At 37.3% G+C, this 103129-nt stretch overlaps 2 protein-coding genes and 1 long non-coding RNA gene across 3 annotated transcripts; 2 read left to right on the forward strand and 1 right to left on the reverse strand.

Annotated features, from left to right (window-relative positions):
* Positions 1-3510: 3510 nt before the first annotated feature.
* pdgfrb (platelet-derived growth factor receptor, beta polypeptide) lies at positions 3511-39087 on the forward strand. Its single transcript, XM_041223590.1, has 23 exons — positions 3511-3828; positions 19716-19782; positions 21368-21643; positions 22205-22468; positions 22826-22956; positions 23810-23984; positions 24972-25161; positions 25426-25541; positions 25856-25979; positions 26799-27010; positions 27448-27542; positions 27863-27995; positions 28817-28921; positions 30531-30641; positions 31294-31447; positions 31843-32009; positions 32630-32748; positions 33437-33559; positions 34014-34125; positions 35128-35227; positions 36125-36230; positions 37005-37216; positions 37638-39087. The coding sequence occupies exons 2-23, from the start codon at positions 19731-19733 to the stop codon at positions 37771-37773; spliced, it is 3213 nt and encodes a 1070-aa protein (XP_041079524.1). The 5' UTR covers positions 3511-3828; positions 19716-19730; the 3' UTR covers positions 37774-39087.
* On the reverse strand, positions 5230-8849 carry LOC121297331. Its single transcript, XR_005947154.1, has 3 exons — positions 8396-8849; positions 8212-8272; positions 5230-6706 (listed from the first exon to the last, which is right to left on the reverse strand). It is a non-coding gene; the product is annotated as an uncharacterized LOC121297331 (long non-coding RNA).
* Positions 39088-49058: 9971 nt separating the features above from the next.
* On the forward strand, positions 49059-73508 carry LOC121297264 (macrophage colony-stimulating factor 1 receptor 1-like). The gene is made up of 21 exons (XM_041223467.1): positions 49059-49187; positions 56420-56674; positions 57912-58199; positions 58473-58609; positions 59665-59827; positions 60404-60584; positions 62913-63028; positions 63194-63308; positions 63723-63916; positions 65138-65250; positions 65529-65655; positions 66405-66509; positions 66612-66722; positions 66939-67098; positions 67759-67838; positions 68093-68202; positions 68545-68667; positions 69053-69164; positions 69801-69900; positions 70875-70980; positions 71406-73508. Exons 1-21 carry the CDS (start codon positions 49136-49138, stop codon positions 71526-71528), a joined length of 2871 nt encoding a protein of 956 aa, XP_041079401.1. The 5' UTR covers positions 49059-49135; the 3' UTR covers positions 71529-73508.
* The last annotated feature ends 29621 nt before the right edge of the window (positions 73509-103129 follow it).

Genomic DNA, 103129 nt, shown 5'->3' on the forward strand with positions numbered 1-103129 from the left:
TCAAGGACGCCCCAATATTATTTCTATTCTGCCATGTAAAATAACAATAAATTAATGGCAATGCTGAGGCACTGCAACGCTATGGCTTTCTACTAGGGGTAATGGTAGCCTAAAAGCATCTACAATGGTATGTTTCAATACATCATTTTTGTATGGTTTTAATTTTGTAAAAGCCCAAATATATGCACAAATGCCATGAGCCCAATCATAATATATAGAAATGAGCTACTGCAATTGCCACTGCTTAAATGTTCTCAAAAATACATTAGATTACAACTTGCAGTCCCATGAGCTAAAACAGTGTCATGACCAAAACTAGTTTGTGCTACTGTCCAATACTGACTCGAGCAGAGAATAGTCAAATAACTATTGACATCTATAAGCCTTAACATTATCTAATATTTGAATCATAGTCAAGCTGCCAGGCTCTACACTAAGGTCTTTTACGGCATAAAAGCTTTGTGATAGAAAAAAGGAAAACAAAGCAATCATTGAAGTTGTCTAAAAATCATCTCATACCATTTTATCTACAGGTAGAGCAATTAAAGATACATTTACATTTTAAAAAGTTTGATTTCACATTCCTGTCTTTGAGAACATTGTTGAATTAAACAACATAAATCCCTTGTAAGAACTGTTTTACAACCTGCTGGTTTCCCACTGGTAAATGCCATTGGCCTCTGCTTATCAAAACAAAATCCAGATAGCTGTTGTCAAAAGGAATGCATTCATTTCCTGTCCCCTTGCTGTACTGTTAACCCTGTAGCTGCGGAAACTGAACTCATAAACTCTCTTCAGAAACTCATATTAAATTCAAATCTTAGATTGGCAGATGTGACACTCAGAGATTTAAAATGCCAAGAGTAAACATCAGTAGAATGTCATTAATGATCAAAGACTTCACAAAAATGCTATTTTAACAAAACAATGCAGCGCCCGTTCACTTTTTCTATTTGAATTGTGGTGTAATATAATCATCAGTAAATCCAAGATGGATTCCGGTTAAATAATTAGTTGATTTTTGTGCATTAAAAAGGCATTTAATGATTTAACCCCCCCCCCCCCCCCCCCCCCTTTTATTTTAAGTTTTTGTTTCAGATATCTTTAAGTTGGGTTAAAAGTCATTCATGAAATCCATTTAGATTTTTTATGTTTAAATCGAAAAATACAACAGATGGGACGTGAGGTGGTGTAGGCCCTCAGCCAACATTATTTACTGGGAACCTTAAATTCAAGGCCTGATTACATCCATCAACATATCTGCATAGTGCAGTGTTGAGTCATCAAGCAACATCAGTTATCAGTACAGGCAGTATATTAGTTTTTTGGCTTTAAATGTTAAAAACTGGAGAGATTGAGGCATTCCTTGCTTTTAACTCATTTTGGGTCAGTTTTAAATGTACAGGATAAGTGTCCCACTCTTAGAAGCTTGACACTGCTGGCCATTGAACTGAGGAAACATTTTACGCTTGTCCCCTAAAACACTTCTTCAAGAGGGTTCTGTGACTGTGCTTAAAGACAATGCCATTTCTTAAAACGAGGATCCATACTGCAAAATAAAAGTGTTCCTGTCTATCTGACATGGAATCCCCTAATTGAAGGTTCCTACTGGTTTCCTATGTTTCACATGTGGCAATAGAGAATAATAGACCAAGACTATAGCAATAGGGCTTGCCAAACTGAGAGAGATTAAATATTTTCACTCATTCATAAGGAAGGTATTGTATAAGACACACACACACACACACACACACACACACAGGTGTAGTTGGAACAGATAACAGAGGACTAAAATCTATTGCCTTTTGAGATAGAAGACATTCTGCTAATCACCAAGCCAGCCACAAACACTGACTTCGAGAAATACCTTGATGAAGTGATTAGTTAGATTATATAATTAATGAAGGAGGATAAGTAGCACTAGTAATAGATAGCCACACATATAGTTACAGTGGGCCTAGTTAAAACGCAACAAAGCTAAAAACACAAATATGGGACAGTACCCTGTGTATGCATTCAGTCCTGCTGACATAATTAAGACTCCAAAGTAAAACATTTAATCTCTAATAAAATAAGTATCTGCCTCAATAAATTCAATTTATAGTACAGCAAATAGACATTCTCCTTCAAGTCATCAAGCTTTGTTAGGCCACTTGAATTAAAACAAGAACTTCACTTATAAATGTTTACCACAGTATATTTGCACTGTATTTTTTTTTTTGATAGTTGATAGTTTGATAGTTTTACCATGCTTTTCCATTAGATATACTATGCAGGTACCATAGTTTACACTGGTTTGCCATGTTTATTAATCTGCTTTACCATACCTCGCTGTTACTTACAATCCTCACCTGTGCTTTCAATGTGATTTATTACTTTTGTAAGGGTTAAAAGGGGGTTCAGCATGTTTTTAATTTAGATAACAGCTCCATAGGGACACACATATAATAATAATCTTTATTTTTACATAGCGTCTTTCATAGTGGACCACCATCACAAAGTGCTTTACAAGATACAAGACATGAAATGGAACTATATGCAAACTAATAGAAAAAAACTTTCTTGAAATAAAGTGCATTTTTCTTTAGGTACAGGACATTTAGTTCACAGACTGGTCCTCTACGTCAATTCCAGTTAGTTAATCGCTGTGAAGCAAATATAGAGGTAGATGTAACTTGATCAATCTATATGAAGGTCTTCTAAATAACTATGTAACAGTTGTGTATCACAAACTGTCATCAGAAAAACAGTACACTGCCCACTTCAATACAATAGCTTTATGCACAGCAGCTTTTTAATTAGTTCCACAAAGCATTTCAATTTACTGTAATAATATTGTCTACAGAGTCCAATTTAGTCCCAAAAAAAACCCTTCTTTAAAAAAACTTAGATCAGCTGCTGGCATGGGTTATGAATTTTCTAGCCATCCACTCATATCCTGAGAAAAGAAAAAAAAGGAAAAGCAAGGGAAAAAGCCAAGATTGAAAACAGACACAGTCTCACATTGGGACCCGAGAGGAAAAAGTATTATTTCACACTCTTTTTAAATTTATTCAAGAGCTGTGATAGTTGTTTTTTTCTTCCTTTTTTTAATGTTCAGTTCTTTTGTTCCGATCCCTGCTACGACTCATTACCAGTCACAACAAAACTCCTTTTAAAATACGCAGTTTTCAAAAGGGGTTTTTGGTTGCAAGCAGCAAGGCATATCAAAACAGGTTTTGGGTTTTTTTTTTCGTATCATTCTGACTGACGTAAACCGTGAAAGAAACAAGAAGTGAAAGAAATTTGTAAAATTTAGGATGAGAACATCATTATAGAAGGTGGGAAAGGACAGCAAAAATATGTTTAGTCCTGCATCATTTAACTAATAAAGATTAAAAGCATGCACATACTGTATATAGATTTTTGTTTCTAATTTGTTACAAGTAGCTTGATTATATTTATATATATATATATATATATATATATATATATATATATATATATATATACACACACACACAAAGATTATTGGGCATTCCTGTATCAGTGTCTGCCCCTGTCCTTTCAGTTGAGTAAACAAACAAGGTATCAGTCCTCTGTGAGGAGGCTTCAGGGGTTAAAACAGATTAGGACAGCCATCCCCACAGACTGAAGGAATCTACCCAAGTACTAGAGAAGTTAATTGGAAACTGTTACTCAGTCCATACGACTGCTCAGAGGGAGTGTTAGGCTGGGAGTCAGAAACTACACTTGTAAAATGCTTTAAAGGATAACACAAAGAAATTCATCTGAATTGGCCAATACGTGCTGGACTTTAGTGGAAAGTGAAAAGTTTTTGTTTTGAAGGTAAGAATGTATTTTCATTCTATACTTTTTTTTCTCTCTCTCCTTTAGCGTGCAAGCTTGTTTTTGTAGTTTTAATAAGTTTGGGATCATGGAAACTGCTGGTAACAAAACCACATGTCGTGATTTCTGTTCTGGACTGATGTTTTTGCCAGGTTTTCGGTGAACAGTAGTGCCAAGTTTTCTCTTTTCTATACACTTGAACTTGTTATAGAATAACACTGATACAATTACGTTAGGGAATGGAAAGTTATGTTGTGGACACTGTACAAATGCATACATCATTAGTATGCTGGTGTGGATGCATTTTACGTACATTACTGGGAATGATTGGTCAGTGGTAGTTACATATCTACATTACATTTTTATCATGTGTTGTTTAGCTGTTCATATACTTTGAGGGTTGTATTTTAGAATAGCAATTTCATTGAACTTTTTTATTTGTATTTATTAATATTACAAATCACTTGCACAGTCCCATACAATAGTGTTAGTCTAAAAAAGAAATGTGTTGCTTTTGTTTGTAAGACAGTTTATTATTATTATTATTATTATTATTATTATTATTATTATTATTATTATTATTATTATTATTATTATTTTATATAGTGCATTTGTTCAAGAAACTATCCGCAATTATTCAAGAGATCCAAAATGAAGATAAGGACGGTGTCATGCTACATATTTGTAAAATGCTGATGGGAGAGCACCGAACATATCATTCTGTAACAAATTAGCCAAATCATGCATCATGCGCACACACAAGCATAAACCTTTCAAAAATCAGCCAGATAGAGCTGATGCTTCGCTTATCATATTCCTGTTAAGGTTTGGCAGTGTGCTGCTGACAGATTGCATCTGTTTGGCTAACGCTAACATTTGTTTTTATCCCAGTAGTGTGTGATTAAAAAAAAAAAAAAAACCATCACATATTTAGACAAATTGCATCTATAATCCAGTTCAACTATTCTATAGAGGGGCTTTTGAATTAGAAAGTATTTATTTACAAAATAAGAGTTACATTTTGTTGTATTAGAGTTGTTAACTTCTCTATACTATTGTATTTGGGATTGACTTGGAGAATCCTTGTCTGTTTGTCTGTATTCAGCATAGCCTGTGTAAGTCTTGTACTGTTTACTTTCACGCATTTAGACCACGTTTGACAATGTGACCACCTGTCTGTCAAATCTGTGAAGTGTGTGTCAATGTCTCTTCAGAATTCTGCGGGTGGCCTGACCAGTAACCCCCCCCCAAACACACACACACACACACACACAGAGTTTACTACATACAATACATATACAGTGAAATAAGGGCCACAGAAACGTGTTTTTTAAATGGTATTAAGACTTTTTAAATACATTCACATATAATATAGAAGAGTTATCTGGCATCTAATGCCCGCTTTGGTATAATGATAATATATTTTATTTTATAAAGGATGTACTTGGCATCATTGTAATTAGGAGGGCTAGGTGTCATAATGGGCTACATTGCCAGCAAATATTTTACCTGGTCTGTTTTTCAATTCAGCACAAGTCACAAGTAAAATTAGTATGCTGTCTCAACTTAACCACCAGAATACATTCATGAATCCAAATACACAGTTTGGAAATACAACAAAATGAGTGTTTGAGTGAGACCCAGGAGTGAAGGCAGGGGTTATGCTGTAAGTGCGGGGCTCTCATAGAGCTGTGGTGGAAGCTTGTATGCTGCTCATGTAGCTAGTGCTATTGTCCCTCACCTTTCCTGTGCAAAAATGAAAATTAACTGAAGCAGCAGTTACAGTGAGTATTTCAAGATCACAAGTACAGCAGTGGGATACTGTCAGTGCATGCTTGGCTGGCTGAGACAGTACTCAAGATTTACAATTACTGTGCAGTACTACTGGATTTACAATAGTGCATTCGATTGTTGTTCTTCCTGCTTCAGTAAATTAGGAGGTTCAGTATGGGTAAATGCTCTGGATATAAGGGGCTGGGCACTTTGGGTAGTTACTTTGATACCAATTGCATAACTGTCAGTTAATTAGAAGCAGGCATTTACTGCAAGGGGCCCACACTCTCTTTGGGTCTTCTTTTCCTACAGAGCTTACAGTAACTCAAGCAGGAGACTGCCTGAAGATACACAGGGAAAGTACATCTCATCAGGAGGGTGTAGACAGATTTCAGTCCAACTGCAATGCAACTGTAGTTTAGCTCCATTGCAATTTAGCAACCCTATATTTACTGTACAGTACACCAAACATTGCAACTACTAATCTAATCTGTAAATGCTGTCTTTACAACCTGTTATTCCACAGGCAAAGGAATTTATCAGCAGTCTTACTGATATTTCATATATAATTTGTGTACTAGCAAAGTAATCTTATTGCACAGACATCCTTAGCAGTCAGGTGACTTGAGTGCATAATATTTAATATACACTTCAAAAAATATTTTCAGCAAAATTCAGGTTTATTTTAAAAGCAAAGGAAAATTTCCAAAAAAATGTGGTACGTATCAAATTATTGTATGACATGAACAGCTATGAAAGCATGCTGCTAGAACACTCTTGCCAGCTCTCAACGAATACAGCAAACAAAATAGCAGCATTGAGAGGTAACACTGCTCCACCTGTTAATGCATTCTGCAGCTGTAAACTCACAGCAAATATACCAACAGCTGCTTTTTTATAAAAGCAAAACGCAATTATGAAACTCCATTGTGAACCTGCCATGCTTGATCTGCTGTAAGATGTAAAGACCCTTTTTAAAATTATTCATATTTGGTGAAAGCCACAATATAAACTATTTATTCCAACCAGGTTGATTACAAAGACCAGATCAGCCTTAGGGTATTCTCAGCACTTTTGAATTTGGTCCCAGACTGTCACAAGAAACCTGAAATAAAATAAGAATATCAAAAAAAACAAACAAACAAACAAACAAAAAAAAACACACACAACAAATGAATATAGTAAATGTAATAAATATGTATTATTTTGTAAAATTACTTTAATTCTGCAAAATCTTTAGTTTAAAAAAAGTTTACATTTTTAGTAGTCAAGGTAACTACATGTTTAACTAACTTTGGATAATTGTCATTTTTTTTTTTTTTTTTTTAAGTCTGTCTAGGGTTTGGGAGAGGAGTTTAGGGTCACATTTGGCAAAGATTATATTCAGCTGTGGGGCTGCACTGTCTCAACCAGTAAGAGATAATATGCCGCTCAGATTTTAAAGGGACAGACAGTGTTTTATTACTCCAGGTGGGGATAGTTTAAAAGGGCAGCCAGCACCTCCGTCACTGCTCCTTTAAGATCGGGAGAGTTGTAGTATCTTGTTAAATGACAGCATTTCCTTCGCAGACAGCCGATTTAAGGCTCTGCAGCATATATAAAGGAAACATTTATCTTATTGTAACTTTCTGGAAAGACCAGAATTTTGTTATTATTCAGCAGAAGTATTAATTTAACCTTAACTGCATTGTACTGTACTGCACATAGTTTTTTTTTTTTTTTTCATCTTCAGAAACATTAAAAAATAGACACTGAAAATACTATTAGTTTTCCTTTTTGAAATAGTTTGGTTAATCGGTTGGTTCGTTCATTGAATAACCTGGGCTCGATTAAATATTCCTAAAGTGGGTACATTCTGTCTTGTAAGAATGTTGTAATCGACGCTGAGAAGTAATGAATTGGTCCAGACTGGAACATTTTTTATGAGGTGTGAGGAATTTCCAGGATTTAGTCTGTGCCGATTTTTCATAAACACGGAGGAAAGAAAAAACATGTTTGCGGCTTCATGTTATTGTGACTGAAGTCTGAAAAGTTAGATAAGCACCACATCATACAGATTTCCATATAAATAAACTTTAAAAAGCAAGATCGTGTAGAGCGCAGAACGATTTGCATGTGTTTAACACACGTTTGCTTAGCAGGCACAGTTTGTTCACGTGGTAAAGTTGGTTTGAAGTTCGATATTCACTTTGATATTCACAACCATATTACCTGGACTGATCAAACTACTTTATTGTGAAGCTGATAAGTTGTGAATGTATATTCACAACCTTACATTCAACTGTGAATCTTACAAAAAAAAAAAAAAAAAAAAAAAATGTGAAAACCAATACAATGTCGCTGTTATATACTGAAAACCTTATCATTTAGACTGCTCAAAGAAAATTCACTGGGAAGCTGGCCAGTTGTGAATATGTTCACCTTTCCTTTGATTGTGAATCCTATTATTTTGTGAAAATCCATACACTATCCAACGGAGGGAAATCCACTCCGTTTCTGACATTAGTAAAATACATTTAAAGTATGGACTTTTTTATTGTGTATGTAATACCTTGCGTAGAGTATATTTTAAGCCTGAAATCCATAAATAATGAAACAAAATGTACTTACTTGTGTGGGGCATTGTTGTTTGGGGTCTGAAACTGGCAAGGGTAACTCGCAGCGACCCTGGCTAAAGGAAAACAAATAATTAAACAAACACATTAAATAAGTTATTTCAATGTAATTTTAAACCACTTATGGTCCATTTATAATATCACGGCTATGAAATCGAGAGGCTGATATTTTCACTTACTTGCTGCGCGCTCTGTGAGCAGGTGTCGTAACCAATTCAGTACCCCTCAGAAATCTGTATCCCCTGGAGCATTGCGCATGATTAAAAAGAGATTATCCCACAAGCACGTCTGATTTATCTTTTGCTCGTGTCCGAGATAAAGTACGAGTGATGTGCACGCGCAACGGCAGTCAGCTGCATTTTGCAGTCATTTACAAACTTTTTCGACAGGGCGGCAGGATATTTGTGTGGTGTGCGTAATCAGTTATGACTAGGGTTAGGATATAACGTTATTGTTTACAGATATTTGTTTATATATTTATTTTATATACAGTACACACAGAAGATTGGCATTTACAATGAGAAACAGTGGATACCAAATTAGACAGCTGACAATAGCATAGTCTATGGCTGTATTATTTGGTATCCCCTGTGCATTTCAGGCAGTTCCCCATTGTCACTCACAAAGGGTTTGATTGATATTGGGTGTATTTACAGTGAGAAACACAGGGGATACCAAATAATACAATATGTCAGCTGTCTAATTTGGTATCCCCTGTATTTTTAACTGGTCAGCTTCTCAATAAAGTTGGTTTGAACAGTGATATGGTTGTCAATATAAAGCTTAATTATTCGTGCATATGGGATATTGTATTAATTTTCACAAGTCTAGGTGATATGGTTGGGCATATCAAATGAATAACGCTACCACATTGTACTTTCCTTGTGTTTCATGTGATTAGGGGACACTATATCACCTTTCAACAGCAAAAAGGTCTTTTTTTTCTTTCTTTCTAAAATGAGTTTCACATAAAATTGTATTCAATTAAAATGTTGACTGTTAAGGTAAATATAGCCTTCCGCCCATTAAGTTCTCCCTAAATACACAGAACTGTTTGAGTTTACTGCTCACTGGTGGTCGTCCTTGCTGTTAAACACAGAGGTTTGCTGTAATGGTCTGTTTGAGCAATCTGTGCAGTGTCAAAGTACAGTGTTTAGGAAATTGTGACCTTATCTGAGTTTTAGGAGGTCTCACTCCTCAGATGCTCCATCAGACTGAAATGATCAGCATTTACTGTAGATTTAAATGAGTGTTGATTTACATCTTTAGTGGCTCTAGTGTGAGAGCATAGAAAAGCCTGGAACACGTTGATCAAAAATAGACTTGCCATTTTGACTTTCAAAGCTTGTATACACAATGCCTTCTTGGTCCAATAGTTTGTTTAGTTGATGTTAAGTTAGGAGACAGAGTCAATTGGGTGTCTTTTAGGCAGTGGCACTGGAACAATTTTTAAAGTGGGGGTGCTGAAAGCCATTGAACAAAACTGTAACCCCTGTATATGATGGAAGCTATGCAAAGCCAGTGAGGTGCTGCCGCACCCCCAGCACCCCTAGTTCCAACGCCCCTGCTTTTAGGAGTCTTTTCAGAAGCAGCCCCCTCAGTTGGTATACCGTGTTCAAAGAACAAACAGCAATAGAGAAATATGCATAACAGACATAATAGGATCATAAAAAACAGGTCATCAGTCAAGTTCTATAAATAGGGACACTGTCTATGAAGATGAGCCAAGCTGTGCTCTTGATACTGGAAATCCTATCATAGTACTTCTAGACAGGCATGCAGGTAACCATCAACATTGCAGCATGTAGTATGTAAGCCAGAGAAGTGCAAACCTTTGAGTTCACCTACTCCTCAGCTGAATTTATTTGTATACATTCCCATTGAAGGAAATTATACAGTATGTTACAGTCATTATAACATCTGTCTAACATACCATTTAAATATGCGTGGTAACCATGTGTATCATGAAAATGTGTATTTAAAATGTAAACAATACTGAACATGTATTTCCTTCCACTATCAGCTTGTTTTATGTTATTGGTTATTTTTACAATATTTTAAAGAGAATGCAGAGGTGTTTTTGGAAGAACTGCATTAGGAACTGTAAGCAACAGATTTTTTTTTTTTTTAAGGATCGATAAATCCATCATTGCGCAAAGATAAATGCCACTTAAAGTTTGTTTTTACAGAAACACATTAACTCAGTTTTCCCACAGACCAACCCAAACCCCTTACTTACCAAAAAGTGTTTCCAAGACCAATTCTGTCATAATCTATACATGGTGAAGGCCTGCAGAGTGCACAATGGGAATACTAATGGTTGAAAGAGGGTTATTTATACATGGTATACACTGGAGTATATTCAAACAGATGGTTTGTTTTATTTTCGCTTTCAGCTTAGTGCAACAGTGAACTTTACTTCCAGATGACCATTATTAGCTTAAATTATAAACGCATTGGTGCAATATAAATTTTTATATAATCTATTTCCCACAAACTCTTAATCATATCCTAACACCATTGTATTAGCATTTTCTCTTTTGTTATACACTTTATTTTGTTCTTTGAGACATTATTAGTTGTTAGACCACCCCACAGTCCTGCATGCTGGCTGTCTTGCTACACATCTCAATGTCCATTTTAGTCCTCCCACACAGGGGGCAAAGCTATGTCCCTAGCAGGGAAATGAAATTGACTCCCTAACCAGTGTGAACAATCTGTAACCCTAGCCCACTCTATGCTAAAGCTCTAGTTTTCTGCTGGGGTTTCTTGCATACTACATTATAGAAAATCTGTATTTTTTTTTTTTTTTTTTTCAACTAGAACAGATGCATTTCAAATACCAAATTCAACCAACTCAAATTCTCAAGTTGCACATTTGCACACTGGACCGGTAGTTATGTTATCAAAGCTATGTGAACCAAAATGGTCTTTTTCAGAAAGGAAATTTCAAGTTACCAAACCAGACATGAACAACAGACATGGAGTTTGCAAGTACTCATCACTTGCTTTTTTTTTTTATTATTATTATTTTTTATTATTCATTTTAGAATTATAATTGGTGTTTTTTCCTTCAGAAATGTACACATGATTTGGAGTAAACAGCTATGATAATCTATTTCAGAGCATATTACAGTAAACACATACATGTTTACAATTCATTTACCTTCTATTTCTACAGTATATATATTATTTTTAAAGCACCAAACCTAGAAATTCCTGCAATATAATTTATTTTAACAATGAAACAGTGGCTCATCTAAATACCATTGCTTTTCAACTCTATATTAATCCATCTGGGGGTTCTTTATTGACACACTTTGTAACATTACAACACATAATTTTAGGGTGGTGGTATTAAGAACTGCCACTGTGGAAGCAGTCATTTGTAACTTCCAGAAAATACATACTAGGCTCAAACAAGTCATACAAGACAAAGGAATGCATGTTTAGACCAAAAGGATGGTACCCTGAACCATTGGATCTTTTAATATTTTGTACAGGAAAGTTAATCAAAGTCTAAAGGTGGTTTATTGTTTCTGAAAGGATGACTGGTACCCAGCAGGAAAGGATGGATGTTCAGGTCCTTTTTTTTTTTTTTGTTCTGTTTGCATCAGTTTATGCAAGTAATATCCAAGCTATGAAAATATTCTGTGTTGTTTTTCATTGGTTTGTTGCTCTTATTCTGTGCAAATCTACACAGCTAGAAACGCAATTTGACCATTATAAGGAACATTTTCAATATTTTAGGCCAACTGTTTTTCTGCTGCCTAAATTGCCACCAGAGGACAAAAGCTGATGAATCTTTGTTTTCTGTTCATTATTGGTTAAGTATTCCCTCTAGTTTCATTGTGGCAACTGGAAAAAAATATATATTTTTTGAAGCTGCTTTCAATGTTATTTTTGAAAAAACTCCAAGCAGATGTTTTCATTTTCATCTTGTATAGAAAATACAAAAATCCACCAAAAAAGTTCTAGTTTATTTTCCATGAACCTGTGCTTTTGTAACGGATGACTTAACTGTTACCGATTATATACTGATTACTGCTGCCCAGAATACACAAATTAAATATTTTTTTTCATTTGGATTTGAATAGGGGTTTTAGAGATCATTACCAAAAATATAGTGTGTGTGTGTGTGTGTGTGTGTGTGTGTGTGTGTGTGTGTGTGTGTGTGTGTATGTGTGTGTGTGTGTGTGTGTGTTGTGTGTGTGTGTGTGTGTGTGTGTGTGTGTGTGTGTGTGTACATGGGGGAGGGGTCGTACAGGATTTCTTTTTGCTCAGCAATTCCCCCATGAACATTTAACACTAAAGGAAGTTCACTCAATTTCTATCATTATATAAGCAGCTTTACAAACATTGGAGTCACATTGTCATAGTGTACGTTAATCCCAAATTATACCACATGAAGTATTAAGAAGAGTGGATTATGTTACCCAGTAATTAAAGAACTGGAGTTTAATTAGTGAAACAATAACAGTTGCACTGTTTATATGTACAAAATCAAATTGGATTCAAGTTCTCTTTTAGAGGGATTGATTCCTAAATCTTCTATATATCCAGATGTAAACCCGTTTTGCAATCTGGATGGGGTTCTAATTGAATTCAAGTGGACAGGTTCAGCAGCACTGATTCCTCTGAACTCCAGTTATAATCGCTGAACATTGGTTTACCAATTCAAGAAAATTAGTGTAAAACTGTATAAAGTGATGAAGATCTCAAAAGATGCAGGGAGGATCCATGTCACCAATATAGAACATTACTAACTAGATTAGGCCCTTATTAAACTAGCATACCATACTGTTCTTTTGAAGCACTGAGAGAAGATGCTGGAAACTGAAAAAAATATTTTCTACCATAAGTTCAACTTTGGCATTGAAAACAGATGTATTTTATTTTGCCAAGGAGTCATTCCCCAATGAATTGAGTAAGACTTTTTAAAGAATTAAGTGGAGCAGGTTTTAAATATCTAAGGAAACTGACCTGTAGCCTGCTAATTTTTTTTTTTTTTTTTGCTTCAGTATTTGTAAGTGTAAAAAAATATTTGTTTTGAAAAATATGAATAAACAGTATTATATTTACAGTACCTACACCTGAGTTGTTCCTGAATAACTGTAAGATTAATTATAACATTGTGACAACAGTTACTTCTATTCTAGCAAGAATTATAACTACAATATAATATTAACAGTGTCTCTTACACTTTAACCTAGTTATCTAATTTACATTTCAATGATATAAGATGTGTGTGCCAATCAAACTCATATATTAACTTACTGTGTTACTGTTACTAGAGGGTGGAAGGCAGTTTCCAGAAACATGTATACGGACCTGAGGGAGCACAGCTGCTGTGAGCAATTTGAAGATGTGAAGTGTTATATGTCACTACATGACTCTTGTTGAATATAATGACTAATGGTACAATTTTGTCACATTAAAAATATATAAAAATTATGGCATAGTCCAGACTAAAAACAGACTATTTCTTGGAATGATCATCGGAATGGTCATCTAAAATTTAAACTTAAAAAGTTGGTATTTATCAATATAATGTATTGTAATATTTTTATATTTCTGCTAAATAAACATTGATTTAATGTATTTAAAATGTTTTCTTTAAACACATGCTCTTAGTCAAAGTATTCCTTGACCAATGTAAACAATATCTGAACACTGAAATTAAATAGAGAATCTTACAACAATATCCTTTTAGTGAATGTCGGTGTAAACATAGCTGTGGTTTTGGTATTACAAGATGTACATTAAAAGTTCACTTTTGATTCGACATCTGTCATCTCTGAGCACATTGTTGAAAGATTAGAAAGATCCTTCTGCAGTGACACTGATACAGATACTGTTAAGCACTGCAGGGCAACTACTGTGAGAGCTATAAATTGGGGTTTCATGCTTTTCCAAAACTGTAAACCATCCTCCCTTTAGGTTTTGCATTATCAAGGATATGTAGAGGTATATTTGCTGCACAAAAGGCTTCGGTTATTTTTAAGTTTGTTTTTCGTTTGAAGCAGCTCATCCTGCTTTCGTGAGATTGGCTGGGATATTGCTCTGCTAGTTGCTAAGAACTTAATTTCGCCACTTTACTTTTTTCTAGTTCTGTGTAAGTATTCACCTTTTACTTGATGTTTGTTAACCATCATTTCAAAAGACATGTACTGCTCACTTCCTATTTTCAAGCTGAGTGCAAACAAATGGCAACATTCACAGGTTCTGTGAAAGCAGTGACTACAGTGATGTAATCGTATCCTTAATAATGACTTACTATATCCAGCAAATCATTTATCCATTTCTTTCAATATTTTCCATGTTCATTATTATATATTCTGTAAGTAGATGTTTTAAGGTATCCTAGTAGAAAACTTTTGAAATGGTAGACTTGAAACTGACATTTTATTTGCCAAAGAACAAATTTTATTTGGTATTTATGGTACCTAGTCAGTACAACTTTTATTATATTTACTGCCCCCCAGAATTTTTTTGGTTTCTGAAAAGTTTGATCTGTCATGTAATTGGACTGGTGGTTTTTACCGTACTTTAGTCATTACCCCTGTAAATGACAAGATGTTCCCAGTACTCTGTTCAAATAATGGCTAAATTGATTTGCTAATAGATTAGAGGTTCCTGGGAGGATTTTAAAGTTCGTTTTTCTGTAACACTCATTTTCAAAATGCACTCCTCCTCCCCCAGTTCAGTTCTCTTCCTCCATCTTTTTCCCACCCTCGTGTGGATTTCAATCTTGAACTCTGCCTTTAATAGCTTCCAGACTCCAGCATCTCTGTTCCGGAGCATTCCATCTGTTCCCACAACACATGACACAGATTATAGTCACGCAGACATTTCCAGTCCGAATCCTTTTCTTTCTCAACAGTCACTGCTGACAGAGAGACATGACAATACACACTTTAACCAGAAACCTCCAAGACAATTGTTACCAAGAGTATTTGCTCATGACTGTGGGTGTGATCATTTTGAAGGAGGCAACAAAGACCATTGACTTTGTTTGAAACAGTAACCTTGCAGCCTGCATAGAATCTGAGAAAGGGTTTGCCTTGACTAGGTGACCCAATTAAGCACATTAGGTTCAGTTCAATAAAGAATAAGAATGTGTAATTCTAAGATTCTTAAACTTTAGGAGTCTATTAGTTATTACCTATTATTCCAGAGAGTATAACAAGGGTTGTAATCCTGGTAGTCTGTCTGTGTGAAGACCAATCAGGTTGGAAGCTCCCCAAGGCCAGTTTCAGTGCTTGGGTTCAGACCCAGTCTCAATAGATGTACTAAACATGAGTTACTACATCAAGTTAAATAGTTAATCAGAGACTTATACCTTGTAGGCAGTGGATCAATTACACCTGAAACAAGGTCTTGAAAGCCTTGGTTTATATAGAACAGTAAATAACCTAATAAACAGTATCCTCCTTAAGTCAGTTATTTCAAAATTGTGAAGCAACTGTCGTGCAGAGTGCACCTAGTTTCACACTCGTACAACGCTGCCTCTGTTATTGCCTCAGCATACCTCAGAACCTGCCAGGCAGCATTCAAATGAGACCCTTTAGCCTTTCAAACAGTGTGGAGAGGAAGTGGCCAAAATGAGAAGGGCAAACACAAACTGAACAGAAGGCTGTGGGAACAGAATGAGCAATGTATTCTCTAACAGAATCCCCCACTGGCTCTTTCCAGTGTTTGTAAACTAATGCAATACAATGTAGGATTGTATATCTTGTGGCAGGGAAAAGAGACTTTGTGTTTGTCCTGTGACATTTTTATAAGTATTTCATCGACATTAAGAGCTCTGTCTGTTACTATTGTTTGTTTTTATTTACACAGTATTCTTTGAAGATTTTTTTAGTAAAGCTGTTTTCTTGATACAACATTAGCATGTAAAGTAATTAATCTAGTGCATGAGAAATGTAACCTGCTGTCTGACCAAGGTGTGCTAATTTTTGGTTGCATATGTGTATTTGTCCAATAATTTTGATTATTTTCTGTTCCATATTGTCATATGACATATGTCTTTATTGAAAATTAATTCTGATCATTGGGGCAGAAATGTAGCAAGATTAAAGAAAAAAGGCTAAAAATCACAAAGCTTGAATCATAAGATTGTGCTTAGAAGAGCAACAGGAATGATGTTTTTTTTCTCTTCAACTGAACCCTTTGGAATAGCCCAATAAATATAGGCTGAATGTATGCATTTCATCAACACAATACAAGGCTACAACCAAGCTTTTCACCCCTTGCATTTCTTTAGCTCGCTGGTGACACACTATCAAACAACTGCCTCGCTACTAAATAAATAAATGCAGTCTGGGGTACAAGCACTGAGAAAACATCAGAAGAAAAGGACAAGGGCATGCTGTTTATAGTGTTTACTGGAACAATCCCAAAGCAAGACATTCACTTCATTGCAGTGATATGTTTTTTTTTTTTTTTTTTCGGCTTGCTCTTGCAATTTTCTCAGCACTGTTTATCTTGTGGCCATAGAGATGTTTAAACAGGAAATGGCAAAAATGTCTGGTGTCGACTGTGTTTCTCTGTGTACTCTTCATGCATCTAGAACCATGGGCTAAAACAGAGTCTATCTAGGCTGCATTGTACACACTGAGTTCCCAGTGCTGATGTCTATAAACTTCACAATTAGTTGATAATATGTTTCATCACCATTACCCAGAAAAGAACATGGTGATGGATGCAACGATGTTAAGAATTCTTTGGAGGCCAAGATACAGTTACTATTTTTATTCACAGCGCTAACGGTAAAAAAAAGGAAGAAACAAATTACATTTTAATTGAAATAAATGTGCAGTCATCCTAATTGGACATGTTACCATAGCAACCCGACTCGACTGCCAGGTTTTCATAGCAACCCGGCTGCACGGATCAGGATAAAATCCCATTATTTATGTTACATTGCCAGAAGCAAATTAAACAGGGCTGTTGCTATTTGTTCAATTAGGAAAGATCTGGGCCGATCTGTAAATCACTACAACAGGTGAGTGAGGCCTACTCATGCAGAATAAGCATAGGGCCCATCTGTAAGGTGTTTAAAAACATATCAAGATCCCAACTCTGAGCAAAATGAGTGCTGACAACAGCCCGGAACTTTCAAATTGGTGTCAATTGTGGGATCAAGGTTTACCCTTAAGTTTACTATTTCCATGTAGTTGACATTTCAAAAAAGCAGTTTCACCTGCCGATATACATGCTTTCTGCTGCTTTAAAGCCTTACCATTCTTCTGCTACTATAGTACCTGCAGCATCAATCTGATCTATAATCTGCAAGGTCAGCTACAGGCTAGTTAAGCAAAATAAAATGCAAGCAGATGTGTTTGCTAACATTGCACCTAGTCACAATGGATTCGTGAATACAGTGTCTTTGTTTTTTATCATCTCATTGACTGTGTAGTTTTTCAAGAGACCAATATTATTTTTTTTAAGAATGGTTCAGTGTTATTCATGCATCACCGACTTTGAAATCTCATTTGCAAAGTATTTGCTGAGTGCCAGATACATTCATTTTTGTAACCAATGATTCAATACAGACAGTAACTATATTTTAATTGAATGAAGTGTATCCCAGCCTCATACAGATCACAGTTTCTGAATTTAATCTACAAATTATAATGTCAGTATGTGAATTTAATCTTTACAGAAACATTTGACTCTGATTAAAACATGGGCCCCAGACTGTGACAGGAAACTGAGATTTGAATTTTGATTATTCAGAGTAGAAAAAACAAACATATTTTCCCATCGCATTGTAATCGCAAAAGAGTCTCTAAAGCCCATCCACACTTTACATGAGCCACAGATAAAACCAGAAAGCGAATATAAAATAAAGAGCTAAATAATGAAATAACAACATGTAAGAGTTAAGGAGGGGATGAAAGAGAGCTCCTAGTGGTGTTGGCACATGGTCTATGTCAAATAGCTTTGTCATCAATCCATACCCTCCCTGCTGCAGGCCTCTCCTTAGAACTTCATGACTCTTACACAGTCAAACAGCCGTAGTCCCGTTGAGGTCATTGATAAGGAGCGTGCCAGCCTATGTAAAACTCCACAGCCAGTTGTAGACTTGGGTTTACACTTTGGTAAGCTCATCTTTCTATGATATAGTTTAAAACACAGTTAGGCGACTTCAATCTGTGGCACAAGCTCATGTGGAAAATCACCTAGCCATATTGTAAAAAAAAGAAAAAAAAAGGAATCTTGTGTACTCTGTCATGGAAAACTGATAACTGATGCCAGACTATCTTAAATCTTGATGCTTAAAACCCATGTGCTCAAAGTAAATGGAATATTCTTTTTTTAGTTGTTACAAAAACCTGCCCTGATAATTGTTGTACAAGAACCCTGAATTAAATAAAGCAGTCAATTACTTCTGAGCCAATATAAGATCACAAGGCAACAGCGTCTTGTCTGGATGCCTTTGATACCCCAGACATCTGGAACGCATCTTGACCTGTATGGGGGAAGCTATCATGGCGAGTAACTGCACACAGGCCTAACTAAATGTCACTTGAAAAAGTGTCAAGTTACATACCTTGGCTGACTGTGAGACCCAGCTTTATCGATAGTCTCTGTATGAGGTCAATGACATCTCCAATGTATGTCCTTTGCAGGTTGTCAATTGATACAGTAGAAATCCAGAGTAAATCTAGAGTAGAAATCTAGAGTATTGCCACCAAAAAAATGATACTGTTTGTTAATTTTGTTCTCCTTGTTGAAGAGCCTAAACATAGTAAATAAAGACAGGGTTTACTCCCACCAATTTCCTTTATGGTTATTACATCTCCTGTGTATTCCCTGTATAAGGATGATAGTTGGCATCATTAGATTTTGTTCTTCCTGTTACATGTCTGGCCCACTGCCATTTCAGTTTTTTCGCTCTTATAATAACATTGCATACTTTTGTTTGCGCTCTTATCCATTCCTTCCTTTTCCTGTCTCTTCTTGTTATTCCCAGCATGCATCTTTCCATACTTTGTTGAGTTGTTTGTAATTTTTTTGTCATTTTTGCATTGAGGGTCCAGGTTTCGCATCCTTTAAGTTAGCACAGGCAGCACGCATTGGTTGAAGACATTCCTCTTGAAACATAAGGGTAGTTTCGCTTTCAGAACCATGCTTAATCTTCCAAAGGCACTCCAGCCATTATTAGATTTTAGCTGGCATTAGATTTTTTAGCTAAATAAGAAAGCAATAGCACACACCAGAGTGTTTAAATACGGTCCAGTGTCTGCATGCCTAGGGGTGTTGTTAACAGCCTAGACGTGAGAATACTAGTTCATATTCAAGTGCGGAATTTGGGATTAAAGAGATTGTCAAAAATAAATTCAATTTCTAATTTATAGATTAAATAAATAATTTTAGAGGCAAAATAAATTGTAAGATAAAGTATTATTGTGAGCTAATGATGTGATTGAATTAAAACATTTGAAGTTAATATAGTTTCCATTACTTGTTTAACAATCATTTCCTTTTCAGAGCTATACCTGAAAAATGAAGAAGGATTTGAAGAAATCCACATTCTCTACTGTCATTCTTCTTACAGGTAAGAGCAACTGAAATCCATTGCAATAGGATTATTTTAATTGAAATGCAAAGATGCATCAGAATAAAAGGGCTAAGTCTTGTGTTGCATCGCCATCGATTGTTTGTTTCAATCTATGGATTTGATTGTGTTCCAGTCCTAAAAGAATGTGTGCACAATTTACATATGTATGCACTGTATGTATGTCTGTATGTATGCATAGAGGTAGCAACCGAGTGCCTGAGTTTTAATGTGCCTGACTGAATCTCTTTTCACTACATGGCTATGCTCTGAGTACTCAGTTCCAGATGTTCTATCTGTGCCGATCTCTAGTATATATACAGTGCCGAGAAAAAGTTTGTGAACCCCAATGATAATTATGGAAATGGGGTTTATATTAACCAATTCCATGTCTTTTGAAACAAAATCATGTATGAATTAGACAAACAATGAGTAATTAATATTCAGGGTATGTGAAAAAGTAAGTGAACCCCTGGTTTTATCAGCTCAATTAAAGGGATAATTAGAATCAGGTGTTTAAATAATTAGGTAGATCTTCAGGGGTGAGGTTGGGAGGCCCCACCCTATATAAAGATCAGAGACTTTGTGAGTTTGGTCTTCACCATACAGGTGTATGGAAGCTGCTTGCTGCTTGTCTGAAGTCCACCAAAGAGCACATAGATGATCCACAAGACTTGTGGATTAATGTTAGAACTTTTTGGCCTAAATGAGAAACATTACATTTGGCAAAAACTTAACACTGAGTTCGAACAGAAGAACCTCCTCCCATCCGTCAAGCATGGTGGTGGGAGTGTGATGGTTTGGGACTGCTTTGCTGGATCAGGACATGGATGGTTTGCCATCATTGACACAACCATGAATTCTGCATTGTATCAGAAGATTCTAGAGGAGAATGTCAGGCCATCCATCTGTGAGCTGAAGCCGAACCGAAGGTGGGTGATGCAGCAAGACAATGATCCTAAACATACAAGCAGATCTACGAAAGAATGGCTACAGAAGAAGAAATTCTGTGTTTTAGAATGGCTTAGTCAAAGTCTGGACCTAAACCCCATCGAAATGTTGTGGCAGGACCTGAAGCGAGCTGACCATGCAAGGAAACCTTCAACTGTCATAGAGTTGAAGCAGTTCTGTAAGGAGGAATGGACCAAAAATCCTCAAAACCGATGTGAGAGACTGACCAACAGTTACAGGAAATGCTTAGTTGAAGTCACTGCTGCTCAAGGGGGTGTCACCAGTTACTGAATCTAAAGGTTCACCTACTTTTTCACACATTGACGTTGAATGTTGAATCATTTGTTTAAATAAATGTTGAAAAAGTAAAAAGTATCATGTTTAATCAGGTTATCTTTATCTATTATTACTTGAAATATAATTCTATATAGATTGTAAAATCCAAACTTTATATGACTTTTATTGTCCAGAGGGGTCCCCAAGTGTTTCACAAACAGAAATAAACGAATCAAATATATATATATATATATATATATATATATATATATATATATATATATATATATATATATATATATATATATATATATAAAATACTTCCGTTATTTCTATCAAACCTAATTCTTTTTTTAAGTGATTCTACAGTTCTGCACAGGGGCCCGTAGACCAATCATTTCACCTGAGGATTCTGAGCATGTTCTGGATCTTTCCTCTACCTTCACACTCACCTGCTCTGGATTTGACAAGGTGGTATGGAAATACAGACAGGACACCAGTGTGACTGAAGAGCAGGATGAGTTGTCTAGCAACCTCACTCTGCACAATGTATCGGGGAGACACACTGGGCTGTATACCTGCCACCACAAGAGTGCAGAAGAACAAGAGAAAAGCACATACATTTTTGTGCCAGGTTGGTGACACTGTCTTTATTTTTACAAATGTAAGCTTGACTATGTTGGTTTGAAAGTATAAAAACACCAAACTAAATCGATGATATACCATATGCTGTTTCATGTCCCCAAAAACATTTATTACCAAACTTTATTAAACTTTTCTTTGAAAATGTATAGTTGGTAACAGATGCATGATAAAATATATATGTAAATCAAGATATATATTGTGTAATGACCCATATGGATCTCGATTTAAATATATCTTGATTTGTTAAATATATTTATAGAATTTATTCAGTTCAATTAAATAATACATACAAAACATCTGACATTGGTGATATAGTTGTAATACAAATGTTGATATTTGAGGGGAAAGCTGGGGAATTTGTGATTAAAAAAATAAATACATGTGCACTTGGGTTATAGTACTGAATATGGTCGTACACTGTAGATCCCCTTATCCTCACTTTGGTAGGAGCCTGAATAACCATACATACTAGGGCAGTGGTACTGTGCAGTACTGAGATGAGACTTTCTCTGCTTTGGTATGCTGTATAGACTGTTTGTTCCTTTTTAAGATCCAGACATGTGGTTCTTACCACTGGAGCACGGTGAATCAGTGGTGATGAAAACGAACGCCAAAGCTACCTTTCCATGCTTTGTCACCAACCCCGCTTTTAATGTTACCCTTCATGATAAGTCACATGACCTGCCCGTTCCTGGATCGTACAAGCCACAGGAAGGCTTTACAGCAAAAGTCGAAGACAAGACCTATTACTGCAGGGCAACTTTCAATGGAACCCAGAGAGAGTCAGAGCAGTTTTATGTTTACAGCATAATAGGTAACCATTTTCCTCTATTTATTCATGCAGTTTATTGATACTTATCTCAATACATGTGACCCGAACTCTTGTTTTTTGTATACATGAGTACAGTGTTACAGGGACAAGCATGTGTTCCCTTCACTATATTGTGGCTGCTACTGTTGAAGCATACATTACCTTCACATTGATGTGTTGGGACAGATTAAGTCATCTTAAGAACTGATTGCATTTTTTTTAATATATTAAATTGCTTAAGTTGTTTATTTTGAAAGTGAATAGTGGATATTGTTCACTCAGACCAAGGTCACTTTCAGTTTCCCAGTCTCCCGGTAATGTTCATGCTGTTTTTTTTCCTTTTTTTTTTCAAACATTAAGTTCCAGAAACGATTGAAGCCATTATCAATGCCACACAGACGGTACTGAAGCAAGGAGAGCCTCTTATGGTTAACTGTTCCATTCATGGCTCAGAGCTTGCTTATTTCAGTTGGGATTACCCACGCAAAGCTGTAAGTAACAATGAATTATGTTTTAGCTGACAAAAAACTACTTGCTACATAAAAATTGGTAGAAAACTGGTATGAGCATACTGTAAGTTTTAAGCAATGGTAAAACTGCTCCCCAAGGTAAAACTAATGTTTCGTGTTACTGTATCGCAAGATTTCTTATTTAAGGGAGCTCGGTTAAATTTTTTGTTGGTGTTTTATTTCCACCATCATACGTAAAAGATTTAGTAAATAAGCTCCCCATACATAAAAACTGATGAAAGGGCAAAAGAAGGAATGTTTCGGGTTAATCTGTACAAGCAGTAATGAGATGTACAGTATATATTTGTCAGGATGTATATATATAATATATATATATATATATATATATATATATATATATATATATATGTGTGTGTGTGTGTGTGTATATATATATATAAATATACCACGTTTTTATTGATTAACTTTTTTTTTACCTATTTGGTAGTTTACATTATGTACCAGCAATCATAATGTCAGTTTGCCACTTTGTAATGTTCCTGTGAACAGAAAAATAAACTAGTGGTACTGATTGTAGGAACACCATCAATGTTCTGTGTTCCTCACACCTTCTGTTTTTTTTTGATGTTAGCATGGCAATGGAACCCTTCCCGTAGGTGACCGTTTTAACCAGTTATTATAATAGCATGTATATGGTTCATCTTAAGTGCAAGCTGCATTTTATCTTTAAAACAAACATTCTTAAATTGAATCAAAGTTTTATGAATCAGGTCCAGCAGTGCACATTGTCCCTGCATTTACCCTAGATTGTCAATCTGGTGAACATTTTTGGTCATTTTTCTTTAAAGCAAGCCTTCTCCATCCCCTCCATTAGGCAGGCAAAACTATTGAGCCAATAACAGATGTGACAGCTGGCCTGGAGTGGAGCCTGCGCTCCATCCTCAACATTTCCAACGCCACTCTGGAAGATTCAGGCCTGTATTACTGCAACGTCACAGAGAATGTCGGGGAACAGGAGGCTTATGATCATATCAATATCACAGTTCTTGGTAGGTTGCCTAATCAAGGAACGGAGAGTCCCTTTGAGTGTTTTGATATTAAGACTTGTGACACTGGTTAAATATACCTTATAAATAGTGACTAATGCATCTATAAATAATGAAAACATGCAAAAACTGATTTCAAAATGATTTATACATGGCTGAAGAATGTGTGCTTGTAGCCATGTTGTATTTGAGGGATATCATACCCAGTTTAACCCTAACCATTTTCCTACTCCTTCCTCCTCTTTCTCTTCTACCTTATCACCAATTTTAACACAATGAGATAGTGAACCTCTATATTGAGAGGCACCTTCACACTATATATATATATATATATATATATATATATATATATATATATATATATATATATATATATATATATATATATATATATATATACAAAAACATTATTGTAATTTGTGACGAAATTTGTCACAGTGTACACTATTATGACCTGTTCCTGTCAATTTTAATATATAAATTATTATTTTCAAAATAAACTGGTTCTGTTTTGGTATGCCTAATTCCATGCCAGGTTTTGTTCTAGTTAACCTTCAGATTCTGCTGACTGCTGCTTTTCTATGGAACTAAATTTGTTGTCTGATATTTAACAAATAGAAAATTGAGTCGCAGCCTCCGTGAGATAAACATACGTTTAATGAATAAAATCCTTATGTTGCTAGAATGTGCCCTGATGTTACACTGCTGGTCTAACATCGAGTACCAAAGAGTATAAAAAGTCACTTTTTTGGTGTGTGAACATATATATATATATATTATATAATAGGTATATATATATAATATATATTATATATAATATATATATATATATATATATAGCGTATGTGAATGGCAACCGTGTTCTGTGTGACAGGAAAACTGTGTGTATTTTGGATCTGTTTTGAAGCAGCACCGATGTGTGTGTTATTGCAGAGTAAGGGATCTCTTTTTAATGGAAATACTTACCTGTCTCTCTATGTGTTTTCACAGAGCAGGGGTTTGTCAGGCTAATCTCAGACCTCAACAGGAATCTGTCTGCCAAACTCCATGAGAGCTTCGATGTCAGTGTGGTGATAGAGGCATACCCCAAGCCTTCAGTGCACTGGCTGAAGGACAATAGCATAGTAATGGAGAGCAGCGATGAAGTTTCCATAGAAACCACAGAGGAAGAAGAGACCAGGTAACAGTGTAGTTGATACTGTTGAGAATAGTGGCAAAATATGCCCTCGATACCTTCAAAAAGCTCCTTTTGAATTGTAAGGTAAAACTTAGAAGAAGGTAAGTAAAGTACATAGATATTTTGGCTAGTGCCTTCTTTGGTGTACTGGCAGAATGTATCCTTTGTAAAACATGCTATGATAATTCTTCTAGATGATGTGTATTCTTAATAATTAATAACACTACCAGCTAATGATAACTTCTTCCTCTATTTTCTTGTTTGAAGGTACCTCAGCACGTTGACACTGGTTCGAATTAAAACAGAACAGAGCGGGTTTTATACAATCAGAGTCTCTAATGATGATGAGATCCAGGAGTTGACCTTCGCTCTTAATGTCAATGGTAAGTGAACTGTATTTGGTAACAGGGACAATGCCAGGGTTTAATAGTGGTGAATAAATTGTTACCAAACCACCAGTCACTGTATGTCCCTTATACATCTATATGACTTTTATATAACCAGTACAATTTGCATATATAATATTCAATTAAAAATTGTATACCGCAATGCAGGCTGAGAATCGACATCTTGTTTTCAAAGGATAAAAACAGAAGCAGAGGTTCAATAAACGACAGTATCTGCACTACTACAAACCACACCACAAATACAAGTTCCTGTTGTGAATCTCAAGTTGTGCTTCTCCTTTCTCTTGTAGTGCCCCCCAGGATTGTGGAGCTTTCAGACCACCACCCCTCTGATAAGGGCCAGGCTGTGGTCTGTGTGGCCGAGGGGGCTCCTTCCCCTGAAATAAAGTGGTTCAGCTGCAGTCAGATGAAAAAGTGAGTCTCTGATGGGCCCTTAACACAGCTCGAAAGAATGCTTTACCGGACTTTTGAAACTTATTGTAAACCTTCACTTTCTCCACCAGAGGGTAGCGGAGAACCATTTTTAGGTGTTTTTAGAACTGACTACGCTTGTTAGGAACAAGGCTTTTATTTAAGTTTTATATGTGGGTGCATTTAATTCTAGACAATTGTCTATGAGGATTCATTCTGAGCTTTACAGTATACAGAATAATTGCAATATTAATTCACTTGGCAGTGCTAGTGTATATTAAAACAATTAGATATTTTTACACACCCCTCGTAGATAGTACTGCATATGTAACAAGCGAATCTTCGTTTTGGTCCACCATGCAAACACATCATACCAGAGCTTCTCAACCCTGGTCCTGGAGGCTGCTGTCCCTCCTGGCTTTTGCTATAACTATACACTAAATTGATTAATTGGACCAATTAATCTTCTAATAAGCACTTAATTGGTCCAATTAAGTAACTTAGGGTACAGTTGGAACAAAAACCAGGAGGGACAGCAGCCCACCAGGACCAGGGTTGAGTAGCCCTGCTGTATACTGTTTCATTAACTTTCACGTCATACAATTTATATCTTCCTGCCCCCTAAAGACAAGATGAGGCAGACTTGAATATAAGGCTGCTTGTAGGGGCACAGAGAGTAGGCGGTTCCATAACGAAAACTGCTAATTTGTACATCCATATTGTCAGTGTTACGGAGAGTGCTTCTAAGTTTCTGTCCAGTATGTACAAAAGACCTACAGTCTAACTTTCTCTTTTATGCAAACTTTTACTAAATGTCCACAGATGTAGCAACGGAACTGTTCTCTGGAACCCTCTAGCCACAGACCCAGATAATATCAGCATTCAGACCAATGTGAGCTTCAATGAGAGTCGGAAAGTTTACCTGGCAAGGAGCGCTATCGTCTTTCAGAATGTGCCGACGATGCTTTCCATCCGCTGTGAGGCCAGGAATGAACTTGGGAGAAAAACACAAGACGTCAAACTGGTTTCACACTGTAAGTATTGCTTTTGTTGGAATAAGTAGCACACAAAAGGGTTTGCTAAATACATTTCTAAACTGCTTCCTGTTGGCTCCAACTGTGTTTTTTTAGTTTTTTTTTTTTTTTTTTGCGTGTGTGTCAGACTGCTTATAAACTGAATGGACCACAATATGTTTTTAAAGTTAGAATACTCAGCAAGTTTCCTAGTTTGCTTTAAATAATAATACTATAACAAAAGCACTTACTAGATTTGAATGGCAGAGAGCCAATGTTCCGCTTAACTGCCCTTTAAGTGATTGGTGATATTCAACTGATAATGATGGAATATGACTGCTACGAGCTATGAGAGGTTATTCAGCCTCTTCATAGGGGTTATTCTTGTAATGGAATCATGTTTTGCTACACCAGTACACAGTAATTCTTATGTAGTCATTTATTTTTCTCTCTTGCAGTGCTAAACTCCCAGGTGGCAATAACAGCCACCATATTAGCCTTGCTAGTTATTGCTGTAATTGCATTTGTTGTGCTTATCATACTGTGGAGAAAGGTAAGATACAACATTCCTAAACATTTTAACCTTCCTTTATCCTAAGGAAAACAAGACACACTGTGTGTGTGTGTGTATATATATATATATATATATATATATATATATATATATGATATATGCTATAGATATATATATATATATACACAGATAACACCGTGGGCTCAATTCTTGATCAGAGACTGTGTTAATTGTGTTGTTAATTGTGTTGACTGAATATAGCAGTGTTATATCTTGTCTGATTGTTGCTGCGATTGGTTTCTTGAGCACTCACTTTACCATGTTGGTCACTAATAATTTCAGTGTTTGTCTGTATTCAGAAACCTCGCTATGAGATCCGTTGGAAGGTGATCGAGTCAGTCAGCTCCGACGGTCATGAGTACATTTACGTGGACCCCATGCATCTGCCCTATGACTCCAGCTGGGAATTCCCAAGAGACTGCTTGGTGTTGGGTAAGAGGGGAATACGATCACTACTGAGGCAATAGCTTACAAAGCCACAAGTTTCACCATTGAGGGAGGTAGTTCACTTTGGACATTGTGAGATTCCTTGCCAGAGTTACGTTGAGTAGAATAATATTTAACTGAATAAAGAGCCCAGACTCCTTGTGCAGTTTATTTACATCACATATTGCATTAGCCAGTTAACTTGCACAAGCCACAGAGTCAGTTACAGCAACCCACTGTGTTATGTTTAAAGAGGTTACCATCTCATATTTTTGTGCCAGCTGTGAAATACATTCAGATTGTATTATAACTTACTGTTATTGCTGCATAAACTAATTACCAGCAATAGGGCTTTACTAACTCCAGCCTCACAATGCATTGTTCTTCATTGGGACGTAATTTCAGATGTAAGTCTCCAACAATCACACATTTCTATGATTGGTTGTTTGCAATAAAAATACTTTTTAGTTGTGATTAGTGATCAGTGTTTCCTAGTGTAAACAGGAAAGTAAACAGGAAAGTGAATGAATTAGCCTTACCAAAAATGAATCACTAGCACGAAGTCGAAACTTGAATCTCAAATACTACCAAACCTGGAATTCAGCAGGCTGCATTAAAAAGTTTTTTGGATCAAATTTTTGTTATTTGAACTGTACAGACTACATTCCTTTAAATGAATTTATTATAAAGTCCAGGTATGTCTTGTTAGCAGTCCAATGTATTATGATAATGATCTTGTGATCAGTGTTTTTGCTGTATAAAGCATCACCTACATGTATCTATTTCTTTCTTGCCAGTGTATTTATTCTGAGTTCTTTTTGCCTCAGGTCGGACATTGGGTTCAGGAGCCTTTGGACGGGTTGTGGAAGCATCCGCCCATGGCCTCAGTCATTCCCAGTCAACCACTAAAGTGGCTGTGAAAATGCTCAAATGTAGGTTACCTATGATGCTCATGTAAGGTTTATGTATTACAGTAAACGTGGAAATAACTTGCTATAAGGATGAGACCAGGCCATCAAATATTATGTTTGCCATTTATTTGTTCCAAATACCCACATTACAGTCTATGAACGTTATTATTTAGATACAATATGTGCCGCTAGTATTAACAGAGATAGGCAATTGATCAGATTACCTGGGAGAGCCCGCAGACTGATTCATCGATGATCCACGATGATCCTGGAGGTATTAGAGGCATCTCTGTCTCTGTCACCTTGTCACAAAGACAGCTGTAGTGGGTGACGTCAGACCAGAAACAGGGAGAGACAGAGATGTGGAACAGACAGAGACGTGGAGTTTGGTGAAGCTGAGCACTTCATTGAGCTCAGCATTTAATAATTAAACAGAGCAGTAAATAAAAGGTTTGAAAGACAAACAAAACACAGGACACGGCATTTGAGGCCAAAATAAATAGACAAACAAAATGGATTAACACTAAACAAACAGCGGACGAACAGACAAACAAAACACGGTGAGTCAGAACAAACACACATGTATCGTTCTGGTCCTTCCAGCACGAAATAGCAATTATGTGCTTGAATTTAAGTTACTTTACTTTCTCCTCTCCACACCCATTCTCCACTCCCCGAACACACATCCCTGAGTGAGTGAAAACATGCTGCTCTTATACAGCTGTACCGAGTCTCGATTGCTAATCAATCATTCAATTGGAGTCTCGGTACAACTGCACATGAATTAATTAATGCAATTCCCTGTGCTCACATATTACTACATTTAACCTGTACATAAAGTGCTGTGCAATCCTCGTGCCTAAATAGAAATATACATTTTAAACACTGGTGCGCATACCCCATATTACATCCCGTGTACCAATGACTATACACCAATATTAACACACTACACGCAACATACAACAGAGAAATACACCCAGGGGCGGGGCAACATTGCCACACACCTCCATGCCCGGTATTCATATCACATGGACTTTGGACATACGTTACTTCAGTCTGTTTTTGTTATCTTACTTATTATCAGTAGAATTTAGCCTGGTTAATTGTTTGGCCAATTTCATTCCATACATTTCTGCACATGCTTTATCTCTTCAATCATTTTAAACCTACCAAATCACTTCCAGTAAACTGGTTTAACATTACCAATAATTTTTACTCTCGTATGATATTTTCAATACATTTTCATCTTACACATACATACTATATACCCTATATTCCTCTTAAACAAGCTTAATCAGGTTTCAGTGTGTCACAATGAAGCTTTCTTAAACTCTTTACTTTCCACATGTTCCAAAAAGTTAGGATGTCTAGACACCACTGCCAAACAATTGACCCTTTGTCACACTAGCATGTGTAATATTGTGCAATAATAGTCATAGAAATAAACAAATATTCAAATATAGCTGCATCCAAGCATCCCTACAAGAAGATATATAAAAACATTATGTGAGCAACAAGCACAGAAATGTAATGAGCTACAAGAGGGTATTTGGAACCCTTGGATTTGAACCAGCTCTTTCCTTTCAACACACTGCTCCATATCCATTTCTTCCTCCTTTGTGACTCACAGCCACAGCTAAGAGGAGCGAGACTCAGGCTCTGATGTCGGAGTTGAAGATCATGAGCCATTTGGGACCTCATCTTAACATCGTTAACCTGCTGGGAGCCTGCACCAAACGAGGTACAAACTGGGGTTCAAAGCACTTTAGTTTTTCTCCAGACAAGCATTAATAGGCAGAATGGCTTCCTCTTGTTCCTAACTTTTCTAATGCTCCTATCGTCTTATTTCTTAAATACAATTATAAGAGGATATTTTCGGTCTCCTTACTATCTCTAGTTGCTGATCTTGCAGTTCCCTGGCCTGCATAAGAGGGCATCTTTTATACATACACCAAGAAACAACCCTCACATACCATCTAACCAATAAAAGTGTATTTAATTATATGTGCCAGATAAAACCATACTGAAAAAAATCTATTTTAATAAAAGTAGATTAATACCAAAGGTCAATATAAGAGGATTGAGATAACTCATCACTGGGGGATTTCCTTATAAAAGTTTACTAGAGTAAAAACATGGCAAAGTGTAATAAAGCATAGTGGTAAAGCATAGGTAAGCATTATAAAGTCCAGCGAGATATGCTAAAGCATATTTAAAAACCTGGCAAATCGTGGTAATACATGGTAAATGCATAGTATAACCATGGGAAAAGCATGTGGAAACTGCAAAATTACCAGCAAATTTACTGTTGTAAACTTACTAAAGGCTCGTACAGCTTTTTTATTTGCATTGTGTAAGTTGTTTAACCTTTTTTTTTTTTTTTTACCTTTTAGGTCCTATCTTTCTTATAACGGAGTATTGTCGCCATGGAGACCTAGTAGACTACCTCCACAGAAACAAGCACACCTTTCTGCAGTACTACGCTGATAAAACCAAGAGAGACAGCGATATGTATGGAAACAACACCTCTGAAGGCCTGGGGAAAAGGTACCCTTGAGAAATTGTTTTGTCATCCACCATGCATCACCACAACACAACACATACAATGACATCCCATACCAAATGCTGGTCCCAATTAACACATTGGAAGATTAAATAGACTGCCACTTGTATCACATGTTCAAATATAAAATGGTATTAATTGTTAAAAGATTCTTTGAATGCTGTTTCTGTGGACTGGTTTAAGAGACAGAAAATATTATATCTGGACGAGGGATACTAAGCAAGTTAATTAAGTTAGAATCCCATTCAATTAGTAACAATTGAGAAAGCTGAAGCCAATAAAAATAATTATTTTAAAACACAGAAATGTATCAGAGTATGTGCTTTAGAAACAAGTTGTATTTTAGAAACAAGCAATGTTTGTTTGTTTTTGTTTCCAGTTATGTGACCCTATTCAGTGAGAGTGACGGTGGATACATGGACATGAGCAAAGATGACACTACTGAATATGTTCCCATGCTGGAACTGTCAGACAATATCAAGTATGCAGATATTGAGCCATCCGTGTATGAAACACCATACCAACAGGGCAGCTACCAAGGGCAAGGTAACAGACTGGAAAGGGGAAGGATTTCATTCTAACATTAAAGGCTTCTCAACCTTTGCTAACACAGGCTCAAATGATCGTATACTAATATAATAATCAACTATCATTCCAGAAAAGTTAGAAAAATACCACTGGGATATTGCTGCAATACCAGTGCAAAGCATATGGTTACCATCAATTGCAACACAACATATTTGAATTAAATATTCCACAGTGGCTCTGACAGCTGAGAACAGCACTGCAGATATGGTACCATGGCACTGCAATGGATTACCAGTATTTGTTGGTTCATCCTTGTGAAACCACCGATATGTCAGAATAGGAAAATGTGACCACATGGGGATTGTTCCTCTAACTTGACTAGACAAAAGAGTTTGCACCAGAGGTAGAACATAATCTATATAATCTATGTATAATCTATTATTACTGAGTTCAGGTTGGTCAATTCATGCTAGAAGGCATTCTGGCTGGAGCTGTACAGATTATGACTGAAATACAGGTGTTTGCCGACTTTGTTAGAATTACCCAGAACACTTGACAATAACTAAACATGACTGTGCTGTATCCATATCAGCTTGTTTTGAGTGTGTGGATAATGGTCCTACTTGTTCCCGCTGTAGCTCCAGAGAGAGTTGACCATGCCCTGGTGGTTAACGAGTCTCCAATTCTGAGCTACACAGACCTGGTGGGATTCAGTTACCAGGTAGCTAAAGGAATGGAGTTCCTGGCATCTAAAAATGTAAGTGCAGTCATAGGAGGGTACATCATTATGTATTGTTCTGCTGTCTGTTCACAGTCATTCCTTATGGAAAAAAACATATATTTTGAATATATGGTAGAAATGTATGAGCCTTATATTTTTCATATATAGAAATTGCCCCCTTTTTATATATTTAAAATATATTTTAGTCTGTAGTCCATATATTTATTTTATATGGATTACAAACTAATGAAAATATATGGTGCACCATATATTTTTAACATATAAAATAAATATTCGGATTACAGACTAAAATATATTTTAAATATTTCCCATATATTTTAAATACTGTATATAAAAAGGGGCAAATTTCTATATATGAAAAATATAAGGACCATACTTTTCTACCAAATATAAAAAATATGTTTTGTGTTTTGTTTTGTTTTTCCATAAGGGAGTTACAAAACTACTGCAAAAACACAATATAAGTAATTGACTTAAAGTTGTCAGAATAAGTAATTGTGTTTCTTTTTGTTGCTGATCTGAAAAAATCTAAAATTAAAAACTTAATTATTAATATTTACAATTGCTGGATAACGTTACAAGGATTCCATCTGCTGTATTATTGTGCAAGTGTGAATTCCCATTCAGAACCTCCTAGCACATTAAAGAGCAATCTCTTAGTGCTCAGCAATATGTTTTTTGTTTGTTATTTTTCAAACCGCAGTGTGTACATCGTGACCTAGCTGCGAGAAACGTCTTGATTTGTGAAGGAAAGCTGGTGAAGATCTGTGACTTCGGGCTTGCACGAGACATCATGCACGACTCCAACTACATATCCAAAGGCAGCGTGAGTTACGACTTCAAAAAAAACTGGGATCTTGGTGGCGGTGGGTTGCAGACAAATGGTGTTTCATAAGATCCTTAAGAAATGTTATGGGTTGTTTGGTTTGTGACACAAATTCATAACCTGCTTGCCACACAAAGGGACACAGACCATTTCAACCTTCTTAACTCTATTTTGTATTCACATTTTTAGTGCAAAAAAGCTGTCCCAAAATCATCTGATAAATTGTGATGGAACCTCAATTAATTTTGTTTTCTGACGCCCGTCATCTGGCACTAAATAAAGAACATCTAAAGGTCTAAAGTGAGCGCAATGCTAATACAATCCATATGAAAAAAGGGATAGCAATAAACCAGCAGCTGGTATGCTCATTTGCATGTATGCTTATGATGACTGTTTTCCTCAATGGCAATTAGTTTAAGAGCAGGTCACATATCTCAATATCACATCACCACAGACATTCCTGCCCCTGAAATGGATGGCGCCAGAGAGTATTTTCCACAACCTGTACACGACACTGAGTGACTCCTGGTCTTATGGCATTCTGCTGTGGGAGATCTTCACTATGGGTAGGTACCTAGTCTTAGTCAAGCACTACAATGACAATGGCTACCCCATGGACCCAGTCATGCTCTTTGTTCCAGACACACAACTGATACTCGATAGATGTTCTTTAAGCCAATACGCCCCAGCACACTGAAATACTATTATGACTATTAAGGAGGCTGTATTCTTTTTCTTTTTCAAATAGTGTTTTATACCATATACAGTAAGATGAGGAATATCTTGATCGGGCCTCTTTGTGTCAATCTTTGTACCTGTTTTAGTCACCACTAGATGGCATCTGTTTCAGTCCTCACATTTATTCCACTACATATCGCTCATTGTAGAAATCAGGCATCATTGAAATGTAACATAAAATGTGTAAATAAGGTGATTGCCTTCACAACATAAGAAGAATTAAATACTAGCAATGATGTTTTAAAGAATTTCTTCGTTTTCTTTGACCTTTTGACACAAGTCTCCTAGCTTTACAGAACACCCTAAAATGCTAAGCTCAATTTAAACTCTGCACCATTCAGGTAACCCCTCTTTTCTTCTAGGAGAATATCTCAAGTACACCACATGTGCTTGACAATCTCTTCATATTTTCTCAGCTGTGGTTTGCCAGCCCAAGTTTCTTTATTCCAGTTTGTTTCGGTTTCCTGCAATTCTTTCCCCTTTCTTGTAAACACAGTTTCACTCATGGTGCTAAAATGGCCCTTAACAATTGGAAGGATGATTAAAAGTTGTTGTCTTGTATACTCCAAATGTTCTTTTTCTGGTTTTCTTTGAATGAAAATTACATTATGTTGTTCATTAGACAATATACTTATATTAAGTTTTGTATAGATCACCTCTGAATTGATGATTAACTGTTTGAAGTTATGTATAGATTATTTGAAGAGCACCTGTCTTCAATGTAGTATATTACATATGAAATTGTCTTCAGTTCTAAAACTGTATATAGCTGTTACACTAATAAGATATGAATATCTTGATAACCACTACTGGATCACATTGCGATGCAGGAGGGACTCCCTACCCAAACCTTCCCATGAATGAACTGTTCTACAACGCTCTCAAGACAGGGTACAGGATGTCAAAGCCTACCCATGCCACTGACGAAATGTGAGTCTTTCACTCTACCTCACTTTTTTTCTTCCTTTCTCCACTTTTTTCATTTTCTTATTTTCCTTTTTCATTTCCTTTATTCTGTCTGTTTCTTTGCCATCTACCTCAAATCTGTCTGAGAGAGGTTCCAAGAGCATTCTTAATATCAGTCACACAATCATAGAAAGAGGAACCATGCAGTTAATTATTTAAACTGCTGAGAACCACTAATAACCTTGGATAAATCTGCCAGAGAGAGCCTCTGGCAGATGGAGTGGAAGGAACTTGGGGATAGATCTATAGAATAGAGCGGCATAGGTATTCTACTAGTGGAAGAGATGGCATCTGGAGGCTCCCATCGCTGATTGTCCTGGAGATGCCTAAACAGACTTTGAGTGCAGGTTGGGAGATGTAAATTCCTAATGAAAACCTGGGGATTGTGTGAGACAGGGGAGTGTGTTTGCAGAGCCTTACAGAAAACTGCTTTGCTGGCCATTGGCTCCCCAGTGTGCCACAACAGATTTGGCTTCCCTTACGCCTAGGGCAGTATCATGCAAATAATTCTAGGAATTATCCATCTAGTTTGTCCCAGAGACTCGATGAAGAAGAATGTACAGTTTCATTAGTAATGAAGTGTAGAGCGTCAGTGTTTTTAAGGTGTGTTTTTAGGCTTTTTTTGGGGGGAGGGGGGGGGGTTCTTCTCTGTTCTCCTCATGGTGTATATTGATTGTTATATACTCATGGCTTATATTGGTGTATATTGAGATTATTAGTTGTCAGGTCATTGATCTACAAAAGAACAATCATTTCCTAGTAAAACCACATTCAACTCAATGTGTCTTTAATTTGACACGCGTATACAGTATCACAGTTGCTAGCTAATCTTGCTATTATTTATTTTTTTATTTTTTTTAGTTATGAGATTATGCAGAAATGCTGGAATGAAAAGTATGAGAAAAGGCCAGAGTTTAGTGACCTGGTTCATGCAGTTGGAAACTTGCTTGCTGACAGCTACACAAAGGTAGGTTGGATCATCTTGACTTTCCTTTTGGACAGTATTAGATTTTCTACTTGTTAGTTATTATATTAAACGACCCCTTTATTTTCTCTTCGGCTGTCAGATCTTTAGCATGAGCCATAAGAAGTGACTCTTGCTAAAGATTTGATAGCTCTACTGGCTTATCTGTCATGTGTATCAAATGACATTTACCACCATCTACAGAATCCTTTAGTGCTTATCTTAACAAGTTCCCATCAGTGTTTTCCAACTGTACAAGAAAAGCACAGAGTGTGGGCATGACCAAGGAAGGTTCCCTAGCAACGAATGAGGTTGCTGATTTGCAGAGGCTTTGTCCCTTGCCCCTGGAAACTTACTTTAGGCTAAATTAAATCAGTGAAAAGAGGCTGACAAAACATGAAAATACAAAGTGCTGTATAAACTGTGAAAATAAAGATGCCATGTGGAATTACAACATGGATGCAGACAGTAGAGGACACGTAGGCAAATAACCTGTGTAATGTAAGATGTGTAATGCTATTGAGAGGAAATAATGTACCTATTTGTATTATACATGTATAATTCCAGCTCAGGGTTGTGGTTGATGTCACATGCGCCATGTCATATAAGTGTTCCTGGATAGATGAGTGCATGCAAAGGAAGAGCTGTGTAATTCATGCCCCATATTGTGGGAATATGTCTGAAAAATGCCTATTGATTACCTTTGGTTGACTTCCATTGTAATGATCTTATGGAAAAACAGAGATGTTCATCCAAAATGTTTTTTGTGCCATGCAGAGATATAACCAGGTGAATGAGGAATTCTTTAAAAGTGACCACCCTGCAGTTGTACGCACAAAGCCAAGGATGTCAGGGAATACGATTGCAGAGGTGAGGCGGGATACTGACAACGAACCAAGCCCTGCTAATGAATACATCATCCCCATACCAGACCCCAAACCAGAGGAAGAGGAAGAGGTCAACGATATGAAGACTGAGAAAAAAACAAGGTAATGCACATCATTTTCTTAGCCTAAAGCAGATTCTCCTAGCCCAGTGAAGTGAATCTGTCCCTCCAACCTTTTATACAATCCATGCAGCTTTTACGGTTCACCACCTAATAATCATTTGCAATCAAAACTTTAGTTGTTTGATTTGTCGTGAATCTCCTGTAGCACATGTATCTCATGGAGGTATGCCACTCCGAAATAAAATTGAGTTGTAATAAGGAAGGGGAGAATATGCAGTCATGGGAAAGAATCCAAACTCTGTTCCAAAATAGTTTGGTTCAAAGGTTTTTCCACCACTGAATCTCGCTTTTACAAAATGTTAAATTAAAAATGCAGACAGATTTCTTTTTTTTTTACGTTATGACACTTTAACACTTAGACTTCATCAGTTGTAACAAAAGGCTACCTTTTCTTTCCCAAGCTTGCAAGCAACTGAAGAACAAGATTCAGGTACTGATTCCATAGAGATGCCACATGCAGAGCCAGAGGAATCAGGAACAGGTTCAGGCCCAGAGCTAGATACATCTGAGCCGGAAGTGGAGGACAGCTTTCTGTAACCTGGTTGTGGTTCTTCAGGGACACTCGAGTAAACCTGACCAAAGAAACCTTAACAAGGCTATGACAGGTTCACAGCCAGTGTGATTTAAAGTGGGAGTACGGAGCCAGTATCAACTTGAGGCTGAAGCTGACAACCTGGTTTCAAAACTCTTACCTCATGTTTTTATTCTTTAGCAAGCAGGGTCACCACAAGAAGGGACACATCTGCTGTACTTCATTTAGTAGCATCATCAAATATATCATAGTATATACAGTAATTACTATATAAACACTACAATCTACATGGTGGCAATGTTTTGTGGAGAAATAGTCTACTGCTACTGTAGAATCTGGTGGTGCTACTGGTGATTTTTATTGACTGCCTTATTAATCACTAAACACAACAAAAATACTGTACAAAATAAACTCCACTCATCCGGTTCAGAGTAGCTGATTGATCTCAGACCTTTGTCAAGTGATTCTGCCTCAACAACATGACAAGGTAGCCCATTCCATACCATGTCCACTCTGTGGAAAGATCAGATTGGACAGTTAGATGTACTTACAATGACATGTTTCCCACAAATAAACAACCTCAGAAATAGATTACACAATGCACATATACTGCACGTAAGGATGAATGTGTCTGTACATTCATTCAGCAGTATTCCGTATTGTGTTAAGTTTTGAACATTGTGGAAATTAGTGATGCTGGCTTGTCATTGCAATATGTATTAAAAAGGATTCCCACTAATTAAAGTAAGACTGATGCTCATAGCACTCAACATCACTGACCCAGCTAGCTGAGAGTTTTGTTTCCAGGTTTTTTTTTTTTGTTATTTTTTTCTCAAAGCATTTCAAACACAAACAAGCTTCACTTTAAATCACACCAAAGTATTTTTCTTAATAACAAATATGAATCTTGTGCAATAAATTCAAAACATTCCTTTTGATTGTATAGTTAAATGGTACGTTTATGGTTCAACAGTATGTTTTATAAAATATATATGGTTTATGGTACCTGAAATATGTAAGTTATACTTGAGGGTACGAAATGAACAAAAATTTCAGCAGGGATATCATCTCTGCTAAATAAATCTAGTATGCCACTTAAGCCATATAGAATTGAAGGATATTGGATTTAGACTTCATCCCCCACATTGGGAAACAAAATGGTTTGTGAGTTGTGATGTACAGTTATGGCCACAAGTTTTGCATCATCCTATAGAAATAACCAATTTAGATTCATAAAGTGGAATTAAACTTGCTGAATAATGTTACGTTTACATATTGAATTACATACCGCTTTGTAGTTTTCCATATACATAAAAAAAATTTGACATTTGGCGTTTCAAAATCTAATATTAAATACTATACCACTATTATGGCTTCCGGTACACTTTTGTGATATCATTTTGTAGTTTCTTTGATTACATGATGTTAACACACACACACACACACACACACACACACACACACACACACACACACACACACACACACACACACACACACACACACATATATATATATATATATATATATATATATATATATATATATATATATATATATATATATATTTTTTTTTTTTTTGTCTCAATCCTAAAATTGTAGGTGAAACAAAACATTTGGCCACATCTGTACTTAAAAAAAAATTGAAGTTATGAACTATCATTTGGCAGTTAGATTTGAGTTGCTTATTTTTTTTTTTTCTAAAACCTAGCCTACTGTTATATTCTATAGCCTGTTCAACAAAAATGGAGCCGCACATGTGCTCCGACATGAATAGACCTCAGACCTGTCCCTCTTAAGTAGCTATGCATAAGAAAAGGGGTTTCTACTAACAAGATTTCCTAATGTAGCATTTTTTAAAAGTGAAATGTTTGCATTGTACAATGTTATATCACTGCCAAATGTTCTTGTATTGCCAAGATTCACTCATCTTGTTAATTTAGTATATAAGAGTATACCCTGGAGCAGTGCCAGCACACCAGAGTGAGATTTTATTAAGCTGTATTTCATTTTTTTTTTAGATACACTAGTTTATATTATATAAAAAAAGGGAATACTTTTCTTATGAAATCCAAGCCTCATATCAACCAGAAAAATCACAAAATCTGGACTATATACATTTTGCAACTTCATAATACCATTCATATTATCAAACATATAAAGTATATTATATCAGAAATATAGCAAAAAAAAAACAAAACACATAACATTTTGTAGCAATGTCGCACTTGAATTCTTCTTTTCCAAGGAAAGTAAGCAATATTTTTTTTTTCCTATTTAGAATATTGTTTTGCTTGTTTGTTTGATTTTTATAATATATACTACAATATGGCTCAGTAAAAATATCAAAGCACTGTGCTTAGTATTTTCATAATGTGGTATCAGTAAAATGTTTTTTTTTTAGATAAGATACTGTTAAGAGCAAACTAACAGGCCAACATTCTTTAAACATTCATGACCATTCTGTGCACATTATACAACTCTGAAGTTATATTTCAACATTCCTGCATACAACATATTTATTTCTTGAAACTTCTTTCACATTACCACATATCCTCCAGTCAGTAAAATTAAGTTTTACAAGAACCAAACTAGCAAGTCATATAATTCAAGGTACCTTCTTTGTTTTCAATGTATTACCTTTAACGTCGGAATTTCTCCACCCAAAAAATAGGAGTTCATTCACTGGAGTAAGCATATAGCAAATATAGGCCTTTAGATTTTAGAAATAGTGGGTGCAAATTTAGCACTGGGGTAGTGGGCTGTTCAGGGTTAACACATACATACATACAGTATACATGTGAAGGGAAGTTTCTCATAACATTTCTAGTGACTGAAAGGAAGGTAACCAATGACTCTGTTGTACAGTATTCAGAACTGATCACCACAGCTCACTTTATCTCTGTGTTTAAAAGCTTAACTGATTGTTCAGAAAGGGCAGTGACATCCCATTGACTCACATGGGTGTGTTGCCACAGGGATGAAAAATATACTGCCAGTCAGGCAAACAATACATGCATACAAGTGTTAGCCTTTTCTATTCTGTTAAATGTTACATGCTGGTGCTGTTTATCTTTCCATGTATACTTCTGTAGTGTTTCTATCCAAGTTGTTTTTACAGTATTATAAATCATTCCAGGTATTTTACAGTGCCTGTGAATCGGTTGCAAACTGTCGATTCGTTCAAATACTCCGGGATCATCCAAGCTTCCAGCATCTACACATAAATCTAATCCTGACCTTCAATCACAATTTTAGGCTAGATTTGGCATTAGATTGCAAATTCGTTATTCGGTCCCACAGTGGGAGGATTGGAATATCATTGGGTCACACTTTATTTTAAGTGGCAATTTTTATGTTTCTTAACAGTTAACAACTAGCCTACTAACGTGTTGTAGTCAACAGTGTTGTTCATGTTGCTTATAAGAATATATATATATATATATATATATATATATATATATATATATATATAATATATAATATTATATATATATATATATATATAAACCTATTTATAAACTAATAAACCTATTTATAAACTAATAAACATTTCCAAAATGTTGAAAAGTTTTAGCTGCCTTTTTATTAGATCATAAATAGGTTACTGTATATTAACTATCGGAAACTTACATTTGCTCATTAAAATAAAGCCTGGTAGTAAAATAATAAAAACTGTACAACAGATGCTATTCAGTGTGGATATTCCCTTTAGTACAAATCAACAGCCTGCAGACACAGCACGCAGTGCAGACAAATAATCTACAATACCATGATTGTACACTCTGTGGTACCAAAAATTTGGAAACAGCTTTACATGTATTTTAAAATGTAGTAAAACATAACATTTTTTTAATTCTCTTTATAACATAAAGTACATTACAAATAAAGTTTTGGGTTTTTTTTTTTTTCAAACTTGGTTCGGTACTATTATTTAATGTTTCATATGGAAGATGCATGAATGTTTTTTCAATGTAACGTTTCCATTTAATGAGTGCCAAAAGAGAACCAAATCATTCTCAGTACAATACAAAGGGGACCAGTAATAATGATAACAAAGCTAATACGAGGTAAGAGCATGGATATTACATGTGCAGTCAAATTAGATGTTACTTTAATTTGTGCAAATCGAATGCACTTTGTGTACTTAAGTGTTTTTTATTTTTTTTTTCCCCCAACAGGGGCCACTGTTCTACATGCAAGACTCTGTTTATACTTTTATGGAATAGTCAGATCTGTTGCAATGCTCGGCATTGGAAACATAAAATGCTTTAACGTTTTTAAGTATTGTGGATTTTTCAGTTTTAATTTTGAGCTCTCCGTGTTTATTTAGGTTCCTTCTCCTTCTCTGCTTTCATTCAGAATGGAGCGAGGTAGTCCAGAAACTTATATCACTGTCAGAGGAGGAGGGTGTGGAAGACAAAACAACCCATTCAGATGTATGGAGCAGTGCAAGGGTCAAAATTAAATAGTTCATCTGTTAATTAATTTCTCAATTCTTAAGTTAATTCGTTAATTAATTTGTCAATTCATAGGTTAATTCATACATTTATAAATTAATTTCTAAATTAATTTGTCAATTCTTACATTAAATCATAAATTAGCTGTTTAGAGTCTGTGTTTGAACTGTCAATCGCACGAGGGGGGCCTACAAGCGATAGTGCTGTCAAAGGTTGTTTAATGCCTTGTGTTCCAATGGTGTGTAATTACAGAAACGTGCAGCTGAAGGTCATTAGCACATGTGGCATCAACTGGATTTAAATAAGGTAAGTAATAGGCCTATATTAATTTGTAAACCAATCGCATGCACATATATACCCCCGGGCTGTAACAGACCGGTATAGTTAGTACAAACTTATTTTAATAGCTGATATATATATATATATATATATATATATATATATATATATATATATAATATATATATATATATATATATATATATATATATATAGATATTTACTATATTTACTTATATTTACTTATGTAAATTATGCCGAATATATGTGTACGTAGGTAACGAGGAGTCCCGTCAGCTTATCAGTTTATTGTGTGACATAGCATTTTGAGATTGCTGCGTTTCAGTTTTTTTGTTTGTTTGTTTGGTTACATTCCATTGCTTGTGTTTACACGCAGCTTAATTGGCCAATAATGAATTTGTTTTTGTTGCATATAAGTGTACTTTCATAACACTGAGGTGGGATCAATGTGTCATTGACATTATTGTGATGAAAGTTCAAATGTCAAATGAAATTGAAAGTTCAATTAGCAAACAGCTTATTAACAATTTAATGCAAGAATTGACAAATTAACTTACACATTAATTTATAAATGCAATAATTATTTTATACATTTAAGAATTAACTTTTGAATTAAATATTTAATTTGGACCCTTATAATGCTCTATATGGATGACCAAGACTTTAGCTGAAAGGTCAAGTAATGTCAAAAATTTTGGCCTTTGTGCATTTGGAGACTTCTCTTGAAAAATAAAAACATCAGTTGTCAAGAGTAATCTGTCTTTAAAAAATAAAAATACAAACAGACAAGCTTTTTTTTGTGTGTGTATATGTAAATATGATGATGTCAACACAAATATATAATTGCACAATTCAAAGAGCCAGACTGATATTTATACACACTACCCTGTGAGAATTGAAAGAAAAACTACAACAAATATATATGGAAAGTGTCTTTATATTAGTACAGTAAGTGCCAACACTGTATGATTTCATTAGAAATCAGAAAAAAGTAGACAGTAAAAAAAAAAAAAAGACTAATTTTGAAGCTCTTTAAATGTTACTATAGAGGATTCCTGCTACTGTATGGATTAGAGTTTACTTGAAAGTTATATGGTCTCCAGAAACTCAACCCACACCTGATTCTATAGTGTTAATCAAGCTACTGTCTGCATGGTCAACGTATCACCATTCAGCTATGTGCTTTGTGGTAATTTTTTTCCCAATCAATTGTGATGTACACTAAATACAGTTTGTATTCAAATTCGTCCCCCCATCCTTCTTTGTGGAACAACTACAGTACAAGGTACTCTCTCGCTCTATATATATATATATATATATATATATATATATATATATATATATATATATATATATATATATATATCCAATCCCAATGTAGTTAACTGCTTTAGGACCTGGGTGAAGGTTTAATTGGTGCAAATAAACAATTAAGAACATAGCTGGACCAAAGACCTTGTCAGGTAGGGCCAGCATTGCCATCTTTGTAAACAGAAAAAAAAGTAGACATGTACATTTAATGGAAGCCTCACATTATGTCATCAGTGGTTGTGAAATACAAAATGGCATAGGAAGGATACAGAGCGAATTAAAAGCTCCACAAACAGGAGCGAGACCACTGTTACAGGTGCAATCCCCTGTGCAGTAAATGGTTGAACATGAATGCAAAGGGAAACGCTGCTAATATGGTGCAATGAACGAACAGTTCAGGGAAATAAATAACATCATCACCAATCATGCAGCAACAAATAAATAATTAACAAGTAAAAAAGAACTTGAAGCTATCCAGGTTTATTGAAAAGTACTGTGCTATAAATGAAGGCCCTGAATGAGGAAATTTACAGGGTGATTCATGCAACATTGTTGGACACCCCTAATACTAGTCTTATAGAATGTGTATTTAATCCCCTGAAAGTGACATTGTGGTCTATTTGAATTGACTAAACCATAGTAGAACTAAATACAGCCATCCGACATTTTTTTAAGTATGATTTTTTTGTGGGCCTTATTCATGTATATACAACTATGACCAAATGTTTTCCATCACCTAGAATTTTAGGATTGGGGCATAATAAAAAAAAAAAATTAAAAATACATATTTAACTATTTTATTTAACCTCATGTAATCAAAGAAACTACAAAATGACATTGCAAAAGTTTACCGGAAGCCATAATAGTAGTACAGTATTTTATGTTAGATTTCGAAATGTCAGTTTTCTGTTAAGTATATGAAAGAAAACAAAGCAGCATGTAATTCAATATGTTAATGTTAATGGAATATTATTTAGCAGGTTTCTCTACAAGCTTGAGCTTTTTATGAGTCATATGCAATCGACAAACCACGCAGAGTACATTTGTTAAGCTTAGCTGCATCAATTTCTTTGACTAGCTCCAAATACACTGTGCAGTTATAAGTGTATGCCATTGTGAACAAACTGGCTGTGGGGTGACATCAGGCCAGAAAAGGGTACACACGCAGACAAGCAGTACTGACGAGTCAAAACTGAGATGTTGCTGTACAAAACAGAATAAATAGACAAACAAAATGAACAAACACTAACAAACAAGGCACAAACACTAAACGCAAACAAGTACAGTGCTGGTGCTTCCAGCACTCGTAGCAATTAATTATTAGTACCTTTTTATTTTATTCTCCTCACTCTCTTCCGTTCTTTTCGCTCTGAACACACAACCCAGAGTGAGTAAAATGTGCAACTATATAGAGAATTGTCGAATGACGTTTCAAGTCGACTGATTCTTATCGCGTGTCTTGAGCTGGTGGGCAGGCAAGCCGTATCACTGATTCACTTAAATAGGTTTCAGACCTTAAAATAGTTTAGTTTGCTTTTATGAAAAAAATGGTGAACACTTGTGCAGTTATTGGCTGTTGCAGTAGCACGGACGAGACAACTTTTAATTTTATAGGTTGCCAAGGGTTATACAATTGCAGGGAGAAAAAAGTAAAAGACATAACACAACAAAGACTAGGCAATGGCTAGCTAATATATCAAAGACATGAAGGAGTGTAGCTGTCCCCAAGAGTATGTTCATGACAGTTCATTTTAGGTTTGTTACTTTTACCACATTACTGAATAGTAGTTAATAGTAGTTATTTGAAATGCCCTCTTCCAGAAATATTCTATTATTCATTATATTCTTATATTTAACTGGAATATATATATATATATATATATATATATATATATATATATGGTGTAATATATTGAGATGAATTGACTATATACTAATATATAATATATATCATATATTTTAAAATATAAATCTCAAATTTAAATATCTCAATATAGTATTTTTTTTTATTTTTATAAAGCTCAATATATTAATACTTATGTTTGATTTTTGTAACACACAGAATGCAGTGTTATCGCAAAGGATTAGAAAAGAGATCATTCCTGTATTTATATATAGTGTAGCGTGCACAGGGAAGGCAGCAGCAGGGCTGGTAGGTGACGTAATCGCATACAGAGACATATGCCTGATATATGCTCCTTGCAAAGGAGCCGGCTCTTTTGTACAGCGGTATCGGAGTTATGCTTTATTGAGAGAGGTCCCAGGTTCGTGCCCGTCCTATGCCTGTGTGTGGATTGCCTCGCCCTGTGTGATGTGCCTGCCTGTGGGAACCGAGATCGCTACATTGGTGTCAGAAGTGGACGCAGTTGGTGTCAGAAGTTCATACATTGGTATCAGATGTTCACAAATGAGCCCACTAACATGGCTGCCGTCTCTGTTAAGAACGGGTGCTGGGTGATTTATGAAATCTTCGAAAATGATCCATATACTGTTGTGCCAGGATTCAATTACTAATTCATTATTCACTTGAATCCCAGCACACGAACTAATTTGTGCAACCCCGTGCTCACATACTATTAAATACTTTAAATACACGTGAAGTGCAATCTCTATGCCTAAATACAACTATATATTTTAAATCACTCATGCTACACAGACCAATTTATATCCCGTGCACCAATACATATACACCAACATTAACACAAAATATACACACTGCCACAGCCATATATTACAGAACAGTCTGCCTCAGCTATTCTAACAGAATCCTTAGCAAAGAAGAGACAGGAACCTTATGATCAGACAACGGACTCCCAAACAAGAAGGACCTGCTATTTTAAGGTAAGTCTCAGTTTCATTTTTGTCCATTTTTCATTACAAAAAACAACAGTTGTTTTGGTGCTGGACTAATTTACTTTCTATTATACAGCAAGCATTGAGGGATCTAGCATCAAATACGTTTTTCAGCCCATTTGTGTTTTACAGGATATCCTTTCGTAATCGATGTTGTATTCACTCAAACCCACTAAAGATCAAATCACTTCTTTTCAAAGTATGATTAGAAGCAACACAAACTACACATTTTAGATATATGCATCGTTCCCATAATTAACACTTGATATGAAGATTGAAAATGAAACTTGGCACAAGCAGGATTCAAACCAATTTACTAAAGTCTTTAAAAAAAGTTTTTTCAGACTTCAGCAATTACCAAAAGTTGACTAAGAAACTACAAGTAGCATCAACAATAGTTCAGTTTTAGACAAACAATTTCAGCTCTTCATTTTTAACTATAGTTCATTTTCAATTTAAAATGACAGTTTTGGCAGCATGTCAGGTCAGCCAGGAGATACACACAGGAAATTCTGTTCATCATCTGGTGGCAAACTTTCATTAAAAACAAGATACTGGTCCTTTAGCTGGGCCAGATTTTTTTACTCAAGCTCTCACAAACATATCACAGTGCACAAGCCCATGCCTTCCTTGAGTCCTGCAGTGTGAATGGTAGATTAACCATTCCCTTTATATACAGGTGGCAATCAATTAACCAGTTTCATTTTCAGTTCCCATGCCACAGGTATAACACATTTTCCACTAGAGATTATTTTTGTTAAGATATTGTGAAAGGGTTTGCTTTTATTAACAAAGTAACAATAGCCATTGTCATTAATTACAGATTGCCAAGTGGTCTAGCAGGAAGACACCAGCATTTTATTTAGTTTTGTTTATGTGTTTATAAGAGATTAATTAAACTGAAGTATAAATTATAATTTCAACCTGATAATATTGAATTGTGTGCTCAGTATCCAGACCTTGGAGCAATATTTGTTTTTAATCCCTTGTGTTTCCGTGGATGTCAAGTCTCAAGGTTTACCCATGAAACTTATGGTTTTTGACAGTTTTCAGCGTCTCACGGTTGTGCAATGGATTCTCACGTTTGTGCATAGGTTTGTTATTGTTGCGAGGCTGTGAAACCATTTACATATGATACAGTGGTAAATCCAATACAACTGTACAAGTGTATTATTTTATTTTTTATTTTTGAGGGGGTGGTCACCATGAAGAGGTGTACATTACCATTCTATATTCTTGTAGCTGCTACGCAAACTCCCCCCTTACTCCAAAGATAGAATTGCCTTATTGTTTCAAACTGACAGCTTGTCTGCGCGAGCCTTCTATGTTTCTGTACACAGCACTTCATTACTCGAACAGTCGAAGGGGAGACTGTCAGGCTGTCACTGTCTCATTCACGCAGAAATTACCACAGAAATAAGAGAAATGGACATCAGTGAGAATTTATAATGTTCAAAAAATATAATGTTCATTATAATGCCAGTGTCAGTGGTTATAAAGACAATAAAAAGAAAGACACCATATGGTAAATATCCAAAAATTGGAAATTGATGGTATGCCTGTCTCTATTTATTTCACCTTCATTTTAGTCAGTGACAGGGAGCGCCACACACTGGTTTCGTATTTATGTAAAATGACACTTCTTTGTTTTAATAATGTTGACCAATAATAATAATAATAATCACATTCACACACTAACTGAAGATTTTATTAAAAATGAAAATCAGTAAAAGTATAGTATATTAAACTAATGTTCTCAGTATTTACAAAGAAATATGTGTAATGTATTATTTTTTAATAATTTACATGTTAAGCCAGATCACATATAAACATTCACTGTTTAATGTCATTCTTTTAGTGTGTGGTGTACACAGACTATTTCTTTGTTTTATTTATTTTATTTTGTCTCCACAAAAGGAGCAAAAGCAGACAGTACAGTATTTTCTCTTCATGACTAGCTACAGTTGTGTGTTTTTTTGAACTCATGTTGTATTCGTGTTGTTTGCTTCGCTCCCCCCCCCACAAAATCCAACATTCCCAAGGTTTTTCAGCGCAGGGGTCTCACTGGTATGAACATGTTTGTGTTTCCATTACTAATAATAATGTGGTCTGGTTGAGGTTCTAATGGGATTTTCGGGGTAACCTGAACATATCTCAGTGATATCTTTTTACTTCTATGTACTGGAAATAAAGCTTCTATTCCATTCTAGAAGCTTTAACTAGACACATCCATAATGCATTTGTAATCTTTTTTTTATTTTTTATTTTTTTAATAATCCTATTTTTGATGCTGATTTCCTATCCCTTGTTGACAAAAGGAGAAGTTGGCTAAGAGTTGAAAACCAAATCCTCAGAGTCATCATTTTCAATCAAGTGTCTGAAGAGGTAGTTGTCCATTCTGCGACTGGAAAGATCCGAAGTGTACTTCTGCTTTGGCAACAGGATGCATCGGTGGGTTTTAACCTTAGTGATTCTGCATTGCACTGCAGCTCAAGGTAAGAAAAACATTATTTGCTCTGAAAAGCAAGTGGTGACAGTTTTTGATTTGCCCTTCTTACAAATAATGAAGTAAATATCATACAGCACCCCAGCATGGATATTTCAGAATGGAGCAATGTTGATGTTTGGTATAGCTTCTGTCAATTACATCATTTCCTACTAAATCATTGCTATATTCAACATGAATTTGATGCCATTATTTTTAAGAGTAATTTTACAGAGCCCCTGTTCCTGTTCCCATATATTGCTAGGTTTGATGAGTGTATACTGTGAGCATGGATTTATTACTTGCTTGTTCTCCTTGTTAGCACTATATTGTATTGCAATGTTTAAAATCCTGAAAGCAGAGGGCTTAAGATATGGTGAGCTAGCATTGCAGAGGATAGTAGCTATTGGTGAGGAGAGGGGACGAGGGAGTGTCATACAGAACAATGTTCTTCGGAGCCTGTGAAGGTGTTCAACCTTAAGGAGAAAAATCTAAACCTATCAGTCAACATCCCCCTGCACCCCCCACTCCCCAAGTAAAAACACATTAGCAGTTTAAGCAGGTGCTTTAATGTGTAAAATATATTTGTGGCACATAAGTTAACCCACACTATTCACCGTGCTTAGAAACAGCTGCAAGCTTCTGTTTACAGCCTGTTGCATGACAGGGCTGACTACAAAGGTTAATTTAGTTTTCTGAATTGTGAATAGCGCTAAAGTTCAATTGGATCATGTGGTGTTGTTTCCTTTATAAACTAGAAAAGTGAATCAGAAAATAAAGGATTGTCATTGTAAGCAAGCATAGCAGATTAAAAGGCTGTGAATTTTTCAAACTCCAGTTACGGTGTGAATCTTTAACCAGCCAAGACTAATCACTGATTTTCTCATGAGAATATAGAAAGTGCTGGAAATGAGACAAGGGTGTTCCTCTTGCTAGCACACCAAATCTTCTGTATGACCAACGGTATGGTTTCACTTATGGAACTATCTAGATCAGTCCTGGGTCCATTCCAGTTGTAATTGTGTAATTGGAATTAATTTGAATGACATAGTAATTCTAATTCTAATTGTAGTTGAACCTCAGCACACCTGCCTACTTGTATCATTCCCAGTTCCATGGTGTGTTTTACATTGAGTGAACATTCTTCTCATACTTTGAACCACTTTTAGTGACCCCTTTTGTTTGAAAAACACGTTATATACTTTGTTTCTGTATTTGTATCTGTGATTACTGCTTGGTATAATAAATCGAGTAAACATGTTAATGTGTGTAGATATTTCTGTAACTTTTTGTGGAATTGTTATTATAAGTGCAGTTACTGCAGCATAGCATAACTGGAACTCAACAAAATAGCATTGTAACTGTAATTACAATTTCAGCAAACAACACTGCTGTAATGTAATTATAATTATAATTGAGACCAGGTCTGATTTAGATCACTGGTGTAGTAAAACAGGCATATAATCAGAAAGCTTTTTTATTACCTTTTTTCCATTTAAAGGATTTTGCTTACACTGTAGAGCCAATGCCATATCAAATATTATTGAGGTACACAATAGTATACTATAATGTTGTGGCATGACTATCTTGATAGCTCCAACAATAACATTGCCTCTTATCTTTGTTGTTAAATTATAATAATGATGCATTCAGGAGCATCGTCAATGTCAAAAAGAAACATGTAAGCGGTGGAAGCTTGTGAAAAAACACACACAAACACACACGCCAAAAAGCTAGCACCAAACTCAATCCGGGGAGATTGAACAGAAAAGACATCAAGAACATTATGATCTTCTACTTATTCATCAGTTGGTAAATCCTTTAGTATGCATTTTTCAACAAAAACACCAGAAAATTATTCAAATTAGTTGCATGTTGGCTGGTTTCACAGAAGCTGATCAATACCAATTTTAGACAACTATTTAGTGCTAATGGGGGTTGTGTGAAACCAGTCATGTATGTTAAGGTTCCAAATTAATGAGCTGAACAAAAACTTTAGTAACAAACAAGAGAAAATGTTACTCTAAGCTACTGTTTTTGTGTATTACTGCCCTTTGGGAAGTTCTGGTTACAGTTTATTAGAGGGTAATGTATCACTTTTGTTTAAAGAAAAATGAACTCTTGGAATGTGAGACAACTGTACAATCTGAAGTGTTGTAACATAATGTCTTCACAGTGGCTTCTGTATCTACTTTTGCAACCCACATCTAACCTGCATTCAATGATTCTCGTTATACAATACCCATGTATTATGTAGAACAGGGTGTGCATGAAGGAGAATCCCTGACACTACCGAATGTGGTGTTTTCAGGCCATTTATCCCACTCACTAGTGACATCTTGTGATGGACAGTGATGGACAGAAAACAACACCAAAATAATGTCTTGAGAAATGAAGAGGGGATTGAATAGGAAAGACATACCTCGCACATAAACCTTATGATTCTCCAATGATACATTTGATGGAAAATCATTTAATATGTATTTTTTCATCCAAAATGCAACGTTAAAGAAAAAAGAATAAATCCCTTGACTGAAAGAATTCGAAACAAAGAAGCAGTGAATGAGTAAAGGATACTTTAGTACTTTGAGGTACATTATCTTTTAATGTGCATTGTATACATCATATCAATGATTCTTAATGCCATGGCTCAGTGTCAGTCTGGTAATCACTAAAAAGTAATTCTATTGTATAAAGATACATGTACAAAGTACACACTTGAAGGTTGTGTCAGACATAAAATACGACCCAGAAGTGACCCATAAAGGTATTTCAGTGCATTGGGCTGGCTCCCATTTGTTAAGATAGTCCTTGGTGTCCTGAAGGTGAAGTCATACTCCCATTCCCATCCAGAAAAGGCTGCATAAGATGGTAAATACTAGAATTCACCAACTGCTTTTGGTTTACTGCAGGTCACTTCTGTAATTATTATTATTATTATTTTTTTTTTTGTTTGCCCTTTTGTTTTTGTGCACAGTGTTGCATGTCTAAGTTCTGCATTATAATATATGGATGTAAAGATTGACCTTTTAAAATATGCTTCTCTATTATAGTAGCTCCGGTTTAGAGGGAAGCTGATAGACCTCTTACTGTGATTTTTTTCAGCTTTCGCCTCTTTCTGCTTTTTTTCATCCACTTTTATTTTGGCCCTCTTGCCTGCTTATTTGGTTTCTGTTTGTGTAATAATTGTGTGCTTTAACTCTTGAACTGAAGCTTCTGCCTCTGAGTCTCTAATTCCTATCTGTAACTTATTGGGCCACAGCGCTATCCTGTAACAACCAGATTTAGTCTCTCTATAGAGACTGTTAGCTTTATTCATAAGTTATTATGTACAGCTTTCAGTATAACTGATGTTCTGACATGGGGATATGATTGCTGTATTTAAAGTGATCGTGGCATCTAGACTCAAGACTGCTTATTATAAACACCCATCAGATTGAAGGGTTCCAGGAGGTGTGGGGAATAGAGGGGGTGGTGTGCTCTGTGGTGGAGGGAGAGCCATGGATGGAATACTAGAAATACTAGAAATACTATAAAAAATAATAATGTTTTGAGATGATTGCTGATTGTAATTGTGAAATGTAATGTTTTATATGATTGTTCAACAAAATTTGCTAATAAAGGTTATTTTAAAATTATTTAGATAGATAGATATCAACACATTTGTTTTTCATATATTTTAAAAGTTGTCGTGAGATCTGGCAACATCAGTGTTATTTCATAATAGCTTTAAAAGAAATGGATTAACAGTCCAACAATTAATGTATTATCTCTGGTCCCTGCAGTCATAGTCAGATGCCATCCAGCTTACATTTTAAATTGACTTTTTAACCAAAAAAAAAAAGGATATCTGCAAGGACAATCAGCAGGGTTGTTCTCAGTAAAGGTTGCAGAATTTGAGTAAAAAGAACACTGTTGACCAGTTAGATCTTAAAAAGCCCATCAATGCCAATGCCTATCACTCCCTGTAAACACTGCTGTTTAACATTACAGTAACTTGTATGGCTACCTGATGTCTGCTTTAGCAATATTCTACAGTACTTGTAAGTGTAGAAAGGGATGTTCTATTCTAGAATGATGTGGTACAACATAGCCTACAATTATCATGAAACACACAACATTAATATAGCCTTCAGTCACTTCTTATATAGCTGAGATGTATTTGCTGCTTAATGTTTTGAACTTGTTTGTAGAAATTGCCTCTTGTTTTACGGTTGTCCCTTTCTAACTTTATCGCTGCTCTAAGGAAGAGCTGTCACACCCTTCCACTCTTCATGGTATATTAAACAGACCAGGGTGCCTGAAGCAGAAACCCAAACTATGCTGAATAATGATGCCAGCGCTGTAACATTGCACACCAGAGACTGTAATGGTCATCAGCAGCAGCAGTGTTTAAGGGAAAGGGAGGACGGCATCAGCAGGCTGTTTAATTGTTTTTGTTTTGTGAGTCCCTTGAGGAAATGCAAAATGTGAAAATTCAATACACAGGAACATTAATCTGCCCATATTTTCTGGGTTTTATGCATTTGGCAACCAATCTTTTACAGTTCATACCAAACTTTTTAAACATAATTTTTGCACTAAATGTGGAATTCCTGAATTATAACAGGTAATTACAATCACTAGGATATTGCCACAATTCCGTTAGGCAATTGAATAATCAGCAATTCCTGAGGTACAAAGGTTTTGGGAATTGATTCATTTTGGAGTTTTTTGTTTATACATTGTTAAAAAAAATCTTAATTGTATTGGTTTTTTCAGTGATGGCACTCTGTTTGCATGCATGTAGAATTTAAATTAGATTTTTATAGTTTCCATTTCTTACAGCATTTATTATTCTCTGACCGGAACCAAAATAAACATTTCATTAATAATTTAATTCTGCTTTACATTGTTTCAAGGCTAGTTACAAAACTTTTGTGAAAAAATAAAACAACATTTAAGATGGAAAACTGCAAACAGGATCACACTACATATTTTCCCTCATAGATATTAGCACAAACTTGTCACTGATGCACAAACATAGTAAGCTGGCCACTCTGTGTTTCATATTAATAAACACAGATTCACCAGAAAGGCTCCTTGTTGGGCTTTCAGTCTAGAGGCTCACAAGTAGCAGCGAGACATGTCAAATTCATCCACAGGGTCTTCAGGAATCACAGAGATATAACATTGTGTACCACAACTTATTTACATGCGCTGAAAAAATGTGTCCAGCGCAGTCAATCAATCAATCAATCTTTATTTTATATACACATTTCATAGTGGACCACCATCACAAAGCGCTTTACAAGATAATCCATAATACTTCAAATACAGAGAAATGCATGATATAGAGTAAAAGACAATGCATAATACATTAAATACAGTGGAAAGTACATAATACATGTAATGTTACATTAAATACAGTTGAAAGTGCATAATACACTAAATATTACATTAAATACAGTGGAACGTGCATAATACATGAAATAGTACATTAAATCTATCTAGCTATCTCTCTCTCTCTTTCTCTCTCTCTCTCTCTCTCTCTCTCTCTCTCTCTCTCTCTCTCTCTCTCTCTATATATATATATATATATATATATATATATATAATTACATTTACAATGCCTATTTGCCGATGACAGTAAAAAGTTCAAATATTGCTACTCAATATATTATGCTTAAATGCATGTGTATATTTCTATATGTTCTATAGTCGTTTGTCTGATTGGTGTACTGTACTATGCTTTTATTTACTGAAGTTTAGTTACATCTAAGTAGTAATAAAAATAGATTGATGATTAGGGGTTCTGATTTTAGAGTAAAGTTGGGATTCTTACCTTTCGAATAGAATTTGTAAAACCAAGGTTGAACCTGAAATAGTGTCATGAAATGTTGTTATTAACCTGACAGATCTTTTCATTAATGCTGTGCATGTATTATAAATCAAGGACACTTTCTTAAAAGATGATCAGAATTATTTGTGTAAAAACAATAAAGGCATTTCCTTGTTAATAATTGTATCAAATGGCAGTACATCAATAACTAAAGCACATGTTTCTGTTTTGTTTTTAAGATCCGATTTTACTTGATCTATGTGCATATGCAGAGGCCCAATTTAACACTTCTATGTTTTCATTCCACCCAATTTTGTAACCTGAAAACATTAAACAAAACTTGAAAATCAGAACACCTATGACTCTGAACTATCTATATGGGGGATTGGTTCCTAATTTGTTAATCTTGTTGCGATTAGTGTTGTCCAAAGTCAGCAGTGGTGGACTGCACAGTAAATCAGGACATATTTATGAGATGATTTCAGGGCTCAAAGAGCGCATTTCTTCAGAAGAGTCTGATTGAAGGGTAATTGACAGGTAACCTAAAGTTATTGACCTCTACACTACTACTGGATTGCATTAGTCTTCACTTCTTAGTCACACACATTGAAAAATAAAGATGAAATCTTCTTAACCCTCTTAAAGACATGCTACAGTGTGTTCATTAAAGCTACAATGTGGTGTTCAATATTACTACATGAATGAAGACTGATCTGTACCACAACTATGTCAGTAATCAACGTTGGGAAGAGGGATTTGTTCCAATACTGATAGTAACATCTGGTTGTAAATTGGACTGATAACTTTTAATGGCCCTTAGATAGAGCATCAGGTAGTGATTCAGCCCATCTGTGACGAAGGACTTCAAATGATATATTTCACTTGGAAATGTGGTCCATTATCACCCATTATTGGAAATTCTCTCTCCCAAACTGTACATATTTTAAACACCCTAACTTACAGGATATGTAATTGGAATGCTTACCTTCAGATTGTCATATTTTATGAACAGTATAATCAAAAATATGTATTATTATCAAAAGGTAAAACACTGGGAGTAAATGTGCCTTCAAGTAGACAGAAAAGAACAGCATGTCTTGATAAATCTAACCCAGTAAAGAGAGAGCCTTGACGAGTGCTTGAATCATTCATGATGAAGAGTAAAAGCAGAAGTGAGAGGTAAACAGGAATTGAAATCTGAATTTAGCTGCGCCTTTGCAATGTGTTTCCTTATGTTTCTGCGGCCACTGCTAAAAGAGGAAAAGACCACATGGTTTGCAGTATGTTAGACATAAGAGTTCATTGACTGTTTGTCTTATTTAAGATTGCATTGCGTGTCATAGACATGTTGCTTTCTTAAATTATAGTATCATACCACATTGTAAACCAGTAAATACATAAGGTATTTTGTTTTTTTATAGGTTTGAATCTGCCAGTTATTAACCCAGATGCCTCAGAAATAGTCCTGGATGTGGGGCAGCAGCTGAGCCTTCACTGTGAGGGGAATGAGGATGTGATCTGGATCACAAGACTGGCAAAACACCAGAAACTAGAGAGGAAGCATGGAAAATACAGCACCTTCACAACCAAAGCTACAGCAGAATTTACAGGCACCTACAAGTGTGCATATCAGAACCGCACTGATCTCTTTACCTCTGTGCATGTTTATGTGAAAGGTACCATAACTAATGTTAAACAAATCTTAATGATTCCTTAATAAAGACTTACTTTCAATACCCTGTCCTGAATAGTTGCGGAATCAAAGGAATAACCTTTTAGCAGGTTAGCATATTGACATTAGCAGTGTTGATTTGTCTGGTGAAAAATACTCTGGAAACATCGACGTCTCCTGGAGCATCTATAGGACTGTGGCAGAGCACAGCTCTGCTCTTTAGAAATTGGCAGGGATGGGGTTAAATTCCCCTACCTGCCTGGGTTCATTGTGTTCAGGTGGCTGGTTTTGATTAGATAATTAGTTTAATTAATGATCAATCAGCACCCAGCCACCTGACATAAAAGGAGGCCTCTGCTTCTCATTTGGAGGAGGGAGCTGAGGAAGCAGGTTGGTCCTGAGGAATAGAGGCGGGGAAAAAAAAGGCTGGAGGGAAGTACGTGCGGGGTGGACTGTCTTATTTACTTTTAATTACGAACGGAGGCCTTACTAACTTTGCTCTTTTCTATTATTATTACTTTTTGTTTCACTTTGGATTGAGCAGATCACGAAGAGGATTAAGAGGCTTCCGTTCCTTTGTTTTTGATTACTCCAGCACTCCCTCCCTCACATCCTTCTTTATTGTTTTTTTTTTTCTTTTCCGTGTAATATTAAATAAAAATTTTCCTCAGCTCCCTCCTCCAAATGAGAAGCAGAGGCCTCCTTTTATGTCAGGTGGCTGGGTGCTGATTGATCGTTAATTAAACTAATCATCTAATCAACCCCAGCCACCTGAACACAATGAACCCAGGCAGGTAGGGGAATTTAACCCCATCCCTGCCAATTTCTAAAGAGAAGAGCTGTGCTCTGCCACAAGGACAAACAAACTTTACATCACCTGCTCCGGGAGCACCTACAGTGTTTCTACTTAAACTGCTCACTTCACTACCTCTTTAAGTACTGAAGGGTCCAGTTTGTGTGTAGGTGCCCCTGGAGATGTTCCTGGGGCATTTCTCACTAGCCATATCTACAACCCTCACTTGGTAGCTATCGCTTTAGTATAGAGCAAATCCTTATTGATCACAAGATGGATGGCAGACCTAATCCCACAAAATAATTGTTAAAAACAGTCCAATTAAAATCCTATATAATCTATCAGTAAAATGCTGTAGTATCACATGGAAAACAAAGGGGAAAAAACTTCCCTAAATAGACAAATGAAAATGCAATAGCAATAAATAGTTCATGAACTTTTTTTACAGATCCCAAGATCTTCTTTGTAGCAGGGACGTACAGTAATCATATTATGAAGCCTGAAGGAGTGCATGTTCTCTTGCCTTGTTTATTGACTGATCCGGGAGTCACCAATTTGTCCCTCAGGATGGAAAATGGTAGTTCAGTCCCAAGTGGAATGGTGTACACTGGGGATCGACAGAGAGGAATAACCATCAAAAACGTTGAGCCCAGGTTCAGTGGTGATTATGTCTGCGTAGCCATGAAGAATGGAGTTGAGAAAGTCTCAAGGACATTCTCCCTCAATGTCTATCAGAGTAAGTCTTCCTTTTACCTTTTTTTCATGTACAATTTAAAAAGCAATACCTGCAATGTTATTTGCCCTTGTCTAAACTTGGATCTGAAATAAATAAATACAATGATAATGGTTATGACGATGCCCTTTTATTTAATACAGGCCTTGGTCAGCTCTCAATGTGGATATACAGTAGCTATAGCTGAATATCAGTTAGACTACCTGATACAATACAGGTGTATAGTATGAATCAGAAGGGAATTCATATGTTGACGACTTGTTATCTTGTTTCCAGAGTTACGTTTCCCACCATACGTATTGGTTGAACGTCAGGAGCATGTGCGCATTGTCGGAGAGAAGTTTGGAATCAGCTGTTCCACAAGTAATCCAAACTTTAATTACAATGTAACCTGGAAACATTCAGCAGGCAAGGTGTGTAACTACTGTAAATACTGCATATACTGTACTGTAGAATTCATAGTAATGCTCAGCGTTACTGTATTTCAGATCCACCTGATAACTAACAAGTGACAAATCCTTAAATATACGCATAATATAGTAGTAAAAAAAAAAAAAAAAAAAAACTCCAAATCCTAAGAACCTGCACTGAATTAAAGTAATTACCGGTATTAAGACCAGCATTACGGACTTGTCTAGTAGTATATATTGTTGAATTTATTGTGTTGAATATGAATTTTACTTCATTTTGTATTCATTGGAACTGACATTTCATTCACCTGTATTTTGTAACATAAATAGTATACATTTTACTAGACAAATTGTGTTTGTGTGCGTTTGTGTTTTGTTATTGTAGTGTCAAAAATATTTGAGAGGTTTCCAAGGGGTACCTATGTCTTTAAAAGTCTTAAAACTTACAGGCAATCCAATTTAAATGTAAAAATAATCTTAGGGTCACTCCATTATTGAAACATTCACCCTCTGAGGCAACATCATTGAACACCTGTACTTGTTCTTCTGCTGCTCTCACGTGATGTAGTCAGACCTTAAAAACTATTGCTTAAATAATGGTAGCACTGTAAAATGCAACATGCCATGACCATCTGATATTGGATCGCTTTACTCGTGGCCCAGCCACTTCTGAAAGTCACAAGGTCATGACTAACATTCCGTATAGAAATACATACAAATGGCCTAATACCGCTAAATATTTAGCCAACTGCATATCACCCCATCAGGATGCACCCAAACTTGTAAAACAAATCTTCTAATATTCTACAGTATATGAATTAATTGTCATCTAGCACCCCTGCACCAACTGAATTATCATCAAACCTGAATTCTGTGTAACACACCATTGTCTTTGTAGCAGTTAATCCATCCATGTTTTGGTTTCTTTTTATGAAAATGAACATGATTTTTGTACAAGAAAAAAAAAACAAAACAAAAAAACATTTGAATGATGTTATTAAAGCCCAGACAAGCATTAAATAAAGATGAGGTTTCATATATAAACATCTATTTTGCAGAATTTTGAAGTGTCAGAAGAAGTAAAATACGATGGAAGCCAGCTGTCTATAATGAGCATCTTTGAAATCTTTGCTGTGAACATGTCGGACACAGGGAATATTACTTGCATAGGCATGAATGAGGCAGGCATCAACAGCTCCACAACATATTTGCAAGTTGTAGGTAAGACTAAAGACAATAGAGCACTCTTATTTCTGCCCATCTTCCAAGCATAGCTTCAAAACAAAATGCCACATCCATTTCAGGTTTGCTTTTCTCGGATACTTATATAAGCGAACCATGTTTTGGAGTCAGTCTAAATTGTTTTATTTTTAAAGTTGTTTACTACTTTGTTTTAAAGTTCAGATTTTTGCACTGTAACTCCATTCTCTATTCATCCATGATGCTCAAGAAGATATCACTTCACATACAGAGTCTCTAACTGCACTAAAATTATACTGGAATAACAGTAGTTTACACAGCTGCTTGAGTGGGTATAATGTGGCAACTTGCTTAATTACAAACAAAACTTGAACTTACCAAACAAAACTTGAAAGGCAAACGTTTCAACAGTAAGTGTCTATCAATGTGTTCTTGTGCAGATGTTACAGCAGTAAGTGTCTATCAGTGTGTTCTTTCCCAGATGTTTCAGAAGTAAGTTATCAATGTGTTCATGTGCAGATGTTTCAGAATTGTCTACCAATGTGTTCCTGTGAAGATGTTTCAGCAATAACTGCCTATCAATGTGTTCCTGTGCAGAGGAAGGCTATGTGAGGCTGTCACCCCAGTGGGACACCACTCTAGAGGTTCCTGAGGGAGAGGATGTGGAACTCAAGGTGCTGATTGAAGCCTATCCTGCACTATTGGAATCAGGATGGGATACACCAAGGTCACACAATGTTTCAGGTCATAAAGAAGAGTTTCACAGATTTAATAACAGGTATTTTATTTTAAATTTAGATTTTGTTTAAAAGAATGCTTGCAAATGGAGTTTAGATTGGTTGTCATAGTCCTACCAACCCAGTCTTTATTTTAGGATTGTGTCCTTCTGTGGTAAATCATGAGCAAATTACTGGAGTTTAAATAACTTGATTAAAAAATGTGGGTCAAAAGGGACTTTTGTTTAATGGCAAGACGTCAAGAGTTGGTCATAAATTAAGTCTATTAAAACGCAGTACATATGTAATGCCAAAAACTTATACACTGAACAAAAATATAAACGCAGCATGTCAAGTGTTGGTCCCATATTTCATGAGCTGAAATAAAAGATCCCAGAAATTTTCCATACGCACAAAAAGCTTATTTCTCTCAAATTTTGTGCACAAATTTGTTTACATCCCTGAGGGTGAGCATTTCTCCTTTGCCAAGATAATCCATCCACCTGACAGGTGTGGCATATCAAGAAGCTGATTAAACAGCATGATCATTACACATGTGCACCTTGTGCTTGGGACAATAAAAGGTCACTCTAAAATGTGCAGTTTTGTCACACAACACAATGCCACAGATGTCTGAAGTTTTGAGGGAGCGTGCAATTGGCATGCTGAGTGCAGGAATGTCCACCAGAGCTGTTGCCAGAGAATTGAATGTTCATTTCTCTACCATAAGCTGCCTCCAACATCATCCTCCATCAACGCCAGCCCACAACCTCCACATCTGGCTTCTTCACCAGTGGGATCGTCTGAGACCAGCCACCCGGACAGATGATGAAACTATGGGTTTGCACAACTGCACAACTTGCACTGTTTGTGAATTTCTGCACAAACCATCAGAAACCATCTCGGGGAAGCTCATCTGCATGCTCGTCTGCATGGTCTTCACCTGACTGCAATTCGGCGTCATAATCGACTTCAGTGGGCAAATGCTCACCTTCGATGGCCACTGGCACACTGAATCCCAGTTTCAACTGTACCGGGCAGATGGCAGACAACTTGTATGGTGTTGTGTGGACGAGCGGTTTGCTGATGTCAATGTTGTGAACAGAGTGCCCCATGGTGGTGGTGGGGTTATGGTATAGGCAGGCATAAGCTACGGACAACGAACACAATTGCATTTTATCGATGGCAGTTTGAATGCACAGAGACACCGTGACAAGATCCTGAGGCCCATTGTCGTGCCATTCATCCGCCACCATCACCTCATGTTTCAGCATGATAATGCACGGCCCCATGTCGCAAGGATCTGTACACAATTCCTGGAAGCTGAAAATGTCCTAGTTCTTCCATGGCCTGCATACTCACCAGACATGTCGCCCATTGAGCATGTTTGGGATGCTCTGGATCAACGTGTACGACAGCGTGTTCCAGTTCCCGTCAGTATCCAGCAACTTCGCACAGCCATTGAAGAGGAGTGGGACAACATTCCACAGGCCACAATCAACAGCCTGATCAACTCTATGCCAAGAAGATGTGTCGCGCTGCATGAGGCAAATGGTGGTCACACCAGATACTGACTGGTTTTCTGATCCATGCCCCTATCTTTTTTTTTTTTTTTAAGGTATCTGTAACCAACAGGTGCATATCTGTATTCCCAGTCATGTGAAATCCATAGATTAGGGCCTAATGAATATATTTCAATTGCCTGATTTCCTTATATGAACTGTAACAGTAAAATCTTTGAAATTGTTGCATATTTAATTGCATATTATTTTTTTTTTCAGTGTATGTTTGAATTTCAAAGGGTGAATAAATGGTATGGTCCCTTCTGGTTTTGATCACCTCCTTTATATCATTAAACAAAACCTTAGTACTAAAACGTTCTTTGCTTTTTATTCAGGAGGCCAAGTGTCCTTTTGTGATAATAAAGCCCATCAACGAAGAAAAAAGGAAGCTGCAAGCTCAAACATACTCCTAAACGTTTACAAAATTTATTGAGAAAGAAGCCAAAGTTTCGGCTGCAAAGCCTTCATCAGGGTATATGCCCATCAAACATAGGACAACTTTCTGGCAATTTTTTCTGGTAACTGCTGAAGCAAATAGTTGAGATCAGTAGTGTTTCATCAACCCAATCAACTGGAACCTACTACATCTTTATTATCCAAAACACTGCAGTTGTGTGAAATGGGGGAATGCATTGCCAGTTCTAAAACTGCTGACGTCTTGCCCTAATCAGCTACTCTAAACTAACTGGAGGCAGTAGACTACAAGATAAGGCAAAACAAGCTCCTGGCATCAGCCCCTAAAAGATGACATTTTCCTCTTTTGGTTATTTCTTGGCCATTGCAGAGTAAGGAAGGGGTTGTAATTCCAGTGTTGTGTGTTTCATGCAGGTATGAGTCTGTTCTTAAGCTGAACAGGATGAAAACAACAGAGAGAGGCCAGTACACGTTCTACGCAGGAAACGCAAACTCAAACTCGTCAGTTACCTTTCACATTCAAATACACCGTGAGTTAAGAAGTCCTTTTCATATTGTAAATCATGAAACAAATTTAAGACAATTGACAAAATGCAAAATCACATTCTAACAATCTAACTGGCAAACTTGATGTTTGTGTGCTAACTATGTGAATGGTTATTGATTTGGCTTTTGTGTTCCTGTCCCTCTGGCAGAGAAGCCTGTTGCTTCTGTAGGCTTTCAGAATACCACAAACCAGCTACTCTGCAAAGCTTCTGGTTACCCAGCCCCCACCATTCAGTGGTACCAATGTCCCGGAATCCAAGACCGGTATGGAAATGTACTTTATTGATCCTCACAATAGATGATCTAACTACAGCTGCTCTTTTATAGCATTACCAAAACAGGGTAGAAAAGTAATTTTTTAGCTCCTTCACTGTTTAAATGGAGTATTCTGGACAGGCACCTGACAACTAGGGGTAAATAACTTTTCAGCAGATCAACATGGAGGAAAGACGATGGTTTTTTAAAAAATTTATTAAATAAAAAAATTTAATATATATATATTATAGATATATATATATATATATATATTCATATATATATCTATATATATATATATATATCTAGAAAGTGGAAATGATACTTAAGGGTAAGTACTGTAGGATTGGACATTTTACAACATTACTATGCTAAACATACTGAATTTGTGTTTTTCTTTATTTTTTATTCTTGGCACTGTAGCTGCACAGAGAACAACACAGGAAAGATTGAGCAGCTCAGAGGAAATACTATCATCTTACAGACAGACCCCAATGGAAACATTGAGGTTGAGAGCTCTGTGACTGTGGGGACATTCCATGAGAGGATGACTGTGGAATGTCTGGCATCAAACTTTGCAGGAGAAGATCATGTAGCAATTCTGACAGAAGTCATAGGTGAGTCCTAGGTGACTATATCTTATATCCGATTGTCCCTCACCAATGAAAAATATATTCAAATTATCTTAACCTCATTCCTAAATAATATCACACACGTATGGTGTATATATATATATTTTAGCCATTACTGCAGTTTTATAACTGAAGATCATGTCTTCACTATCTGTAGCTGTACACGTTAAAATGTGTTAATTAGATAAACCTCATAAGAATTTAACTTAGTAAAAGATGACCAACAATAATATTATACTGTTCATTGAAGGAATGCTAACTGATGCTTTGAAACAAATTAGCAACATCTCTGGTCCAATTGTTTTCTGAGTTTATAGTCTAAATTCACTTCAGTTCAGCAGCACTGTATTATAACTGCAATGGTAGAGCTTTGTAAGACTTGTGCATCTACAGGTCTACATGATAGCATGAATTCATGCAGCAATGCTTAGCAGGTTAGTAACAGTGCATTGAAAACATCATGTTTTTATGTACAATAATTTTAGAAATGTGTGGTTATAAAAATAAAAAAGCATGCACCTTCCTTTTTTATTACTGAATTTTAAATGTGTCCATTAGTAAGAATGTATGAGAAATGTGAAGTATCTATTGCTTCCTATTAAAATACTAGCGTACAAGTTAAATATAGAGCACGAAAATAAGCAGGTCTTGGGAACCACAGACAGAAAAAATTCCCATCAGTTGGTATAACTTGAATTCTAAAACAAGTATTTAAAGCTATAATCCTCCAGCCCAAAGGGAGCGCACAGTATTGGCCACACATACTGTACAGTAAGACACAGTATTCACAACTTTTACCTCACATTTTATTGAAAGACTGGAATGTCAAATTGTGATTAGCATGACATAAAAATAAAAAAAAAACATCTCCAATTCTTAAATTAATAATGAACAACTTCAAATGAGTGTAGCTACAGTGAGGAATGAGGAAATACATATGAATAATCACAATAGTGACTAGGGTCCAGTATAGCGCAGGGTATCCACGCATTATCCATAACTTCTCCGTGCTGTGGATATACTGCATTGTGGATACATTTTACACATTAGGAATGAATGAACAAAGTTGTTCAGTGCAGGTTCTTAGGATTTGGAGTGAAGTTGAAAGCAATCTCCAAACCATTTACAGGTAGTTACACAATGTTGTTTTTTTGTTTTGTTTTGTTGTTGTGCTGTGTTAACTGTACATAACCGTTTGTTTTACAGAAAGGCACTACTTGGTTAATGATAAGCTGTTCAAGCCAACTCTCACAGCTTCCATAGCCGTGGCAGCTCTCTTCTTGATTCTTCTTATGATCCTTTTATATAAGTACAAACAGGTCAGAGCCTTATAAGTTACAGCTAACAAAACGATAACATAAATAAGACTTCTCACGCACTGCCATTTGTTATACACCTATGAAATATGTTGTTTCGAAAGGTGTTGAACTTGGAATGATCTCTTATCATACACTGTAAACAGTTTAAAAAATGTCCAAAAATGTAATTAAAAAATCATTACAAAAAAACCCATCTATTTATCATTCATTGTAATGTTGATCAAACTTGTCACAGCAAAATTCCTTTAATGGATGTACTGCAATGTCTCGAATTTCAGAAACCCAGGTATGAAATCCGTTGGAAGATCATTGAAGCAAGTGATGGGAACAACTACACTTTCATTGACCCAACCCAGCTTCCCTACAATGTCAAATGGGAATTCCCCAGGGACAAGCTACGCCTAGGTAGGGCTTTCAAAACACTTTACATGAAGCGTCTCTAATTACTGTGTACTTACATAGTAAATACGAGTGTGCTTAAACATAATTACAATGCTATTATGCATATTTACAATAAACAATGTGCTTTTCGCATGATATTTGTAGAGCATAATTGTGTCAGAAAAGAGTTAGGGTTAGGTTTAGAGTTAAGGTTAGGGTTATATCATGCAAAACATGTACACATTAAGAACATTATAACTATGAATAATGGCATTGTGATTATGTGTACATAGACATGTATTTACTCAGTAATTATTGCACAGTAATTAGAGACACTTTGTGTAAAGTGTTCCCGAGGTTCTTAACGAAAACAGGAAGGCAGTGTAGTCATGATGTTGAGCACTGCATGTGATAATGATTGTATAAACACCTCTTTTTTCCAGTGGAACATTTGTCTATTCTACCAAATTAGCAACAACTAAGGTGTCTAGTAATTATAGCCTTTAGTTGTTTATTTCTAGTTTTTGTTATGTTAGCTTTTTTTTCCCATGGGAATTTTTTCACATTCAGTAAAATATATAATATATCAAATTTACAATTCTTGTCGTAGGAAAACAAAATGGACAAATAAACTAGCAATCTTTTCTCACATTAAGATACATTTTTGTTATTTGCCACATACCCATGTCCCTTTGCATTTGTGTGCAGGCATGCCGTTTGAGATGTTTAAATGAATGGAATTGAAAGATGTGGCCATGCTTCATTTATTTTAGGAAAGATCCTGGGTGCCGGTGCATTTGGAAAGGTTGTTGAGGCAACAGCCTATGGTCTTGGGAAGGAAGACACTGTGCTTCGAGTAGCAGTAAAGATGCTTAAACGTAAGTGCATTTGCAAACTGTAGCTTGAAAGATAAAACTAGACAAGGGCCAGCTACCAATATAAGCACTATATTTGACCTGCTAATTACTATATATTTATAGCGAGTGCCCATTGTGATGAGAGGGAGGCCCTGATGTCAGAACTAAAGATCTTGAGTCACCTGGGACATCATAAGAACATAGTAAATCTGTTGGGAGCCTGTACACATGGAGGTAGGTGTGTGTGTGTGTGTGTGTGTGTGTGTGTGTGTGTGTGTGTGTGTGTGTGTGTGTGTGTGTGCTTGTTTAAAAAAGTGTTAAAAAGGCATGTACGTTGGAGATTAGTTAGCTGGTCTGTTATAAGTTAATCAGTATTTAAATAACTCTAAGTCTTCTAAACTCTAAGTATTTTTTTCCCCTTACAAATAAACATGTTTTCCAATTGTTTAGGCCCAGTCCTTGTTATCACTGAATACTGTAGCTATGGAGACCTACTGAATCTCCTCAGGCAAAAGAAAGAGAGTTTTCTAGCCAATGTGGTCAGTGAGCCCATCCTGGAAGAGACCAGTGACTACAAAAACTTGAGCATCGACAAGACGTACATAAGAAGGTACTTTTACTAAAAGATAAGGATAAGGGTCGATTCTCAAACCGGTCCTGAGGACCCATTGTGTCTGCTGGTTTCAATTACTTAACTAGACACTTAATTGAACTGATAATTTGCTTATAATGTGAGCTCAGTTGGAATGAAAGCCAGCAGGGGGTCTTCAGGACCAGGGCTGGGAACCATTGATCTAAATGCTATGCATTTGTGTTTGCTATTGTTTAAATCATTAAACAAGTTAACTTTGTGATAACCAACATCTATAACAGTGTGTATGAGTTTTTGTATTTTAGTCATTGAAAGTAAGTGAAATGGCAGGTTTGATCCTATTTCAGAGGTGTTATTTAGATCAATCACTGTATAGGTCAATTTTGCATAGATTCCATGATTTTAAAAGTGAGAATTTATTTATTTATTTATTTATTTATATTTTTACAGCTAATGCTTTTTTATTACACCTTTGTATTGAGTGCTATCAATTTGCAATGCTTTTTACTACTTCAGTATACACTGAAGATGAAAATTGTATATGTTTCTACTCTTGGGTATCACTGCTTCTTGTTTATTGAGAGTACAACTGTATAAAAACAAATAAGCACTCTGTCAAACCATTAAAGGGCAGCCCTTTCAAACGGTCACTGATTCCATATTTTAATATTATTACAGTGACAGTGGTATTTCAAGCTCCTCTTCGGATGGTTACTTGCGAATGAAGTCAAGTTTTAATGGTTCCAGATCTGCTCAAGGTAAATAACAGAACCACTTTAAAATATGTACGCCAGCATTTAACAGTAAGGGTTCAGTAACAGTGGCTTCTACAGTAGTTTCACTATGTGCCTCCTATTCGCTGTTAGAGTTCTTATTTTAATTATTTAAAAATGACAGCTTACTTAGTTCCCCCACAGTTTATATAAATAAAAAGATCCCTGTATTCCCTAGTAAGATTCTGTAATACACTGTCTTTTAGTGTGATCAGTGTTTGGCGCTTGGCTGTTTTCAGGCTCCATGTGTGATGGGATACAGAAGGATAACTGGTCCCTGGACATGGATGACCTGCTCAGGTTCTCCTATCAAGTTGCTCAAGGTCTGGACTTTCTTGCTGAGAAGAATGTAAGGATTACCATTCATCTTGTACTAGTTTGATTCAAGCTGAAGCTGGTATTGCATGCCATGTTGTCAGCTTCAGCTTGGTTTTTAATTCCAGTCTGAAAAGGATTATTTCAGGGACTTTTCCTGGGAAATTCTCCAGGGGGATCCCTGTGCTGGTTTTCAAATGCTGCTCTTAGAATAATAAGCACAGGCATTAATGTATTATAGATCTTTAAAAACTTTGTTTACTGTTTTCATAAATGCTTATGCCTTGACAGCCAGTGATGGGCAAGCAATGTTTATAAAATGGGACCCTTTTGCCAGGTTGCCGTAGTGATCTAATATTTGTATGTTTGTGTTCAGTGTATTCACAGGGATGTGGCCGCAAGAAACGTCTTGCTAACTGACGGACGAGTTGCTAAGATCTGTGACTTCGGGCTGGCGAGAGACATCATGAATGACTCCAGCTATGTGGTGAAAGGAAACGTGAGTGAGAATACATGTGTGTATTTACACAGTCAAGCCTCTATAGTATGGTTATTTACATCAAAACCTGTACATCTGGAAATTACCAATGCAACATTTCCTTCAAGGAGAGTAGCTATACCAAACTATCATTTACGGTTTTGAAATGAGGTGCACTGTACATTGTGGAAATAATCTTTACCTTGGGTTACTTGGCAGTTTTACGATTGTGGCAATGTAGGGGAAAAGGTCTGACAGGTGAACTGAGGAAAAGAGGCCTAAAAGGGCTGGCACTGTATAAAATGTATTTGGTTGACTGTACTGTAGCTGGGATATTTATCAGGTGCTGCAGGCAGACAGCTGCTTTTTTGTAATGAACTCTATTGCTGATTCCATGGCTCTGCAGGCACGTCTCCCAGTGAAGTGGATGGCCCCAGAGAGTATCTTTGACTGTGTGTACACTTCTCAGAGCGATGTCTGGTCCTATGGCATTCTACTCTGGGAGATCTTCTCCTTAGGTAATGGCATACTGTGTATTATGTTCTGAAACACTGGGTAAAGTAGTGCTTGCTAGAAAGCCTAGAAAGCTTACAAATGATGTAGATATTAAGCAATGTACATTGCTTTCTCAGTGATAACAACCCGTAGGTTGATGTAATTTGGCTATGAAAGCTGCTCCATATATATATATAAAAGCATGATGTCATCCTTACTGGTAAAGTTAGATATTTGATGCATGGTTCTTCTGTTGTAAGAAAGGCTTTTGGGTTGGATTTTTAAGTTTCACACAAAGTTTTGTTGAATGTAGGCATCCCATATGTGCTTTCTTTTTTTTAAATTTAATTAAATTTTTTAAATGAGTGTTTGGGTGGGAAACCCATAATGTTGAAGTAGGGTGATTCAGCTGAAGCCAAGATTACACATTGGGCTAAATATGCATGATGGTTATATTACAGCTGTTGCATATAGACCATATTTAGAGCAAGTGGGAATCAGGAACTGGAATTGGAAAGTAATATCATTATGATTATTAGGGACTATAGTCATGTTGTGATCACTGTGTAAACATTATTACCTCCCAACAACAAAAATGGCCTTCAGACATATTATTGACTTGCATGGATTTTGTATAAGAGAAACATATTCTTTTCCAGGCAAGGGCCCATATCCCAGCATGCTTGTAGACAGCAAGTTTTACAAGAAGGTGAAAGATGGATATCAGATGTCCAGACCTGATTATGCTTCTCCTGAAATGTAAGTCTAATCGACAGAGTTAAACAATTTGTTAAAATTAAAAAATTAAAATGCCCAGAATGAAAAAGAATCAAAACACGCTCAGTTTAATATTTGTGATCGTGCATGAAGTCTGAAAGATCCTGATCACACAGTATGTTCCTCTTTTATATTTCATAAAAAATAATGCAGCTTTAAAGCAATGTTTAACATAGGAAGACCAATATGTAGAGCTTCCCTATTTGTTTGAATATTACACCCCTGAGAAGCCTACATTAAAACACGCATTTTGATAAAGTGTTTTGACACAGGCTTTGTGGTTCCATGGCTGTGTTTTCCATTATCCAGACGTAATGAGCAATTGAACAATAGCAAAAGATATCCCCCATAATTGTACAAAACACTATATTTCTCCAAATGTAACACTTTGCAGATATTGGAGAATTTCTGCATGTTTTAAGTTGTAAATATAAATCCTGTCACTTGTACTTCACAGTTAACTAATAGTTCACATTCTTTTATTTTTGAATAAATGAATCCATTACAATTTAAAATAATGGTTAGCAATGCATAGTAATTCCAAAGGAATTAATCCTGTGTGTTCCACTTGAATTACAAATCTGTGGTCATTACAAAATATCAACAAAACAGATTCAGTCACGTCAATGAAATTCTATAAAATGACATTGAAATGTATGTGAGTTTGCAACCATTGTAAATGTATCTAATGAACTAGTAACAAGTTCAGACTGCTAAATCACTAATACAAAGAAGATCTTTTTTACAAAAGAAGATTAAATATATATATTCTTCAAGCTTTTATATATATATAGATATATATATATTTAATATATATATATATATATATATATATATATATATTATATATATAGATATATATATATATATATATATCACATAAGAAGACTTGTGTTGTACGGGGATAGCTAGCCATTTATGAAAACATGCTTGTACTCTGCCTTCCATTGCTTTAGATACAACATCATGAGAATGTGCTGGAACTTGGAACCAACCAAACGACCGACTTTCAACAAGATCGGGCAGCTCATTGAAAGACTGCTGGGAGATCAAATAAAGCAGGTATAGTAAGAGATACAACCAATAATAAAATGTGTCCAGAAAAATCACTATGATTAGTCATGGTTTCATTTGACAGATATCTCAGTGGTCTACATGAATCATACTAGGATTAACCTTCCATTTTAGTGGGATTTTTCTGATTAAACATACATAAAAATGATATGCAGAAGTATATGTATGTACTGTATATCGAACTCCAGAATGTCTATTTAAACAATGGTGTCACCAGGAAGAATTTACTTTCAAGAAACACTTTCTTAAATATTGCTCTCCTAGTCTAAAAAAGGGCACTAAAGATTAAAACCATTTTGTGATGTTCAATTAATGCTAAAATCCTTTTTATAGAGTCATATTCAAACATTCACAGAGTTTTCTGCTTCTAGAACAGAAGTGTGTCACTGAAATTTTCTTGCTGTTATTGACAGGACTATGAAAACATCCAGTGTTCCACCACTGAAGAAACTGAACCCTACAGAGACCCAAAGTCATGTGACCAAGGAGAGGAGGCCCAGCCCCTGCTGAAGACAAATAACTATCAGTTCTGCTAAGCTGGCCTCCTCCATCTTCATGGACCTACTGTACAGTGGATCACTTTTCAAGAGGCAAAGGGGTGTTTTGGAGCTGGTGCGAGTGAAGCTTTTGGGCAATCAGGGCTCTGGCTTGAAATCCAAATTTCACAGATCAATCGTGTTGCTTTTGTAGCATGTCTTGTCGACTGTGTCAGCGGATTATTGCATTATTACATTTATTAGACAGAACTCAGCAAATGTTTTTATTAAATATGCATTTTGTTGATAAACTCTATTGCATGCACTATTACTCCAGTAAAGAGCCTTCTGTTTTAAAGGCGCCTTTCTGTATTATAAATAGCTTTTAGAAAAAAAACACTGTACCCTTTCAAAGAATGAAATTTTTTTACATAGCAATTAACTGTTCTCATGCGGCACTGTGTTTATTTTTATCACACACATTTGTTATTCAGGTGGAAGATTCTGAAACTAACAGAAACGAGATCCTCTTTTTTTCAAGTTCTATCATGTAAGCCAATGTGAGTTACCTCACCTCAAATGCCAAGTCAGCAAGATTTTCAGGGGAAACGAAAGTTCGGATTGTTGCATTTTTCATTGTTTACTATGGTCTGGCAAACCACTTTCTCAGGTTACTTTAAGATCAGAAGCCAAATGATCCACAAAGTGGTTTTTGGCTTATATAGGCCTCTAAGAAATGTGATAGCCCTAAAAGTCAAAGAGCTAATGTAACTTACTTACAAGCAACAAGAATCTCAATACATTTTAGAATACGAGTGTGTTTACACTTGGGTGGGGGAAAGACGGCCACTAATTACAATACGCTAAGCTTTTAGTGAAACAGTACGAAAAAATGTGTCTTGCACGTTAACATCTGATGACGGAAATGTGTATTGACATAACTATCGCTTCCCTTTCTTTAATGGGAAGTTGGCAGGAAAATATTGAATATTGCAACTTTAGCTGTTGTCACCTATTCTGTTGCTGCGCTAATTCAAACAGAATCAACGGTATCAATACTGTTATTCAAGTCCATGTGTAGTTAAAATGTAGTAACTTAGTAAATGCACAGCCTCACGTGTAATTATAATTACAACATATGCTAGCAACTAACAATAATATAATTGAAAAATATGCTAGCAGCTATCAATAATTTTCATTTTATAATAAGTATATTGCTGCATTGGATCTATAACAACCATATATGTAAAGACTGTTACTGCAGTGTAATTACAGTGTAGTTAAAGTGTTACTGAATGTCACTTTCCAGTAATGTAAAAACACCCAATGTGACTTGTTTGTGTCTTGAGTCTCAAAACTCGCAATTGAGTGGGCATTTGTTTCACCCCAAAAATTGTTAAAACTGACATAAATTTCATATAACCTTTTTTAGTAACTCTTTATATCAAAGTGCTACTTATTAATATTTTATAAATGTTTTATAAACATATAATAAATGTTGTAACGATGTTGTAAAGTTTTAATATAGCATTATATATAGTTTATAACCAAGCAATAGCCATAGACGGAATTACTGTTTTATAAAGGGGGCATTATTTTGCCACCTACTTTGGGATGTTTAACCCTGCAATAGCCATAAACAGAATTACGTTTATATAAAGGGGACAGTTCTTGGCCACCTATTGTACTTTGGGATGTTTAAACGTAATTGCATCTATGCTATTGTATGATTATAAACCATATATAATGCTTTATTAAAACTTTGTAACATAGTTATTACACATATATTATACATTTATATAGCATTAGTAAGCAACACCTTAATATAAAGTGTTACCTTTTTTTTAATGACAGATCATGGGTTTGCTGACTTGGAATTTGTTTTATAATACTATATTGGTAAAACCAACTGCCACCATTAATATTTAATATAACGTTCAAACTGTTTAAACCATATTAATTGACTAGAAAATTATTTGTGGCATCATAAACAGCACTAACTGGGTAACAGCTTACTGCCACACAGTTTGCATTTGTCTTCTTTCCAGCTGACCAAAAACGGGCCAATCTGACAAGTTTAAATTCCTGTTATGGAGATATTCTCTCTTTTTAATTGATCATAAGAAAACCTATATAACATATGATAAAATGCTGCATTTAATGTATGTGGTTCTTAAACACCTACTTTGGCCTTTTTGATTGCCTGTTTCCAAATTAATGATATTAACAAATTAAAATGTATTCAGATCAATATTATATATTTTAAGGACTATTTTGATTCATTAAATCTCTTCAACTGCTCAGAGACGATTTATTTAAATTCATAGTACTGGCTTAAACTTTCTTAGCCCCACATACACATATATTAGACAGATAAAATATTACATTGTCACATGATTTGAATGGAATGAGGAATGCTGTTAGTCCCAGCACCAAAAATCAGAAATGGGGGTTGCATTATCATGGATAGACACAAGCTGACATTCTTTTAATTACTGCTTAGTTCATACGAATATAATATAAATTCAACAAATTCAATGGTAGTAAAGCATTCCCAGTTTCTATTGGGTGTTTGCGAGCTCAAGTCATTTCCCTGTGTATCTACTGTATATAAAAACAGTTCAGTTTTCAAATAGATGTACAATGCATGGACCAAACACATTTTCAAATAATCTAGTTTCAATGGTAGGTTCAGGTGAAATATGGCTTTAAATATAAATTTTTATTTTGGGATTTTTTGTTTGGGGATTCACAACTTACGACTGTTTACGTAAGGTGTGTGTGTATTTTTTTTTTAACTTTTAAATTGCATTCCCAGCCTCAAGTTGGCTTCACAACAGGACTGCTCAGAACTACATTTCCCACCATCCTCCTGCTCACATATGTAAATGAGATGGATTTACTAGTGAGCAGTAGGATGATGGGAAATGCTCTGAAAGGTCCATGTGGGTACATGTGAAGCCATCTTGAGGCAGGGAATGCAATTTAAAAGTTTAAAAAAGTGGTCAAAATGTAAAAAAATAATAAATAAAAAAACAATACACACACCATACGTAAACAGTTGTAGGAAGACATGTTCTAATGACCAATCGGTACTTAATTTTTGTGACAATAATATGTTGTTTTTTCTTTGGTGTATTATCTATGTAGCATACAGCACATCTACTGCCGGAATTATTGATGATTTGAGCACTGAGATATGGTATTGATGAGTGTTGATCTTAAGGAATTTGTGGAGTCATTATGACTGGTAAGATACTTATAAAGTCAAAGCAAGGGCTGGTTTCATAAACAGTGGACTTAAGCAAGGCGTTTCAATTTTAGCAAGCAAAATAAAAAATATATATATATGTCTTACCAGGCCAGCTTGGCACTTACTGGGATACACACTGCCATTTTGGTCTCTCTGTGTTTGTTTGTTTCAGCAAAGAGTATTTGTGAGAAAGAGGCCCCCAATTTCTAAAGACTCAAGGAATGGGAAGAATTTTTTTTTTAAATGTAACATTTTGCAGCTAACATAATTAATTATGTTCAAATGTAACAGAACTTTTAATTTTGTTATTGTATTTTTTAAATAACTAATTTTGAGACTTGTATGACTGTCATCAATAAAGAGCAAAAATACTGTATACGTGTGAACGATAGACAACATTTAACACATGCATAATGTGTTACTTTTTGAGTTCCCTGTCTGAAAAGGTAAAACTATGTGTACAATTTGCAGTAACAGTTTAATAATTCAGGGATGTAAGTTTTCAAATCAGGTGGAAGCTTTTTTTTTTAACCATATCCCTATTTCCAAAACACTGGATTTTCAGATGCGTCCTGAAGCTCAGATTATGTACAAGCCCATAGTTTAGCCTATAAAGTAAGCTCCCTAATTACTCTAACACAATTTGTAGCATGTTTCAAAATCATCTGAATTTAGTGCTCTTTAACTGTATTTAATACTTGCCTAAAACTAATTTTAATATTGTAAAATGTTAACTTATTAGGGCATTGGTGATTTACCATTCTTTTATTTTTATTGTCACTGGTACTAACATAAAGAAAACAAATTTAATAACTTGTTTCTTTCTTTTTTGTATGAATCAAACAAATATTAAATTACATTTTGAATCTTGGCATGTTGTGTTATTATATTGGTGCATGAATCGTATCCAGTGTATAAGTGTCCCTTTTAAAATGATTATACAAATATAATCTGAATATAATAATAATATGAATAAAGGTCTTTTTGTATTAAAAGAGCAATTCCAACTACATCCACAAATAGCCTTGCTTAGTTTATATTTCAGGATACAAGCAGCTACATAATGCTGCTTTAATTCGTAATATACCATACAACTTATTAACTTTTTAACTGATTTTTGTGTCTGCTTTAACATGTTAGAGTTTTTTTGTTCTGTGTTTTGAAATTTCCTCCTGGAGTCTATTTTCATTTGTTTCCTGTAATTTCAGACAGTTGTGGTTTTTGCACAATTGTAACTGATGTAAACTGAATTTAAAGAAACCCATTGGAAGACAGGTTTCAGATGTTGTGTATGTTGTCCAATGTGCTGAGCTTTCATTCTGTCAAAAAGAGCAACGTGATGTTTTTTTTTTGGTTTTGATGAAATAAAATAAAAGCACAACAAACGAAGAAACATTTTAATAGAAATATTAAGTTGTATTTAGGTTTAGAGTGATTTAGTTTGAGATATTGAGAGTTATTACAATGGGGTGCATCAGTTATACTGGTAACCCTATACTAGTATGTATCATTATAGTATTTGTTTGTAAAATCCATTGTGTTGCATTTGCTGGTAAAGCTATGTAAAGGATTGACCCTGTTTTTTTTTTTTTTAAGTTACAGAATGACCATGCCACCACTATGGTGCACATAGGAGCTCCTAAATAAAGTATTGGGGTTATAGCTTTGTATATCAATTAGTTAGATTTTCAGAGACAAAAATTGTGTCAAATCAGAATTGGAGAAAATCATTAAACATTAATATTTCCTAGTCAAGGTGAGTTTGTTAATGCATTTGATGCAAAACTCTACCAAATTGTACATACTGGTTGTCATAACTGTACAGTCCAAGGTTAGGAAGAGGTTTTTTCACCTCTGGAGAGAGTCCAGTAAAGAGTAACTAGACTATTCCCAGGGCTAAAAGTATGATCTATGAAGACTGGATCAGGGAACTGAATCTATTTATCCTGAACCAAAGAAAGGTTACGCTGAATTTGACTGAAGTTTTCAAAATTCTAAAAGCAGTTGAAAAATGGAAAAGAGACTAGCTTGCCAGTGACTTGCCATTGCTTTATCATGGTAAGAACCATTGCACAGGAAACGATGTAGAGGGTATTCTGGGCACTTCTCTTCTGAAACATTTTGAAGAAGTTGCTCAATACTTTAAAGGAACAAACTACTGGAATTCAGCCAGAAACCACAAACCTTGGAATTTAAAATTCCTTTCAGCATCAGTCTTGTCATCCATGCATCTGCTTGTTAGTCATCCTGTTACCACATGAATGTACAATGCACGGCATACAACAATGTTCATGCTATGCCACTGACACAAAAACAGGAATAATTCAAGTCCTGGACGCTTTTCCTTGTGACTGCATGGAAGCAGTCACAAGGAAAGCTAAAGCACTGCACCCTAAACCCTAATGCAGTATCAGTGCTGTAATGTATTCTGAATAAAATCAGGTTCTGAAGAAACAGAACTGATCTTAGTCAGAAGAACTATAAGAAGAATTCCTCTTCTATACAGAGAAATAAACTATTTACAGAATAGCCAAATGTGGTACAGTGCATTAGGACCATCAAAAATACAAAGAGCTAACAAAATAATTCCAGTAAATTTTAACTAATACTTATAACTGTATTTGATGGTCTTGCTTTCCTGTGTAAAAGATGTGCACACATTCTAGCACATATACACCATTTAGAATGAAAAGTAAATCCTGTCCACCTACTAACAATGTAGTGATTTATACATTTTGTAAATTAGTTGAGAAAGATGTTGATGTTTTACTTCACCAGCAGAATCACAATGTATCTAACAATTGCAGTAAAGATGAACGTGCTGCTCTTCAAAGTATAAAGCAGGATGATAATCTTACTGTAAAACCAGCAGACAAGGGTGGGGGTCTCGTCATAATTACTAGACACTTTAGTGACATGACAACTCTGACAACAGTACTGATTTTTATAGGAAACTTACTGATGATCCCACTAAGAGCTTTAAATCTGAGATTGATACTTTTTTACAATCTGCATTTCAATCGGGCTTTATATCTGATGACTTAAAATGATTTTAAATGCAATTATCCTATTAAACCTGTATTATATCTGCTACCTGAAGTGCACAAAAGTCTGGTCAATCCACCTAGACGCCCAATAGTCTTTGGTATAGCCTTGCTTACTTATCTTACTATGTTGACCATTTTCTTAGACCACTTGTAGTACAGTTACCCTCATATATTAGGGACACGGGTGATTTTATTGACCAACTTTCAAATATAAAATTGGACAGTCAGAATATAATTTTAGTCACACTTGATGTTGTTAGTGTATACACTAATATTCCAAATGCAGATGGTCTTCAGGCATTAAGATTTTATCTAGCTCAGAGAACTAATTCATAGACCCCCATCTACAGATTTCCTATTGAATATGACACAGATTGTTCTCACAAAAACTTACTTTTTATATGAGCAAGACTTTTTCCTACAGATACAGGGCACAGCTATGGGTGTTTCATTTGCCCCAGATTATGCCAACCTTTTCATGGGGTTTCTAGAACAGCATTACATATAGACAGAAAACCCTTCTCTTAGAAACGCTACATTGATGACATCCTTATCATCTGGACTGATACATCAATCGAGTTGGAAGCCTTTGTTAACCATCTTAACAGCTTGATTCATTCTATTAAATTTAATTTAGAATATAACACCAGTACCGTCAATTTTCCAGATACACAAGACTGTTTCACTGAGGGAAATCTATATAATACTCTGTACACAAAACCGATTGATACAAATAGCAATTTGCATGCTTCAAGTTTTAAATTTTGTGGCATACAACAATTATTCCAAGCATGTAGGGGTGGAAATCTTGACCAAACATTGTTACAGTGTGAATGAAAATTGATTTTTTATTTACGCAAGGTACAACCAGAGGGATTGAATGAAGAACTGCATTATCGTGTTTTATATAGACTACTGTGCTGTTATATTTGTCTGGAATGATGTAATTAACTATTTTTTTTTAATATGACTTTATTGCAATGTAAGTGTCCTGCTAGCTGTGAACATGCTGTCTATTCTTGTACTGCTTACTATTGTATTATTTCTGTTGATGCACATAATGTATAGTATATATGGCCTGTATATATCGATACTCTAACACCTGTTTTTAATTGTTTTCAATTGCCTGTTTTGCACATAATTAATATTACATCAATTAAGCTAATTGAAACAACTATTTATAAACATGTTTGTTCTTTGTTTCTGGTAAAACTGATGATGGTCAATGCACTTTTTGCACATTGTGTTCTAGCCCCTCATTAATAAATACAGCCTGTTCTTTTTCATTGAATTAATCGTTAGTACACTTTTTTCCTCAGTGTGCGGATCTGTTATGTGGTGTACGTGTTACCACACATTACAGTAAACATGCATTTATTTTAATTGTCAGTTAGTTTGAAAAGGCAATGCTTGCCATTGTTGTTGTTACAGGCAGAGTTGCTTGATACAATGCAGTCACAGATTGTCACTCCTGATGAAATGAGGTGAGGTTAAAAGCTCTAAAACCATGGATGCAGACAAGCCTGGCTCTTTTAGTAAGACGTTTGCTTGCAGTAAATAGTTAAGCTGTCAGCCCTTGTTTACAAACAGTGTTATTAAAAACTATTTTAATAATAGGAATAGGAAGTTTTCCCTTTAAAAAGCCATTTTGTCTAATGCTAGACTACCAAAAATAAAGAAAAACTACTCTGAATGTATTTTAGGGGCTGCTTTTTCCTATAGTTATGAAACAAGTGTGAGTGATGTGACAGTGAGGGCTGCAGTGGTGAGTGTGGTCACAGACCAGGAAGAAGTGCAACACAAACAGATACCGGGCATTGTAACGACCTTGAGTCTGCTGTAACTGCGTTCAGAAAGGTTCTGTGACCCAGAATTAAAGGTTAAACTGCAGCAGGTGCTCAGGGACGTCAAAGAAGGAAGAATCAGCACAAATCAGAAGCAGCACGCCACCCGAGCGGGACTCGGTTGCAACATTGTTGTCACAAATCGGGATAAGATGTTACAACAATCAAGGGATGGAAAGCGAGAAGTCGTGCATGCTTAGGATTGGTGGCTGGTGCACCGTGGGTGTGGCCTAGACAGGGGGATAAGTAGCAGGCTTCTGAGACAGATGGTGTGGTGTGAGACAAAAGAGAGCTGGGGTTGCAGAGACTAAAGAGAGCTGAAGAACAGAGAGATTGGAGAGAAACAGCCAAGGAGAGCCAGAGAGAAGCAGGACTAAAGAGAACCAAGGAAAAAACTAGAGACTGCACTTAGTTGGCTCTAGAACACAGCCAAAACATTCTGCTTTGGACTTTCTTTTCTTTTATTATTTGTCACATTCTGAGCAGCACTACAGTGCTCAGCTGTAGATGTAGCACTGGCTGGTAAAGTGTAGAGTCCCAGCTTAATAAACCGTTGCATTCCAGAACCTCAAATACCTTTGTGAGTCTGTCTTCAATTCTGGCAAACGCTGCAGTATTGTCAAAGAAACTTACAAACTAAGAAAATGTAAATTGAAACTGATTATTTCTTTAATGTTTTGTGGTTATAACATTTTAACAAAACAATGTGAAACTGATATCACACAATGAAAGTATCATACTATTTAGCTTGGCAAATCTAGATCTTTGTTCAAATCTACAAGTTTTGAACCACCAGAGTTACACACACTTTTCATTTAACCCTTAGGTCTTTGTAGTCTACTGATTTTTTGACAATGATTTAAGATCTTTAAATTTTCTATTTGTAGTGGCTCGATCCCTAATGGTTTCTGTGTGATAAAGCAGTAGTGTGAAATTGACCTTGAAACTAGTTCAGTTTAAAGACCTCTCCAAATTCCCAGACCCTATTAGCTCCAACTTGTGTTGTTTTGTGAATGAAAAACAATCAATTTTTATATTTTTTAAGCAATACGGTATCTTGTGGGGGAGGAGGGGTAAAAGTTGGTTAGCCTAGCTAGCTTTTTAAGCATGCTACTTTTAGCTCAGTTTATTTCTCCTGGTCATAATCATAAGAAATACATGAAATCTAGTGTTATATGGAGGATTCGAGGAATTTGGATAACAGTGAAGGATCTCATCACAGACATAAACAGACTGCAATCTATTATCAACAACAGACTACACTCAAAACCATGTCTATTCATTCATTCCTTTTACTCTTGCAAAACATTAGGTGGCAGTGGTGTAATGTGTTGGGCTGCCTTTTGTCCCTGTTCATGAAACCTTATCTGTTTTAAACAGTTTCTCTTGGGTTAAACCCATTAGATGTGACGTGTTGTCATGGGGGAAAAGGGTTCAACCATAGTATTACTCTAGACAAGAGTAAGAAACAGCATTATTTCCGTTTTTCGGAGAGCTCATGCTACACTACACTATGAAAGAATGCATTGAACGTTCACCTTGCTACTGTGCACAACCTAATCAGATTCAAGCTCCCTATTCTCCATGGGAAGCCGCTGAGATTTCTAATTGGATTGAAGTAACTAGACTGAGAAGCGTTGATTCCTCCAAACAGCATTGGCATTGTTTACAGATTCAAAAGAATCAATTACAAAAGGATCATTTCCTTGTGCATGTAAACATTGTACTTGGAACCGTCAGTCAGCATTTGATTCTTGGAAGGAGATCCAAAGGGTGAGGCTTCTGGGAGTTCCAATTCTTGAAAAGGGAATAAACGGCAGAAATGTAACAATGATTCCTGGTTGCTAGATATATTAGATATCTTAGATATATTATTCTTCAGAATAAATAATGCCTATGTATTGGTTTGTCCATTTATTGTTGATAAATAGCTATGAATAAAAATACCATTCAAATAAGTTTACCATAATGTGTGAAGCAATATGTATTTTAATGATATACATATAAAATTATAGAAAATCATTGCCATGTTGACATAATGTCAGTTTATATGTGTTTTTCTTGGCACTAGAGACTACACCATGTTTGGAGGTTGGGGGAATGCATTTCAATATGAATTAGAGATTTTTTTTTTTTTTTTAATTCACAACTAACCCCAACAAAATAGCTTTCTGTTTGTGAAACTACATGGCAAAACAATGTTTTTACATAGGAGCAGTGGTAGAACAAGGACAGCTATAATAATGCCATTATTGCTGTTGCTTGTACATTGCTGTTGCACGATAGCAGTGTGCATCATGACAAGGATTACTGATATTGGTTAATTTTACTGAGTGGTGAAAGAGCTCAATGATTGGTTCCTGACAAGGTCACTTTTTATGGGAAATAGATGTTTGGATAGTGACTGTATGCTGGCTTACTTGAAGATTTGGCCTCAGGAATAGTGGGAAGGTGCCAATGGAAAGCTTTCAAAAAGATGTCTCAAACTTGTGTAGAAAACAAACAAAGTTAAAAGATATTGTTTCCCTGATGTGTGTTTTATAAGTTGTATTTAAATGGACATTACTTTTTTAAAATTAACTTTCCAACTTACTTACTATATATATATATATATATATATATATATATATATATATATATATATATATATATATATACACACACACACACACACATGTGTGTGTGTGTGTGTGTGTGTGTATATATATATATATATATATATATATATATATATATATATATATATATATATATACATTTAAATCTGAGTGATGGAGTTTTCCATTATGAAATTAACCAGTACTTGCCAAGTAACTTTAATACACAGATTTTTTAGTATTTTCTTAAAGACATTCTGTTTTCCCATTTCATTTAAATAGCTGCTGTATACCCCACACTGTAACCACGATTCTGAGAATTTTTATGAAGGGAGATGTGTAGTGTCAACAGCAGTGTGCTTATGCAAATAAAGAGTGAGGCTTTATGATAAACCCAGACCAAAAACAAAGGCCCCCGGGGTGAGTAATCTGGCAGTCATCAAATGTGCGTGTGTCTGCCTTGCTTCTTAAAAACATCAAAAAACCAGAAAACTCTCAAATCTATGCCCGAAGCTTTTAGAGGAAACTGTAATATAAACAAGTGTGTTGTTAAAATAACAAACCAGAGAAGGGATAGAGAAGGGAGCAACTTTACTCCCCTTTTGATTATAACATAGAAATTGTCCTTGTATATGTTGTAGGCAAATAGCATTTTCTGTAATTTAACAAATCATAAAGGAATTTACAAGGTATTTTGGCAAATGGTGGATGAAATCACCACAGGCATTAAGTGAAATGAGGCATTTTGTGAAATTTGCCTTCTGACAACAAACAAGTATACAAGACAAGTATCAGTCTATCAAACTGAATACCAGTAAAACATAATATTTATACTGTAATCAGTTTTGATTACACTGTTCCCTACTATAACCCACATGTGCAGTACTGTAAATATGGAAACAATTATTTTACATAATTATATATATTGAAAACATTCTGGACCTATTTTGCAGTGCAATGGAAAATCAAATCATTTGAATGATATAAAACTATCAAGAAACTAGTCTGGACAATTTGCCCTTGCACTTGTAACCCATCCAGGAATGTTGCATGAAACTGGTAACTTAAAAAGCAGTCTACATAGCCAGGGTAATCCAGAATGCGTTTCTCTAAACAACATTACAGGAGCTTGAGATATTCGCACTCTACACTTCCAGCTCCCCAGTGGTAATCTACATATCTACCCATGTCAAATGTGAGAAAAGCTCATGAATATCAGGGGCAGATGGTTCCTGGAGGACCCCGCCCCGCGCACTCGTGCCGTTTATCATTAACCGCTTTCTATCAACAGTCAAACAGCAGTGCTTGTGGCCATGTGCTCCATCTCCGTGGCAGCCTTGTCATGAGTCGTCAGTGAGTCATTCTAGCTCATGAGCAGCAGTCAGTTAAGATTTCCCTTCAAGAATAGAGATCCCACAAAATAGCAAGAGTAATATTTCACTGCGTTTGGGTGAGGAGGGGGGGGGTCATGTATTTGAAGTGACTTTTATACCATCACAATGGTGAGTGACGGTTTATACCATCACAATGACTCTGGATCTATTTTCAACTTAGTTGTAATGAAAAGCCATGAGTTTATTTTAGTAGAGTTCAAATTATTAGATTTATTTAATTCCTGTTTTTTTTTTCTTTTTTTTCTTTTACTATTTAAAAAAAAAAAAAAAAAAACATATATTTTCACATTGCATCTCCCTTAAACTGAGACATCTAACTTAAATGAAAGGCGCATGTTCAACACAATAATGAGAAGTGGAAAATGTATTCCCCCCATCACATCCTTTTACAGCAATGCCAGTTTTGGAAATGGATCATTGAATTGATGTTTCAACAACAAGGCTATTGTGGTGCAAATTAGGATTAAGCTAGACAATGTAATTTTACAGGTTTCAGAACTAAAATGAAAAAATGATTCTCACCACAATGTAATGGACTCAATCAGCCACATTCAATTGCAATATAGTAATACTCAATTTTAGACACCAGTGCAGCCATTGATTGACCCAAAACATGCTCAATAAGAAAGCACAGTGTGGGAGATTTGATTTAGCAACAGTATTTTACTGAAAAGGTACTTTGATTTCACATAGAAACATCAAAAATAATTGCTAATTACTAACTTTTGAAAAATACCAAACTTTAACTCTCTGTCTCACATCTCTTAAATACAGCCTCATGCTGTGAAGGTTGAATACAGGTTGTATGTAAAGTGTTGTTTTTCTATAAATCTCTGATTTATTATTTAAATAACCAAAAAAAATTGAACAGAAAAATGCTGTTACTTGTTAGTAAAGACTACATCATTACCTCTCATGTAGTTTTAAACATCAATGGGCTCCTTAACTCTAAGGATTGGGAAAAGGCTGTTCAACCCATCAAGGCTTGTCCCTTGATAGCACACCCTTCATCTCTAAAACCCTACACAGCTGATGCAGTGTGTCCAGAATGGACTTATAATGCAACAGCCTTCTCGAGCATAATCTTATGAGGCAGTGTACAGTACAGAAAGACATTACTAACAGCCATGCAAGTGCTTCCAGATCAGATAACACTTTCTGTAGACTCTAGCACCCAAACCACACACATTCCCAAACTTCTAAGAGTAATCGGTATCTTTCAAATATACATTGCGTAATTGTTTTGACAGATGGACAGGATCTTGTATGCAATATGTATGTAGGCAATGTACACAATGAAAACCCCTGGGGAGAACAGGCGCATGTTTCTTAGATCAGATGATATGTACATTGTAAAGCATGCTTTAAAGGCTAGTGCCTCAGGTTCCAGCGTTATTTCCTTATTAAATTGATGCATTAAGATGGACTGGCGATGCAATCAGAATCGGAAATCTGGCAGGTAGTAATAAAAAACATCATTTTGTATTATTCAATATAGACCCATTAAAAAAGCATTCAAACATAGCTGAAAACGATAGGCTGCGGATGCAACCCTGGTTCCCTGAAAGAGAAAATAAACATCAAGGTATGGGATATTGTCGTCAGACAGTAGGATTGGCTGACCTTTATAGCAAAGCTGTCGATAGGCTTCCGTGCGAGCTGACGTGTAAACTCACCCCCCTGGGAGCTTACAATACACAACGTGCGGAGACTCTCTTCCTCTATTGCTCTTCAGGCCGTGAAGGCTCCCGGAGTGATCTCGCGACTTTTCTCTTTCAGGGAACCGAGGTTGCATCCATAACCTATCGTTCCCTTTCAATTCGAAAATAACCATCAAGGTATGGGAACAGTGTACCCAAGCCAATGCTAGGGAGGATTCTCGGCAGTAGGACAGACTTATGTCATAAAGCAACTGCGTAGGCAATACATCTAAGCATATGCGGAGCTGCGCCTCAGCGTCTATGCTCGCAATGACACCTGTCCTAAGGTGGGGTAGTAAACATTATATTGGCATCTTGAGGTGCCATAGAGTGTAGTACAGATGCTCCAAACAATGGAGCAGAGGAATCCAGCATGTTTAATCTGTAAAACCTCATAAAAGTATGCAGTGTAGCCCAACTGGCTGCCGCGCAAATGTCAGACACTGGCACCCCTCTAAAGAGGGTCCAGTATGTTGATATACCCCTAGTGGAATGCGAACTGCCGTGGTGGTGGAAGGCCTGCAGATTCATAAGCTAATTTAATAGCATCCACTATCCAATGGGAAAGGCGTTGTTTTGACAACGGCTGACCCAAGGTCTTAGAACCATGGCATATGAACAGTTGTTCTGTTTGCCTCACAGTCGTTGTGCGGTCAATATAACACCTCAATGCCCGCACAGGGTAGAGCATGTGTAACCGTTCTTCCTCTGGAGAGGAAAAGGGAGGAGGATGGAACGCCATCAACTCGACTGACTGATTCATGTGAAACTGGGATATGATCTTTGGTAAAAAGGCTGGATTTGGGCGCATGGAGACCTTAGAACCGTCTCCTGCACAGCGAATACATGATGGATGCACTGACAGTGCATGTAACTCGCTGATGCATTTGGCTGATACTACTGACAGCAGAAACACAGTTTTAATAGACACGAGCCTCATATCCACAGTGTGGAGAGGCTCGAACGGTGCCTTGATAAGGGCTTCTAGCACCACGTCAAGGCTCCATGACGGTAATCTGGTCATCCTTGGAGGTCGCAAACATCTTGCGCCTTTGAGGAACTGCGATGCCAGAAAATGGCAAACTGGTGATAACCCGTCAATGCGTACATGGCAAGCTGATATGGCGGCTAAATACACTTTAAGTGTAGAGGGAGATTTCCCTTCATCCAACAGTTTCTGTAGAAACTGTAATATCACTGCCATAGGACAAGATATTGGGTCATGGCCCAGACACCAATCTTGGAACAACTGCCACTTGTACGCATACTGCGACCTAGTAGAGGGTGCTCTAGCACTCTGAATGGTCGAAATCACTGCAGTCGAAAGCCCTAAGGCTGACAGATGCTCCCGTTCAGGGGCCAAGCCCATAGCTGCATGAGCTTGGGGTTCGGGTGCCAAAGCCATCCTTTGGCCTGGGATGATAGATCTGCTCGCAGGGGCAGCTCCCGCGGCTGACCCTGGAGCAACTGCACCAAGCTCGGAAACCATATCCTCCGAGGCCACCGAGGAGCGACCAGTATCGCTGTCGCTTGCTCTACCCTGACCTTCTCTAAGAAGGCGGGGAGCATCGGAAGCGGTGGAAATGCATATAGGAGTCCTGGAGGCCATTCGTGAGCCAGTGCATCGACTCGTAGGGGGCTGTCAAGGTCCCTCACCGAGAACCATAGGGTGCAATTCGTGGTCTCTCGTGAAGCAAATAGATCTATTTGTGCCCTGCCGAACCATTCCCAGATGCGTTCTACCACCTGGGGGTGGAGACGCCATTCCCCTGCAAGAGGGCCTCCCCTGGATAGGAGCTCCACTGCATAATTGACTCTGCCCGGTAGGTGAACCTCGCGCAGAGAGGTCAAACGCGGCTGTTCCCATAGCAACAGCCATGCTATCATCCGGTGAAGGCGAGGGGACCGTAGGCCGCCCTGGCGGTTGATATACGTCACAATTGTGGTGTTGTCTGACCTCACCAGCACGTGCTTGCCTAGCAGTACTGGCAAGAAGTGTCGAAGGGCAAGGTCCACTGCTCTGAGCTTAGGTCGTTGATGTGGGCTGACCTCCAGGGTCCTGACCACACTCCGCAGGTCCCTGAGCTGTTCCAGACTGCTCCTCAACCTTGGTTGGAAACGTCGGTCGTAACCAATCGCACGCCCTGGCGGATGTTCGACGGAACTTCCCACCAGCGTAGTGCTTCCCAGCAGGTCCGGGATACCATCAACCTGTGGTGTTTGTCTCTCCGCGGATGCAATGCGAAGGCATTGAACCAGGCCTGTAGAGGTCTCTGGTGTAATAAGCCCAAAGGAAGGGCTTGCGAGGCGGCAGCCATCAGCCCCAGCATGCGCTGGCACAGCTCCATGCTAACTGTTTCTCTCAACCTGAATAGGGAGAGACACCGCTCCAGGGAGGCAACTCTTTGTGTCGACAGGGTTGCTTCCATGGACACTGAGTCCAGATTCAGACCCAAAAACTTGGTCTGTTGGCTTGGCACGAGGTGGCTCTTTTCTGAATTGATCTTCAGACCTAGCTGCTGAAGATGGTTTGTAACCATCACTGTGTGCTGTGCCAACTGCTCTTTTGACTGCGCGCAGACGAGTCAGTCGTCTAGATAGTTCAGCAGTCGGATGCCTTGAGCCTGCAAAGGAGCTAGAATAGCGTCCATACACTTCAAAAAGGTTCAAGGAGCTAGTGACAGGCCGAATGGGAGGACACAAAACTTGTACACCCTGCTCTGAAACGCGAAGCGCAGATACTTCCTGTGACCTGGGCAGATGGGAACGTGAAAGTACACATCTGTCAGGTCCACGGTGGTGAACCAGTCGCCGAGTTGGACAGACTGGATGACTTGCCTGTGCGTAAGCATCCTGAACGATAACACCCGCAGGTATTCAGTACTCGCAGATCTAAAATAGGGCGGAACCCACCATCCTTCTTGGGCACTAGGAAGTATTTGGAATCGAACCCCTGGTCGAACAGAGCAGGGTCTACTTGTTGAATGGCATGCTTCCTGAGCAATGCCTGTATTTCCATATTCAGAGCCGAGGACTGAACCGAGTCCTTCACCGCGGTTACGACCACCCCCCTGAAGGGGGGAGGCTTTAACTGGAACTGAAGGGTGTACCCAGTGGATATAGTCTTGCGCACCCAGATGTCGCTGGTGCATTATGGGACAGTGCAGGGGTGGGTTAACAGCTGCCTGAAGATCTCAGGGCTGTTTAGGCTGCGTTCGTTCGCGAGGAAGCTGGCCAGAACCACGGGGACGTGGTCTGCCACCTCCCTTAGGGCGCCACCCTCCGTGCTGCAGTGCTGTAAATGGAGGCTGACTGCGCGCTGCTGCAGCTAAAAAAGGTGTCTTAGCACCCTGCGGCTGCGGTAGGTGCTGTGGTGGTGTCTTACGCCACTGATGCTCCTGTTGGTGCTTAGGTAGGAAGGGCTTATGCAGCCACATTTTCGCCATCTGCTGAAATGCCTCCCGGGCTTTAGCAGAGCGCTGTAGCATCTCCTCCACCGCTGGGCCAAACGTGTGCCCCGGTGTGATGGGAGCATCTAGTAACAAGGCCTTATCAGGCTCTTGTACTCTTGCCCGCGAGAGCCAGAGCTGCCTTCTGGCAACTACTAGGGACGCAATACTCCTGCCCTGGGCCAGACCGTTTAGCTGGGCTATCTTGAGGAATTGAGCGACCAGCGTCAGTTCCGCCCTCAGAGATGCCGAAAGCTGCTCTGGAAGATCTTTCACCAGCGACGCCTGGTAGACTGAAAGGAGGCTGGCCACGTTGGATAATCTGACTGTCTCTGTAGCTGCTGCATAGCCCTTCTTTAAATGAACCTCCGTGGTCCTGCACTGTCTATTAGGACATGCAGGGTCTTTAGTTAGGCCCGAGAGCATTGTTGTCTTGACTAGGGCCGCGAAGGCGACATCGGCTAGTGGAAAGGATGCCAGTCCTGCCTCACTCGCTCTCTGCATGGCAAACATGGAAGCCTTCCGCGAAGTTGCTGGTGAAGAGGCTGGGGCCCGCCAGGTGGATTGCACCTCCTTAATAAAGTCCTGAAAGGCTGGGAGAGTCCTGGGCTGTGGAGACCGCACAGACGGCGACTCAAACAGTAACCGCCGAGGTAATTCTAAGGTTGGCCACTCAATCCCTAGGTGGCGAGTTGCTCGCTCCGCCAGTGACCACAAGGGGTCATTGGTGTCCAACACATCCAACTCAGTGTCTTGTTCTGAGTTGTGAGAGGTTAGTTCGGCTTCCCAGACTATCCTCCTCAACAAGAGGCTCCCCTTCTGAGGCATTCCTGGAGATGGCATCTACGTCCCAAGACCCTTGGGGTTGTTGGGCGACTGGGGTGGGCAGAGCAGGTTGGATGGCTGTTGGCCCGACCTGTGCGTCTGTGGCCTGTGGTGCCATCTTTGTCAGTAACATGAGTAGCGATTGCTGACCCATCATCACGTCCATAAACTGGGACATCTTGGACGTGAGCTCTGCCATGCCTGACCTGTCGCTATAGTGTCTGTCCCGACAAGGGGAACGGGAGCGTCCCCTATGACGGGATGAGACGGAGTGAGACCGTGACCGGCGAGGGCGTTCCCTGAGAGGGGATGGGCCTCAGGGTCATATAGACGGGCTACAAGAACGTTCCCGAGCATGTCTACGATCTGGGGATCTCTGGCCAGCTGTAAGCTGGGAGGGGCTCCTGGATAGCTGTAATTTGACAGGCGGAGTCGGTGTAGACGACGGTGGAGCAGACACAGTGTAAGACGACCCAGAGAAGGGGGAGTGACCCCCCCACTGCTTTCCTCGCCCTCTGGCGAAGGGTGCGCTGCTGAAAGTTAGCACACAATATGCAAAACGACCTGTCTGCCAAGGAAGATGCGGCATGGTCTGGTCCCAGGCAAGCCACACAGTCTTCGTGCAGGTAGCTTGCCGGCAATTTTGCCTGGCAGGTGACGCAACGGTAAAACCCAGACATCTCAATGGTGGGATGTGTTGTGAGCGTCAGTGTATGTGCCCTTATCAATGAGCCGAGCATCGAGGTATGTGTACCAAGCGTCAAGGCGTCGATGCACCGAGCGTCGAACGCCGAAGCGTCGAACGTCGAGGTGTGTGTGCTGCGTGCGCCGAGCGTCGAGGTGTGTGCACCGAGCGTCGAGGTGTTAACACACTGAGCATCGAGTGTGGGAGCGTCGAGCATCGAGGTGCGTGCGCCAATCGTCGAAGTGTCGAGCGTCGAGGTGCGTGATCCTGGCATCGAGGAGTTTATGCACCGAGCGTCGAATTCGGAAGCGTCAAGCGTCAAGGTGTGTGCACCGAGCATCGAAACGCTGAACGTCGAGGTGCGTGCACCGAGCTTCAAGGTGTTAATGCACTGAGCGTCAAACGCGGAAGCGTCGAGGTGCGTGCACCGAGCGTCGAAGCGATGATCGTCGAGGTGCATGCACCGAGCGTCGAGGCGTCGATGTGCCGAGCGTCAAATGCGGAAGCATTGAGCGTCGAGGTGCGCACGCCATGCGTCGAAGCGCTGAGCATTGAGGTGCATGCACCAAGCGTAGAGGCGTCGATGCGGCGAGCGTCGAACACTGAGTGTAGAGATGCGTGCACCAAGCCCCAAGTGCCGAGGCACTAAGCACAATGCGCCGAAGCGCTACACAAAAGCCCCAAAGTGCTGACACTGAAAACGCCGAAGCGCGCGTACTAAGCGTGAAGACGCTATGCACTAGACACCGAAGTGTCAGCTGACCCGCAGAGCTGAGATGCTAACTGCTAGTACAGTGTCTGGAAAGACAATGGTGTTGTGCTATACTTAACTGTTTGGTAAGGGGCAACTGTGTCGTTGGCAGTAGTCTTCCTATGTATTGTATGGGAACATTTTTATTTATTTATTTATTTTTTTTGAGGACCTGCAGCCGCACTGAGTGCAAATATTCGTAGCGTAGCTAACGAAGACAGCAACCACGTGGTGAGATATACACAATCCGCGATTGGTAATTTTAGGAATGGCTGCAAGTAGCAGGCTAAACTTCGGGTCTGGCGAGGAGCGAGACCGAGGTTGCAAAATTGTGTGGCCTACAGGCGCGCAACATGTCCTCTAAATTCTATTCAGTACCTGTGGGAAGAATAGACATGCAAAAACCCAACAGAAATATAACATATATATATATATAAAAGTTATATGTTATGACCTAATGAGGAAACTGATCCTGCTCTGTTCCACTGACCATAGGTCTTGCCAGCCAATCTTGCGTTGTTCCACACTCTCCCATCTCATCCATTCTCCCTGCTTGGCCTGGGAAATGGCCTTTATCCACCTCATCCTCTCCTCCTTCTTTTGCACCTCGTTGACTACCAGCTTCCTCCTTTGAGCTGGGGCTGCCTTGTGCCATGTAGGAGGAGCTGAACTAAGACCAAGACCACCTCTTCCATACTGAACTTGCCCCATGATATCACCAATTCGAAGGGCAGCCTTTGCATCTTCCATAGCTTTCTTTGCCAACCACTTTCTTCCAGTTTTCAACACAGGTGCTGCCTCCCTTACACATTTTTCGCGTGACTCTATGATATAATAATATAATAAGAAGAAGGAAGACGAAGGGCCAACAAGGAAAGAACGCAATGCCGAAGCAAAGCGTGAAAGTGAAAGGAAAAAAAATATATATATATATATATATATATATATATATATATATATATATATATATATATATATATATAATGAAATAAACTCAGAGAAGGGGCAGTAGCCAGCTTCTCAAGCTCAAAGCTGTCGAGTACAATCAGTGGAAGTAAATCTCAGAGAGAACTTACGAGCTCAAAGTCCTACAGAGACTGAAGGCAAAAGAGGAAGAGAGTCTCCGCGCGCTGCGTTTAGTAAGCTCCCAGGGGGGCGGACTTAGACGTCAGCTCGCGCTGAGGCCTGTCGGCAGCTTTGCTATAAAGCTCAGCCAATCCTACTGCCTGACGGCAATATCCCATACCTTGATGGTTATTTTAGAATTGAAAGGGAACATGCATATTATTATTATTATTATTATTATTATTATATTATTATTATTATTATTATTATTATTATTATTATTATTATTTATTATAAAACTCTATCATCAAAATGCAAGACGCAAACAAAAGGGGATTCTTTACTAAAGCCATAATGACCAAGAGGCAAACAAAAGGGGATTCTTTACTAAAGCCATAATGCATTTATAAACATGGAAACCCATGGTAAACTATGACCTTTACATGTAGGGCAGTGGCCTGGAAGAGTTGAAATATATTTTGTTCACTATATATATATATATATATATATATATATATATATATATATATATATATATATATATATATATATATGTGTGTGTGTGTGTGTGTGTGAGTGTGTCCTGTTTATGATGTACTATTTGTAGGCTGCTGAATAAGTTTGAACCACACATGTATTTATTGCTTTGCTTGTATTTGTAATGGGTAAATCTTCTGTATAAATGAATAAATACATACAAAAATACCTGAAGCCATTCCAAGGCAGCCATTATTCAATGTTATAAGTCAGCTACATCTCATAGAGTTTGATGCTCTGATTTCTCATTGAAGGATGACGGTTATGGTTGTCATCCTCCTAAAATGATTTCCATTACACGAGAGTAGAGTAGAGTAGAGTAAAACTTCATAATGATTTGAACTCGGCTCTCGCCAAGATAAGCACCAACTAAGATGTAGCTTTACAGTAAACTAATGTGATCCATATGTGTCTCCATCCATTTGCATTTCATTCCATATAATGATGTAGATATCCTTCTGTCTGGTGTTAATGGCTGAAATGTAATGATGGCTCCAGGGATCAGCTTATTTGCCTCCCTGGCGTATTAGCACACACAACGGCTGCGATGCTGGCTCCAGGGATCAACCACAGTGTGGCCTCCCTAGCGCATCAGCATGACAACCATCTGGATTGAGCTAAGTAGGGTACATCTCTGGGGTCTTCAAGTGGGCACCTTCCATCCTCAGTGTTTCGTCGACTAGCCCACGACACCTCAAGAGGGCTCGACGGTGATTCTGGCATCCCAGCATCACCCCCCTCCGTCCCCCACTCAACTCAGCCCAGCTTACTTACCTGTACATCAGCTTTTCTTTCTTTCTATTGTGCTTGAGATCCCCAGCCAGAATCTTTCCGTCTCAACCACAGCCAGTTGCTGCTCCTCTCTGCTGCTTCAGATAAGTTCTTCACTGTGCGACGCAACTCTTGACCACTGAATCCGACGTCTCTGAGAAACCGGGTTGTAGAGTGTGCCACAAATCCTCGACAACCCACTTCCACTGGGTAAACCCCGACTCTCCATCCTCGCTGTTCCACTTCAGTGGCTAGTTGAGCATACCGCAGTTTCTTCCTCTCGTACGCCTCATCTACAGCATCCTCCCATGGCACTGTTAACTCTACCAGGTGACCAAGGCGTGCTGATCCAGACCACAAGACAATATCTGGTCGAAGGTTAGTGGTGGCAATCTCAGGTGGAAAAATAAGCCGTTGACCAACATCTGCCAGCATCTTCCAGTCTCTAGCAGCTTCCAGTTGTCCTGGGCGAGGATTGGTTTTAACACCTTTTCTTGGTGGTTGCTCTCCTGGGCGGAGGAATGTTGTCTTTTGTGTGTAATGTTTTGATGGAACAGGTGGCAACTTATTGGTCAGGTTATGCTTGTCTTCCATTGCTAAGGCCAAACATCGCAGCACCTGGTCATGGCGCCAAGTAAACCGACCTTGGCTAAGAGCCACCTTACATCCTGTCAAAATGTGCCTTAATGTTGCAGGTGATGAACACAAAGGACATGAGGGATCCTCTCCTACCCAGAGGTTTAGGTTCTGTGGTGATGGGAGAATATCATATGTTGACCTAATGAGGAAACTGATCCTGCTCTGTTCCACTGTCCATAGGTCTTGCCAGCCAATCTTGCGTTGTTCCACACTCTCCCATCTCATCCATTCTCCCTGCTTGGCCTGGGAAATGGCCTTTATCCACCTCATCCTCTCCTCCTTCTTTTGCACCTCGTTGACTACCAGCTTCCTCCTTTGAGCTGGGGCTGCCTTGTGCCATGTAGGAGGAGCTGAACTAAGACCAAGACCACCTCTTCCATACTGAACTTGCCCCATGATATCACCAATTCGAAGGGCAGCCTTTGCATCTTCCATAGCTTTCTTTGCCAACCACTTTCTTCCAGTTTTCAACACAGGTGCTGCCTCCCTTACACATTTTTCGCGTGACTCTACTAATGTCATTTCCAGTCTGACCTTGGCGCACTTAAATTCCTCGGTTAGAGCGGAGACTGGTAGCTGCAGTATTCCTTTACCATAAAGTCCCACTCTTCTGAGGCAGCGTGGAACTCCCAACCATTTCCTGATGTGTGAACTGATTAAAGCTTCCATCTTCTCTATTGTTGTCAAAGACTTGTACACAGTCAGTGGCCACACTGAAAGCACCAGAGTTTTAGTTTGCCTGGTAGAGCGCAGCTGTCTATGCTCTTCAACCTTTCCACTGCTTGTTGTCTAACTTCTCCCACACGAACTGTGTCCTTTAGATCCCCGTCGTACCATCTCCCAAGACTCTTCACTGGCTTCTCAGAGACTGTTGGTATTGCCTCACCATTAATGAAGAACCTTTTATCTACTACTTTACCTTTAATTATAGAGATGCTCCTTGATTTAGTGGGCTTGAATTGCATTCTTGCCCATTCAATGTTATTGGTTAATTTGCCCAATAACCGATTAATGCAGGCTACTGTTGTAGTCATGGTTGTCATGTCATCCATGTATGCTCGAATTGGTGGTAATCGCATTCCAGAAGCCAAGCGCTCTCCTCCTACTACCCATTTTAATGCCCTAATGATTACTTCCATTGCCATGGTAAAAGCCAGTGGAGAAATGGTGCATCCTGCCATTATTCCAACCTCTAGGCATTGCCATGTAGTGCTGAATTCTGAAGTTGAAAAACTAAATTGCAAATCTCCAAAGTAGGCTTTCACTAAATTTGTTATTGTCATCGGTACACTGAAAAAATCAAATGCTGCCCAAAGAAGTTCATGTGGCACTGAACCATATGCATTAGCCAAATCCAGGAATGTCACATGGAGCTCCTTCCTCTCCTTTTTAGCTGATTGAATTTGTCGCCAGATCACACTGATGTGTTCTAAGCATCCTGGGAAACCTGGATTGCCTGCTTTTTGTATTGCAGTGTCAATGAAGCAGTTCTTTAATAGGTAAGTTGACATTCTCTGAGAAATAATGCTGAAGAAAATCTTGCCTTCTACGTTTAATAGGGAAATAGGACGAAACTGACTGATGCTTGTAGAATCTTTTTCTTTAGGTATAAAGACTCCACCTGCTCGGTGCCATGCTCTTGGTACAACCTGTTTTTCCCATGCCACTTTCATCAATTTCCACAGAATTCGTAGAACTCCTGAAGCACTCTTGTACATTTTGTATGGAACTCCATTAGGCCCTGGTGATGATGAAGCCCTTGCTTTTTTCACAGCTTGCTCTACTTCTCTCCACCTAGGTGCACAATCCTCCATTCGGTATTCTGGTGGATTGATAGGTGGGATGTCTGAAGGAATTGACATAGGCTTCTGCCTTTTTGAATCTGTATGTGCTTCCTCCAAATATCTCTCCAGCTCAACCTTAGATGCTTTTAGTGTACCATTCTTCTCACTGGTGAATAACTTCTTTACAAATTTGAATGGGTCTTTATAAAAGTTAGCTCTCGCATGCTCCTTCTTTTTGTAGCGTTTCCGTAGGCGCTCAGCTCTGCACAATGTTGCAAGCTTATCTTTTATGACCCTTTGTAAGAGATTGAGTCCCTATTTCTGACTTTGTTCTGCTCTTCTCCACTGCTTCCTCAGCTGTCTCCTTTCTCTAACTAAGAGTTCAATCTCCTGCTGCCGTCTAGACTTTCCAGGAATAGTTTGTACTTTTTCCTTCCTTTTTTCAACTCCAAACCTCTCACTTCCATATGCATAGATGATGTCCCCAAATTTATCCAGCTTCTTTTCAACTGTTCCACTTAACCTTTCCAATGCAAAGCAGAGATCTGTATTTACTGTGTCCCATGCAGTTTTTTCACAAGCTCTTGGCCATTTAACTCCAGGCTTGTGCCCGTTGAGGTTCTTTTCTCTCTTATGCTGGTTTGTCTGACCGGGTTCACAAGGATCATTAGGTTCATCACTAACTGTGTCCATGCAAGTCCTCCTCACATCTATGACAGGGGTGCTGATATCCTGCAAACTGTGGTTTGCTTCCTGTCGCTGGATTTCATTCGACTGATTTGACTGACTTCGTAAGAAGTATTGATCAATGAGAGGCCCTTTTCCCTTCTCCCTCAAGCATTTCATTCTCCCTTGATGAATCTTCAAACCCCTGACCATTGTCGCCTTGCTCCAGCCGCAGACACAAACCTGGAGTTCCATGTCTTTGCTAACTGCAGATCTTGAACTAGTCTTTTGTGAAGTACTCTCCATACTCATATCCGTTTCCATTCCTAAGTCATTAACCGTGTTGTCCAACGTTGAGTCATCTTCCGCCCCCGCTCTCATAGACTCTAGGGGTATTTTTCTCTTTAATTTCTTAGAAGCCTTGGGCGGGTGTCTCCAGCATCCTGTAAACACAGAGCTGGATACTGCCGACAAGGGTAGTTAACCCTTGCCAGCCCCAATGGGGTCTCTTTCCTCCTGTCAGCTGTCTCTCCAGGCTGTCACAAGATCTTTCCCTTATTGTCAGCTGCACTATTTACAGCAGTCACTGGACTTATCCAGATCTTCATGATTTCCATTATACGAGAGTAGATGTTAAAACTTCATGCTGATTTGAACTCGGCTCTCGCCAAGATAAGCACCAACTAAGACGTAGCTTTACAGTAAACTAATGTGATCCATATGTGTCTCCATCCATTTGCATTTCCTTCCATATGATGATGTAGATATCCTTCTGTCTGGTGTTAATGGCTGAAGTGTAATGCTGGCTCCAGGGATCAGCTTATTTGCCTCCCTGGCGCATCAGCACACACAATGGCTGCGATGCTGGCTCCGGGGATCAACCACAGTGCGGCCTCCCCAGTGCATCAGCATGACAACCGTCTGGATTGAGCTAAGTAGGGTACATCTCTGGGGTCTTCAAGTGGGCACCTTCCATCCTCAGTGTTTCGTGGACTAGCCCACAACACCTCAAGTGGGCTCGAAGGTGATTCTGGCGTCCCAGCATCACCCCCCTCCGTCCCCCACTCAACTCAGCCCAGCTTACTTACCTGTACATCAGCGTTTCTTTCTTTCTATTGTGCTTGAGAATGTAATTCAAGCATATTAAACCACATTCAAATATCCAGTGTCTTCCTTCAAAGACAAGGGTTGACATGTTTTCGTTTAATGACTTGTCTTCCTCCTACACTACCACACACAGGACGTAACCTTCCAGCTTCACTTCTTCTGTGTAACCATACTGAGCACCACTGTTCCAGCTGGCATGCAATACTTTCTGTACACACCCTTTCACTGGAGTTTAGATTCATTTAAGTATTTCTGTTTCTGTGCTGGGAAATTACCTCTTCAGGCTAAACAGAGCTGCAAACTCTGAAAGCCTGGTTTTCAGCCCTAACACAACAAAGGATTATGCTGGGAACTTTCCTAACTTCTAACTTAATCCAGTGAATACTTTGCTTGTTGTATTTAAAGCTATTTTAAATCTTGCGATTTCCTAAAGTGGCAGAGGCTGAGAGTTGGCAGGACTGAAATATCTTTAAGCATACCAGTACACGCCATCAGAAATTTGAATGGGGTGGTTTATAAAATGTATAATTTGCTTATTTTTTTAATTACCTTATATTAAAAAAAATTAGTTTGTGGTCGTAAAATTCCTATGTATTTTATTAAATATACCAGCAATAATGACTTTGACATATTGCTGTACTTTAAACTAATCTGATTCTGTCATAATGAATAAAATGGCTTAGTCAATGCTCTTAAGTCTGACTTTGAACTACCAGCAGACATGTGTTGGCCACCAAAAAGAGATGTGTTGTTTCAATCGCATAGGGAGAACCACAGTCTGACCTTTGGCCAACGATGCATGACTTGTCAGCTCAAGAATGCTCCTGGTCAACAGAAAATTGTGTTGGTAACTTACAGAGGGACTGCTCTTGCAACATCAAATCTCCTTTCACACAAGGACTCTTTTGAAATAAAATTGACGTAACTATGGATTTCCCCTTGCTCATGCTGTGAGTCTCAAACTCCATCTGTTTTAATGACATTAATCTAGATATGGTTACCATAAAACAAGGTCTGCTGAAAAGTGAAAATGTTTCTTCATCCTCAGCCTAGGCTTTCTTTATAGCCATACAGTGATTCTCCTTTTTCAGCCATGGTTCTTGATTGAGTCCTTGAGCAGTGATGGCCTTTGCTTACATACAGTATTTCAGTTTCAGCTGACAAGTTCCGTGCAGATCAATGAATTTGTTATATTCAATTTAGAACAACCTTTTTCTAAATACTATACTCTAGTCTTGGTTCCAGTTAGGCCTTGTCGCTAACAATATGTATTGTCTTGCTGCCAGTGTTCGATCATATTTAAAGGGTAAAATGTGAATATTTTGATAAAACATAAAAATGCTAAGACCGCCTAAAAAGCAGTAAAACAAACTGAAAAGCAGCTGAAAATTCATTCTGGATCAACTCAAAGTTCAGATTTGGTTTGCTGAATCCCTATAAAAGGACGATAATAGGAACCCCCACCTATTGCAAAGTGTCACCACACAGGCTACAGCCACAGCCAGTCTTTGTTTGGGCACTGAAACAAAACAAAACAAAACAAAAAAGCTTAATCTGACATATTGCCATTAGGTTAAGGATCCTGGACTAAAGCATTGTATGAATGTTCTCAGCTCTGAAGATGGTTCTGGTAAACCCACAATCAGATCCATTTATAATGCAATTCAAGTAGAAAGGGTCTTGTAAATAAGGGGACCATAAAAGGGCATTTTTTTATTTTAGTTTATTTTAGTTTATTTGGGAAGGGTTAAGTAATGTTATACTAATTTAAAATGTAATTATTTATAAGTGAGATTCCTTTGTTTTATAATGCTGAAATATTGATCATTTACTTTTACATCCTTAGCAACAGAGCTGTCCTGTTTTTTTTGTTTTTTTTTATTTATTAATTCAATGGGTTGGGACTTGCTCAGTTGTAAGTTGTTGGCAGGGAGACGTGTTTTTATTATTTTATATATGTATGTATGTATGTATGTATGTATTATTGTTGTTAATATTGTTGCTATTAGTATTATTGTTGCTGGTGTTATTATCCTTTTAATTTTTTTTTTCTTTTACACTACACACTGTATGTATATGTTTATTTCTACTCTATGTTGTACTGCAGATTTAGACCCTGGGGACTGATGGAGTGTAGTGTTGTTTCTTTTTCCACTACATTCACAGACAGTAAATAGTTAGAACGGGTAGCAATCTCGTCTCGTTTGGGGAGGTGTTGTGGGTGGGTAGGGATGGTTTTGTTATTCTCTCTCTCCATTTTATTTTTTAACCACTTTTTTCTTTATCTTTTTTATTTCCATTGTCTTTATGAGTCACGTGACGCTTCATTTTTTGGGATGGTCTCAGTTTAAATGTTTATCAAAGCCTAGTGTGAAACTAGTAAAGCCTTTATTTAGATCCAAATTCTTACTTTCTGTTTTGTCCCTATTTTTGTATTGTCTGTATTTCAAAATGGATACCGCTAGTGGCATGGTTACCAGTTTAAATTAAATTTGATACAGCTGTTTAACAAAATAAAAGCAAGCTTCACCCATTTGCCAAATTTGCTCTTCTCCCTTGCAGGAAGCATTAACTTTGTTAAAATGAATGTACTTCCAAAATGTCTCTATTTGTTTCAAAATATCCCAGTTTTCATTACAAGTTTTTTTTCAAATCCTTAGATAGTATTGTCTCAGGTTACATCTGGAATAAGAAGGTTCCTTTTTATCTGAAGAGACTGTTTTCAACAACTCAAACCTTTGGGGTGGCTTACCTAACTCTTCCAGCTTTATTGTTGGGCTGCTAATATTCAGAAATTATTGTATTGGCTCCAGCTACATTCACAGTAAAACCCTCCTAATTGCGTAAAAGGACAGGTCACCTTAAAATATCTATTTTTGAAACATGTGTGAACAGGTTGTTTTTGGTTTAGACGTTCAGTAACATTGTGTGATAGTGGATAATCACATGATGCTACACTGTTCGCCCACAGACAAAATCATTACAGGCAAAACAAAAACACTGTGAAAACAAAACTAAGGCTTTGCTATTCAAGGAGGTCCTGCTGACACACATCGCTATATTTTGGGATCTAAAAATCCCTAAATGAATCCCTGCTCTGTATAATAATTAACTGCCCCCCCCCCCCCATTCCGTTTCACACATGGTCCTCTGAGGCTTTGGATCCTATGTTTGCTTGACGGGTTTGTTGTTCGGTTAGTGTGAACGATCCTGCCCTTGGCCGCAGTATGGGACATGCCCTCCAGCTGGTCAAGGAACCGTAGCCGTCCAATCATCAGTTGCGATCCCCAGTAGACTTGTCTGGAACCGTGTCTGGCTCTCAAATTATCTACACCAAAAAAAAAAACAACAACAAAAACCACAAACAGGCATAACAGTTTATTACAATAACATTCGTATGACACATTGTGCTAATGTCAAGCCTCATGTCCTGTTAAGTGATTACTTATTTATAAATGCCTTACTTGCATGCTCTTATGACATTATCTTGATATAGTCTTGTTATTAATAATAACAGTATTATATTGTTACATTCTTATAATACATTTATAGCTACACCACTGATTGTTTATCACATATCCTTTAACTAAAGATATATTGCACCATCAAAGACTAGTATATATATATATATATATATATATATATATATATATATATATATATATATATATATATATATATATACACACACACAGTGCAATAGACATGTATGTATACATGTGACAGTGACTCTGGGTGTATCATATGATGTGAACTATCACTCTACATATTAGTGAAAATGTCAACTGATGTCATCTTATAATTTCTACACATTATATAATGTTAACTTATGCTTCAGCTTCAAATATAATCTCACTGTGTGTCTGTGTACTTTGTCAACCAGCTGGCAGGAATTCAATAGTTTAATTAAGTAAGTGGTTCCTGCTGAATTTTTGAATGTTCCAGGAATGTCAGTTTTTAATTACAGCTGGGAGGGGAGTCAGTTTTTTTTTTTTTTCCCACTCACTGAAGTGAGTTGAGTAAACACAGAGCACCTCTGATGTTCTGTAGCATGGTATCCGTGTAGATCTGGGTCCCAATCTGAGCCTCTGAGCAATTATAAAAACAGCCAGTACACATGAAACGCAGGAATGGTTTTTCTTCTTCCAGTTGCCCAGTTCTAATTAATTAGCATATCCATTGCTCTGACAAGGACCAACCCGGTTTCTCATTGGCTCAGATTCTGGCATGTGAGTCACTTGACAAAACAGCTGTGCAACCAAAACCATATGCATATTCCAACAAATGGTAATGCACATTGCAAGTGATTGCGTGCAGTGGTCCGGAGAAGCTGCATACCTGCTGTTTTTACGCATTAAAAAAAAAAAAATCAGTAATATGCACTAAATTTAAATTTAATGCGTAAAAATATGCATAGCAATTTTGCTGCACAACTTGCCTGCCTCCTCTAAAACCTCCACGAACAACTACATCTCCCAGAATGCAATGTCTTCAGTTACTAGGAAACTACACAAGAAAAAACAAACCAACAAACATTATCCAATCGGTTGTCTTTGCAGCCAATCACTGTAAGAAAAAGTAAAACTCGAAGCTACACAGGTTGAATCATAAACACCCGTCCAGCTACAAATCCAACGGGAACCATTGTCAGTGTCAAGGCAACCACAAAAAATGGTGTCTATAATATTAAACAAACTGTTTTATAACATACTAATGCATTTCCATAATTTATGTATCTGTATGGCTTTATATTGGAGTTTTAACATGTTTACTGAATTTAAGAATGTAATGTTAAAATATAAGTAACGTATCTGATCGAGAAAAATGTCTGTACAGGTCAATACAATTCTAGCCTTCAATTCCTATAGACAGGCTCAGAATAGTAATGCCTCTCAGTGAATCCATTGGCTTAAATACCTTCAAATAAATAAATAACGCCTATCTTAAAACTCTGCAATACCCCAGTCTAACTTTTGCTTTTCAGTAACAGAACTCTTCCAGACTGGCATTGCTGTGGTGAATAGAAACATTAAAATGCAGGACAAAGAAAACAGTGCTCAAAATAATAATTTCCAGAGGCATTCTTTCAAAGATACTCTCCACATTTACTTCACAGCCAATAAGACGAACTCTTTCAACAGCAAATCTTTCTCGACAGATTTACCAGTGGCTCCTTCACAAAGTTTTAACTCAAGAAACTTAACAAGTCTAAAACAGTTTAACGGATATCACCTTAATTTTGAGTATTTTTCCTAAAATGAAACTTTTGAACCAACATTATATTTTAAGTTTATGGGTGACAACATCTTTTGAGCAAAATTCAAAATGTTGCTTAATGGCAAAACATTTTTAAAAATGTAGACAGGGATGACACATTTTGTAATTTCCTTTCTGTTTTCCAGCATATTAAATATAATTTTTACAAACTTTGTATAAATCGCTTTTTAAAATGATTTTAGAGGATTAATTAAAGAAAAATAATTGCTCACAATTTACACGATATAAACATTTCATGTTACTTATGTGGGCACAATAACATTTCTTCAT

The sequence above is a fragment of the Polyodon spathula genome, chromosome 22, assembly GCF_017654505.1.
Source record: "Polyodon spathula isolate WHYD16114869_AA chromosome 22, ASM1765450v1, whole genome shotgun sequence".
Classification (NCBI taxonomy): Eukaryota; Metazoa; Chordata; class Actinopteri; order Acipenseriformes; family Polyodontidae; genus Polyodon; species Polyodon spathula.

Bases quoted from the DNA above. Each gene is read 5' to 3' on its own strand.
- LOC121297264 (XM_041223467.1), top strand. From the start codon at position 49,136: ATGCATCGGTGGGTTTTAACCTTAGTGATTCTGCATTGCACTGCAGCT. The intron at 66,723-66,938 runs GTAGGTGTGTGT...CCAATTGTTTAG, and splicing joins GGGAGCCTGTACACATGGAG to GCCCAGTCCTTGTTATCACT. The intron at 67,839-68,092 runs GTAAATAACAGA...GGCTGTTTTCAG, and splicing joins TGGTTCCAGATCTGCTCAAG to GCTCCATGTGTGATGGGATA.
- pdgfrb (XM_041223590.1), top strand. From the start codon at position 19,731: ATGAAGAAGGATTTGAAGAAATCCACATTCTCTACTGTCATTCTTCTT. The intron at 25,542-25,855 runs GTAAGTGAACTG...TTTCTCTTGTAG, and splicing joins CTTCGCTCTTAATGTCAATG to TGCCCCCCAGGATTGTGGAG. The intron at 32,749-33,436 runs GTAAGTGCAGTC...TTCAAACCGCAG, and splicing joins AGTTCCTGGCATCTAAAAAT to TGTGTACATCGTGACCTAGC.